The sequence below is a fragment of the Hyperolius riggenbachi genome, chromosome 12 (genome assembly GCF_040937935.1).
Source record: "Hyperolius riggenbachi isolate aHypRig1 chromosome 12, aHypRig1.pri, whole genome shotgun sequence".
NCBI classification, from domain to species: Eukaryota; Metazoa; Chordata; class Amphibia; order Anura; family Hyperoliidae; genus Hyperolius; species Hyperolius riggenbachi.
The window spans coordinates 82,228,331-82,372,509 of NC_090657.1; the positions used below are offsets into that span (position 1 = coordinate 82,228,331).

At 42.8% G+C, this 144,179-nt stretch overlaps 1 protein-coding gene across 4 annotated transcripts; it reads right to left on the minus strand.

Annotated features, from left to right (window-relative positions):
• Positions 1–1,946: 1,946 nt before the first annotated feature.
• On the minus strand, positions 1,947–105,700 carry ETV4 (ETS variant transcription factor 4). 4 transcript variants are annotated; one of them, XM_068263732.1, is made up of 13 exons: positions 105,525–105,700; positions 104,730–104,822; positions 104,441–104,531; positions 103,744–103,791; positions 59,508–59,561; positions 37,071–37,197; positions 34,243–34,404; positions 31,493–31,746; positions 16,814–16,870; positions 14,599–14,667; positions 9,773–9,942; positions 7,276–7,377; positions 1,947–2,661 (listed from the first exon to the last, which is right to left on the minus strand). In XM_068263732.1, the coding sequence occupies exons 2-13, from the start codon at positions 104,784–104,786 to the stop codon at positions 2,440–2,442; spliced, it is 1,413 nt and encodes a 470-aa protein (XP_068119833.1). In that variant the 5' UTR covers positions 104,787–104,822; positions 105,525–105,700; the 3' UTR covers positions 1,947–2,439. The 4 variants fall into 4 exon arrangements, with proteins under 4 accessions (XP_068119833.1, XP_068119830.1, XP_068119832.1 ...); XM_068263729.1 differs by having other exon boundaries at positions 9,773–9,945; positions 105,525–105,699; XM_068263731.1 differs by lacking the exon at positions 105,525–105,700 and adding an exon at positions 105,293–105,314 and having other exon boundaries at positions 9,773–9,945.
• Positions 105,701–144,179: the final 38,479 nt, after the last annotated feature.

Here is a 144,179-nt window from a genome sequence, read left to right on the forward strand (position 1 = left end):
TGAGTGGGTTATTCGAGCGAGATGGAATGGGTGTGGTGAGGGTGGTTTTAGGAGTGCTAATTTTTTTTCTCTATTGTTTATTCTTTTTCTTAATAAAGTATAACTTTGCTAATTGAAACATGAACCATGATTCAAACTTAGAGCCAGTCACAAGGAGTGTCTCAATGAAACCCGCGGTCAAGTCTGGGAAGGGCGAGGCTGAGCTGAGTTCGAAGAAAAGGGGAAAGAAAAAAACAAAACAAAAAAAATATGGAAAAAACAAAAACTGGAACCAAAAATATATGAGTACTTTTGGTTTCCTATATTAGTTTAGATATCCTGGTTACATTCTTGATTGCACTGCAGTTGTAGTGTCAACACCCTGAAGGATACATATTTTTTGCCTAACACTAGGTCTGGGGTGCGCTGATAAACTGATAAAGCAATGTCCGTTCCCGATATAAAAGTTTAATTCAATAATATAAAATGACAAACATTTATTGTCTTATTGCATATCAGGAACGGACGGTGCTTTATCAGCGCACCTCAGACATAGTGTTTTCAGACAGTTCTTCTTTTGGTGTGAGGGATCACCAAAACTGAGGTTGCAGCTCAAAATATACAGCTACCGAACCAGAACTCCTGGCGCAACACTTTATCCGTAAATCTGTTGGGATATACATTTTTACTAACCCTCCCAACATTTAGAAGTATTAGTAGAACAAATAATCAGAGCTCAACCTACAATAGACTATTCTTACTTTATACAATAGCACAAATACATAGCAAGAAGCAACATGCCCTTAGGCACCTAAGGAAAGGGTGTGGTGAGTGATGTGAAACGTTGTGCCTGCCTCTTGCTATTGAATAATTTAAAAGCAGTCTAATATAAGTTGAACTTGGGCCAGTGGATGCCCTGCTGGACTTTGAACTCCTGCTGGATTTCTATAGTAGCCTGCAGGTCTTGTGTTGCTCAGTAGGGATGGTCAAAATTGTGTATGTAAATGTATGCAGCTTGAAAATGGGCCAAATCCCTCATTGGTAACATTTATTTCCTTTTAAACAATACCAGTTGCCTTGCAGCCCTGCTGACCTCTTGGCTGCAGTAGTGACTGAATCCTGGCAGAAACAAGCATGCAGCTAATCCCGTCTGTCCTCAGTCAGAAACACCTGATCAGCATATGCTTGTTTATGGACTATGGCTAAAGGCATTAGAGGCAGAGGATCAGCAGGCCAGCCAGGTCAGGCAATGTATATTGTTTAAAAGTAAAATAAATAGGTCAGCCTCCACATTCTTCTTACCTCAGGTTCCCTTTAAGAGGTTCACTAATTCAGCAAACCTCTAATCAGTTGCCTAACCTAACTGACGTCTTAAAAGAGATAGGTTGTTGTTCATTTATTAAATAAGCTTTCCTTGTTAAATTTCATCTTCAGTGTACCTGTTTGGATAGTTTTCACCCCCTATCTTATACATGTCAAACTCTGGCCCATGGGCCAAATCTGGCCAGCAGAGCCATCAAATGTGACCTGCAAGTGGTTTCCCCACTTTGCATTATGTTTGGCCCACTCTAGACCACCAGGGAAGTTATATTGGAGGGGAAGCCCTAGATCACCAGGGTAGAGCTGTGGGGGAAAGAGGGGGAAAGCACGAGACACCAGGGAATTGTATAGGGGAGGAACCTGGGGGAGGGGGCAATAGATATCAGGGAGGGGGGGGGAGGAGATTAGACTCCAGGCAACTTTATAAGGGAGGGGGGTGGCTACTAGACATTGATTTTGGCCCACAACTTGGTCCTCGTGTTGAGTTTCAGGCCACTTTGTATTTGACATCCCTGCTCTATATGAACCAGATATTGAATCAGATGTTATGATTTAATTAGCAGTTCTTACAATCCTTGTAAGATCTTTCCCATAACCACGGGATGAAAACGCATATAAATAAGGCCATAAAACAGAACATAAAAACATCCTTGAAAAACATTTTAATTTCAAAAAGGCAGAAAACAATAGCACTGGTAGATTTCAAGATTATTGCACTGATTTGATGTGTTTGCTGAAATCCACTCAAACAAAATCCTTTCCTACAACAAATGCCACGAAAGGGTCTCTAAAAATTCAAATAAAAAAAAAAAAATTGTAAGGAAAGGATTAGGTCTTCATTGCTCCAAGAGCATGCATTTCCGAAACAATCACGCATTTGTAAGCTTAGCTGCATTAACAGAAACCTAAAACCTGCTGCTCAAATACACCACAGCCAAGGAGTGTATTTTGAAAAAGGCCATGTTAGAAACGCCCAAACTCCACCTGGGTTGCAATAAAAGTACGGTGGCAGCCATCGGTGCTGCCCACCATCGTCCATAGGATTGCAACACCAGGTTCTTGCAAGAATAAAAAGGCATCTACATTTATATGATTGCTAACAAAATGTACCCATATATACATGATTGCATGGCTGGCGGGCTAGTAATTGTAGCCGCCTTTGTAGTTTTGGGAAGGGACAGTTCCCGTGTCGTGGAGATACATGGCTCCTTCATCCAGATGTGACAAAGGAACCGTTTCTTCTTCACTGATCTGCCGGTCAAACTCCGATTTCAAGGCGGGACGCTGATTGTCGGGAAAAGCCAGGGAAAACAGAGCCTCCGGTTCACACACGAACTTGTAGACGTAGCGTTCTCCGGCAACCTGAGGAGGAGAATCTGTGTGATTAATCAAGATCAGTAGACTAATCACAGTTTATAAAGTCAAATAGAGATATTGAAAACAATGAAAAATACCCCTAGAGAAATTTCCAGATAACAGAAGTTGTGAAACCAGCCATTTCAAAAATACGTCATTTAGCAACAAAAGTAAACTAATCCAAAACTCACACCGCTTCCGAATCAGTAAAGTGGTTTGTAATTGGCGATATGGGTTACTGTAGTAGATGCATTACCACTGCAATTCTGAAGGTGCCCATACATTGTCAGATGAGCTCAATAGATAAATCCCTCTCTGAATCTTACAGAGGGATTTATTGCCGCCACACATAAGCCCACAGATCTATGCAGCCACTTCCGCTTGCTGGGCCCCCCAGGGCTTTCTCATGTAATGTGTACTCCCTGAACGCTGTCCATCAGCATGCCACCTCCAGTGTCCTGTGTCTTCTCTCCATCGCCACCGGGACTCCCATACACCATTATGCAGTGGCACAGAGCCCTCCTCCAGTGTCCCATGTCTTCTCTCTATTGCTGCCAGGATACCTGTACCACGTGACATGGTGGCACGTGTGTGACCTTGTATGTACCTGTACAAGGTCACACGTGCCACCGCCGCAGTGCAGGTTCCCTTGCCAGGTCACAGGGGTACAGGCACCCTGGCAGTAAAGGAGACAAGACACAGGATACGGGAGGAGCGTGCCAGCAGACAGGTGAGCCAAAAGTACTCTGCAACACTCACTACGGGTCCGGGGGGTACACATTACACATGGGGTGGTGGAAGACCAGCTGGGGGTCTGTTGGTTGTTGGGAAGCAAAGGCCCCCACTGCCGCACACCCGACCAAAATCTTTCCAACATGCCAGATCAATAATTTTGACTGAAACAGCAATCGGGCTGCCACGTTGCAGCATCAATCTCTGCTAGATTTCAAAATTATGATGAAGTCTGCCCGATATCGATGCTGCAAATCGAGTTTTTAGGTTTGAATAAAAGGCTTAGAGGTGATCTAATTGCTGTGTACTACATTGTTAATATATCCAAATATATAACGTTTGGACAAATTAAGGGTTGATCCAGAAAACTCTACAATATACAAGAAGACACCAGCTGTTACTGAAGGGAAATATGCTTTTCTTACTGAAGTGGAAAATTGGCCAGCATTCTGCATTTCTATTTTCATTGTCCGAATTCAAATTTCACAGGTTTTGAGTAGTTGAGTTGTGAGTGCATTTTTTTTTTTTAAATTCATTAATTTAGCATTAATCTTTGCAGATCAGCAAAATTCTGCACAAATTCATATTCAATACCCCTTTAAAAATCACTCTGCTGCAGGGCTGTCAAATGGCCCAAAATTGAACACTGGAACCAAGTTGCAGACTAAACTCTAGTGGCCAGCTCCCTCACTTATAAAGTTCCCTGGTGGGGAAAACATAATGCAAAGTGACGCAAGGACTGTGCGGAATAAAAAAAAGTCCCCTCTTGCCAGTAATCGGGCACCTAAATTTACCTTCATAGCCGCATATCACGGCTTTGTGGTAAGGTGCCTGATAAAAGTCGCCACCATGTGCCCAAATTTCCTCCTAATACCGCTAAATACGGCTTTTAAAATAGGCTCCTATGGTGGCACCGGTTTTTTCCCATAAGTGCTCCTACGCCCTTTTTACCTGCTTCAATACCACAGGTTTCCGAGCTTAACTTGTATTGGTCTACTACTATGCACATGTATACAGTAAATGTATCTACAGCTCCTGGCACATTTCAGGTACGCAAAGGCTTACAACATTCAGCTGAACAGGATGATAGAAGCAGTTTTGACTGACCATCTGCTGCCCAAGAGATTTCGTTATCTCACAGAAAGATCCTTTTTGGCAGAGGACCTAATCCACCAGGAAATGTTTTACATTGATAAGCATTAGGTTTCTGCCTCAATGTCAGCTAACCGTGAAAGGGAAAAACCCAGGCACCACCGCACTGCCACACTTCACACCAAGGCGTGTCCACTAAAAACTTGTCACTACATGGTCTCTGCAAACAGGCTTATGAGATGCAAGGTACTGTGGTGTAGATTAACAGAATCAGAATCAATTTTTATTTCGCCAAGTAAGTTTGCACCTACAAGGAATTTGTCTTGGCAGTTGCTTAACAAACACAAACAAAAACAATACAAGGACAGACAGTATGTATGTTACATGTCAAGGACATTATGCAAGTATAGTGGCAGTAAGAAATGTGAGAATTGTTCATTTACAGTTCTGTGCTGATTACTTTCAAGTCCTAGCAGCTCTAGAGTGGTTCAGCATTAAGTATGGCTACCGTTTGAGGAAAAAAGCTGTTCCTGTGTCTAGAGGTTTTGGTAGCGATTGACTGGAATCTTACTCCTGAAGGCATGCACTGGAAGATGGAGTGAGCTGGGTGAGAGGGGTCAGAGGCAATTTTGGTTGCTCTTTTTCTGCACCTGCTAGCGTGAAGATCCTGCAGGGAAGGTAAGCTACAGCCAATTATCCTTTCCGCTGTTCGGATGATGCGCTGCAGCCTCCCCTTTTTTAATGCTGAGCAGGAGCCGAACCATACAGTCATAGATGATGTTATGGTGGATTCGATGATTGCAGTGTAGAACTGCACCATTAAATTTTGAGGTAGGCCAAACTTTTTAAGCAGGCGTAGATGGTACATCCTCTGTTGCGCTTTCTTGACAATAGAGGCAATGTGTTGTCCCATTTTAGATTGTGTGAGATTGTGGACCCAAGAAACTGGAATGACTCTACCTGGGTTATTGTGGATCCATTTATGGTTAAGGGGAGGTGCTGGGGGATCTCCTAAAGTCTATTATCATCTCCATGGTTTTGAGAGCATTTAGTTCCAAGTTGTTGCTGCTGCACCAGGAGGAAAGCTGTCCCACCATATGCCTGTATGCAGACTCGTCCCCATTTTGTATGAGACCAACTACTGTTGTGTCATCTGCAAACTTCAGAACCTTAACCGATGGATCTTGTCATGTGTCTCACTAGATTTAAAGGGGCTCTTTGCTGGGTATGACTTAAATACATTTCTTATTCTTTGCAATATTACTTTATACATTTTTTAGTTAAAGCTTGCCCATTGTAAAAGCTTTCACCCCGATTTACATTCTGAAATGGAGCAGCATCTTTACTGCTGACAAGGTGAACCACATAGATTTTAGTTTGCTGTGAAACAAGCAGAAACAGAAGCAGGACATTTGGGCTGCTAGGAGATGTAGGGGCCCAGGGGATCATTTGGGAGCAGATATAGCAAAAGCTCTGGGGCAATGGACGGACCAATAACTGAGAACACGGTGCAGATAGCAGCAGCAGGGATAAGCTATAGGGTGCAAATATTAGCAATAGTGTGTGTGTGTTTAGTTTTAGGAGTAAGGAGGGGAAGGTTAGCATTAGGCATAGGTAGTGATAGGTTATTGTTAGGAGTAGGTAGTGGAGGGTTAGGTAAAGTGATAGGATCTTGGTGAAATTACTAATATTCTACTACTATCTACCAGCCAATAGTAGAATAATGGCAGTATTAATGATATTCTACTAACAACTTCACCAACGGCAACATTTCTGGATCCTCTTATCATATATGAAGCGTAACCATCTGGTCTTCCAGAGTGCTCTGGGGCAGAATGTTGTGACATCATAGCCTAGGCTAAACATCACTGGTAGGGCGTGGCTACGTACCAATACAAAAATTATATAGAAATAGGAAATGGGCTCCTGAATGTTAAAAAAATGGATATCCCAAATAATATATTACATTCTACTATATGTCATTACAGTTTGACTTTAAAGAACCACTGTCACAAAAATCTAAACATTTTAAATACATGTAAACACATACAAGTAAGAAGCAAGTTTCTTCCAGAGTAAAATGAGCCACAAATTACTTCTCTCCTGTGTTTGTTACTTACAGTAGGTCGTAGAAATCTGACATTACTGACAGGTTTTGAGCTAGTCCATCTCTCCACCGGGGATTCTTGAAAAAGATTAATACAAAAAATGCTGGCCAGCCTCCTTGCTTGCTGCACACTTTTTGGCAGTTGTACAGAGCAACTGCCATTCATTAAGTGCTCTTGAAAGTAAACAAAACCCTGAGAATCCCCCATGAAGAGATGGGCTAGTCCAAAACCTGCTGGTTCTGTCAAATTTCTACTACCTACTGTAAGTGACAGCAACATAGGAGAAAAGTAATTTATGGCTCATTTGAGGGCCCGTTTCCAGTAGCGCGGAAACTGGGACGAATCCGCAGTTTCCCCGCAGGCAAATCGCGTGGGGAAACTCTGCCATAGGACACAATGGCGCCGCCACCCGAATCGCTTACCTTAGCGATTTGGCCGACATTACCATCAGTTTCCGTGCGGGAGGCTGCGAATCCCATAGCCGTGCATGGCTTATGGGATTTGTCAGCGTTCCCGCAGACCAGGAAGGACCGCGTGTCTCGCAGCCGCGCCTGGCACTACTGGAAACGGGCCCTTACTCTGAAGAAACGTAGTTCTTATCTGTATAGGTTTACATAGATTTTAAATTTTTGGCGACAGTGGTCCTTTAAACTAGCAAAACGGTATACAAAACAAGTTATTTACTCACTTTCTGCATGATTCCCTTTTCATAGTAATAGCGCAGAGACCGGCTCAGCTTGTCGTAATTCATGGCCGGCCGGTTTTTCTGCATGCCCCATAGTCTGGCGACCTACAAAAGTAACACAATGTTAAGACTGAAGATGACTAAGTAGACAATTTTACAGAAGATTGTTTCCCCCATTCTTTTATGCTTTCAAAGGTCTAACATGCCTGTAGGCAATAAATACATTTTGTCTTTAATGATAGCTCAAAAGCTTACCCAGCTGTGACATCAAACAAATAGTGCTAACTTGTTTTTTATTGTTTCTTTTTAGAACAAGGTGGAGACCTGTAGGCTGCTAAAAAAATTGGCTGAACCGGTCGGCTGAACCGGTCACATGTGGATAAGCAGCTAGGTAAAAGTTAAAAAGAGACTAACAAAATTTTGAGCCTCATTTCTTCTATCCTATAAGTTCCTATAGCTGTTCTAATGTGCTCTGTCTTAACACAGCCACTGTACAACTAGGAAAGGCTGCAGTATCTGTTATATGATATAATCTTCTCTCCTCTGTCGGGTCTGTCGGGCTCAGGCAGTCAGGCTGGAATGTGCTGTGCTGCATGTAATTGGATAGAAGCTATACACACCCTCTCCAGGCCCCCTGCACACTCTGTATGATTCACACACTGAGCTCCTCTCAGCCTATCACTTGCTATGTCTTTTGTTTGTAAACACTGGATAAAAATGGCAATTACAAGCCAGGATTGCAGCAGGGAGTGGCAGAAACAGCACAGAGGGGCCCAGGAGAACATAATGAATAGAATGGTATGCTTTTTATTTTAAGAATTTTACAGTACAGATCCTCTTTAAAGTGACACTGAAGAAAAAAAAATCATATAATGAATTGTATGTGTAGTACGGATAAGGAATAGAACATTAGAACGGCTCTGCCTGCTCAGTAAGCTGCACCTATTCAGTAAGGAGTTTCTTGGGCAAGTCTCCCTAACACTGCTACTGTCTACTGGGGTCGCTCTTGTGGCTGCCTCGCAAACGATTTGAGTCCGACAGGAGAAAGGCGCTATACAAATACTGGAAGAATTATTGTTATCATGCTCTAATATTTGCAGCTTACAAATTACACTGTATTTTTAACTATGAAATCGAGCTGAGCTAATGACCCTTTGAACTTCCCTGCAGCAAAATCTTATCTCAAGTTGTCTTTTACTGTTTCTTTGATGTATAAGAGCTTCGGAAAATAACATTGCTCTCTGACAAAATTAGTCGAAGAGCTCAGAGAAGCTCTTTTGCATAGATAAGTGATGTTTCTCATCTCTTCCTGTACTGGAAACACGATGAGACATATCTGTGCTACTAATGCTCTATTTCTCATGCTGGGTACACACCATGTATTTTCTCGGTCGAGCCGCGGGTTGATTGGGATTGATTCGATTATTTCCGACATGCTCGATTGGGTTTCGATCGTTCCAGCAGTTGAATTTGCATGTTAAGTATGCAAAATCGATGGCAGAAACGATCGAAACCCGAATCGAGCATGTCGGAAATAATCGAATCGATACTGATCGATCCATGGATCGAGAGGGAAACCGCATGGTGTGCACCCAGCATTAGCTGTACTACACATACAAATCGAGCCTCGAGCAAACCCGTAGCGAATAATAATAATAAAATAATCAGATACTTCTATATGGAGAGGGAAGGCTCTGGATCTTATAGAGCAGGGGTAGGGAACCTATGGCTCGGGAGCCAGATGTGGCTCTTTTGATGGCTACAGCTGGCTCACATACAAATCAGTAGGGGTTGATTCACTAAGCTACACTGCTCAAGTAGCACAGTTTAGTGTGGCAGCGCAAGTACAATTTTCAAAGAAGGCACGCTACTGCTGTAGCGTGCACTAATAACTTACTTGTGCTACTCCAAGACGAACAGCTGCTCCAATTGTCCCATTCTGGAACCTGTCAGGTCAAGTGACTTTGTAGGACGAGATTCCCGCACTTTGATTGGCCCAGTAGGCTGCCTGTCACTTGACAGGCAACCTGTTAGGCCAAAGTGTGGGGATCTCATCCTACAAAGTGAATAAAATTGCTGATGTTGCTAAAACCCAAGAGAAGCTGAAGACGTATACACATCAACATAGCAACTGGGACGTGAGCCCTCTGCTGCGCACTGCCCCAGTTTGAAACATATGGTATGGCTCTCAGGATAATACATTTTAAAATATGTGGCTTTTATGGCTCTCTCAGCCAAAAAGGTTCCTGACCCCTGTTATAGAGCTTTCCCTGTCCTCTGTCACTGCTTTGGTTCCAGCGATGTCCTCCGTTCAAATTTGCCGCCTCCGGGAGCCCTCAGAAAGCTTTGGAAGCAATCAAGTTCCTGACTGCTTCCGAAGATGAGCTGCTAAGTACTGCACATGCACAGTATGGAACAGTCTTCCAAAGCCTTCCGAGGGGGTGACAGCACTGGAATGAGGAGACAGACCAGCAAAGCCTAGGATGAGCAACAATGTTACCTCTTCTGGTTCGATCAGTTTGAATTCCATGCCTCTACCAGTCCAGGCAATGAAGTGGGAATTAGACGGATCATCCAGCAGAGCTACGAGAAACTGCCATAATTGCAGAGATCCTCGCCTTTGGTAAGGAGGTCCATCTCTGTAGGTTCCAACTTCCTGTTTGATATCACCTGCTAGAAACCAAGAGTAATATTGTCAAATCAGAAGCTATGCACACTTCCATAAACAGGCAGTTGCAGAAACTTGAAAGCTCCAGTAAACACTATTATTCCATCACACCAAGTAACCAAACATTAAATCAGTTGACTTGCACCAAAAACAGACAAAAAAGCTTGTATGCGTCAATGACATGCTGAATGCATGCGCAGGTTCAGGCAGGTTGGAATGTGTAGACAAGTGTTTTGAATAACCTTGTTTTTGAATGCGAACATGTTGTAAAGTTTGTCATTTTGCTTGCATTGTATTAAATCGAGTTGGTTGTTTAGTTGATTGGCGTGTGTGTACTTGGCAGGTAAACAGCTTGTTGTGTGGTTGGTCATGTTGTGCGGTTGGTTGTGCTGGACATGTGTGTAGTGCCCCAGTGTAGATAGTCAGGTAGTGCCCCGGCATAGATAGCCAGGCGGTGCCCCGGCATAGATAGCCAGGCGGTGCCCCGGCATAGATAGCCAGGCGGTGCCCCGGCATAGATAGCCAGGCGGTGCCCCGGCATAGATAGCCAGGCGGTGCCCCGGCATAGATAGCCAGGCGGTGCCCCGGCATAGATAGCCAGGCGGTGCCCCGGCATAGATAGCCAGGCGGTGCCCCGGCATAGATAGCCAGGCGGTGCCCCGGCATAGATAGCCAGGCGGTGCCCCGGCATAGATAGCCAGGCGGTGCCCCGGCATAGATAGCCAGGCGGTGCCCCGGCATAGATAGCCAGGCGGTACCCCGGCATAGATAGCCAGGCGGTACCCCGGCATAGATAGCCAGGCGGTACCCCGGCATAGATAGCCAGGCGGTACCCCGGCATAGATAGCCAGGCGGTACCCCGGCATAGATAGCCAGGCGGTACCCCGGCATAGATAGCTAGGAGGTGCCCAAGCATAGATAGCCAGGCGGTGCCCCAGTATAGATAGCCAGGCAGTGCCCCAGTATAGATAGCCAGGCGGTGCCCCAGTATAGATAGCCAGGCAGTGCCCCAGTATAGATAGCCAGGCGGTACCCCGGCATAGATAGCCAGGCGGTACCCCGGCATAGATAGCCAGGCGGTGCCCCAGTATAGATAGCCAGGCGGTGCCCCAGTATAGATAGCCAGGCGGTGCCCCAGTATAGATAGCCAGGCGGTGCCCCAGTATAGATAGCCAGGCAGTGCCCCAGTATAGATAGCCAGGCAGTGCCCCAGTATAGATAGCCAGGCAGTGCCCCAGTATAGATAGCCAGGCAGTGCCCCAGTATAGATAGCCAGGCAGTGCCCCAGTATAGATAGCCAGGTAGTGCCCCAGTATAGATAGCCAGGTAGTGCCCCAGTGTAGATAGCCAGGTAGTGCCCCAGTGTAGATAGCCAGGTAGTGCCCCAGAGTAGATAGCCAGGTAGTGCCCCAGAGTAGATAGCCAGGTAGTGCCCCAGAGTAGATAGCCAGGTAGTGCCCCAGAGTAGATAGCCAGGTAGTGCCCCAGAGTAGATAGCCAGGTAGTGCCCCAGAGTAGATAGCCAGGTAGTGCCCCAGAGTAGATAGCCAGGTAGTGCCCCAGAGTAGATAGCCAGGTAGTGCCCCAGAGTAGATAGCCAGGTAGTGCCCCAGAGTAAATAGCCAGGTAGTGCCCCAGAGTAGATAGCCAGGTAGTGCCCCAGAGTAGATAGCCAGGTAGTGCCCCAGAGTAGATAGCCAGGCAGTGCCCCAGAGTAGATAGCCAGGTAGTGCCCCAGAGTAGATAGCCAGGTAGTGCCCCAGAGTAGATAGCCAGGTAGTGCCCCAGAGTAGATAGCCAGGTAGTGCCCCAGAGTAGATAGCCAGGTAGTGCCCCAGTATAGATAGCCAGGTAGTGCCCCAGTATAGATAGCCAGCTAGTGACCCAGTACAGATAGCCAGCTAGTGACCCAGTGCAGATAGCCAGCTAGTGCCCCAGTACAGATAGCCAGCTAGTGCCCCAGTACAGATAGCCAGCTAGTGCCCCAGTACAGATAGCCAGCTAGTGCCTTAGTATAATCTTACGTAGCCCCGTTCCCGCACAGACTCTTTTCGATGGACTCTCCTCCTCTCGCCGTGTCTTCCCGCTATGGTTACTCCCGGCTGCAACTCTGACATCATGAGCGGCTGCCGGGTGACCATGGCGACAGGACGCTAGGTGGCGATTGGATGAGAGCCCGGACAGGAGGAGAGCCCGGCGACAGGAGTCCACGCAGGAACGGGGATAAACAAGTTGCTGCGCCCCACCGACACTGCCTGCCGTGCACGACAGTTCTCTCCTGGGGGCGAGATCCACCATTTTGTCTGCAGCCCCTGGGGGACCCCCTGACAGCTGCCGATGTACCCCCAGGTTGGGAACCACTGCTCTACTCTCTACTGCACCAGCACAACATAGTTTTACCTTCCCAGCCTGATTAGGCAGTGAAGAAGCATTACCACACTGACAATTCATTGCCCTACTCCGATTATGTAGGAAAGTGGTCAGTGTACAATTCTGTATAGTCAGCACTCTTTATTGGGCAAAACCATCTGCCCAGAGGCCCATGATAGTCCTCTCCTATAGAGAGGAGAAAGAGAAGCAGGAGGCTTCCTGGTCTGGTTAAAAAAAATAAAATGGCAATTAGCTCAGAATATATGACCCAGGCTATTGCAACTTAAAGGCAACCTCAATTCTTGCACAGGACAGAAGGAAAACCAAGCAATTCACACTTTATGTATTTAGAGAGTTTAGCCGGTGTAATCCCCCCCTCATCTGTGACCAATAACCAGTGTAATGTGATCTCTCGGTTGTGTTAGCTCAGGAATCTCCTTTGCTATGGCAGAGCAGCTAATTTGTAAACAAAGGAAGTTAACTCTATGTCTGCTTCCATGAAAGCCGGAAGTAGACATGCTGCAGATTTATTGCCGTATTTCTGTAAGCTGTAACAAAGAAATGTTTTTCTTTAAATGCTATTATGCTGTTGTGTATCTTTTAGAGCAGAGAGGAAGTTCTGAGTTCAGGTTTGCATCAACCAGAGTTATGTAAGGCACAGACGATGTGATGTGGAATAGCCGTTGCAAGCAGAAATTCTTACAAATCATGCTTGCAAAAAGCTCAATGCTGGCCGCTCATGCATATATTCTTCTATATATCTGCTGGGTCAAGGAAACAAATCTCTCCCCCCCCCCCCATTTTTCCACTCCCCCCCCCCCCATTTTTCAACTTCTGTTTACCCTATTGCTTCCCCTCCTACATCAGCCTAAAGGTGGCCACACACCATACAACTTTTTAAATATCTGTTCTATTCAAGAATTGCAATCAATTTTTCTGACTAATTGGAGCATTTCAAAAATCTGACCAATGTACCACACACGTTCAATTTTTCCCCAATTATGATAAAAATGATTGGTAACAGAAAATTGTTAGGGTGAGTATGTTAATAAATTGACAATCTACCACACCATTCAATTTTCCTAAAAATTAAAGAAAAATTCACCATTCCTGATCGGATTTCCCGTTTTATTTCACATAAGTCGATCGGAATTCTTGCTCGATTGAAAAAAAAAAAATGCTTTCAAGTTTTCGGAAAAAACGTTCTTTATCGAATTTCCATAAAATTGGATAATTTTATTGTATTGTGTGTGTGGCCATCTTTAGCGTATGACAGGGTCATAAGAAAATAAAGAAGACATGATACCAAACTATAACATTTTTTTTTCTAACAAAATAGATGGGATTACATAAGAATCTCTCTAGAGCTGGTCAAACACAAATTTTCATTCAGTTCACAGTGGGACGTTAAAGTTGCGCGTTAAAACAGCATTTAACGCAGAATAACTCACTGCAATGAAAAATCAATGCCCTGTTCACAGTGCGCACGTTGCGTTGGTGACTAACGCTGCACGTTAAGTAAAAGTACTGCATGCAGTGCGTTATACACGTTATTAGCTGCGTTGGACTGTTTGCACATGCTTAGTAATGACTTGGAAGCATACTTTTCATTGCCTGTATTTTTTACTGTATCTGCTGTAAGCGACGGTAATGCTGCGTTGACACTTTTTGGGCGCGTTGCGTTGTAAGCTTGCGGTGCGACTTTAACGTGGCATCAAAACGCAACGTCCCACTGTGAATCTAGCCTCAATGTTCCAAAACAATCGATTCCTTTTTGAAAAGGAATCAATTCCTACCATGCACTGCATATCAATTTCCATCCGATTCCAGCAGAGAATCTATTGAAAAATCGAACTGCAGAGTTGTAGTTTTTGATGCAGTGTAAAGCTATATGCCATCCATCTTGCCCCGCCCCATTGTTTTAAAATTTTCCATCCTGTGCAATCGATTCCATCAATTTTTGTTTTAAATGGATCAAAAATCGTTTGATATTTTTGGGAATCAATTCCTAGCAGATGAATTGAATGTGCAAGGAATTGAATGGGAAAGTCAATGAGTGAATGGCCACCTTTATGAGGAAACAGACAGCAATAACAACCCAACAGGTTTAAACCTCAGCTGCTCTATACACAACTGGATCCTTGAAATTCACTCCAAAAAATAAAGCCCCCCACTTATTTTGAAGGATAGTGTAAAGGCTTGATAACAAGGTTAGTGTGTAGTTTCCAGACATTGTTTATTTCTGCAGCAGTGGATTGTAAATTTTGTGAATGCAACTTAATGCTGACCTTCAAACTTTTCCGGTACAACACAAGCATCGTCCGTGTAGGGCCTCATCTGCTTCTCATACCCATACCCTGCAAAAAGTTAAAAACATAGCTACATTTAAAGGCAATTTAAGTAAAGTAGAAGAAAAAATGAAATATAGAAGTACAGTATAAGAAAAAAAATTAAATAAAATCCAATCCAGCACTTAGTGTACCAGAGATGGTACACCAGCATTCATTTATACTTACCCGGGCTTCCTCCAGCCCCATAAGCATTGTGGCTTCCCTCTCAGTCTTCTTCAGCCCTGAAAGTCTGCCGATATGTGGTGTTTTGGGACAGCTTCGAGGGAGAACACAGTGACAGTAACAACCTTTTTTTTTTTTTTTTTTTTTACAGGAAAGCTTCTGGATTTTCAATTACAGGCTGAATATATAACTATTACATTTTAATGCTGCCAGAAATGGCATTCACATTTTCTTTCTAACATGGCAACCAGGGCTGTGGAGTTGGTACAAAAATTATCCAACTCAGACGACTCAGTTTATGAAACCACCGACTCGACTCCAGGTACCCAAAATTGCTCCGACTCCTTAGTCTAATTTTTACAAAGGCTATGGATTTGCCACAAAAATCATCCGACTCCGACTCCTCAGTTTATTGAAACCACCGGCTGACTCCAGGTACTCAAAATTGTTCAGACTGACTCCTCGACTCCACAGCCCTGATGGCAACAGTATGTTACTTGCTGTACGGGATTCCCTCCCAAGTCATAAGAGAGAATGTTTACACACATTGGGCTTGATTCACAAAAGAGTGCTAACTGTTAGCACGGCCGTTTTCGCGTGAATTTTTGCATTGCGCGCGATCGCGAATTTTCACACGAAACGATAACGTTTTTTTGCGCGCAAACGCGAATTTTCACGTGAAATCAATATAGTTTTTGCGTGAAAATTCGTGATCGTTTTGCACGAAAATTCATGATCGCGCGCAATGCAAAAATTTGCGCGAAAACAGCCGTGCTAACAGTTAGCACTCTTTTGTGAATCAAGCCCAATGCCTGCATTGTTCTCCTGGTAAATTGCAGCTAAGTTTTCTTCTGTGAGGCGTTCGCACCTCTAAATGGAAATGAATGCTATTCAGGGCCAGATTTCAGGAAAAGCCACAAAAGCTTGTGAATTAGGCAGCTGCTGCCCAAGAGGGTGGCTAGACATGGAAGAGGGGTTGAGGAGTATGGAAGAGGAGGGTGCAAATGGGGGTACAACACACCAAAGAGGAATGCTGTTGAACAAAGGCCCTATGATAGAGAGGGGCTGCTGTACATGGAGGTTACCCAAGGAAGAGAAGGCGACACATGGAATAGGAGGGACCCTATTGCACATGGTGGAGAGCAAGAAGAAAGTTGGCCTGGGTGCAGAAAGCATATAAATCTGGCCTTGGATGCTAAAAAGGTACAGTATTTCTCTCACATCCCTTTTTTTGAAATGTGATACCTCATCCCAGTGCCATCTTGAATAACGCATTACTAGTCTAAGACCCACGCCTAAAACACGAGGGGCGTGTCCATTAAAGGTGATTTTTGTGTTACAGTGGGTTGCTGCTTTCAGGACACCGCGCACATTTTTTGCATTGGACAACGTTGTCTTTGCAGAGAGCGATAGTTAAATCACTTATGAATGTGTGCGCCGTCTGGTGAACTGTGGACGAAAACACACGCCTGGAACGGATTGCTGCAACAACAGCGCAGGAGACTTGGGCGCAGCCGGGCGCCACCATAGAGACCGTAATAGAAATTACAGCTATAGCGGCGCACAGTGAGTAATTTGGTGCCGTCAGAAGATGGAGCTGAAGTTACTTTTAAAACACTATTATTCGGCCGCCAGCAATAGCTGGAAGCTGAATTACATCCTTCCCCACTATCCAAGTGGACCTGGAGGCAGAATAGTAATTAACGCCGCTGGGACTTGTGCAGCAGCAGGATAAGCCATACCAGCTGTACCCTGCGCCCAAGTCTCCCAGTGGCGAGATCACAGGGACGCCCTGGAACTGCGTGGGTCAAATATAAAAAAATTAAAAAAAAAAAAAAAAAAAAAAAAAAAAAAAAAAGGGGGGGGGGGGGGCCTATACTGAATATTCGTTACAATGCTGGATACATTTCTTTCACAGCTTTACGCTTCATTGCAAAATGAATGAAATACTTCAGATGTTCTAGATTGGTTATAAAGTATAAATAGTTACCTTCGATGTTTGTGTAGTTTTCCACGCTTCTGTATATTGATTGACAACCAGGAACATCTTAAAAAAACAAATATCAGCATGATCTGTTTTGTCAATGTAAATTATACAGCAACACATTTCCAATGTATTTTAAACTCGAATGACCGATATGGTTTCCATGAATAGGCCCATAGGCAACATATGAAAGCGGTTTGATTCAGCTGTTTTTAGTCAACTCAAGCAGCAGACACTTTCTTGGAGGGGGGACAACTGGGAATGAGACATGTAAAAAATAGTGCCTATTAAAAAGGCACACCAATACAAACCTTTTCTGTATTGGCACTAACTTGTGTAATACGGATGCCACGTTAATATAAACAAACAGCATTTTTAATACGGCACCATGTTACTATAAACAAACAATATCCCCTTTCATCATTAAAGGATACCCAAAGTGACATGTGACATGATGAGATAGACACATGTTTGTACAGTGCCTAGCACCCAAATAACCATGCTGTGTCCCTTTTTTTTCTTCTTTCTCTGCCTGAAAGAGTTAATATCACGTATAAGTGGCTGACTCAGTCCTGACTAGTGATGATCGAACACCTAGATGTTCGGTTAGGTTCGGCTGACGTCATCCAAACCCGCCCGCCCCCTCCCGCCACCAGGGAGAGCCGGTCCTCCCGAGAGCCGGGCTGCCCCCCCCCACCCACGCTACTGCCATCTTCACTAATGGCTTTTTGGCTTCCTTCTAAACTGTTTAACACAGGAGAATAGAGGTTTACATTAGCTTCTGCAGCCTGACAGTTACTCTTTAAGGCACGGACATACCTACGTTACCGCATTTCAGGTGCAGCCTGATTAGGAGCGCTGCCAATTTTCCCTGTTCCCACAAAAACATTTGTTACTCTGTTTTCTATTCTTACTGATAAGGACAGTTTATTTAAAGGATTTCAGAAGAAGTACAGTAAATATTTTGTTTAGTGCAGCTGGGTAGTTTGGTTATCATTTTTACCCTATGCCATTAGAAGGTTTACCCATGTCATTCTCTGCTATGGGACTGAACATGTATAACAATACACCCTGTATACACAAGTGGTGTATAGCCAGCAGCATTTCAATATTTGTTTGACACAATAATTTGTCTGTATAAAATATATTTCTAGATAATCTAGTTTCTGTCCATATTGGCCAAATAAAGAAAGAGCAGATGTGCGGCACACAGCCTTGTTAGCACAATGTGAAATACATTAAGTGCATATATAAAAATGTTTACATACCCATTTAAGAATGTTATATAACCTTTTTTTTTCCTTAGCTTTTAAAATTCCGGTACTTTTTATAGCATTTTATAGGACTCTTTTGAAGGCCGGTGCTTTCCTCACAACTAAACCTGCATTTATACTGACCATGTTGTGTCCATATAAAGCGTCCCGGTGTAATTTTGGCTCTGACAGCTCAGCACCGTGTATTGTTGGCACAAGATGCCACTGAGTTTTCCTGCTACTGGAGGATCAGGTTTTTTTTTTTTGTTTTTTTTTTTAAAGTGAACCTCCGGACTAAAAATCTACTCAGCAGAACTGAAACGGCTTGGTGTTTCTTTAACAGTTTCACAGCATCAGAACTTTGTTTTTCTTACCAAAACCTTTTTAGCTGCATTTTTAGCTAAGCTCCACCCATCAAAGAAAACTGCCCGGGCTTTTTTCCCTGATACTGTGCAAAGCATGATGGGATTTCCTATGTTGTTATTCACGCTGCCTAGCAACTGGGAGAGGTGATCAGCACACAGGACAGTTAGAACTGTGTCTCATGCTCCCTGTCACCTTCTTTCAACCAAAAAGATGGCTGCCCTCATGAAATCAAACATTTGCCTGTTCTTTTAAAACAGGGTGGGTAAGAGATTATATTACCTATCTATTTTAATTAACATAACTACTGTAACTTAATGACAGTATGTTTGTTTAGGCTGAAGTTCCTCTTTAAGTGGACCTGAACTCAGAACTTCCTCTATGCCCTAAAATATAAGCAACAGCATAATAACCTTTAAAGAAAAAACATGTCTTGGTTACAGGTGATACACATCACAACAAATCTTCAGTGTTTCTACTACCTGCTTTCATGGAAGCAGACATATTAACGTTCTGTGCTTTCACATGAGCTTATGTGCCATCTCTGCCATAGCAGTCATGTGACAAAGGGGAGAGATCAAATTACAGCTTGTGATTAGACACAGATGAGGGGGGAATTAGACAGGCTAAACTATCTAAATACATACAGGATGCATTCCTCTCTGTTTTCCTTATGCCCTGTGCAAGGTCCACTTTAAAGAGAGCCCGAGGTGTGTTTAAAGAATGTTATCTGCATACAGAGGCTGGATCTGCCTATACAGCCCAGCCTCTGTTGCTATCCCAAACCCCACTAAGGTCCCCCTGCACTCTGCAATCCCTCATAAATCACAGCCGTGCTGTGAGGCTGTGTTTACATCTGTAGTGTCAGACTCAGCTGCTCTCCCCGCCTCCTGCATAGCTCCGGTCCCTGCCCCCGTCCCTTCCCTCCAATCTGCAGAGAGGGAAGGGATGCAGGCGGGGACTGGAGTTCTGCAGGAGGCGGGGAGAGCAGCAGACTGACACTATAGAGATAAACACAGCCAGCTCTGACAAGCTGTTTGTCAGCAGCGTGGCTGTGATTTATGAGGGATTGCAGAGTGCAGGGGGACCTTAGGGGGGTTTGGGATAGCAACAGAGGCTGGGCTGTATAAGCAGATCCAGCCTCTGTATGCAGATAATATTCTTCAAACCAACCTCGGGTTCTCTTTAACGTAGCTTCATTTGCTTACTGGTCCTAAAATCTATACCTCATCCCCCCAAACCTAGCATAACACAGAGGTGGGAAAGTATTATTCTCTCCTCCCAAAACCTAGAGTGCTTCCTCCCTCCCAGTACTATACAATATGCCCCTTTCCTACCCATCACATTCTCGGAGATGGGACAAGTGGTCATTGATGGAGATTCTGTGCACAGATCTAGTCTGGAAGCACTGGTGGTCCGTCTAAAACCCTATTCTCATGAATCAATTTGGGGATTGTCAACTATTCGAAACTTGAACCCATCCCCTGGTCCAACTGCCTGTGTTCAGCTATCCTGATGCAACCGCCTTGAAAAACTCGCATCAACAACGCGCTGTGCTGCATCACTGACACCTCTGCGCTCATCCAACAGTGCAACGCTCCCATATCATACAGTCTGGCTAAATATTCCGCTTATTGCCCGCGACTGACAGCGCGAGAGGTTACCAGGTGAAGACTGGCACGAGCACCACCCCACCCCAAAAGTGAAAGTGGGAGGCCAGGCTTCCATGCGGAGGATATGACCCTCTAGAAGGCATCAGTGACTTGGCTGTAAGTCCCAGAGTGATGTAGTTGCTGGGTAAGTTAAATAATGGAGGTGGGAAGGATATAGATTGGTTAGTGGAGGCCCTCATAAGCTTCTGGTGAGGGGGTGGGGCATGACTCAATGTGGATAGGGTTATAAAATCAATGTAAGAAAACTAGAAAACCCCAGGGTGCTTTGCAATATGGACTATCAAAATTGTGCACTTGCAAACTTGCACTTTAGATTAAATATTTATCTGAATAATAATAATAATAATAATAATAATAATAATAATAATAATAATAATAATGTAAAATATAAACTGTAAATTTTCCCTTTTATTAAACATTGAAAATACAAACTAGGCACCATCACAGGTTCACTTCCATAAATGGGACTTCACAAATTTTTAGGACATTCAAGCAGTTCCAAATGGGCCCTGTTCACACTTGTAAACGCAAATCGCCAGGCAATTGTTTTGGAGATTTTTTTTTAGCAATTGCGTTCTGCGATTCTCATTCTAGTGAATGCGAATCATAGCACAATCGCCGGGAAAATGCTGCATGCAGTGCGTTTGCGATCAGCGATAATCACAAACACACCACAATCACTGCAGTGAAAGTAATCCAGATTACGTGTGCAGCAGTGCTTTGCTGATCACCGGGCAATCAGCAAAGCACGAATCAAGTGTGACTGTGGTTTTCAATAAAAATAAAAATAATAAAAAAAAAAGTTTTAATGAGGAACGTGAAGAAAGAAAAAAAAATGCATCTTCTTCTATTTTGGCTGTTTTGAACAGAATCCTAATCTCTTCCTCATAAACAGCAGCAGGATCATCATCCAGCACATGAGGTCATATCTAAAGTGCAGATTTATTTATGAGTTCTTCAAACCCTTTAAGACCATTGTTAAGAATGCAAGATTGATTCTGTAAGCCTTGTCTATGTAATAAACTACGGCAGAGATTTGTTTTCCCCCTCAGCGCTTTAATAGCTTTGGCCAGAAACCCAGTAAGAGATAGTGTTACCACAAGACAGCCCATATTTCTGATATGATGTCAGCCACCTATGAAAGGCAGCCTGACTGTGTAAGCCGGCACCACTGCAGTCCTACAGGGACTTCTTGTCTTTCGCTCGCCCTCCATTTTGTGAATGAAATTCCTCTGACTCCATTCAGAGAGAGTGAGGAGACTGTGCAAATGTGTGTGTGTGACTGGCAGGCAGGTGGGAGGAAGCTGCAAGTCAAGGTCGAAATGCAATCCTGCCAGAGAATACACATTTTTGCAGCTTTAAAATGACAAGGTCACAGGACTCTTATGGTGGCCACACAAAGTACAATATTTTTAATTTTTTTTTCGATTCAATCATTTTAATTTTTTTTCCACTCGAATAAAAAATTAGACTCTTGTAACCAATGTATCACACATGGATGATCGATGTTGACACATTCACAACAACAATGATAAAATCCAACATGTAAGTTTGATGTAATATGTACATTTTCATTTATAAATGTGTATGGTGGGCTCTCTGTGCCATCACGGTGTATAGAGACACAACACAAACAACTTTAGAATATTTACCTTACATTAAAGGACACCCGAGGCGGAAATAAACTAATGAAATAAACGATTGTATCCATCTTCCTTCTCCTAAAAATGACTTAAGATATTCCACAGTTTTATTTTAGGTTTAAATCTACTTTTAAGTTTTAACTGCTTTATTGTTTTTGCTCAATGACACATTCCTTAAAAGTATGCCAGAGCTAAAATCTATGAACTATTGGCCCTTTTTATATCTCTTTCCTGCTCTCAGAAGCCATTTTCTGCTAGGAGTGTGTTTTATAGTTGGAATTTCTCAACAGTGAGGGTCACACTGTAGTTACTTCCTGTCTGAGTCAGGACTGAGTCAGCCACTAACATACCTGATATTTAACTCTTTCAGGCAGAGAAAGAAAAAAAAGGAACACAGCATAGTTATTTGTGTGCTAGGCACTGTAAAAACCCATGTCTATCATGTCACGTCACCTCAGGTATCCTTTAATAAATCTAATCCTCATTTTATTTAAATCAACACTACATTTATTACATTAAAGAAATACATTCTATCTAATGTGTCACTTCGACAAATAAAGTTTCTTTATTCTTCAATGTAAGCTTAAAATGTATTAGGTCGAATTATTATTTATACAACATACCACACACAAATTCCTGACAAAATTGATTTTGATTTTTCACCCCTTTTCGATCGATTTTAATAGAGAAAAGCGACAATTTCAATCAAATTTATATATCAAAAAAAATTCTCAATTTTTTCACACAATTGTTTTCAATCGATTTAGGGTAACATCAAACAGAAATACTGTAACATGTGTGGCCACCATTAGTGTACATTTTCCTCAACAGCCAAGAAGCCAGGCAAAACGTAACACAAGCAAGACACATTACATTTCTTACATGCTGCACATTTCAAGACATTAGAGCCATAAAAATGCAATTTCTAGCATAAATCTGGCTTGTACTATGCTGGTCGTCATTCTATTACCAGCTATTGCTAGAACACCACTTATATAGGTGCCTGAAAGAAGGCATGTTTACAATCCATCTTATAATGCAGAGCTGTATGAGGAAGACAGTCTCATAATCAATGCAGACAGACTACAGTAAGGTCATAAAACAACAAGGACAGGGGATTGGGAAGCACTTAAGCCAGCAAATATAGCTTTCCTCCCAAACTATAAAATGTAGAGACCACTGTTATAATGCAGTATGCAGGCTCTACTCTAAAATAAGGCTATAAAATCATGCAGATCAAGCTAATTCTGTGGAATTTTGATTTTTCAACACGATCTGCAATGTGCATAGGAATAACTGAATCACAGTCAATAAGGTGTTTATTAATCTCGGGGAGAATTACCATAAGCCATTGCAAGCAGGGCGATCTACAAGTCCCTTTTATGGCATGCATATAAAAAGGGGCCACTGTACCGGGGATTGCCGCTTATAAAATATTGGTAAAATTACCGGTGTTCTACCATTGGGCAATGGCGAATACGATAGATCTGTCATTTTTACTGATCTTTCACTATTGCTAAACCTAACCCTATTATCGATTAAACTCTCCCTCAATCGAAGCCTAACCCTAAACGACCCCCCCCCCCCCCCCTTACCCACATTGCTAGATCGGCGACGCCTTCACCCTAGCCCCCCCCCCCCCCCCCCATTCAATATTTTTTGGGCACTGCGGATGCTTAAATTAAATTAAACACAGAGGATCCCATGGACTTATGGGTAAGTTAACCCCCCTTTCTCCCGCGGTTACACCTGGTGTAATCAAACGATTTCCATTTCAGTTCCGAGTACATACATACCCATCACTGTTCACAGTCTCTGTAAAGGCTCATACACACTTAGCTCTGGCATACTTCAATGAATGTGTCATTGAGAAGAGGCCATGAAACAGTAAAAACTTAAAAAGTAGATTTAAATATAAAATAAAACCAGGGAATACTTTAAAAAAGCCACTTTAAGAAGGATAAATGCAATTGTTTATCTCATTTTTCACCTCGAATGTCATTTAATGCGAAACCAACCGCACAATATGACCAACCACACAACAAGTTGTTTACCTGACAAGTATGTACACACACACACCAAATCCAAGAAAGCTTTATTGGCAGGACCAAATACATTTAGCATTGCCAAAGCAAAACGTTAGCATTGAAGACGAAAATGGTCCGCACAATGCTCCTAAGATCCTATATTTTATTTATGGACGTATCCAAAGGTCAACACATATCACCAGCTGACATGTTTCGGACCTACTGGTCCTTATTCATAGCTAGAGTGCAAATAACACAAAAGGCCTCCTATATACCCTCCTCCGGTGGAGTGGGTGGCCCCCTAGACAATGTCCAGGGAAACACCCCCAGCCCCACCCACAGGAGGGGATATGTACAATATAGAGTACAACACCTAAAAGGAAAGGTAAGATAAGACAACATACTGATTGTTCAAAGCTAGGTGTTGAATTAAAACAGGAGGCCTAGAGGCATAACGTACAAAATTCCAATCAAATCCCACACCAGTATATAAATGTAGAAAAAATATATACATAATAAAACCTATAAAACTATATAGAAAATGTGATTTGTACAATTAAAACCATCAAGGAGCAGCATATGTAGAGGGAATATGCACTAGGTTAGAAGCGCCAGATCCCAGCGGGAGTTCATACCCTTTGGGAGTCTCGTGCCCATTCTGAAGATCCACAAAGCCTCCCGGCTCTTGAGCCGTTTAGTTGTGTCCCCCCCTCTCCGTGCAGGAAAAATTCTTTCCAAGCCATGGAAGGAAAAAGAGGACATGTCACCTTGGTGGACCTGGCGAAAATGCTTCGCCACATTGGAAACGTTAGAGCTAAGCCAAGCGGGACCGCAGTAGTGTTCCCCTATCCTAGCACGTAACGGTCTCGTGGTGCATCCCACATACTGCAGGGCACAAGTCCCACAGGTAATAAGATACACCACGTTCGACGTCCCGCAATTAACGAATTGCCTAATGGGGAAACTGCGTCCGTTCGATGTTGACGTAGCAACTCGAGTTCGAGTGTGGACCCTGCAATAGTGACATGTTCTCACTCCACATCTGTATGAGCCCAACACATTCAGCCAGGTAGAGGACCTGGTTCGGGACTTATACAGGCTAGGAGACAATGTTTGTGCCAAAGTGGGAGCACGCCTACTTGCAAAGCGTACCCCCTGTTGCAAAACACAACGTAGGTCCTCATCACCCTCCAATACTGGGAGATACTTCCTAACGATAGACACAATCTTGTCATATTCCTCGCTGTATGTTGTAACAAAAGTGGGTTTTGAAGCCCCTAAATTGGCATCCGAGTCACCCATATTTCTAAGCAAAAGATCTCTGCTTTTAGAATTGGCTCTAACCTGTGCTCTGTTGATCATCCAATTGGGGTACCCCCTCTCTTTCAATCTGGTCCCTACCGTTACAAACTCCTCCCCAAGCCAAGACCCCCTCGAACAATTCCTGCGGGCCCGGGCCCTGGCCCGCAGGAATTGTTCGAGGGGGTCTTGGCTTGGGGAGGAGTTTGTAACGGTAGGGACCAGATTGAAAGAGAGGGGGTACCCCAATTGGATGATCAACAGAGCACAGGTTAGAGCCAATTCTAAAAGCAGAGATCTTTTGCTTAGAAATATGGGTGACTCGGATGCCAATTTAGGGGCTTCAAAACCCACTTTTGTTACAACATACAGCGAGGAATATGACAAGATTGTGTCTATCGTTAGGAAGTATCTCCCAGTATTGGAGGGTGATGAGGACCTACGTTGTGTTTTGCAACAGGGGGTACGCTTTGCAAGTAGGCGTGCTCCCACTTTGGCACAAACATTGTCTCCTAGCCTGTATGAGTCCCGAACCAGGTCCTCTACCTGGCTGAATGTGTTGGGCTCATACAGATGTGGAGTGAGAACATGTCACTATTGCAGGGTCCACACTCGAACTCGAGTTGCTACGTCAACATCGAACGGACGCAGTTTCCCCATTAGGCAATTCGTTAATTGCGGGACGTCGAACGTGGTGTATCTTATTACCTGTGGGACTTGTGCCCTGCAGTATGTGGGATGCACCACGAGACCGTTACGTGCTAGGATAGGGGAACACTACTGCGGTCCCGCTTGGCTTAGCTCTAACGTTTCCAATGTGGCGAAGCATTTTCGCCAGGTCCACCAAGGTGACATGTCCTCTTTTTCCTTCCATGGCTTGGAAAGAATTTTTCCTGCACGGAGAGGGGGGGACACAACTAAACGGCTCAAGAGCCGGGAGGCTTTGTGGATCTTCAGAATGGGCACGAGACTCCCAAAGGGTATGAACTCCCGCTGGGATCTGGCGCTTCTAACCTAGTGCATATTCCCTCTACATATGCTGCTCCTTGATGGTTTTAATTGTACAAATCACATTTTCTATATAGTTTTATAGGTTTTATTATGTATATATTTTTTCTACATTTATATACTGGTGTGGGATTTGATTGGAATTTTGTACGTTATGCCTCTAGGCCTCCTGTTTTAATTCAACACCTAGCTTTGAACAATCAGTATGTTGTCTTATCTTACCTTTCCTTTTAGGTGTTGTACTCTATATTGTACATATCCCCTCCTGTGGGTGGGGCTGGGGGTGTTTCCCTGGACATTGTCTAGGGGGCCACCCACTCCACCGGAGGAGGGTATATAGGAGGCCTTTTGTGTTATTTGCACTCTAGCTATGAATAAGGACCAGTAGGTCCGAAACATGTCAGCTGGTGATATGTGTTGACCTTTGGATACGTCCATAAATAAAATATAGGATCTTAGGAGCATTGTGCGGACCATTTTCGTCTTCAAGCATTTTCTAGGATCAGCTATCCTGGTCTGGCACTGCTCTTTTGGGGTGAGCGGTCTTCACCACTCTCTTTCAAAACGTTAGCATTAACATATGGGGGGGTGGAGATAAGGGAAGGGTATAGGGGGTTAGGGTATACAGTCCATAAGAGTGTGGAGGATATAAGGAACAGTATGGGGGTGGGGGGGGGGGGAGGCTGGGATATGCAGTCCGTAGGGGAGGAGAGTATAGGGGGTGGTATAAGGGGGTAAATAGTCCATGGGCTATCATGTTCCTCTCAATTGGTGGCAGGTAGTGACATATTGGGCAGCCATTTGCATGGTTGTTTTGTTTTCTCTTCCCTCAGTAGGAGTTTCCTACTAATAAGTAAGAGTGTAATCTGTGGAGGTGAAACGCACTTAAATACTATGCATGGAAAAAAATGACAAACTGCACAACATGTCTACATTCAAAAACAACAAAGTTGTTCAAAAGACTTGTACACACATTCCAACCTGCATGATAGTTGCCAGATCCAACCGGTAGATCAATCTGCCCAAACAACCTGTCATCAGTTGGGCATTTGGTTGTTTGCCAGCCATACACATGCCTATGTTCCAAACTTGTGTTGGAAAATAAGTTGGACAGATTGTTGATACGTGTGTATGAGCCTTAAAGAGAATCTGTATTGTTAAAAATCGCACAAAAGTAAACATACCAGTGCGTTAGGGGACATCTCCTATTACCCTTTGTCACAATTTCGCTGCTCTTCGCGCATTAAAAGTGGTTAAAAACAGTTATAAAAAGTTTGTTTATAAACAAACAAAATGGCCACCAAAACAGGAAGTAGGTTGATGTACAGTATGTCCACACATAGAAAATACATCCATACACAAGCAGGCTGTATACAGCCTTCCTTTTGAATCTCAAGAGATCATTTGTGTGTTTCTTTCTCCCTGCAGTTCTCATTCACTGAAGTTTCAGGCTGCTCTTTTTTCTCCTGCAAACAGCTTTGCCCTTGTCTGTAATTCTTCAGTATGTGAAAGCCCAGCCAGCTCAGAGGACGATTTATCCAGCTTGTAAAAGATAAGAGAGAAGCTGCTCTAATCTAAATAATACACAGGCAGTGTGCAGAGAGGGGCCTGGAAGGGTGAGTTCATAGCAGAACCACAACACTGAAGAACTTGGCAGCCTTCCAGACACAGGCTGACAAGTCTGACAAGGGAAAGATACATTGATTTATTACAGAGACTGTGATAGCAGAAAGTGCTGCAGTAAGCCAGAACACATTAGAATAGCTTTTGGAACTTGTAGGATGATAAAAAACAGGATGCAATTTTTGTTACGGAGTCTCTTTAAGACAATTGCCCACACTCCAATACAGGGTGCACAACAGGAATGCAAAGTCAATGTAGAACAAATTTAAAACCCATCTTCACAAAAACATTTCCACCTTCCCCCATCTAACACAACAAAACCATCCTCATATTCAGAAGTTCATGCCTAAAAAAGCAATGCTTAAGTCACAACTCCCTTCTATAGGGAAGACCAACAGGGAGGTTCCGTAGCAGACCAGCCCATCCCACAGGCCCATGTGGCATCCTAGAAATCTTGGTGCTGCAACCAATAATGTTGTCCATCTCCACCGTGTCATCCTTCACTGTAGCTACAGCCTCCAGTATTGAGCAGAATGGGAGGGGTTGGTTAGTGTCTGTAACCTCCATACCTCCCCCTCTCCTATATACAGCAATTAAATGGGAAAAGTGGCATGTGTACACCTCTCCAGAGTTAAGAACTTCTATAGGTGAATAGGAAGGCTATTTTGTTGGTTGGAAGGCTGTACTTTGTGCTAGGTGGGGGAAGGTGGAAACGTTGTGAAAATGAACTTTAAAAAGGGTTTGCCTCAAGGTCCGTACACACGCCGGACTGGAGGCAACGACGGGTCCGTCGTCACCTCTCGCTGGGTGGGCGTTCCAGCGACAGTCCGGCGTGTGTACGCACTGTCGGCGGACTGATACGGCTGTTTCTGAGCGATCCGCCGGGCAGATCGCTCAGAAACAGCCGTATCAGTCCGCTGACAGTGCGTACACACGCCGGACTGTCGCTGGAACGCCCACCCAGCGGGAGGTGACGACGGACCAGTCGTTGCCTCCAGTCTGGCGTGTGTACGGACCTTCAGCCTCACAGTCCCTTGTGCACAACAGGATAATGGTGAGAAGCCCCAGCATGATGTCATCACTAGAGTCGCAAGTGAACTTCAGTATAAGGGTGGATCTTGAAGCTGGGAAGCCCTTTGTGTTAGGTGGAGAATGTGACTCACTTTTTTGCTAGGATGAGCAAGGGCTGTAATTTTGCACTTTTTTGCCTCATAAGTAAATGCTTCTTGCAACTACACCTTCGTAACATCTGCAACATCCACCCTTTCCTGACCTCTGCCACCACCAAACCCCTCATCCATGTCCTCATAATTTCCCGCCTTGACTACTGCAATGCCCTTCTGTCTGGTCTCCCTATGACCCGAATAGCCCAGCTGCAGTCTGTCATGAATGCGGCAGCCAGAATTATCCACTTCTCCCATCACTCCACCATGGCGGCTCCCCTCTGTGAATCCCTCCAATGGCTTCCTATCCAGTCCAGAATCAGTTTCAAGATACTGTGTCTGGCCTACAAATCTGTCCACAACATCTGCCCAACCTGCATTTGTACACACCTAGCCGCTCACACCGCTCCTCCAATGAACTTCACTGACCACCCCCCGCATCACCCAGTCCCATGCACACCTCCAGGACTTCTCAAAAGATGCTCCAACACTATGGAACTTCCTTACTCCACCTCCACCCTCCACCCATTAAGGCAGCCCTCTCCTTCAACATCTTCAGGAAGGCCCTCAAAACTCACCTTTTCACTCTGGCCTACCACCCCTCACAATTGCTCTAAACCTGCAGCTGAACTCTGGTCCCCTACCGTTCGTGTCCCTACCTCTCCCTCTAAATTGTAAGTCTTCGGGCAGGGTCCTCCTCCTTTTGTGTCCTACCTGATCATGCACCTCCATTACTGTGCACCCATGCTATGCATTTGAGTGAACCTAACTAGCCTTATCTCCATACTCCCATCCAGTGACTGACTAAGCATTACCTTGTACTCATACTGTGCTGTGTGATCTGGTTTTTTCTTGTATTCCTGTATTGTCGTATTGCTGTATGTGACCCCTAAATATTGTCTGTAACCTAAACTAATGTCCATCGCTGTGTCATATGTTGGTGCTTTATAAATATAAACAAATAAACTACACAACCAAACCAGCATAGCTTACAAATCTTGTAGCACAACAAAGTAACATCATACATAGTATACATATGCAACATACTGATCGTTTACCCATAAAAAGATAAAAGAAAAAATCTAAACCATCAAAACAAATATATGCAAAATTTAAATGAAGAGCTGTTCTACCTTTGCCGTTACCCCCTATGCTATGACAACGGTAACCGTCAATCTGCTTCTTTGACAATCATGTGATGGCAAGTAGATCTACAAACTGACATGAGTGATTGGGATTCATTGTTGCCGATTTACACTAAATATGTTGTGGCTTTACTAAACATTCTATCATTTTTATTACCATTCTATATGAGGTTATTCACATATGCATGAGCTAATTTGTGCACTATACAGTGATGCCCCATTCAGTGTTATGGGTGGGGCCAGCTCAGAACTGCAACATAATGCAGGCGACCACGTGTTGTGGCATAAAGCATGGCCACTTGTATTCCATAGCATGAATATACTATAATATAATATTTTCCTGTATAACTAATACAGGGGTGTCAAACTTGAATACAAAGTGGGCTGGAATTGAAGAATGGGACCAAGTTGTGGGCCAACCTAAATGTCTAGTGGCCTCCCTCCCCTACACAGTTCCCTGGTGTCTAGTGCTTTTTTTTGCCCTCCCCATATGGCCTCCCTGGTGAGCTACAGTTTCACTTCCAATAATGCTTCCCTGGTGGTCTGGACTGGACCAAACATAATGCGAATGGGGAAACCACTTGCAGGCCAAATTTGATGGCTCTGCGGGCCGGATTTGTTCCACGGGCCAGAGTTTAACATATATCTGTACCTTGTATTAGTGCATAAATGTCAAAGTGGATCCGAGATGAACTTTTACTCATTGCATAATTGCGGTCCTTTCCTATCGTTTATAGGGAATTCCTCAAGCCAAATACTTTTTTGTTTTTGTTTTAATGCTCCAATTCCCTATGAACTAAACAAGCCTGGCCCACAGCATTTCAGAGAGCCTTGGCATTTTCAGACAGTAGCAAGGGCTCATGGGAGCTCGCTCAGTCTGGGCAGGAGGGGGAGTTATTACTAGCCAGAGATTTCAGAGACAGAGGGGAGGAGGAGGGGGGGGGGGGGGGGTCGTTTTTTTTTTTACAGGCTGAGTGCTGATGATGCAGATAAGCTTGCTGTGTGTAATGTTTACAAACAACATGGCTGCTATCATTGTATCACAGGAATAAACAATCATATTCTATTGAAGCTGTTTGCAGCTAGATTTTCTGTGTAAACTATCTAAACTTTAGATAAGATATATAGACAAGTTACTTGTTCTAGTTAGTTTTTCATCTCGGATCCGCTTTAAGACACCCAAAAGAAATAAGTAAACAGAAATACAGTCTGGCAGAACATCCATTGTACTCTCAATAAAGGGTCCAATGCAAGAGCCTGTGCTGGCTTAGATTTTGGATTCCCTTGGAGCAAAGTGCATACTTGTGTCCATTTGGTAATGTCGGTTTCCATTGTTTATCAATGAGCCTAGCATCAGAAGATCTCCATATGTACAGAAAGTGATGCAAGGAATACAACTGGCACTTCGATAACTCTTCTTGACAGCCTTTTTAAATATTACGCACAGCATGCTAATAAAAGGTTTATGAAACTGTATGAAATTCTTACCTGAATCATATGCATAGTCTGTCTGCTCCTGTTTGATGACCACATTAGAAGAATATCTGGGACCTCGGTTTGGATCAATATGGTTGGCTTGATCATACATTGGGTCGTGGTATTCTTGCTTAAAACCTTGCTGTGGGTACTGTACACATGGCTTTGACATCTGGCGTTGGAAGGTGGCTGCAGATTCCCTACTCATGTTCTGTGCAGGGGGATAGGAGTGGCACACCTCTGGCAGTGGCTGTTGATATCTTGAGCTAAGCAATAGGAAAAAAAAAAAAAAGTTCACTCAGCTTCACTTACATACATACTTTTTCATACTATAAATGCAGATGTGTGCACATTTAGGGATTTAGATTGTAAGCTCACAAGGGCAGGGCTCTCACCCTTTTGTGTCTTGGAATTTGTTACGCATTTTATCCAGGTTTCTCTTGTTAATTACCAATTCTGTATATTGGTGTATACCAGTGTCTGTATAATTATGTACTTCATGTTTTTTTTCTTACTCTATGCAACGCCACAGTTGGTTGGTGCTTTATAAGAAGAAGAGGAAGAAGAAGAGGAAGAGGAGGAGGAAGAACAGGAGGAAGAGGAAGAGGAGTAGTAGTAATAATAATAATAATAATAATAATAATGAGAAGGAGGAGGAGGAGGAGGAGGAGAAGAAGGTGGCATTCTCTATTTTTTTTTTTTCAATAAATCCGGGTGATCTTAGATTTAGGGTGCATTTTCTACTAATATGATTCGAATTTTCCTGATTTGCAGTCACCGGCCTACAAGGTTTTTGACACACCCCACATATCGATGCGTAATCGGAATAGTAGTAATTAAAAGAAGTGCGCCTGCATAACTAAACAATTTGACATGTGAATTGGGAATCGGATGAAATCACTTTGGGCCAAAACCAAGTAGGATAATTATATGAGAAATAAGGCGTTGTGATTTTTTTCTTTGTATGTTATGTTTACAGATTGCTATTTTACTGCAAATTACTGGAAAGTCTTGGTAAATTAGCCCCACTGTGCCTCAGAGGAGTGGGGGGAGGGACCACATATGACCATAAGTACACAGAGATAATGGGTGATGAAGCAATGACCACAGAATCTAAGCTCTTTAGAGAACATCCATCACTGTCCTACTGTGTAAAAGCATACAAACACATTTGTAAACAAGAATTAAAAAAATAATGTACTCTTAAAAGGCAAAAAGCATTGTTACTACAGGGACTAGGGATACTTTTTAAACCCAAAGATGGGTCGGTACAGCCAGTAATAAGTTTTATAGTGCTTTTATTGTATTAAGCAAGGCTGCAATGACAGACTGCTGTTTCAGGCGGGAGCGCCCTTTTATCAAATTGCAAATAGCCATGATCGTCATGGTTATTTGCAATTTGATAGAAGGACGCTCCCGTCCGAAACAGCAGTCTGCCATTGCAGCCTTGCTTTATACAATAAAAGAACTATAAAACGTAATGCTGGCGGTGCCGACCCATCTCTGGACTGATTGGTGTACCCCTGGAGGCGCTGGGGTAGGGGTCTGGGCACAATACCATAGTCATTGGGTGCTTCTTCACGCCTTTTGTTTACGCTTCCTCTAGCTCACAGCTTCCTTTGTAAATCAGGCGCCCGATTTTGGTGAACCCGGTGTTGGACGGACACAACCGCTGTGGCTCTGCAGCCGCTCCCAGCTTCCTCCAGCTCCAAGCTTTACCCTCTAATTCTGCTGCCCTGCAGCCGCCATTTAGACACGCAGTAAGCGGAGGGTTATTATAGGAGGGGGGGGGGGGGGGGGGGGGGGGTTAGCGTTCGTCAAAGATAGAGGTAGGTTATTGTTAGGAGTAGGTGGGGAAGTTCGTGTTCAGTGTAGGTAGGGGAGGGCTAGTGTGAGAGTTGGGTTACAGTGAGGGAGAGTAGAATATTGTGATAATTACCAATATTCTACTAGCGGGATTTCCTTGCGCCTCTTAAAAAAAAAGAGTCAGGAAGGAGGGTACCAGTTATTATTAAACTTTATAAAATGACTAACATTTTATGCAATGCTGCACAACAATAAGGGGAGATAATGCTGTAATGTTATATAATTCAACATTACATTAATAGCAATCATCATCCCACTTTCATACTCCTGTGGGGTCAGCATTTCAGGCTCACTACTTATGAGCACGCAACTGTCATGAACACATGAAAAAAGGGCAGCCAAAATAGAATCAATCAATCAATCAATCAATCAATCTATCTATATCAATGCAAATGACATATACAGTATATATCTATATCCATCCATCCATCCATACATATATATGTCATGTTAATAATTGCCTGACTACCGTTATAGTGTGTTTATTGACCCTGAAGTGTGACTAAAAGCAGCAGTAAGTCACTCAGGCGGCAAGGCAGTGAGTGGGTGGACAGTTTATGACTTCCTTATGTAATACAACTGTGGCAGAGCGATGGTGTTCCCAGCAGTTTTCAGAAAGGGTTCTAATATTATGCGTCTCAGTTGGTATCCCTAGTAACGAGATTTTGTCTCTCAAGCTACTGCAATTAGCCCTTTTCGTGAAACGTCTGCTTGCTTCATCAGGTATAATGCCAGTTGGCTTTGACTAGCAGGAGCATCTCTGTGACTAGCTTGTTTAATAATGTTTTAGCAGATGGATGTTGATGCATTATAACATCTGTATTCATGTTATTCTGAATAACAAACTCCACACCAGAAATGTGACACGTGAATAAAGCCTTATTGAAAACACTTACCCATGATGCTCCATGAGATATTCACCGGACTGAACAGGCTGCGATGACCCATGGGGGTTGCCAAAACTCCTGTCCTGTCTGGAAAAGTGATGTATTGGGGATACTTGAGCACCTTGGCTTTGAGACTTGATAGCAGCTTGTCTGGATGATTGGTCATAGGCACTGTAGATAGAAAGAGGCAACTGTTTCACTCAGATGTCCATTATAGATGACCATATTTGCATATCAACAGTAACAGCTCATCTCAAGACACATCTCTAAAAATACCATGTAACAGCTTGCCAATCACAGTGCTGAAATCAGGGGGTGTAACTGGGGGGAGCAGCCCTGTAAATGCCGGGGGGTTGGGTAGAGGTGAGGGAAGGCCCCAACTACTAGCCTTCCCTTACTCGGATACTCCAGATCAGGTGTTTTTGTGGCTACATGTTATGGGTATGAAGGCCTTGATGGCCACTTGTTTTCTGCCCTTAGTATGATGGACCTCCAGGCTGTGAGGATCACCAAGTAGAGGCAAGGAAAGGGTTGTGAGCATTAAGGGAGCCCCATCAAAGTTTTGCTGGGGGGGGGGGGGGGGGGGGGGGGGGTGTTGCATGATTTGTAGTGCCGCCTCTGGCTGAAATGTTACCTTTTTAGTACAAATAAGTCTACTGCAACTAAAAATATTTACTCAAAATGTTGATCACACGACCAGCAGCAGGTGAATTGAAGGCATTTCAAGCTGTCAGAAAGGCTGCTGATGATGTTTGGATTAAATTGTCGTGTGGATTCTGACTGTAGGCAGGCAGGCAGAGACTGAATCATTCTGACAAGACTGTAGTCTATAGCAGTGAAAGTCTGTGGCGCAGGGTCTCTGACATGTACTTTATATAGTTTTATGTAAAATAAGTCCTATGTAAATACTCAATAATAATGATAAAAATAATGTAATAAATGCAATATACACAGACAAAACAGACTTTGCAAACTAGTGCTTACACTGGCCTTGGTAAAAATGTAACCGGAATGGGTTAAAAAGGTAATCCGATTCCAAAATTTAAATTTAAAGTGCTTCACCAAACAATAGGATGTTATTGATAAACATGGGAGCCTGGATATTGTACTGCGCTCTGCCTCTGACACAGGCGACTAGGGTTTGAATCTTGTCTCTTCCTGTTCAGTAAGTCAGCACCTATTCCAGTGAGGAGCCCTTGGGCCTATAGAGCATGCCCGTGTCTGCAGCTGTGGCAAAAAACGTGATATAGATGTTCTGTGTCTCGTCTTGATCCCTGTACAGTAAGAATCAGTGAATTCTACCTCCACTTCTTCACCTAAGGCCAACAAAAACAGCCAAGTTTTAGTTACAAAGAATACAAATCTTTGTAGAGGTAGTGTGAATACGGTTTCCAAATGTGAAGGAACTGGACAAGAAAGGTTACAAATGTCTGCAACCTTAAAAGATTGAAGTATTGTACAAATGCCACGCTACAACTCGCCAATCAAGGCCGTCTCAGTCAAGAGTCTAGCAAGTAAGTGGCTGAATAGAGTACTGGTTAAGGGCTCTGCCTTTGACGTGGGAGACCAGGGTTCGAATCCTGGCTAGGGCCAGTACCTATTCAGTAAGGAGTTCAAGGCAAGACTCCCTAACACTGCAGGGTGGCTTCCTGAGCGCGTCCCAGTGGCTGCAGCTCTTGAGCGCTTTGAGTCCAACAGGAGAAAAGCGCTATATAAATGTTCGGATTATTATTATTATTATTAAGTAAACAGCTATACGTCATTTATAGAACTTTCAATGACAGTGATGAATAAGGGTATTGTTCCTTTCCTTACTGCACCCACTGGAAGCTGCTCTGTCATGTGCTGCACTGTCATTCTAACCCCCCCCCCCCCCCCACGTTGTGCACATGTAGCCCTCGAGACATGTCTGTACAGCACTCGGTCCCTGAACTGTTGACATAGGGATAAAGTTTGAACCAATATAAGTTATAGTATTGTGTATATTCACCTTAAAGTGTAACTGTTGGGCATAAAATAAAAAATTAAATTCTTTATTTTTATCTGGTAAACAAGTAATAAGGTTGCTAACGAGGCATTCCAAAAGTTAAAATCTATATTACCTTTCTTGTTTATAAATGATCATTCCCCAGTTTACCTGACTCTTATTTGGTACGTTGCTGCACAAAGGAAGTTGCAGGGCATGCTGGGTTGTCCTTTTTTGCTTCTGTACATTAGTTAAGTCTGAGGGGAAATAAAGAAGCAAAAAGAAGCAAAAAAAAAAAAAGACAACCCAGCATGCCGTGCAACTTCCTTTGTGTGGCAACGTACCAAATAAGAGTCAGGTAAACTGGGGAATGATCATTTATAAACAAAAAACGTAATAGTGATTTTAACTTTTGGATTGCCTGGTTAGCATCCGTATTACTTGTTTACCAGATAAAAATAAAGAATTGATTTTTGATTTTATGCCTGACAGTTACACTTTAAGACCTGGCTTACTCTGTGCTCTGCATCATTGCAAAAACACTAGGACAGATCTGCTGTTCTTCTGAATATACCGATAAAGCAAACGAGCACATAAAGAATACAAGAGAAAACATACAAAAAAATAACCAACAAGATAAAAACACCTAGCTAAACCAGGAAAAGCAATTGTAAAGAAAAACGTGGAGGAGACAGAGAATGAATACATTTAAGCTGCCTGGGGACTCTTAAAAACATAATGTGACTGTGATTGAGGCATAAACGATGACTTGCAACATCCACCCACTAGCCTTTCATGAGTAATAAACCATTTTTTTTCCATTTGTAATAACACACTGTACTTCATAATAAAGTTCCACATAATTACTCACCTGGCATAAAGGCACTGTTCCCCATTACGGTACTGAAACTGCTGTTTCTGGCTGCAGGAAAGACTGGGCTCCGAACATGAACTTGGCTGCTCCTTCTTTATTTTCACCGGTGGACTGTGAAATGCAACTGGCAAGAAAAAGAAATCGCTTTAAAAATAAGCTCCAAAACAATTCTAAGACCCACCTGTAGTATATGATGTGGACCATGGATGACAAAGTCATTTGCACTAGCTTGCAGTTGCTCTAAATCAGATATCGGGCATGGTAGACCCATTGTCCAGGCCTAGAGGACTTATTTGCATTAAACCCGGAAGGTTTAGTAGTGTGAAGCGTCTGGATGCTCCAGATGCTTTTTAGAGCCTCCACAAGCCCACCGTGGCTGCCCGGGACCTTCTTCTTGGCCCTGCTCCCATTCAGTTACAAGCTTCTTCACACTGGGCATGCTCAAAAACAGTCTGCACATGCCTAGTGGAATGAAGCTGGCTTGTGTACAGAGGAGAAATCTGTGCTTGAGCAGCTTCACTCTACTGGGCATGTGCAGTCTGGCTTCTCGCAAATCTAGATCAAAAAAGGGTCGTACTTGGATGGGGCATGGCCACGACAGCATATCTGACAAACTCTTGGTGCTGGGCACTAGGAGGATCCAAAAAGTTTCTGGACTATCCAGAGATTTTCATCTACTGAGGGAAGTATCCATTTTATTGGCTTCCCCCTAAATTGGCCCTAGACTAGAATGCATACACTACACGATACATACATACATACATACACATACAACTATGGTAGGGACCAGACTGTGAGCCCATCTAAGGGAAAGTTAGTGACAATATACTCTGTACAGGGCTTCGTAACATGCCAGCACTATATAAATACTAAAATAAATAAATTCAAAATAAATGGCAGTCATGTGACACAAGGGAGAGCTCAAATTACAACTTGTGATTTGTGACACAAATGAGGGCAGATTAGACAGGTTACACTCTACAAATATATACAGGGTGCATTTCTTTGTTTTCCTTCTGTCCAGTCCAGGCTGACATCTTTATCTCTTTTTAAACAATGCAGATTGCCTTTGAGTCAAATACATAGACCCTGAAAAAGCATGCAGATCAGGTGTTTCTGACCGAAATCTGACTGGATTAGCAACATGCTTGTTTCAGATGTGTGATTCAGACACTACTGCAGTCAGAGATCAGCAGGACTGCCAGGCAACTGGCATTGTTTAAAAGGAAATAAATATGGCAGCCACTATATCCCCCCTCTCACTACAGGTGTACTTTGAACTTAATTACCTAATTTAAAATAATATATCATATTTTTATGCAGAATTGTTGGTGTAAACAGACTGTGTACCGGTATCATTTTTAATTCACATTGTCACAGGCTGAGGGCTGGAGATGCTATCAGCTTGCCTGTGTGTACATTCAGTCCTCTCTGCCTCCTCCCCTCCGCCTCTATAATCAATGGCTAGTAACCTCCTCCTCCTCCTGCCCAGACTGAGCTCCCATAAGCCCTTGCTACAGTGCCAAGGCACAAAAGGAGCTGTGGGCGAGGCTTGTTTAGTTTATGGGGAATTAGAGTATTAAAACAAACAAAAAAAAAAGTATTTGGCTTGAGGAATGCCCTATAAACTATATGTAAGGAACACAGTTATGCAATGAGTAAAAATTTATCTCGGATCCACTTTAAGATGGATCTACTTTTGGGTACAAAAAGCTCCTGGCCAGGACACCCTAACCTGTCAGCCATCCTGGCCTGTCATTGCCACCGTGAATGCCTCAGTATGTCACCTGTATAAAAGATTCACCCAGAGCCCCATATCAGCCGGGTTCCAGCATGTAGCCCTGACACCTTGCAGAAAAAAGCCAATGCCTTTTCTATAGGGCCATTTTCTACAAGGAGGCAGATCTGTGCACCAGACCCAACTGATATAGGGTTCTAGAGAAGTCTCATTCACACTATAAGCGTTTTGGGGCGATTTCTAAAATCGCCAGCGCTTAGAAAAAAAGCCCAAAAAACCTCAAAGTGTTTGTGCAATTATTCCTTATGAGAGTGTTCACATGTGCGCGTTTCGATTTTACTAAAATAGTTTGAGCACTTTGGCTCAATGGAAGGTATAGGGAAATCACAAAGCACTTGAGAAAGCGCTTTGTATAGCGATTTGCTGAGAGCTTCTATGAATAAATACATTGTATTTATTCATTTCTGGGTACAAGAGTTCTATTCCGGACTGACGTCAGGAAGTGAAAAAAATCATTGCTGAGCAAAAGCGCTTAGAAAGGCGATTTTCTAAGCGCAAATCGCAGGGAAAAGCTCTTTAAAAAAACCTCTCAATAAATCGCTCAACGCTTGCGATAGGGCTGGCGATTTATAATATGAACAAGGCCTGAATCTTGTTAGACAATATGTTGGGACATTCTAACTTTTAAGCATTACTAGCACAACTCTTGTACTTCAAAATTCTAGTGGACTGTGTGGCTTTTAATACATTAGCTGATTTTTTTTTTTTTGGTACAAAATAAATAGGTTACAACAACAATAAAAACATATGAAATATCAACTAAGCAAGCTAAACTCTGAACCTACTGGAATGTAAATAAACATATACAGGCAATGAAATCAACTGGTAGAAAGAAAAATGGTTTGCATCACATTTTCCTGGGGGACTCACATGATCGTGGCAGAGCCCAGAGAAGCACGTTTATATTAGCCAGACAACAGGCACTGACGTATTTAATCGGCTCCTCTGTCACCAATCTCCCATACAGAACGCCCAGCTTGTTTGCCATGTCCCAGTGCAGCTATGCAACAAATGTCAGGGGATGGTGTAACACCGCTGCAAGCTGTTCACTGGAGACACCATTTCCTACTCTGCTGATTAAGTCAAAATCAGTGAGGGAAGCGACAGGATGTGTGTGGAAGCAGTAAGATGTTTTTTTTTGGGGGGGGGGGGGGTTAAGAAATATGATATGATCAGGGCCAGTTCTCTCATGAAGCAAGGCGAAACATTTGCATCAGGTGCAGAGATTTCAGGGGCAGCATGTTTGTACCGTGTTTACACTCACAGCATGCAGTCAGAGTAGGAGAAGCGAGAGGAGAGCTTGGTGAAGAGGTCATCATTGGGGAAAAGCAGCTTGTTGTGCTGTGTGAGGATTCTGACAGTGAAAGAGAATAGTGTTTCATTTGACTTGCACAGCAGTCATGTGAGAACAATAACTGAAGCTGAGTAAATTGTTGGGTGCTGTGCGATGATCATTCCAAATCGGGGAGGGGGGCGCATCCACATAAGTGTTATTAGTGGAGGTCAGAACTATAAGGCCTCATTCACATTGCGTTCCGCTCACGTTAGGGTTTTGTTTTTTTTTAAGCAATTTTTTTTATTCCCGGCGCCTGGGTGGGTGGTGCGTCTTGTGAAAAGTGCTTTTCTAAGCGTTTTTCCCAAGCGTTTTTATAATTCCCTCCCTGACGCAAGTCAGGAAGTGAACTCTTGGACCTGGAAAAGAATAAATACAATGTAATTATTCTTAAAGAGAAACTCTGACCAAGAATTGAACTTTATCCCAATCAGTAGCCGATACCCCCTTTTACATGAGAAATCTATTCCTTTTCACAAACAGAACATCAGGGGGCGCTGTATGACTGATATTGTGGTGAAACCCCTCCCACAAGAAGCTCTGAGTACCGAGGTACTTCTGGCAGTTTCCTGTCTGTAACCCTGTTACATTGTGGGAAATAGCTGTTTCCAACTGCCAAAACAGCAAACAGCAGCTACATCACTTGCCAGCAGTAAAAATGTCACCATGTAATAAATATCAGAATAGAAATCAGGGATTTAAAATATTTTACAATGGGCAAACACTGACTAAATCATTTATACATAATTATTGTAAAAATGAAGCACTTTTTTTATTACATTATTTTCACTGGAATGATATGACCCTTCTCATAGACATTCATTGTACCAGCGTTTTGTGGGCGATTTTAAGAATCGCCTGCGCTTAAAGACCGAAAAACGCCCCTAGTGTGAACGAGCCCTGAGAGGGTACATTCTGATCGATTTTGGTTGACTTTTTAGGCAAGAATGTGGTGAGAAGAGCGGTAAAGAAGAGGAAACCTAGAATGAAATCAGGCAGTTGGTGGACGCAAAAGGCCAGAAACAGGCGGTTTATACCAACAATGCTGCATGAAAAGATATGATATATCATTTTAAATTAAGTAATTAAGTTCAAAGTACACCTGTAGTGAGAGGGGGCTATAGTGGCTGCCATATTTATTTCCTTTTAAACAATGCCAGTTGCCTGGCAGTCCTGCTGATCTCTGACTGCAGTAGTGTCTGAATCACATCTGAAACAAGCATGTTGCTAATCCAGTCAGATTTCAGTCAAACACCTGATCTGCATGCTTTTTCAGGGTCTATGTATTTGACACAAATGCAAACTGCATGGTTTAAAAAGAAATAAATATGTCAGCCTCCATTTACCACTCAGTTCAGATTTCCTTTAAAGTTGCACAGGACAGAAGGAAAACTGCTCCCTGTATATATTTAGATAGTTTAACCTGTCTAATGCCCCCTCATTTGTGTCACAAATCACAAGTTGTAATTTGATCTCTCCCGTGTGTCACATGACTGCCATTTTGTATTTATTTTAGTATTTATATTACGCAGCCCTGTACAGAGTATATTGTCACTAACTTTCCCTCAAAATGGGCTCACAGTCTGGTCCCTACCATAGTTCAGATCCGCTTCAAAGAAAACTAAATCCTTTTCAAAGTTGGCTGAGAGGCAAAGTAGTGCACTAGTAATGTACTTCCTACACTGCAATTACTAAATATTTCTTGATGGTGTAAATGTTTGTGAATTCAAAAACGTAGTTAAAGGGGCACTATGGTGAAAAATTGTAAAATGTAAAATATGTGCAAACCTAGACAAATAAGAAGTACGTTTTTTTCCAGAGTAAAATGAGCCATAAATTACTTTTCTCCTACGTTGCTGTCACTTAAAGTAGGTAGTAGAAATCTGACAGAAGCGACAGGTTTTGGACTAGTCCATCTCTTCATAGGGGATTCTCAGCAAGGCTTTTATTCTTTATAAAGATATTCCCTAAAAAGGATTTAAAGAGAAACTCCAACCAAGAATTGAACTTTATCCCAATCAGTAGCTGATACCCCCTTTTACATGAGAAATCTATTGCTTTTTACAAACAGACCATCAGGGGGCGCTGTATGACTGATATGGTGAAACCCCTCCCACAAGAAGCTCTGAGGACCGTGGTACTTTTGACAGTTTGCCACAATGTAACAAGGTTCACAGACAGGAAATAGCTGTTTACAGCTGTCTCCAACAGCCAAAACAGCTAGCAGCAGCTACATAACCTGCCCACAGTAAAAATGTCACCATGTAATAAATGTCAGAATGTAAATCGGGGGAGACTAAAGATTTTACAATGAGCAAACACTGACTAAATCATTTATACATCATTATTGAAAAAATGAAGCACTTTTTTTATTACATTATTTTCACTGGAGTTCCTCTTTAAACAATGATGCTGGCCAGCTTCCCTGCTCGCTACAGTTTTTTGGCAGTGGGACAGAGCAACTGCCATTCACAAAGGCCTGGTGCACACCAAAAAACCGCTAGCAGATCCGCAAAATGCTATCAGATTTTGAAACGCTTTTTCTTCTTTTTCTGTAGCGTTTCAGCTAGCATTTTGCGGTTTTGTGAAGCGTTTTTGGTGTAGTAGATTTCATGTATTGTTACAGTAAGCTGTTACTGAACAGCTACTGTAACAAAAAACGCCTGGAAAACCGCTCTGAAAAACGGCACTTCAGAGCGGTTTTCCAGGCGTTTTTTGTTACAGTAGCTGCGTTTTTCCTATACTTAACATTGAGGCAGAAACGCATGCGCAATCCAAAATCTGCAGCAGCCCGGGAGTATGCGTTTCTGCAAAACGCCTCCCGCTCTGGTGTGCACCAGCCCATTGAAATACATTACCCTAGCGGATCCGCACCCGCAAGCGGATCGCAAACCGCAGCAGAACCGCTCTGGTGTGCACTAGGCCTAAGTGCTTTTGAAAATAAATCCCTGAGAATCCCCATAAAGAGATGGACTAGTCCAAAACCTGTCACGTCTGTCAGATTTCTACTACCTACTGTAAGTGACAGCAACATAGGAGAAAGTTTATGGCTCATTTTACTCTGCTAATAACGTACTTCTTATTTGTAGGTTTGCATATATTTAAAATTTTACAATTTTTCGCCATAGTGCCCCTTTAATCACTCTGAGCGGAATATATGTAAACCTAAGAGACAGCCAGAAGCTGAAGCTCATGCTCACGGAAAAACACAAAAAGGAAATGGAAAGTGAAAAATAAGGGATGGAGACAATAGAATTCTTTAGGTGTTGGAGCAACAAGGGATTATATTTTTTAGGAGGCAAATAGCTCACAAGACACAGAAGGAGCCCATTGTATGGTTCATTTTTTTCTGCCATCATTTGTTACATTTTGTACTTGTAAATATCATTAATATTACTATTAATATTTTGGATTTATGGTTTTAGTTGTAATGAACCTTCTGCACTGCACCTGCTGTTTTAGCTGGAAGTGTAAGAGGTTCCCAGAAGCATGCAAATGGATATCTTACCACAGTTAATGGCCCACTCCAGCGAAACAAGTAAGCAGTTTAAAAAAAAAAAAAAAATCTAACAGAACCGACAGGTTTTAGTCTAGTCCATTTCCTCATGGGTTATTCTCTGGGTTTCCTTTGTATTCAAAAGCATTTCCTGAATAGCACTTTAACTGCCAATGTAGTAAGATACCATCCAGGCCCCCCACTCGCTTGCACACTATACTGGCAGTTAGACTTAACAAAAGCCGTTCAGGTAAATTGAAAACGAACAAAGAAAAAAACAAACCATGAGAATCCTCCGTGGGGAGATGGACTAGTTCAAAACCTGTCAGTACTCTCAGAATTTAATAGCTCACTAGAGTTTAACAGCTTACTATTGCAAAAATCATAAAATTTAAAGTACATGGAAACACATACAAATAAGAAGTACAACACACACACACACACACACACACACACACACACACACACACACACACACACACACACACACACACACACACACACACACACACACACACACACACACACACACACACACAAATGTGCTATAATGCTGCTGTGACTTACATTAGGTAGTGGAAATCTGACAAAACAGTTTTTAGACCAGCTCATCTCCTCATAGGGGATTCTCAGGGTTTTCTTTACTTTCAAAAGCACTTCGTGAATGAATGGCAGTTGCTCTGTCCAACTGCCAAAAAAGTGTGCAGCAAGCAGGGAAGATGGCTAGCATATTTGTATAAATCCTTTTCAGTGAGTGCCTTTAAAAAAAGCATAAAGGCCATGCTGAGACTCCCCCATGAGGAAATGAGCTGGTCCAAAACCTGCTGGTTCTGTCAGATTTCTATTACCTACTGTAAGTGACAGCAATATAGGAGAAAAGTAATTTATGGCTCATTTTTCTCTGGAAGAAGCGTACTCTTATTTGTATGCGTTTGACATTTTAAATGTTACACTTTTTCTCGATAGTGGTCCTTTCTGAAAAGTCATTGGAAATGGCAGATCATTTCTTAGAGGCATTTGCCATGATAGAACCGTATGTCTGACCATCACATCCTCTTTGTGTTGGACCAAAGCAACCTAAAAACAGTCAAAAATCCATTAAGGAAACACAGGGTAAATCTCCCCAGAGAGGACACCAAGCAATAAAAACCTGCCCTGCCCTAACCACTCCCGAACACTTTACTAAACTCATTTACAAAATGGTTCATGGACCACTTCAAGCCAAGTCAAGACATTTTTAAAAAATTTTTATTAAAATAAATGTTAAACGTACTATTATTTGTCCAAACAAAACTGAATATTTATTTACCTTCTAATGTATGCTGACTTTTAATTTACAGAATGAAGCAAGTAGGACCTCTATTGAGGGGAAAAAAAACATGTAAAATACATGTAAACAAATACAAATAAGAAGTACGTTTCAGAGTAAAATGAACCATAAACTACTTTTCTCCTATGTTGCTGTCACTTACAGTAGGTAGTAGAAATCTGACACAACTGACAGGTTTTGGGCTAGTCCATCTCTTCATATGGGATTCTCAGCATGGCCTTTATATAAATACTTTTCAGGGAGTGTCTTTATAAAGACTAGTGACCTTAGCCCTTTAAAAACGGGCTAGGTCCGTCACTGCCACCACCTGCCAGCGCGTGTCCCCCTCCCGCCGCGTGCGCACACGTCCCCCCTGCCGGCCGCCCCTGGCTGTCCTGCTCCCTGTCCAAAGGGTGTCCTTGCGGTACAAGCGCAGGGACACACACACACGGGATGCAGAGACGCAGGGGTTTTATTATAGAGGATGCTGGCCAGCCTGCCTACTTGCTGTACACTTTTTTTGGCAGTTGGATAGAGCAACTACCATTCACCAACTGCTTTTGAAAATAACGAAAACCCTGAGAACCCCCCATGAGGGCCCTTTCCTGACCTCTGCCACCACCAAACTCCTCATCCATGCCCTCATAATTCCCGCCTTGACTACTGCAAAGCCATTCTATCGGCTCTTCCTATGCTCCGAATTGCCTGAACTGGCCTACCTCCCTCACTAGTGCTCTAAACCCTCAGCTGGTCCCCTACCTTTCATATCCCAACCGCTCTCTCTAGATTGTAAGCCTTCGGGCAGGGTCCTCCTCCATATGGCCCTACCTGTTCATGCACCTCCATTACCGTATACCCATCCGATCAATCTGAGTGAACTCTTGAGCGAACTCGACATGCCTAATCTCCATGCTCCCATCTAGTGACTAAGCATTACTTTGTACTTCTACTGTGCTGCGCGATCTGGTTTGCAAGTATTCTTGTATTGTCTCATTGCTGTATGTCACCTCTAAATATTGTCTGTAACCTCAACTAATGTCCAGCGATGCATAATATGTTGGCGCTTTATAAATACAATAAATATAGGAGGAGATGGGCTGGTCCAAAATCTGTCGGTTCTGTCAGATTTCTATTATCTACTGTAAGTGACAGCAACATAGGAGAAAAGTAATTTGGGTCTCATTTTACTCTGGAAGAAACTTACTTATCTGTATGTGTTTGCATTTATTTCAAATAGTCACGACAGTGGTCCTTTAAAGGGACTCCGAGCACCTCTCATGGGCATGCCTTTAAGCCAGACGACTTCCAACAAAGTCATGCTATGACCCCTCTGGAGGGGCCTCTTGCAATGGCCATGCGTGTCACTTTCTCTCCCACTGGCATAAATGTGCTTTGTATTTGTATGTGTTCACAATTATATGATTTTCGCAATAATGTTTCTTTAAGGGCCTGTTCAGACTATCTGCGTATGAAGAATGCGTTTAAAATCAAAGAAACGCAAGTTGAAAAAAGCATGCGTTTTTCTTGCGTTCTAATGCGTATTCTATTGCGTTTTGCACACACACGTGACCCAGGGGAAAAAAAAGAATTATGGGAACCGCAGAGGAAAACGGATGCTAAAAACGCAATAGTACGCGTTTTTGATACGCGTCCATAGACTTTCATTGCGTCCGTTTCTATGCGTGACACACAGAACTGCGTGCAGCAATGCGGATGAGAAACGTATGCGTCTCATACGCATACATGTGAACTAGCCCATTCAAAAGCATTAGGAGCCGTTCCTATGCGTTTTTGGTACCCGTATGTGTTCCCTGAAAACGTCTAGGAACGCGCATAGTCTGAACAGGCCCTAAAGCTAATCTGTACTCTGAAATTCTTACAATAAAAAAGCATACCATTCTATTCATTATGTTCTCCTGGGCCCCTCTGTGCTGTTTCTGCCACTCCCTGCTGTAATCCTGGCTTGTAATTGCCAGTTTTAGGCAGTGTTTACAAACAAAAGACATGGCTGCTAACCAGCATGTGACAGACTCAGAGAAGCTCAGTCTGACTCACACAGAGCCTGCAGGGGGTGTGGAGAGGGGGTGTATAACTTCTATCCTATCACAAGCAGAGCAGCACATTCCTGCCTGAGTGCCTGAGCCCCACAAACCTGACAAAGGAAAGAAGATTAGATTATAAAACAGAGATAATACAGCCACTGTGCAAATAGGAAAGGCTGCAGTAATCCAGACCACATTAGAACAGGTATAGGAACTTATAGGATAGAAGAAATAAGGCTGAACATTTTGTTACAGAGTCTCTTTAAGTCTAAGAGCCAGGTTGGCCCTTATTCAATTCACCTTTTTTCCTAGGATTGCTCCTAGCTGATATTTCCACACCTTATAAATAACATATCTTTTCAGCCACCAGCAAGCAAGAAAATACAATAATTTAGAAAGAACCTTTTTACCTACTTTTTTGGTACTTTTCTATTGCTGAAAAGTTATTTTAAACAGAAGGTGAACAATTATCTCTTAAGAGAAAAAGTTAATTGAATAGGGGCAGTCATGTTTATGGCCAAAACACGAGGTACTCTGCTCTTGGCTAAAAATCTATGAGCTTTATTAGCAATAAGACATAAAAAAAAACCATCATACAGCAAGGACCATCTGACATGTTTTGGTCCTTAGCCATAGCTCAGGTATACGGCAACCTAACATATGCCACTAGCCCACTGTATTAAAATTAGGATTTTAATAAGAAAAAAGATGGCAAACTCCATACCCTTTTCTCTACAGGATTTCCTTCAATATATTGATTTTCTAGGGCACCCTAAAGCAATGAAGTCTAAACTATCTAAAACTGTCTTTTCCTAGCACCGAAACAGAGATTCCAGTCCACTCACAAAAAATGTACGGTAATTATTTAAAAGCTATTCCCTGTATTGCAACATTAATAATTTAAAAGCCCTTAAATTACTTAAGTAAAATTCAGAAAAAAAATAAGATAACTGTAAAAGGCATCTGCTTGCATAATTTATCCTTAAGTGCACCATAATCAGCTGTGTAAGGTACACAATACCAAGATAAAACACAGTAGCAAGATCACTACTTCAATGGAGGATGGGAACTGTAGTTGTACTTCAACAGAGAATGGAAAATGTAGTTTTGCTTCAATGGAGGATGGGAAATGTAGTATTAAGATAGGATGACCAATGTGCTTAAAGCGGAATAGAACCCTGCATTTCAACTTTGCTCTAAAACATTATTTACAGCATATTATATGCAACCAGCATTTATTTTTTTTACTAGACCAGCATTGGAAGGGTTAAAACACAGAGGTTTAAAGTTCCGTGGAGAGATATGCAGAAGTTCAGATAGATACATTTAACTAAATAGTATGTAACAAGTGATAAATGTTACACACTCTTTGGCTGTCCTCCAGCTCCTCAGTCAGAGAGAGTGAGTCACATTCAACACTTAGATACATTGTGTTTACATAAATGTATCTATGTAAGCTTCGGATGTGTCTGCAGATCTCTCCAGGAACTTTAAAACTCTGTGTAACCCTTCCAATGCTGGTCTAGTAAAAAAAAAAAAAAAAAAAAAAAAATGCTGGTTGCATATAATATACTGTAAATAATGTTTTAGAGCAAAGTTGAAATGCAGGGTTATATTCCGCTTTAATGTAAGCCAGCTGAATATGGAAGAATTTCATGCAGCTTCTTAGGGTGTTGAGAAAACCGCAATATATCTCTAGGATACATGGCATCCCATAAAAAGTCGACTGAATGGAATAATCAGGCATTTCTCTTCCCCAACTTATTAACCCCTTTGGCATTATGATTCTTTCCGGATTTTAGGGTCTAAAAGTGGTGCAATTTTTTTTTTTTTGCACACTTTCAGACCCTAAAACCTGGAAAAAAAAAATCATGGTGCCAGGGCGATCTGCAGCAGTTCCACAACCACTCACCTCCCTGGCTCCAGCTTTCCCTCCATCCTCCGGAAGGTGCTGCAACTCTAACGTGAGATTGCTGGCTGTCGTCACGATGACAGCCGGTGATCTCACCAGGAGGAAGCAGAGCCTTGGAGGAGCGGAAGAAAAATGGCGGCCAACATCTGGATCCCCCAGGAGGTATGTAGAAACTGCCGCTGCGCACAGCGTCCGGCGGCTACCCGAAGCACAGGTTGGGATTACCGCTCTGAGCTGCGGTTTTACGCCCCGACCCTAGCTGAGGATCACTGCCAAGGAGGTTCAGGCATTATCTTGCAACCCACCACCCCGCAGTTCCACAGATGCTGCAATCTATTAAAAATCTATGTGCAGTGTGTGAAAGGTTTCAAGTCAGACAGCCCCCTTCCCGATCAGATTATAAATCGGAGAGGAAGGGATCTATCTTTTGGCCACATCGAGTAGTGTATGGTTTAAAGAGGAACTGTAATGAAAAGAACAATGAATAAAATTGCTCATTTTAAAAAATATTTATTTAGAGATTTAGTCAGTGTTTGCCCATCATAAATCTTTCATCTCCCTGATTTACAATCTGAAATGTATCACTGGTGGTGACAGCTTAAGGCCTCTTGCACACTGCAAGCAATTCAGATTCAGATTCCGCTTTTTTATCAGTTTTTACCTCCGATTCAGATTCAGATTTGCAGTGTGCAAGGAGCAAACTGCAAATCTGAATCTGAATCGGAAGTAAAAACAGATTAAAAAGCGGAATCTGAATCTGAATTGCTTGCAGTGTGCAAGAGGCCTTAGTTCTGCCAGAGGGCGATACTGCTTACTTGGCAGTTGGAAAAAGCTGCTATTTCCCACAATGCAATGAGTTTCACAGACAGCAAGCTGTCAGGACCATGGTCATGACAACACACTGGAGGAGGGGTTTCACCACAATATCAGCCACACTCCCCAGATGATCTATTTGAGAAATGGTAAAGATTTTTCATGGGAAAAGGGGTCTCTAGCTACTGATTGGAATGACATTCAATCCTGGGTTACAGTTCCTCTTTAAATGCGATGAAAATTGTTGCATCACCTTTCGCAGCAATGTTGACTCACTTAGCAAGTGTGCCTACACAGAATAGGTTGTGATCACAATCTGAGCCTGTTTGGCACAGAGTGGAGTGGACAGTTCTGGGCCTGCTGCACTTTTCTGTTGCAGCATTGGTGGCTATTGGCAACACATACACTCGTCCAGAAAAATAAAAAAGTTTATTCTCTGCATTACATTTGTTGTAAGTTTTTTTTTTTTAACAAATCGAAATGGATCCTATTGATACCATTAGGATCCACATCTTGCGCGGAGCGGAGCTTGCAAAAAACGTACTAGTTTTTGCTCAAGTGGTAACCAAGCATAAGTGGAGGGTTGTGAGCAGTTCAGCATGACTCTAGCTGGCTAATGCATTCCCTGATACCACTGTTGTGTCTGAGCTGCTAGAGGACATGCACATAAAGGACTGGCAGCTGATCGGTCCCTCGCCGCAGCTCCGCTGCCAGCAGGTGGCCCGGGTCCCCTCCGTTGCAGATGCCGACAGGCATCTACTGCACATGCACGAGTATGCCGCTGCTGATCGTGTTCAACGGAGGGGTCCTCAGGCCACCGGCTGGAAGTGGAGCTGTGGTGTGAGACCTATCGGCTGGAGGAAGCCCCGGGTAAGTAGATTTTTTTAAAATTTTATTTAGCTCGGTCGTTTAAAAAGGACAACAGAAGTGAGAATATGAAGGCTGACATTTATTTCCTTTTAATTATCAGTTGCCTGACAGCCCTGAGGATCTATTTGGCTGCAGTAATGTTTGAACAACATCTGACCTGCCTGCTTGTTAAGGGTCAGATCTTCAGAGCCTCTACTTAGTGTTAGAATTGAACAACTCATTCCACACAGTGCACAGGCAGCATGCTGGCACATGCATAACTGCCAATCGTCTCATCAACCCCCAGGCTGCACACAAAAATGACACAGAGGTAAAATGGATTTCTGTCTCTTCTGCATCATAGTGTAATGGTGTATGCAACACCACAGGCAAAACTGAATAATACAGACAGTGTTCAGCTGCAATGTAAAATGCAGCTTAATATTGGTACAGGAACAGGTCAGGTCTACTGTGAACAGGTCCTCATTTTTACCTCTAGTCAGTTTCTCCACACGTCTGAGGCATTTGAGGTAGGCCACATATCTGAAGCAGTTTATTCAGGCAACCTTTTGCGTTGTTTAATGCAGAATGTTAATTCTACAGTTAATTCTATAGGAGTACAATTTCACATCCATCAAGGGCAGGTCTCCACAGGGGTCCTGGCTCAGTTTCCCAATACGGACGCGGCACCCGTACTGATGTGAATTTGTATCTAAATTGCTATGCTGTGCCATGCATTAATATGAGGGTTCAGAATGCGCTTTGCAGAAAACTGCAGCGTGCAGTGTTTTCAACCCCCCCCCCCCCCCCCTAACCATCTATTTGTTTTTTGTTTGTTTTTTTAGAAAGAGAGTGACCGCATCCCGCCCCACTTGAACACCAGAGTGGAGTCGGGTTAGTACATCTCCACCTGCCTATAACTGTCGGTCTGCAACCTTCCTTTGAGTACCACAATTTACCGTTCATCTTCACCATCTAAGCACTGTTGTAACATACTGCACCATTTGGGCTCCTGTTGTCTGTGTTTTTTTTCCCTCCAGGGTGTTCTTTGACCACCCTACACACCTGCTTAAAAGGGAAATCAATATGGCAGCCTCCATATCCCTCTCACTTTAGGTGTGGCCTGTTTTGGGAAATGGCACACTTAATAATCCGATAATCCGAACATTTGTATAGCACTTTTCTCCTGTCGGACTCAAAGTGCTCAAGAGCTGCAGCCACTGGGACGCACTCAAGAGGCCACCCTGCAGCCCTGCAGTGTTAGGGAGTCTTGCCTTGAACTCCTTACTGAATAGGAACTGACCTAGCCAGGATTCGAACCCTGGTCTTCCATGTCAAAGGTGGTGCCCTTAACCTGTACACTTTTCAGCCACTTTAACCCCTAGTAGTGTGGACTTATGCTTCATACACACTTGAGATAAAAGTCTTTGGAAAATGCAAGATCACAGACCAATTTTACCCCCTTCCATGTAGTATGAGAGCCATACTCTACACAGTCTATTCTATGGAGCTGAACTCCCCATCAGATAAAATCTTTGCAAGATGCTGCACACAAAGATGCCCGTACACACTCAAAAGATCATTATCTGCAAAAGATCGGTTCCTGCAAAAGATCCGTTCCGGCAAAATGCATTCATAGTCTATGAGATCTGCAGATCCTCATACACACTTGGTTTAACAGATAATCATCTGCAGATCATCTGCAGATCAGATCCACCAGGATGGATCTTCAGATCTGCAGAGGATTGCCAGATATGCAGATGAAGTCTGTTAAACCAAGTGTGTATGAGGATCTGCAGATCTCATAGACTATGAATGCATTTTGCAGGAATTGATTTTTTGCAGGAACAGATCTTCTGCAGATAATGATCTTTTGAATGTGTACGGGCATCTGTGTGCAGCATCTTGCAAATATTTTATCTGATGGGGAGTGCAGCTCCATAAAATAGACTGTGTAGAGTATGGCTCTCATACTACATGGAAGGGGGTAAAATTGGTCTGTGATCTTGCCTTTTCCAAAGACTTTTATCTCAAGTGTGTATGAAGCATTAGTCTTAGAGTTGATTATTCATAGAAATCAAAACAGAAATTTACCTCAAACTGCAGTACCAGCTGCACACAGGCAGATTGCTTGCTGCCGAATACTGTACATTATTGTATGGAAAATAATGTGTCTTAATGGCCCTTTTAAAGTAAGATGTTGGAAAGTTAATGGACACATCTCTCCAAAACAGCCATTCATTTAATTTGGAGATGCAGGTCTACAATAATACTCGCTTTCTTCAAGAAAAGAGAGACTGACTCTATAATACTATGCACTTTAATCCTTTCTTTGCTATTGCTTTTAAAGGATACCCGAACTGACATGTGACATGATGAGATAGACATAGGTTTGTACAGTGCCTAGCACACAAATAACTATGCTGCGTTCATTTTTTTCTTTCTCTGCCTAAAAGAGTTAAATATCAGGTATGCAAGTGGCTGACTCAGTTCTGACTCATACAGAAAGTGACTACAGTGTGACCCTCACTGATAAGAAATTCCCCCTTTTTTTTACCTCTTTCTTGCTCTCAGAAGCAATGTTCTGCTAGGAAAGTGTTTTATAGTTGGAATTTCTTATCAGTGAGGGTCACACTGTAGTCACTTCCTGACTGAGTCAGCCACTTACATACCTGATATTTAACTCTTTCAGGCAGAGAAAGAAAAAAAGGAACACAGCCTAGTTATTTGTGTGCTAGGCACTGTATATACACATGTCTATCTCATGTCACATGTCAGTTCGGGTATCCTTTAAAGTGGCAGTAAAACAAATACCTGCGCCTTCAATAGTAAAATACTACAATACTTTAATAAAACCGTCTCACAGCACAATAAATCAAATAGATATAGTAAATGAGCTCCATGCACACACACACATACAAATCACATTACCACTCAGGGTCCAACAATACTTCCTGCTAGGTCTCCTATTGTGGCAATCAATCTATCTATCAATAGTGCACTATTGAGCCTCCAATTTTATTCTGATTTGGTAATTCATAAGATCTCTAGATGAGATAAAATAGCAGCAATATGTTTGTTTCTAAAAAACTTTAAAATCCGCATCAGCGAAAAGGTTTCACAGAACAGTAAGTTCCAAAGAACACTTAAACTCCGCAGCAGCGGACAAACTTCAGAGGCGGCAATTTCCTCACTCTGGCGTGCACGCTGTCATCCGCAACGCCGAAACAGTCTTCCGATCAGGAATGTGGCAGGGCAATCAGACTTCCCCCCTTTTTTCCCCACTAGGGGAATGTCCTGCAGGGGGGGTCTGATCGCCGCCGGCTACTACTGATTTGCGGGGGGGCTCCTCAAAGCCCCCCTCCGCAGCGTTTCCGGGCTCCCCGGCTTTCCCTCCCTCTACCTTCTTTTCTGAGCGGCGCAGGACGGAGTTCCGTCCTGCGCCTGATAGGATAGGCTTCTGCCTATCAGATGACGGCGATCCCCGGCCAATCAGAGGCCGGGGATCGCCGATCTACGTCACGGCGCTGCTGCGCAGCAGTGCCGTGTGATGTAAACAGCGGGGATTTCTTCCCCGGATGTTTACATTATGCGTGCGAGCCGCGATCGGCGGCTCGCACACTGTTCACGGAGGCAGTCTCCGTGAATTAGCATGATCGAGCGGCCGTTTCCATGCTATACCACTAACGACCCGCCGACGCCTATCGGCGTTAGGCGGTCGTTAAGTGGTTAAAGTGGACCTGAACTCTTGCACAGGACAGAAGGAAAACATGGAGAAATGCACCCTGTATGTATTTCAAGCGTTAAGCCCGTCTAATTCCCCCTCATCTGTGACTAATCACAGCTGTAATTTGATCTCTCTTCTGTGTCACCTGACTGCCAAGGCAGAGAAGCTCATTTGAAAGCACAGGATGTTAACAATAAGTCTGCTTCCATGACAGCAGGAACTAGAAACAGTGCAGATTTATTTTAGGATTTGTATCAGCTGTAATAAAGAAATGTTTTTCTTTGCTGTTGCGTATCTTTTAGAGCAGAAGTTCTGAGTTCAGATCCGCTTTAATAACCCTGAAACATTCCTTTAGAGAGCAAACAAGAAGTGCGAGGAGGAGGAAAGCTTAGATCCTAGAGGAAAACTGAAAGTGCATGAGGCCCGCTAAAGCTCTGTACTGTACGTTGTTCAAGGACAAGTCTAAACACGACACACCCACAGGCCAGACCAGACACTTCCGAAACAGCTCTGCAGTCTGTTGTGAATGCAATCTTTTCAAAGCGTTGGTGTGTTGATCCCATAACACAGGGAAAGGCAAAAGGTGCAGACAGAGAGGAGCACTCTTGTATTGTGCAGTCTGAAAGCCTAATATACTTGTAGCCTACCACATACTGTATTATTATAACCAGTTCACTAAGAAGGGGGGGGGGGGGGGGGGGTAGACTGTCTACACTTTGTGGAGATGCTGCAATGTAGGAGAGCTCACTAAAAGCTGCCACACATCACAGCAGACATTTGTGGAGCTGGAAGCCATTTAACGCTAGTTCATCTGCACAGCTTTAATACAAGTAGTGATTAGGCAGTCCTCTAATTAATCAAATCACTGCATTAAACGTGAGATTGCTGTGGTATTCCAGCAGTTCTGCAGCTTGCTGCTCTCCGGCATCCAATTGATTCCGTATCTAGTTTCTAAATCATGTGACAAGCAGGAAGCCAAAGCAGAACATTAAACGTCCTCAAATGTCATCTACATGACTGCAGACTGATTAGTAACAAAAGCTTAAAGGACCACTGTCACGAAAATGCTAAAATTTAAAATACATGTAAAACACATACAAGTACCATATTTCTTTCAGAGTAAAATGAGCCATAAATTACTTTTCTCCTATGTTGCTGTCCCTTACAGCAGGTATTAGAAATCTGACCGGTTTTGGGCTAGTCCATCTCTCCATAGGGCATACTCAGAATTCCCGATGGCGTTAATTACTATTCCTCCTCCAGGCCGCCATGGGTCCTTCGAAGGTCGCTGCTCCAAAAAACTATTTATTGGTCGACTAAAAATCGGCCTAATCTCCCCCACTATCGAGAGGGGTGTTAAAGAGACACTGAAGCGAGAATAATTCTCACTTCAAAGCTCATATAAAACGCCGCTATCCCGCAGCTAAACAAGGGCCCCTTCACCCCCCCCCCCCCCCCCCCCGCAAAATCAACGACCAAATTGGTCGCAGATTTTGCTGCTCCTAGAGGAAGGGTTAACGGCTGCAGCCCTGCCTCTAGTCGCGTCTATCAGCGGCACATCGCCGCCTCTCCCCGCCCCTCTCAGCGAAGGAAGACTGAGAGGGGCGGGGGAAAGGCGGAGATACGCGCTGACAGACGCGCGTGGCGCAGGGCTGCGGCGGTTAGCCCTGCCTCAAGCAGGAAGTAATCCCCCGCTGCACGGAGGGGATTTCGGGGGGTAAGGGACCCCCGTTTAGCCGCGCGATAGCGGCGTTTTAGCAGGGGCACACATGCCCCTGCTAACTATGAGCTCTGAAGAGAGATTTATTCTCACTTCAGAGTCTCTTTAACTATTTGGGTACAAGTAGGAGGTGCCCGGGAAAGGATAACCAGATGTGTATTAAAATACTCTATATGGCAGTATCCAGCTATTAATAAGAATAGGTTGTCCTACCTTATAGGTGTCCCTTTAGGGAATAGAGACAAAAGGAAGTTTGAATGTAACAGGAATTATTTTAATGGTAAACTAGATGACAACGCGTCATTACTGGCGCCCGGACAAACAGACACCCGTAATTACAGGCACTGCTACTGACCTGATGAAGCGGTTGTGACCGTGAAACACGTTGTCATCTAGTGCACCATTAAAATAAAACTTCCTTTTGTCTCTATTCCCTAAAGGGACACCTATAAGGTAGGACAACCTATTCTTATTAATAGCTGGATACTGCCATATAGAGTATTTTAATACACATCTGGTTATCCTTTCCCAGGCGCCTCCTACTTGTACCAAAAATGTATTACGATATTTCACTTACGATCAGAATTATCTGATCACTAACGATTTTTCACTAGAAATTGGCTCATTAGTGGCCACTTTTAGTTTTAACTGAAAATTGAAAATGTAATCCTATATGATAAGACTGCAGGTGTCCGTGTCCACCTGCGTCCCGCCCGATGTTGTATTATGCACATGCAGGGCCGCGGCTGTAACCGTGCATGCCGTGGCCGCATATGCGCAGTACACACCTAGCACCAATGTATGGAATGGACATACGTCCTAGTGCCTTTATTATACATCATTGTTAATGGACTAGGATGATATACTGTATCATATAATGTGTGTTTTGTACCAATTAAAAATATATATGGAGATCACATAACCAATACAGAAACATATAAGGAAGTAATGAGCGGTGCTGAACTAGTCAGCTGGGCTGCGGAGTTGGAGTCAAGGAGTCAGAGCAATTTTGGGTACCTAGAATTGGAGTTAGTGGTTTCATAAGCTTAGGAGTTAGAGTTGGATGATTTTGGTACTAACTCCCCAGCCCTGCTAGTCAGCACTAGTCTTGCTATGCATTTGTTTTTATTTAATTTAAAGCGGAATATAACCCTGCATTTCAACTTTGCTCTAAAACATTATTTACAGCATATTATATGCAAAAAGCATTTTTTTTTTTACTAGACCAGCATTGGAAGGGTTAAACACAGAGGTTTAAAGTTCCGTGGAGAGATATGCAGAAGTTCAGATTGTTACATTCTATTTAGTCAGATGTATCTATTGATAAATGTTACACACTCTTTGGCTGTTCTCCAGCTCCTTCTCAGTCAGAGAGATGAGTCACATTCAACACTTAGATACGTTTATGTAAACAAAATGTATCTATGTCAGCTTCGGATGCGTCTGCAGAAATCTCCAGGAACCTTAAAGCCCTGTGTAACCCTTCCAATGCTGGTCTAGTAAAAAAAAATAAAAAAAAAATAAAAAATGCTGGTTGCATATAATATACTGTAAATAATGTTTTAGAGGAGAGTTGAAATGCAGGGTTATATTCCGCTTTAAGGTTTAGATGGGCTTTAAAATGCATGCAGATTTGCACAAACATGTTTCAGTAGTATACAATCTTTTTGTAATTTTATTTTTTTATGTATTTTTTTTCTTTTGTAATTTAATTTAATTTTATTAAAGTTCCTTTTTTTCAGGAAAGGAGTGGCAAGTCGCACGATGTTTTAGTAACTAATCATGAGCCGTTCGCAGCTGGGAAATATCCCAACACATCTTAGCACGGCTAACTGGGAAAGAAAAAAATAAGTTAACCTTTTATAACTAGAACAAAGTTTACATTGGCTGTGTGCTGCTATTTTCAGAACTGCAAGTAGGTGAACTAAAGCAGCTGGCACTTTGTAGGTACAATTTAAAAAAATATTTCTTGTGTTGCCTTAATGTGGTTTGGAACCCAAATTTGATCTCTGGTTTAAACCCTTGTGTGAATTTGAACTGCATTATTTGCTTTGCCTATAATTACATGACAATCTGATAATGCAATGATCTCAATTACGGTAGCTTCAGTGGAGTGTAATGCTGGGTATAGACGGTTCATTTCCTCCTTATCAATCGAGCCGCTGATGGCTCGATTGATAATTTCCGACGTGTCCGATACCCCGCCGGATCGATTCCGCGCTCGATTCCCGCGGGCGGACAATGGAAGAAGAAACGAGCGGAAGATAAGGAGCGCCCGCGGGGACGAGCGGGAATCAATCCGGGCGCATGCGGGGACGAGCAGGAGTTGATCCGGCTGCTAATCGAGCCACCGGATCGCATCATGTATTCCCAGCATTACATTGCCATCCAGTGATTTTTTTACTACTAGATACTCACCTAAGGAGAAAGAAGGCTATAGAACTTTTTAAGAGTATACAATAAATGTATGTCTTTTTCAAATGGACAGTCATTGTGTCTGCTTCTAGGAGGTAAGTCCACTACTGCCTCTCCAGCAATTTAAAAAAAATGTGTGCATTTTATCCTGTTGGCGCCTCTGTTCCTTCTTTACGTATAGAGCCTTCTCGTTCCTCCTATGGTCCCTTCATTCTATTGCTTTCCCCCGTTGGCAGTCTCTGACTGATGGGTCAAAGACTGCTCTCTGCTGCTGCCGAAGGCTTTGGGAGTCCGAGTGTTCCTGAAGATGGGCCGTTCCGTACTATGCATGCGTGAGCTTTCTTGCACATGCACATTACAGAGCCACCAGTCTTCGGGAGATCCTGGGATGAGCAGAACGGGAGAGGAGAGGGAAGGCTCTATAGGACCCAGAGCCTTAACTCTCCTTTTGTTTTTTTAATGTTTTTTTTAATAAATTCGCTTTAGACTCCCTTTAAGGAAAAAAAAATATATGCAAATACAAGCAAGCATTCTTTTCTTTCCGGTTTTGTAAACATTTTATACTGTTCCTGATATAAACTAGATGAATTCTTCCGTACAATTGTATAATATATCTGATCATTCTCCAGCTTGTCCTTGGGAGAGCTGAGTAATTCGTTTATCAGTCTGTCCTTCCTTCTCATGGTTTATTACAAAATTGCTGCTCAAATTTTTTTTTTTTAATTTGAAAGGTGACAAGGCACATGGGGGCAGGGCATAAAAGAGGAATACATAGAGTAGGTGAGTGAGCCCTGAAAGAGTAGGGGAGTGTAACAAGGAGGGAGGGAACTTCCTCCTCCTCCTCCTGCATGGTCCATGAACAGCAGTTGTACCACACCAACATTTTTTTCTATGGTAAGGCACTTCAATAAAGTCGTTTCGAAAGGGCTTTACAATTTCTGTAGTTTAAAGTGCGCCATTTAGCACAAAATCTTTGCATTATTGTTGTATTCTATAGGTTTTCCTTTAATGTAAACTTACGATTTTCAGATTGCAGGTCCTGCAGAAACTGTTCCTCTCCATCTGGAACTTGAGCTATACAGAAAGAAAAAATAAACACGTTAACATATTTTACTTTTTAAAAAAAATTCAAAAAAGAAAAATTTTTTTTTAGAGAGAATATATTTTCTAAGCTAAATGGCTTTAGATAAAGAACACATTTATAAATATGCCTATAATGACACCGCTGCACATTGCAGATTTATGGACGATCAAATTATACTTCACTTTAATTTGCTATAATGTGCATAGATGTACTTTGCCTATTACTGCAATGGAACTAATGGAGCATAGTATGTACACGGCCATTAGTCACTGTAGATCATCAGATATCAGTTTACAACATGAGGTGTGGAGTCACCAATGACGGGGAAGGAGCTGGATGCGGAGAACAAGCCATTTTAAAGAAGATTACTGTGGTCCGACGTACAAGGCCCGTAGGTGGACTGGTACGATGGATCCAGGAACACTCAGTGACGTGACCCGACGAACAAGCGTTCCCCGATCCTACCCGTGGAACATGGGATGTGCACGAACGAGAGTTGACACAATCATAGTACTTTGCACAGGAGTAGTCAGGGGATACTAAATTGAAGCAGGTGAAGTAGGCACTGCAATAGCAGTAATGTTATACTGCGCGGGTCACATAAGGGTAATTCGGGGTTCCAGCAATCACCAGACCCAGAACAAGATCTCCCTCCGAGTTGCAATGACTCGGGGGGTTTATAGTATTTTACAGTTGGGGATTTGAGCGGCAGCAGGGTGAGCAGTCGTTAGAGTTATCCTGCGCCCAGCTCACTGGTGGCGTACATATGCGTATGCTCATGAAGATCCGATCAGTTGTGACGGCCATTATTGCCGCGTGTCACCAATTGTCATTCGTGTAATCGCACACCTGTACCCACATCGTGAGATCACAGAAATGATCACTCGTTGCTCATAAAATTGGTCGTTGGGAGGGATACAAAAAAAGTCCATACAAATTGCATACTGGGTACGGGCCTTTAGAAACCTCACCAAAAATGATCACAAAAGATCATGTGGAGTGATTAGGTTTTTTCACTGTATTACATATCATTAGTAAATTAGCCCCATGATGCAATTAGAGGAAATTCTAAAATAGACAAAATCAAACGTTGGAATCTGTCAGTATAGAAATTGTTACAAGACCATCCCTAAGGTCTCGTTTACATCTATGTAGTGCAGATGGCCGTGAGATCGGAACGCAACGCGCCTTCTGCATGGCTACCCACTGCGCTGCTGATCCCAGCAAAATGCATGCAGCAGTGCGCAAGCCCATCATACTGCTGCGCAACACCTTTGATGTTAACGGCAAAATGGCTGCGCCTTTCTGCCGTTCTTGCATGTCACCACATCATACGCGCTTCCAAATGCGCACGGAAGCAAATTTCTACATCCAAATTGCAACACACGTTTGTGAATGGAGCAGTTTTCATTCAATGCAAATTTTTTGAACACAATTCACATGCGGGTGAGATCTGGATGCGAATCGCGGCTAATGTAAGTCAATGGTGCCGCATATATCCGCTTTATAAATGCGGTAAGTCACTTTGCGAATGCAGGATTTACCCAGCAAGCACATGTGACAAATGACATGTTGTAGCTAAGCCGTTTTCAAATCGCAATGTGAATTTTCGCATAAAAGCACATATGCGTTACACGTATACACATTGAAAACAGAGGCGGATTTCCGGACGCGATTCAAACGCGTGCTAGTGGAAATAGGTCCTAGCATTGGTGCCACACACTGAACTACAGGAAAAGTCATCATCTTCAACTGAAACATTTGGAACTCTAGTCTTTTACCAACCAATACAACTTCAAAGTAAAAAACTGTGACAACTCATCCAGGAATTCAGTAAACATCCAAAGAGCTACAGACCTCTCTAACCTCCTCTAAAGCTAGTTTCCATGCCACCACAACGACAACACAGCAAGGATGTAATTAATGGGGAAACGGCAAGGCAGAGAGCAATGCTATACAAGAATACTACGAAAGCCCGCCTCACATTCGCAATGATAAAAAATATCCTCAAGCTTGGGAGGATAAGTCAAAAGTAGAACTCTCTGGACAACACTGATGTGTGCAAAGCAAGTACAGAACACTGCAGTAATAAAACACAACCCAGCCAAAAAAAAAAAATTACACTTGGTGCCCATCTTAAGGTTCTTCTCCTGCTTTCATGCAAAATAGGTCACCAACAATACACTAAAGGGGCCCACTAATGATAAAATATTGAATGTACCAATTTTATCTACTGTATCTAGTACAAGGTACACTACAGGAATATAGCTTTTAGGATACCTTAGGTAGTTGCTCATATTAGATAGAAGTGGTAAGATTGTATAATCAAGACTGCATCATCAGTGGGCAACTAATGCTGGGAATACACGGCTCGATTCTAAGCCATTTAGATGGTTAGATAGATAATTTCCAACACGTCCGATCATTTTGATGCTCAATTCACCATTGACGTTAATTGAAAAAAAGAGATAAGAAAACGAGCGGAAGATAAGATATTTGAGCGGGCAAAACGATCGGGCGCAGAATCGACAGTGTATTCCCAGCATTTGTTTACCTGTAAGGAGAGAGAGGGAGAGGGAGAGAGAGAGAAAAAAAAAAAAAAAAATAAAGGGGGGAGGGTTTGGAAGCCAGGCTTGCCCAAACCACCAACAGTGTCAGGTCTTCAAATATTTAAAATTTGATCAAATGGGATAACAACCTGTTTCCAATTCTTAGCAAATAACCCATAAGATAGAACACACAAAGCCAAGATAGACCTTCTCCATCATTTTGGGACTTTTTGCACAGAAATCCAGAACAAAAATTAAATGCCAGGGAAGTTACGCATCTACTGCCTGTAAAGTAGCTTTACCCCAAAAAATGAAAACCGTGAAACACCTCGACGGTGAGAACAAAAACAGATAGTGTTTGGTGCACTTTTTGTTTGTTTTATTTAAAATGTAATGCAGACAGTTCTGAAGTCTAAAGAAGTATCTTTAAATAAAGGATCAATTTTAAGCACATGGCTAGCATCTGTGATTGCAGTTAAACAAAAACAAAACAAAAAACACTCACATCCATTCAGTGCTTCCAACTCACTGGAAGAGGAAGCCATTATGCAGTGCATCTGAATAAAGGCCCTTTACGAATCACGCTGGACGGCGATCTCATTTTGGCAAAAAATTTGTGATTGAAGCGCCGTAGTGGAAAATGAGCACTGCGATTTACGTTATCTCGGTGCTCTAGCAATTTGAAAAACAGCTGCGATTCGCTTTTGGAATCAGATCGCAGCCAGTGGGAAAAGGGCCCTAGAAGAGCTTTTCTGAGCGTTTTGCGACTGATTAGCGTTTTTTAAAAAATCGCTCCCATTCACTTTCATTAAAATTGTGGTAAAAATTGCTGTGATTTTCACATACACAATTGCGAAACCGCTGCGATTTTTACGAAAGTGAATAGGAGCGATTTAAAAAAAAAATGCTAATCAAGCGCTAAACTAACTAAGCGCTTCTAGTGTGAATGGACCCTAGAGAGTGTTTGTACAGAAAGTGCAGGAGAGGTGTGTGACTATCTCAGCTAGCCTGGCTGGCACTTTACAGCCTTGCAAAAAACAACATCACTATGGTTACAGACTGCCCACAACTGTTTAAAGAGAGACCGTAACCAAGAATTGAACTTCATCCCAATCAGTAGCTGATAAACCCTTTCCCATGAGAAATTGTTACCTTTTCAGAAACTGATCATCAAGGGGCCCTGTATGGCTGAAATTGTGGTGAAACCCCTACCACAGTGTGATGTCAGGACCATGGTCCTGACAGTTTCCAGTCTGTGAACCCGTTTGCATTGTGGGAAATAACAGCGGTTTACAGCTGTTACCAACTGTCAAAAAGCAAGCAGCATCTCCTTCCACTGACATCACCTGTCAGCAGTAAAAAAAAGTTGCCATGTGATAAATGTCAGAATGTAAATCAGGGAGAGGAAAGGTTTTACGATGGGCAAACACTGACTAAATCACTTATAAATAATTATTGTAAGAATGAAGTACTTTTTGTTCATTACATTATTTTCACGCTTTAAGCCCTTCTTATTGTATCCAGCGTTAAAAACCTGCAGAGAATCTGGGAACAAGGTTACTGATAGTACAACATCGGCTGATACTCAGGCTTGAAAATGAGAAAATTTTTCCTCATGTCCCATTTTAACTGAAAGAGTCTGATGCCAACAAGTGTGTTATTGGCACAGAATGCTGCAGAATCTCAGTCTCTACCAACACTGCAAAAGATTCCTAGTAATGTTAGTAATTAAATGAATTTAATTCACAGAGAAGCGTTAATCTGTAACTCATTGAATTACGCTCAAAACGGTATGGTAATAAAAAAGTTAATGCGTTTGCATGGGCTTCCACTGGCTATTCCAGATTCCTACCCCCCCTTCCACAGTGAATTGCGCCCCCCAAGAAGCTTGCCCTAGACTATGATGGACATATGACTACAGTAGGGATTGGTTTCTGAGCCCCAATGAGGGACAGTACACTTTATACAGCACTGACATTTTCCACAGCTCTTTATAAATACTAAATAATAATAATAATAATAATAATAATAATAGTAAAGTTTTGTCACTCAAAAGATAAAATGTCCGTTAACTATACAACAGATAAAACAACAGGTGAGAGAGCACATGAACAAGCAGAAACAAAATTTCAACCTCTTATGTTCCCACTGCCCAGTTTATTTGTTACACAGAATGTACATTTTGAACAGTAAAACTTTAAACATGTTTTCCTGCGTTAACAACATGTGTAAATCCATGCGTTACAACATAACGCTGCTTTGAGAATCAACCCCATGCTCTTTATTAATCAAACTGTTCTTAGTTATTTATCCAAATAAAGAGAAGACTATTTCAACTAGATATTTTTTTTTCCCTTTTTGCTCTCACTGTTCCAAGAGGCTTCAGTTCAGCTGAGTTTCTAGCTGGATTCCATCTGCTATGCAGACCTGCTTTGGAATACTGCATCCTGAAGTGGAAAAATAAGTAGTAAGATAAATAACCAGAGCCTGCACTTTGACCTTTACTGAGGAAATATTATTATCTGCTGTGGTCACTGAGTAACATTAATAGAAGACCCAGCACTGAACTGGCACTGTTATTTCCGGAGCATTCCCATCTCCTATCCTCCGATAGCAGAAAGTCATTTGAAGTTGGCACAAAGTGCTGGAAAGTGATATAGGAAGTAAAGGATCTATTCTAAGTCAGGGAAAAGGCTTCAGAAGCTGCGCTGGGCCAAGGTTACAGTCAGATATCAACGCTTGCCAATTACAATGCACTGAACACATACGGTACATATTTATATTTTATTCCATGCACAGGACAGTACAGATTGCACCCCTGCCCTGGATAAGCGGTTACATCTGCTACAGTGTAACAAATATACTGCACTGTATACACAGAGCGAGAGAGAATGCAAGACATCAGCAGGATTACAGGTCTCCTGGGAAATGCTTCTAGGAAGAGAGTAATGCAGAGTCCATATGACTGGATGCTGCGTTCAGGCTTCATTTTCTCATAGCAGCAAACTGAGGAAAAGGCTTTGCTCAGCATTAATGCTATTTATTTTAAAAGCACACAAGTATGCATTTGTGTGCAATTATTGTAATACAGAAGTACTTTATATAAAAGGTATTTGTGGGAATGGTTTGGACATCCAGTGATAAGTGTTAAAGAGAAACTGTAACCAAGGATTGAACTTCGTCCTAATCAGTAGCCGATAGTACCCCCTTTTACATGAGAAATTTTTTTTCTTTTCACTAACGGATCATCAGGGGGCTCTGTATGGCTGATATTGTGGTGAAACCCCTCCCACAGTGTGATGTCGGGACCATGGTTCTGACATCACACTGTGGGAGCCTTATCGCATTGTGGGAAATAACAGCTGTTTCCAACTGCCAAAAAAGCAGCATCGCCTTCCACAGACATTACCTGCCAGCAGTAAAGATGTCGACAGGTTGGCAGAATGTAAATCAGGGAGAGGAAAGATTTTACAATGGGCAAACACAGACAATCATTTATACACAATTATTGTAAAAATGAAGCACTTTTGTTCATTACATTATTTTTACTGGAGTTCCTCTTTAAAGTGGACCTGAACTCTTGCACAGAACAGAAGGAAAACAGAGAAATGCACCCTGTATGTATTTAGAGAGTTTTACTTGTCCCATTCCCCCTTATTTGTGACTAAACAAGTTGTAATTTGAGCTCCCTCGTGTCACCTGTCTGCCACAGCAGGAAAGCTCATTTGAAAGTGCAGGATGTTAAAGAGGAACCTCAGCCTAAACAAACATACTGTCACTAAGTTGCATTAGTTACGTTAATTAAAATAGATCGGTAATAATCTCTTACCCACCCTGTTTCAAAAGAACAGGCAAATGTTTGTGATTTCATGGGGGCAGCCATCTTTTTGGTTGAAAGGAGGTGACAAGACACATGAGACCGTTCCAACTGCCAGGATCACCCCTCCCAGTTGCACGCGCTAGGCTTCAAAGCTCAAATTCAAAATAATAAAAATCAAATTTGCACCAAATTAGCAGAACGAGAACAATATCAGAACAATATGAGAAATCCCATCATGCTTTGCACAGCATCAGGGTAAAATGCCCAGGCAGATGTCTTTCATGGGGCAGAGCTTAGCTTCTGTGCAGCTAAAAATGAGGCTTGGGTAAGAAAAACAAAGTTCTTTGAAACTGTCGAAGAAACACCAAGCCTTTCCAGTGCTGCCGAGTAGATTTTTAGTCTGGAGGTTCATTATATGGTCTGCTTCCATGAAAGCAGGAGATAGAAACAGTGCAAATTTATTGCTCACCCTGCTGCCGTTAAATACTATTGTCGCAACTCAGATTAAATTCGGGGTCTGGCAACTGCTGGAGCCCCGAATTACCGTCACCGTTCAGCGTTTGCCACCGAAATGATCTGCTTCGACCACTACCTTCCTTTTTAAAAACAGATTTTAAGCTTTTTACTCTGCTTTTGGAACCTGTGTTCAAATTCTTATATTGTACCGCGTGTACCTAGCATAACAGTTGATCTAAATCCTGCAATGAATCAGTGTGTCCACTTTCTGCTTTCATGGAAGCAGACATAGGGTTAACATCCTGTGTTTACCAATTAATTGCTCTGCCATGGCAGTCAGCCGACACAGCTGCAATATGAAATTACAAACTTGTGATTAGTTACAGATGAGGAAAGGATTAGACAGGCTAAAGTAATAGACAAGACAAATTGCGCTTTTCTCCTGGCGGACTCAAAGCACCAGAGCAGCAGCCACTAGGATGCGCTCTGATAGGCACTAGCAGTGTTAGGGAGACTTGCCAAAGGTCTCCTACTGAATAGGTGTTGGCTTACTGAACAGGAAGAGCAGAGCACTTAACCATTACACTATCCAGCCACAGCTATACATACAGGGTTGCATTTCTCTATGCTTCCCTTCTATCCTGTGCAACAGTTCAGGCCTGCTTTAAGCTGCTGAAACAACTGGCTTGAAACAACAGGGGCCATTTGCCCAATAGCAAGCTTAATATCCTGGTTTTCTTACAACTGCCAGAGACTGGGGACACCTTGAATATTACAAAGAGCTTTAAAACTATGCATAGGCAGCTGTGGGGACTGCACCAAACATGCATCTTTAACATTTGTAGTTACAAATGTACCCAGATTTATTTTAAAAAGTATCATCCTTCACAACATCACAGCAGATAAACTCCAGAAGGCTCTTGCACTGGATTGTTCACACCACCCTTATCCAGACATTCAGATAAGAACAAAAATTAGAAAGAAAAGAATCTCATTGAGTCCTTTGTTATGCTTGGTAGGGGGAGGGACTCTTCACTACTCCAGTGACTTTAGAATGATTGCTACTTCTCAACCTTGATCTCTAAGCAGGAAATTGAGTTTCCTGTATCTATTCACATGAAAATTTAATGCATTTCCATTGTGCCCTGACCTGATCCACCCACAAAGTACTTAGTTGGTTCAGCTCTTACAAAATAGATACAACCTGTCAACCTCCAGGCGATTAACTCTTACCTGCGTAAGAGACACCTGTATTCCCTCTGTGGAGTTCCACGGCTTTCCTTGTCATTGTATAAACACCACTATGCCTCTATATAAACAACGGACATAAGGAAAGAGGTTGCGTCATGTCTCTGAACAGTGTAAGCTAGACATAAATCTGCCATATAAACGCTCAGTAAAATCTCAGCCGTTTCCCAAACGTTTTTGTTTTTAGTAGGCGATTAGGAGGAGACAGGTAAATAAAATGTCAGCTTATAGTTTTCAGTCATTGGCTTCAATAAACTGCCCAATAGAGACATCAGATGATACATAGGCCTCTTTCACAGTGTAACGTTTAAGTCGCACGTTAAAACAACATTTAATGCACTGCAATGAAAAATCAATTCACAGTGCACACGTTGCGTTGGGGTCTAACGCTGCACGTTAAGTGAAAGTACTGCATGCAGTGTGTTATACACGTTATTAGCTGCGTTAGACTGTTTGCACATGTTCAGTAATGACTTGGAAGCATACTTTTCATTGCCCGTATTTTCTACTGTATATGCTGTATGCGCTGGTAATGCTGCGTTTTGACTTTTTGGGCGCGTTGCGTTGTAATGCGACGTAAAAGTCACAACGCAGCATTACAACACAAAAAAAAAACAAAATAACGCTGCGTTACCGTTGCATACAGTAGGTACAGTGAAGCATACAGTCAATGAAAAGTATGCTTTCCTGTACCTGGTAACGTGTGAGTTTAGGAGGTAATGCACTGCAGCAGTGCTTTACCACAACTGTACATGTTACAATGCAACGGTAACGTCACACTGTGAACATCCAATAGGATTATCATTGCAGTGCAGTAAGCTGCGTTATAAGGCTTTAGAACGCAGCCCCGCAATGTCCCGCTGTGAACGTATCCGGAAAGGTAGTTTTGCGAAGTATAATCCTGGAGCTTTCTATACATATCAGGGTTCACAGAATCAGACTCATTAATTCCGCTAAAAAAGTAAAATGGCTTGGATGGAGCTTATAGGATCACCCCTTTATTTGAATCACCATAGAATAAACAAAGAAAACGTATTGGAGTCAACACATCTGAGGAAGGGCAGAAGTCTGAAACATTTGTACCATTTAGCTGTAATAGTATAAAATAAAATAATGTAGCGTTTTCTATTATGGCCTGATATGACCCAGCCAAGGTCTACAGATGCTCAGACAATTGCAGTTGTAGATCATTTTTTTTTTAAAAATAAACCCAAGCCAGGTATGCAGGATTGCTTATGTTCTCTAGTGTTCTCCAGCTTTAGAGAACCTTAGTCAGGCAAAGACAAGACAAATAACATTCATATCGCGCTTCTCTCCTGGCGGACTCAAAGCGTCAGAGCTGCATCCACTAGGGCGCGCTCGATAGGCAGTACAAGTGTTCGATAGTCTTGCCCAAGGTCTCCCCACTGAATAGGTGCTGGATTACTGAGATTCAAACCCAGGTTTTCTGTGTCAGAGCCCTTAAAGTGACACTTTTTTTTTTTTTTGCTTCAGATATAAGGAATTGTACGTGTAGTACGGATAATTAATAGAATATTAATAGCAAAGAAAAGACTCATTTTTATTTTTGGTTTTATAGCGGTTTCTCCATAACACTGCATCATTCTCTACAATTACACTCTGTATTTTAAATGATGAAACAGAGCAGAGCTAATGGCAGAAAAACCTTAAACAAGAAAAGAGACAGGTTGAAAGAAAGAAGTGCCTCAGAAAATAGCATTGCTCTCTGACTAAATTAGTCAGAGAGCTCAGAAAGGCTCCTTTGCATAGACAACAACTGGAGTTTAACTCTTCCTGTACTGGAAACAATATTAGACTCATGTCTGTGCTAATAATGTTCTATTTCTTAGCAGTACTACACATATAAATTATTATCTCATACGTTTATTTTCACTTCAGATTCCCTTTAACCAGTACACTTTCCAGCCTTATTGCAGAACGTTTGTTATGATTGCATGATGGCCCAGATGCTATATTATTGTTTGCAATCCTCATCTGGATTATATCAGATCATAGTCAAGGTTTGATAGGTTCATAAAATAGCAGCTGTATGATTGCCATGGTGCACAATCAGTGAGAACTTTTGCACAAATTCAGCTTTTACACTAATTAGCTCCTTTGCGCCAAACATACTGATAATTAGTGGATTAACTGCTAGACACCTGGGAAAAGGCAGATATGTTTTAGTAACAAAGTAGCACCTGTTCTGCTGTACAGATGGATAAACCTTTAGCATAAAGGTGCAGCATTATACCATATAGGATTCACAGTCATGTCACGAAACGCATCTCACGGTGACTAAACACAGAGATGGTCCAATGCCTTTCCTGACTGATATCAACCAATTGGTAGCCTTAAAGTGACACTGAAGCAAAAAACAAAACAAAAAAAAAAAAAAAGTATGATATAATGAATTGTATATGTAGTATAAGTATCAGTAGCATAGATGAGTCTCATTTTTATTTTCAGTTATATAGCAATTTTTCTATAATATTACATCATTTTGTATTTGAAGTTTACAAATTACACTGCGTATTTGTAATTTAAATGATGAAACAGAGCAGAGCTAAGGACTCTGAACTTTCTGGCAAACAAAACCTTGAATAAACCTGAAACAGTGAGACAGGTAGAGATACGGGCTTCTGAAAATAGCACTGATCTCTGACTGCTCTGATTAGTGACAGTAACATAGGAGAAAAGCAATTTCTGGCTCAGTTATGTTTGCACATATTTTAAATTTAACAATTTTTTGCCATAGTGCACCTTTAAGTTACCTCCTCTAGTTATTTTCATATGCAGTTAATTAACAGCTCATCTTTAACCTCAGAATTCTAATTTTAAAGCGGTATGGTCACCATAAAAATCAAATTTCAACAGCACCTGGTCTGAGTGTATTGAAGAGCATCTGTATTGTAAAAGCCGCACAAAAGTAAACATACCAGTGCGTTAGGGGACATCTCCTATTCCCCTCTGTCACAATTTCGCCGATCCCCGCCGTAATAAAAGTAGTCAAAACCAGTTTTAAAAAGTTTGTTTATAAACAAACAAAATGGCCACCAAAACCGTTAGTAGGTTGATGTACAGTATGTCCACACATAGTAAATACATCCATACACAAGCAGGCTGTATACACCCTTCCTTTTGAATCTCAAGAGATCATTTGTGTGTTTACCTTCCTCCCCCTGCAGCTCTTATCCACTGAAGAGTGACAGGCTGATTGTTTCTTCCTGCAGACAGCTCTGTGTCTGTAATTCCTCAGTATGTGACAGCCCAGCCAGCTCAGAGGACGATTTATCCAGCTTGTAAAAGGCAGGCAGCTCTCTTCTCTCACTGACAAGAGAGCAGAGAGGCTGCCTAATCTAAATAACACACACGGGAGTGTGCATAGAGGGGGCCTGGAGGGGGGGGGGGGTGTCATGAATAACAGATCAACAACACTGAAGAGTTAGCAGCCTTCCAGACACAGGGCGACAAATCCGACAGGAGAGAGATAAGTTGATTTATCACCGAGATGGTGATAGTAGAATGTGCTGCAGTAAGCCAGAGCACATTAGAATAGGTTTAGGAACTTGTAGGATTGTAACAAAAATGTAATCCTTTTTTCTACTGAGTCTCTTTAAGTGATAAAGATGCTAATCCTGTATTCAAAACTTGCAAAACTTTTTCTGCTGTTATGGTTTGTAGTTATCACATACTTTAGGAGCACTGGCCCTAGTGCCAAACAGTGCCAAAGAGTTGAATGCTGGGAGTTCTTTTTATCTATAATATATTCCTCCTCTTCCATTTATTTCCCTGCCTAGCTGCTTATCAGAAAAACCCTCTGATTACTTGTGTTTACAAGCAAGGCTGAGGTGACTCAGTGATTGGATGTGTAAATATATATATATATATATATATATATATATATATATATATATATATATATATATATATATATATATATATATATATATATATATATATATATATATATATATATATATATATATATATATATATATATATATATATATATATATATATATATATATATATATATATATATATATATATATATATATATATATAAAAACAGAGTCAGGGAGGATATGATGTCAGCATTAGCTTGGCAAGATGGCCACTGCCTAGAATAAGATTTTCTGCTTTTCCTTTATAAAATCCACAGGAATCATTACGTGGATAGCACAATACATCTGTTATGTAAGTAGAAGTAGTATTTATCTACATATAGTGAGAGAGAGAGAGAGTGAGTGAGTGAGTGAGTGAGTGAGTGAGTGAGTGAGTGAGTGAGTGAGTGAGTGAGTGAGTGAGTGAGTGAGTGAGTGAGTGAGTGAGTGTGTGTGTGTGTGTGTGTGTGTGTGTGTGTGTGTGTGTGTGTGTGTGTGTGTGTTTTAGGTTAGCATGGGTGTCGCTTGTTCTTTAAGCCTCATCTACACGTGTAGATGAGGCTGCGATCCGGCGGCTCCATTAGCCGCCGGACCGCCTCTTCCGCGTGCCCGCCGCGTTCCCGCTCGCCGCGCGTGCGCCGCATTCGATTCCCTGCTCCGCTTATCTTCCGCTCGATTCCCTGCCATTGTCCCCTTGCGGGGAATCGGCGGTGCGGAGATCCGTCCTGTCAGATCTTATCAATCGAGCCGCATCAGCGGCTCGATTGATAAGGAGCATCGCGGCCGCATCTACTCGTGTAGATGCGGCTTTAAGGCTTGAAATGTTAACTTTAGAGATCTCTCCTTAACTTAAAGGGATACTGTAGGGGGGGTCGGGGGAAAATGAGTTGAACTTACCCAGGGCTTCTAATGGCCCCCCGCAGACATCCTGTACCCACGTAGCCACTCACCGATGCTCCGGCCCCGCCTCCGGTTCACTTCGAGAATTTCAGACTTTAAAGTCTGAAAACCACTGCGCCTGCGTTGCCGTGTCCTCGCTCCCGCTGATGTCACCAGGAGTGTATTGCACAAGCCCAGTATGGTCTTTGGTCTGCGCAGTATGCTCCTGGTGCCATCAGCGGGAGCGAGGACACAGCAATGCAGGCGCAGTGGTTTTCTGACTTTAAAGTCAGAAATTCCAGAAGTGAACCGGAGGCGGGGCCGGAGCATCGGTGAGTGGCTGCGTGGGCACAGGATGTCTGTGGGGGGCCATTAGAAGCCCCGGGTAACTTCAACTCATTTTCCCCCAACCCCCCTACAGTATCCCTTTAAGGTTAACACGCACTACCAGCGGCAACGACCTCCCGCTGGGCAGTCGTTTAGCCGACAGTAGTGCATGTGTACGCACTGTCGGCGGACTGATAAGGCCGTTTCTGAACGATCAGCTGAGCGATCCGGGGGACCCGTTGTTGCCGCTGGTAGTGCGTGTGTACGCACCTTAAAAGAGACAGAAGAGTTACGTTTACTACATGCCTTATCACCATGGTGATAACACTAGAAACAGCTCAGAAACGTTAAAGACAGGAGATAAGCTTAGTGAATTGAGGCCAATGCAAATTCCCTGGCTCTCTTGGTGATCCTCTGATGTGGTTAGCCATAGACCCAGAACACACAGGTCAGGTGTTTCTGACTGACGTCGAACTAGATTATTCACACGCTTGTTTCAGGTATGCGATTCAGGCACTACAGATGCCAGAAAGATCAGCAGGATTGTTTAGAAGGAAATATAGAAGCCTCCATATGTCTCAGTTTAAATCTACTGAGTACCCAAGCAGCTCCGGGCGCACCAAAACCACTTTGTGAGGTTTGCCTTCCTAAAATAGAAGGTATATGCGATAATTCAGCTTTAAGTGAACATCTGTGGTTACCCACAATGCACTGCTACGGAATTCAAATCCCCTGTAATATCTACAGACCCCTTTAGCAGGTTTTTGGTTCTTTTTCAGTATTAAAACCAAGAGTTGTTCACCTCCCACCCCATAATGTACTGGCAGGCTCCCTTAAAGATGAACTATCGCGAAAATCTTAACATTTAAAACGTATACAAATGAGAAGTATATTTCTCCCAGAGTAAAATGAGCCATAAATTACTTTTCTCCTATGTTCCTGCTGCTTACAGTAGGTAGTAGAAATCTGACATTACTGACAGATTTTGGACCAGTCCATCTCTCCATAGGGGATTCTCAGCATGGCTTTTATTCTTTATAAAGACATTCCCTGAAAAAGATTTATACAAAGATGCTGGCCAGCCTCCCTGCACACTATTTTGGCGGTTGGACGAAGCAACTGCCATTCACTAAGTGCTTTTAAAAATAAAGAAAACCCTGAGAACCTCCCTATGAGAAAATGAGCTAGTCCAAAATCTGTCAGTATGTCAGATTTCTACTACTTACTGAAAGGCCCAGTGCACACCAAAAACCTCTAGCAGATCTGCAAAATGCTAGAGGTTTTTGAAGCAGATTTCAGAGCGATTCTAGGCATGTTTAGAGACCACTCTGATGTAGCGTTTTTCAGAGCTGTTTTCCACTTTCCTATACTTTAACTTTGAGGCAGAAACGCCTCAGAAATCTAAAAACTGCTGCAGCACCTGAGTTTGCGTTTGTGGAAAAGACAGCCTACACTGGAGTGCACCATCCCATTCACTTTCATTAGCCAAGGAGTTTCCCCCCTGCAAGCATTTTAAAAAACGCTCCAGAACCGCTCTGGTGTGCACCAGCCCTAAGTTACAGCAACATAGGAGAAAAGTAATTTATGGCTCATTTTACTCTGGAAGAAACATACTTCTTATTTGTATGCGTTTTAAAATTTAAGATTTCCGCAACAGTTCCTCTTTAACTACAATAGAGAGGTCAGCTTCATACTCTGTTCACACATGAAATATCAAGATTTCATGAGGTCACAGTGAAAATCGCAGATCATGTGCTTTTGGGAGGGGGTGTTAACATCCTTTAAATCCTTCTTTCAAATTGTCTTTTTCCAAAGGCAACAGCCAGAAATCCTTTTACTACTAGCTAAGCTTAAAGTGCCTTCGTTTTCATAAATGTTGATGTTGGACATTTTTTTTTTTTTTTTTTTTTAACAAGCAGAACTATATAAACAAGGTAATCATGCCCAAAAAGCTTCCATTACAACAATGTTCCCAAATAGGAAACTGAGGAAAAGGCGTCTGGTAAAGTCCTCAGAAAGTGTATTAAAACACCTGCAGTGCTGTCAGTTCAAACTGGAAACAGAACAGTGGAAAGATGGTTGGAGTCCAGCCATGGCAACGCTACACATGCAGAAATGTAACACGCACTTGCACAGGACTCTGGGAACAAAAAAAGTTTAGTCATTGCGCCATTTAACAATCCATCTGTTTGTCTGAGTACAGATTGTAAACTACTTTGCCCTCATACTCTTACTACAGAGCTTGTACGATCCAATCAACTCCTCCTGGTCCGGATAGGGCAGCAATCGTGAAAATTAACCAAATGCACAGCGTTGAACAACCGTTCGAATTTATTCATATATAAAGTTTGCTTTGCTAAAAATACACCTGTTTTTGTACCGGAGGAAAAAGGAAACGCATTCTGAAGAGAAATGTACAAACTTTACAACATACTGTAGATTTCCCTCCTTTTCTATGTCTGGGGTCACACTTGACAGGATCAGGTGTGGTTTTCCATAATGAGAGTTTGCGTTAGAATTGAAATTTTTACATGCGGGGCAAAAACTGAAAGCCTGTTACAACATCCCAGACACCAAAATTCTTTATATTATCTATTGTGGGAATCTGAACATTTTTCTGAATTTAAATACGCGTGATGTCCGAAAAGACGCGTGCAAAAAAAAAAAAAAAAAAAAAAGTGGTATTTTTCCATGCATACAGCTGGGAGTCCTACGACTGGTTGTTTTATAAGAAAAATGTTCGGTGAAATTGACCCAGGAAAGCATCAGTGATTTATAAAAACACACTTTTTCTTCACCTGATTTTTTACCAGATAAATGCATATAAAAAAACAGCTTTAGCAATGTGTACAGCAAGGGTGAAAATAGTGAATATGGAAAACATGACAAGCCTGTGTAAAGGACAGCAATAAATTTCTTTAGGAGCCAGTTCCTTCGACACTCAAAGCTGGATGAAACCCAAAATTACAAACCCATTAAATTACTGGGCAAATAAGGGAAAAAAAAAAAAAAAAAAAATTATCTACCCGTCCTCCTACCACCCCCCCTGCGTGTGCATGCGAGTTTTCGTGCAAATTCGCATGAGAATTCGCATGGATGACTATGTCTGCGAATTTAACCATGGCAATGCAGGTGTGCTTTTCCAGTGATTTCATGCAAATTCGCATGAAAATTCGCATACCAAAACAGCATGCGAATTTCCTATTAAATACATTAGCGGCGATTCACATGCATTCCACTCGCAGGGGAATTCTGCGGCTCTTTTCACCGCTGAAAAAAACAAAAAAAAACAAAAACAAAAACAAAAAAAAAAAAACACCGCACCCCAACAATGCTACAGTGGAAACAGGCCCATCCACTTGCATTACATGTGCGAATCCGCATGCGGATTCGCGATAGTGGAAACGAGCCCTAAAGGATCTTTGGCTACTTAGCACTTGGGACTTGTCCAGCACCGGTAGACACTTCCACAAAAAGAAATAATGTCAAAAACACAAGTTTACAATTCTACTACCGAACTATAAAAAAGGAGAAATCTAGGATTTCTCAAAATGCTTTTAGGACGGGGGACACGCTTATCTTTTAGGTTTTTTGCACGCCTTTTTCTGAATTAATTTTCTTCACACCATGTGTGTATATGCAAAAAAACCCCCACTTGAGTTTATTCACAGCAGATAATGTAATTGATAGAGAAAACTGACAAAACGTGCAGAATTATCCTGTAGGATGTTGGTTTTCAGCGATGTAACCCGACATTGGGCAACATCGTTTAACAATCATATTAAAACATGATGTCCCCCACGGCGATTGTGCGTCATTAAGCGGCAGACCGGATTGTTAAGATCCCCGACGATGCGGCGCTAAGTACCGCAATTGCTTACTTTCCATTCATGCCCGTCGTGTAGTTGCTTGACGCCGCTTAATGACATTCGTCAAGGGGATGTTGCTGGACCAGTCGGGTGGCGAGTGCGTAGCTTAAGGAAGGCAGAACAGTAGTTTGTACATTGCAGTGCACCAATATTCTGTGCCATGTTTTATAACATTACATAAAAACTGCTCATAAGTGGAAACGTAACCCAGAAAGCTGCAATCACAGTTCTAATACATGGAGGAGGACCCTCTGGTTTTGAAGGTCTTGATTTACAAAGTAAAGTGGGATGGAGGATTTTGCATCTGTAACATCCGCGTTTTGAGGCTGGATGATGCAATCAGAGGAGCCTGGCGTGCCTGTGCCAAAGCAGAATACAAAAACAAGCGAGCTCAGAGTATGAAGCCAAGACTCCTGCCAACAAGAAACCACAAACATGCAGCCATTTCCATTTTAGATCTGCTTTCAAGCAAAAATACTCCTGAAAAATACACTAAAAGGGGAAAGAAGAAGAAAAAAAACCCCTCCATTTTCTCTGTTATGGAAACTTGTGGATAACACAGACATCTTATCAAGGATTTCCCAGTCCTATAGACTTGTATATATTAGATAGGTGTAGCAATGAAAAAAAAGTTTTTTTGATTGTCATCAGTTAGTGATAGTATGAGGTCTCTACAGACATCCTCTGTTTTTATGTGGTAACTACTCTGCGTATATATTGGCGGATTTGCGGTGGGGGGGGGGGGGGGGGGGGGGTTGGATCTGCGTGGATGGACAGACAGTTAAGGTTAAAGCAGTAATATTAGCCATACTATGTCAGGGAAAAAAAAAACCCACACATATACACATACATATATATGTATACATGTATTGTACTGTCCACGTTTTGATTTCAGTGAATGTTATATAGTAAATGAAGAGAAGTCTGTTCCTGGGTGATAACCATGTCTTTTGCCAACAGTTTGAGGCTAAATCCTGATGTAATTTCTTCCCTTAACTTCTTTTCTTTTCTCTAATCACTGTGTCACCTCAGCCATGCTTGTAAACACAAGTCAGCAGAGGATCATGTTTCAGCTAGGCAGCAGTCTGCTCAGCCAATCAGTGAGAAGCAGGAAGGTGGGCGGGTCATTGGCAATGGCAAAGAAAAGTGCCAAACCTGGGGGACTGAGAAAATATAACAGCAGAGAGAATCCAGAATAGATTGGAGAGCTTGTACTCGCAGAGAGATTTCTGGCAGCATTTTAAACACACTGCAGTGTTTAAATAGAATTTGGTTTTGTGGCTGACAATCCCACTTTAGGCATCAGTGGGAGGCTTTTAAGGATAGGTATCGCTGGGAAGGGCTCTGTGTCATAATAGAGTTACATTTATTTTTATATGGGAATTCGCACTGCACATTAGCAGAATATTGGTAATTTTTCTGATATTCTACTACCAGCAATTTTCAGGGCCCAGATTTCCCCAGTGCCCTTTTTGCATAGCCCCTTCTATGTTGGAAGGGATCAGGAAATAAAATAATAATCACCCTGGAAAAAAAACAACTTCCATGGGAATTAGGAAATCTGGGTGCCTGTGAGCAATGGACTATTTGGTCACCCCGTATGCACTGATGCAAAATATATATTTCAGCCAATCCGTATAGGTTTAGTAAACATAGGTCTTGTTTAATCAGCGTGGTCAGCTTTTATGAAGTTAGAGACAGATAGAGCTATTGGGAAAACAAGAGACTGGAGCTAAAGATGAGGGTGACAAGGAGGTGGGGGACAATGAGTGTTGAGAGATAAACTGCTAACCCATTGTACCCCTACCCTCACCCCCCCCCCCCACCCCTTGCTTTGGCAAGGACTGTATGAATATTGGTCATGCCAATACAGCTTTGATTGATTTGATAAAGAAATGTTTAAAGGACAGAAGGAAAAAAAATCCACCTGAGGATTCATATCACAGCTGGAGACGGAAGAGCGCATAGCCGGCAGATAGTAAGGCTTCCGCTGCGCACTCAGCAATCTAAACTGTATAGTCTGAATACCGTATATTCGGATTATAAGACGCACTGACTTTTCCCCCATAATATCACAGCCAAACCCCATTACTGTTCCTATTAGATAAATATAAAAGTTGCTCTCTTTCAGGGATGTAAAAGGCATTGTTATTGGTGAGTTATAAAGGCATGATTTCACTTAGCAGAAGTGATGCATCATGGGATTTCTTTCTTGCTCACATAGAAACTGAATAATTGGAAATACCATTTTCAAAAAGGCAAGTTTATATTTAGCATTTTCTATTGGTTCATGTCAGCGTTCCTTTTAGCCCATTACAAAATCCTAGTGGCTCTGGTTTGCAATTACTTACATCCACCCCACCCTCTCTGTAATGCTCCTTATGCGCCGCTCCATTGGCCATCCTCCTCTTTGCATAGCATTACAATGTTTCTGCACTGCCTCAGAGTCGCACTGTACCCCAAAGGATTGGGTACCGATCCCTGCTGGGCGAAAGACTTTGCACGTGTGTACAAGGTTAAACGTGGTAGGGCTTCCCAAAATGCCTTATTTCAGTTTTTCGGATGTTAGGCTGTTGGTGCGGTCTGCCAGTTACTACCACCACAAATGGTCAGACACATGGGTTTTGTATCATTGTCTGATATACGTGTCTTCAACCAACACCAATTATCTTCTACCTGGATCTTCCAGTGTGGAATGGTCTACATGTTGTCCACCAGTGTCCCTTTATTTCCTGATGATACTAGGGCACCACATCATTTCTCGTTTGTTTGTTTTTCCAATGACGACAGCCTAGCATGTGTCAGAGCTTAAAGCTGTCACCCCAAATCAGCGAGGATCTCACACAGGTCGTCTAAGTTATCATCTAAATCTTCCAGTTTCTCTTCACAAAAGCACTAAACAAACTACTAGGACTCCAGTGGAAATCCTAAAGTGAACGTTCAAAAACTACATAGGTTGAAGAAAGAAGATCAAAGGATCTTTGTTAATAATCACAAAAGACAGCAGAGCGGAAACCATCATAAAGTACTTCACTGGTTCAGCTATTGTAGCACAGCCACTGAATACTCATAATTTCCATTGCATTTGTGTAGCATTTAGTTGTCTTGCCCTGGAGCACTATAGATCTGGGTTCTGTATTCACCATGGAGACCTTTTGCTTGGAAACCAATATATTTATATTTTTTTTTTACCCAAGACAAATTCGGCTTTTAGCGTGTGTTAATGTTGTTTAGTGATTACCTAATTTTCTATGCAAAAGAAAATATATTATGATATGGTATACATCCATCATAGCTTTACAAGTACAGTGCTAACTGTAAGTTAAACCCACACATTTTATTTGCTTATTCACCCTGGCTTTTACAACATTTAGATTTATGTTCCTAGTACAATGTATGGTGACAATATTGTATTTGGAAATAAAGGTGTCTTTTATTTTTGCTTTCTCATTGTACACTATCAAGGATTACAATACCTTATTTGCAAAAATAATAGTAATATACCCTTATGGCATACATATCGAAAAAGCCAATTTTCCAAAAGGTAACAATATGTTTTTTCTTTTATATTCTGTCACTTTGTTTTCACTTTCCAAGTCTTATTTTGGTACAGAATATGCAAAAATGCAATTGCTTTTGATTCACTTTGTGACTAAAAAGAAAACACAAGACATGGGCCTCAACCCTAAAACTCTCTTAACTCTAGTCTACTACCTATCACAGTTAAAATGTTACCACATATGTCTCTTGTAGTTTTGCTTAATTCCTAAGTTTCATCATCATTTTTGAAAATTACTTTTTATGTTGCGTTAAGTTTGTCCCTACCTATTTTTTATGTGATGTGGACACATTAAAATGTATTCTACAACTCGCCACAGTTAAAATGATACCACATGTGCCTCATTTGGTAATAAACTGGTGGTGCACTCTCCACAACTACACTAGACGTATATATATATATATATATATATATATATATGTTCTGTTGTCATTAAGTGGCTAATACATTCATAAAGAAGCCAAGTAGCTGGCTGAAAAAAAAAAAAAATATAACACACTGGAGAACTGAAAGACTATATTTAACACACTAAAACATTTTTTTTTGTAAATGTATGCAGCAGTTTAAAAATGGCAAAATCTAATTCCATCTTGGTGGGGAATTAGTCACTTTTCAAGCAGCATAGCTTTGCATACAACATTAGAATAATCCTGCATTCATTTGGATTTGCATCTCATTAGCTATCCATAATAAAAATCGCCTCTAAGGCCCCATTCACACTAGAGCGTTTTGCAGCGATTTCGGCAAAACAGGCCCATAGTGTAATGAAACCCTATGGGCCCGTTCTTACTTGGGCGATTTGCGCAAATCGCCGCAAATCGTCCCAAAACGGGCAAAAATGCGAAACGCAAATACGTCGCCTGCACCATTTCAGGCGATTTCCCGGTGATCGCGTTTCAGTGCTATAGAAACGCTAAACGTGTTCGCGGCAAAATCGCCACAGTGTTCAGTGATTTTTCCACTTGAAATTTTGTAAGTGTGAATGGGGCCTTAAAATGGAACTCTAGTGAAAATAATGTAATAAAAAAGTGCTGGATTTTTACAACAATTATGTATAAATGATTAAGTCAGTGATCGCCAACTGTAAAATCTTTCCTCTCCCTGATTTACATTCAAACATTTATCACATGGTGACATTTTTACTGCTGGGAGGTGATGTCATTGGAAGGAAATGCTGCTTGCTTTTTTGGCAGTTTGAAAAAGCTGTCATTTCCCACAATGCAAGACTCCCACAGTGTGATGTCAGGACCTCAGAGCTGTGAGGCGCTGACATCACACTGTGGGAAGGGTTTCACCACAACATCAGCCATACAGAGCCCCCTGATGATCCTTTCGAGAAAAGAAATAGATTTCTCATGGGAAAAGGGGTATCAGTTACTGATTGGGATGAAGTTCAAATCTTGGTTACGGGTTTCTATTTACTGGTACCCTTGTTATCCTTAATAGATCCTGGTAGTACAGAATGCAGAAGTTAGCTTCAGCGTTCTAATCTACAGTTTTATTTTACAAATAAAATTTCTACCATTCTATTCTGCTATTATACAACTCTATGGCCCATATCCTATGAACATCTCTCCTAAGTTTTTTGTTTCAAACCTAACCAATAAAAATACTGAAGACAAGTTTGATATGACCTTTTTTTCCTATGACCTTTTTAGCATGTTTTCAATTGCTAAGTGCAGGAAAGTTATTTTTCAGATAAGATGAAAAATCTCCTAGGAGAAGAAACAACAACAACAACAAAAAAAACAAAAATGTAGTATCGAACCATCTAATCACTTCAAAAACGAACTGTGTATTCCCAGCATAAAACAAGGGTAAAATAGGTAAAATATGAATGACTGAGCTTGACTGGAATCACCTGACCTCCTCAAAATAAAGAAACAGGATTATCAGCCATAATATAAATAATCTAGATCAAATGAGCAACAGGTGAAGCCGATGGACAAAATTTGCAGAGTGGCACTTACATGGATGTTAGGGTTCAGCAAAAATCTGAAAAAGTCAAAGCCTGAAACGGTATCGATGTCATAGGCTACAAAGTTGTGTGCTGATCATTTGTATATTAAAGTGGATCCGAGATGAACTTTTACTCCTTGCATAATTGTGTTCCTTACATATAGTTTATAGGGCATTCCTCAAGCCAAATACTTGTTTTGTTTTAATACCCTAATTTCCTATAAACTAAACAAGCCACACCCACAGCTTCTCCAGAGTGCCTTGGCGCTTGCAAGGGATTGTGGGATTTCAGTCTGGGCAGGTGAAAAAGGTGTTACTAGCTATAGATTTCAAAGGCAGAGTTTTCACAATCTGAGAGCTGCAGTGCAGATACAGATCAGTTGCCTGTGTAATGGAGGAGATAAGAGTGGAGTTTTCACAGAATATGCAGATTAGCATGCCTAGATACAGATAAGCTTGCCTGTGTGTGTAATTGTGTAATAGTGACAAGCAGAAAACATGTCTGCTCCCATTGTATCACAGGAAAAAATATTAATATACTGTTGAAGCTGTTTGAAGATAGATTTGCTGTGTAAACTATCTAAACTTTAGATAAGATATATAGACAAGTCACTTGTTATATTTAGTTTTTCATCTCGGATCCGCTTTAAGTCACCACACTATACTTAGATGCTTGTTTAACCTATTCCTGCGCCTTCATCTGATTTATATAACAATATAACCTTTTGCTACACGACTGCACTAAGCTTATCAGTTATGCCCCACGCAAGTGGAGCAAGCTTCTTACAGCTCTGCTCTAGCACACATTACATACGTACCTCTAGAGTTAAAAAACAAACAAAAAAAACAAAAAAACAATACATTTTGAATTAAAGGAAATCCATTCCAACAAACCCGTCATTTTGACCTATTATTGGGTGTGGCTCTGTGTACATCTGTCTTTTGCAAAATAGTTTGTGTAGAACACAGGCAAACTGCTCAAGAGGACTCAGCAAAGTTACACACACACAAAAAAAAAAAAAAAAAAAAAAAAAAAAAAAGTTAACCACAAAATAAAGGAGACAACCGATTTATGAAACAAAAAACACAAATATGAAACTATAAAAAGCTAATACCAACCAGAAATAAATGCTATAAAAACTGGACTTAGTTTTCTAAAACCTGTTGGGCTACCTTCATTCTCCAAAGTCTTTGGCCCTCATGCAGTTCACTTTTTCTCAGTTTCCTCCTAGTTGATATTTTCACACCTTGACAATAACATACCATTTAAACCCCCAGCAAGCAAGAAATACACAAAGCAATTTTGATAGTACTTTTGGTACTTCAATTGTGGAATGCTGAAAAGTTATTTGAAAGAGAAGATGAAAAATGATCTCCTAGGAGAAAAAAAAAAACTTTTCATATGGACCTTTATGTTGTGATCAGAGTAAAACAAGACTGAACAACAAATATAATGCTAAAAGTCAAGTCGATCGAGCCCAAGGGGGGGGGGGGGGGGGGGAGGAAGAAGGAGGTGGAAGACAGGGGCCCATACGCAATTCTTTCTTTCTCCTGAGTTCTTTCCTAGTTGATATTTAAAACAAACTTTTTTTTTTTTTTTTTTTTAAACCACCAGCAAGCAAGAGATTTCTCAAAATTAAATTCGATTTTCACAAACCTTTGGGTACTTTTTCAATAGTAAAATGCTGACAGGTTAAAGAGAAAATGAACTGCATATGGACCTTTGTGTTGTACTAAGAGTGAAAAAGACTGCACAACAAATATAGCGCAAAAAGTCAAGTCAACCAAGCCAAAAGGGGTGGAATACCGGGGCTCATATGGTGGAAAAGGACTATCAAAACTATTTCACGTTTTTTCTTGCTTGCTGGGGATTCAAAAGACATTTTGACAAGATCACAAATATCACTTAGGAGAAAAAAAAAAAAAACTAGAAAAAGTGAATTGCATATAGGCCCGGGACTCATATGCAATTCACTTTTTCACCTGGAGTTTTCTCCTAAAGGTGGCCATATACTGGTCGATTTGCCATCAGATCGACCAACAGATAGATCCATCTCTGATCAAATCTGATCAGAGAGGGATCGTATGGCTGCCTTTACTGCAAACAGATTGTGAATCGATTCCAGCATGAAATCGATTCACCATCTGTGAAGCTGCCGGCACCAGGGTCGCCGGATAATTACCTGATCCGGCCGGAGCGAGCCCCCTGGTCTCCGCTGTCTTCTCTGCTCTGGGCTCCAGCTTCACTGTACTTCCTGTCCAGGGAAGTTTAAAAACAGTAGAGGGCGCTCTACTGTTTAAACTACCTGCCTGGACAGGAAGAAGTGAAGCCAGCCGGACCCGGAGCCCAGTGCGGAGAAGAAGCAGCGGTGACAGCGGGGACTCGCATCGACCAGATCAGGTAATGTATTGCCGCTATCGTCGGGCATTCGAACGCCGCTATCAACGCACTCCCGACCCGCCGGCGATCGAGCAAAATATTCCGCACGGACAGGAATCGATGGGAACGATCGAATCCGGATGGAAATCGATTGTTCGGTCAGCGTTTGTGCAAGGATTTCACAGCCGATTTGATCACAGTGATCGTTTGGCTTTATATCGGCGGGAAAAATCGGTAAGTGTATGGGCCCCTTAAGAGATTTTTTCATCTTCAATTTAAAATTACTTTTTAGAACTTTGCAATGGAAAAACTACCAAGGAGGTGGGTGGGTAAGAAAGTACTATGAAAATTAATTTAAGTATTTATTTGCTTGCTTGGTGGTTTAAAAAGTACTTAATTGACAAGTTTAAAAATATCACCTAGGTCCTAGGAGAACATTCAGGAGAAAAAAAAGTGAATTGCATATGGGCTGGGATGTCTGATGCCTCTACTAGTTTATCTCGCACACAAAAGTAAAGGAAAACAGAAGGATAGGACTAATTAGGCACATGCTGCTGTCCAGTTGCTATGCGTTATAAAGATGTGCTGTAAATCAGTATCCCTGCAATTTTATAGCCATGTGTCTCCTCTCTCAGAAAGAGTAAATGCAGATTTTACAGCAGATAAGGGTGATCTAAAATCAACAGAAAATATCTGGGGCTTTGCTGCATCCCATATCCCTGCAAACACTTCTGAGATAAAGATTGGCTGAACTGGAACATCAAAGGCTCAAATTAAAACAGCAAATGCTTTCAGCAAGGGAATAGGTTTTACATGAGCGCCCCTTAAATGGCTGATATAAATAATGGTTACATATGCCACTGCCTTTCCAATTACCCCTTATCCTTCATTTTCAGATAAGGGTAATAAATTAGGTGTGCATATACATTTCTGACAAGTTCTATTTGAAACTGTGGCAGAGAAAAAAAACCAAAGGTTTAAAATATGAAGTCTTTAATGATTGTTAAGATGTGCAATTTAGCCATAGACAATGTACATTCTTCATGTAGGTTGTGTGGTTATGGGAGACATACTGCACTAGCTATTGTCTACTGCCTGTGTATATAACACATGGTACACAAACCCCAGAATTTGTATTATTTAGTATTTATATAGCACTGACATCTTCCGCAGCGCTGTACAGAGTGTATTGACTTGTCTCTTATCCATCCCTCCAAGGGGTCACAACCTTATCCCTCCAATAGTCATATGTCTATGTATGTATTGCAGTCTAGGGCCAATTTAGGGGGAAGGGGGGGCCAATTAACTTATCTGTATATTTTTTGGGATGTTCTGGAGGAAACCAGAGTGCCCGGAGGAAATCCATGCAGACACAGGGAGAAAGTACAAACTCCTTGCAGATAGTGCCCTGGCTGAGATTTGAACTGGGGACCCAGTGCTGCAAGGTGGAAGGTCTAATCACTATGCCACCCTGCTGCCCCAGGAGGAAGTTTAGTTTAGGATTCAGGACATGCTTGAACTTGTCATAGTTAATCAATAATCATAATTGAGATTTAAACAAAAAAAATACAAAAATCATATATAAAGAGGCTGAATACGTATGTATACTTCGTTAAAAATATCAAGGCATCTGTGAAAAGCATTTATACCCAATCAAAAACAAATATGTGGCGGGGGTGCCTGAAATGTTGAAATGTGGTTACCAACAATAATGGGGGGGGGGGGGGGGGTGGATTATACATGTACAATGTAGTCATTAATAAAGGGGTACATGTGAGAATATTCAGAGGTCTCCAGACTATTAGAGAAGACATGGCCCATTCTCTATCAAGACATTCCGAACATGCAACAAGTAATGACACCATGTAGATAGAAAAGATTACGGTATAATACTAACTGCATATTACTTTGCTGCCCTAACTCACAACGTGACATCTAAGAAAAGAAAAAAAAAAAAAAAAAAAAAAAAAACCAAAACTTTTTTTTGCATTTGTTGATAAACGCACAAAGGTGTATTAAATGTCAAAGTCTGGAATTTGAGGTTGGTGGGAAATTTGTTGCAAGAGTTGTTGAGAGGAAATCTGACATAACACATTTACTACCAACCTCATGTCACTGGAGGCAAGAAGTGAACCCGGAGAATAGAAGCAATCTCTCTCTGTTTTGCTGAAGGTATATTGCGAGCCTGGTAATAATTACACCTCATTATAGATATCTTTCAGCAACAGCGGGGAAAGCTTGCAGGAAGCGCATTGCTGTATATACGCAGTGGCAAAATATGAATGAAAATCACAGCTCCTACCCTGAAGAGGGCTAGGAGAAGCCCATCATGGACTTGGAACAAAGTGAAACAAATTATCAAACTGGATTATTCATAAACCTTATAGATCAGGAAAAATAACAGTAATACACGTTTTGGAAAGCAAGTCCCACGAACCATTAGACTATCTTGGAAAGGAGATTATGGAAGAGATTTGATTTTTAACACCTCCAAGAAGGGACAAGTTGGATTATCTAAAAACTCTAAAGCACTGCAGAAGATGTTAGTACAATTAAATAAATAATTACCGTACATGTTATTGTGTAAAAGTAAGGAAAAAGCATACGCATGCCTAAATCCAAAATATATTGTGATCATACTAGGCAAAGAGGTGAATCAGAAATATGTGATCACCATAGAGAAATCAGGAGACAATGTCGTCCGTATGTAGTAGCCTGTGTAAATCATGTCCAGCAAAAACAGAGTAGATATAGACACTGTACGCAAAGTTTCACATCCTTAGTAAACTGCACAAATTCTATAGTCACTGTAAATAAAATACAAAAAGGTGTAGTAAGCCAATAAAAGCAATTGTAAGGGATATTAAATTACTGCTTTTAATTGATTTTTTTAGCAACAGACCTTTAGATATATATATTAAAAAATGCATGTTTCAAGTATCTGGGATCGGCAAAACAACAATTTAATGAAGCAGAGGCAAATTAAGAACAAAATCACCCAATACCCATAACATACTAAACGTGATGCATAAACAAAGTTTCTAAAGAAGGAATACACATTAAGCTTTATTTATATTAAACTTTCTACAATGACAAAAGTGTTGCGTCGGGTGACCAGCGACACTGTAGGATGATGAGGATGATGGTGGAAGCAACAGATAGAATACAGACATACCCATAAAATCAAACCAGATGGACACTGGGGCGCAGCGGGATTTTGATATTCCAATATTAAAAAGCATGGCTTCAGTTACAAGTAACAGGCAGAAAAGTCCTTCAAAAGACGCAGAATGTTCATGTTCCACCGTTTAAGGACTTGCAGTGCCAAATCCCTGTTCGTAACATATTCATCATTACAAGTAGGGCAGTGAGACTGTCCTGCTCACCTGCATTGGAAATGACACTGTGGAGTCTGACGGCACAATAACCCAGAATCAGTATGGGCACCTTCCTATCTATGATCCAATTGTGAAAATGGAATTCTCATTATGTTGGAGTGTTCATTAGTCACTTAACCTCTTGCTGCCTTTTGAAGATTGAACACTGTAAAATATCAATCGACTTGAGGAAAAATAGAATGACCGTTGCCGTTGAAGGATTAGTATTAACGCATAAATAGGAGCACCTGCTCATCTACCGGCATAGCTTTTAATGTATTTATTGTTAAAAAATACCATTTTGCCCGATTTCTGATCAGTTTCTTTACCTACAATAAAACCCACAGTAAAAATTTCTTTCCTTCCATTCAGCAATGCATTCATTTTTAAGCTCCTGTCTGAAATTTCCTATTACTGTATAAAGCAGTCATAATGTACTACTGAACAGAATTTGAACATATCTCTGCACCTGACCACATTTGTGAAGGAAACCTTTTGTGCACTACACACCACTGCAATGTGCAGGGGAGAATTTTTTGACTGCGGCCACCAGGGCCATGCAGAGTAGACTTTTCAGATGACCAATGGGATGTTAATAATTCCATTAAGCGCGCAAAATTAATAGTGTGTATATAGCTTGGAATAAGGCCCATCAAAATCATCTGAAAAAGCATTTGATGGGCACAATTCAAAGCCGTATACAATTTGCATACAACTCTACCTCATGTCTTTTTTTTTTTTTATTTACATCACATGACGCACACCACCAATAATAGATGGCCAGAGTGCTGTGAACAAAATGCCACAGTAGAAATGGGCCTGTTTCCACTGGGGCCAAATCTGGCCCTAACCTGCAGCATTTCCCTGCCCTGGGCGGTGAAACGCTGCCTATCCCTCATGTGGGTTGAGGCCCGAATTGAACTGCAGCGTGATTATGGACGGCATGCTGAAGTTTCCCGCAGCACATACCTGAATCCCTATCGCCATGCATGGTACTGCTAAGCGATTTGGATGCATATTCACATCACTGCAAGTGCTGGCTCAGTGGAAACGCATACATTAAAACAAATATTTCCCATTCACTCAACCCCCCCCCAAAGAAAAAAAAAGCGAGAACATGTAGACACATTATGAGCACTTCGAGAGCTTTTCTGATCAGAGCATTTTCTAAAAAATGCTCCCATTGACTTGAATATAAAAACGCAGTAAAATTGGCATGAATGCAATTTTTAGAAAAATCACGATTGCAGCAATTTTAATTCAAATCAATGGGACCTGGACCCCACTACAAGACGCAATTTCTAGCGTTTTGAATTAGCATTTAGTAAGCATGAGCATTTTCTGTGAATGCAATTTGGCTAATCCCATCGTGCACGGTCGTTCCAACCCCATTGACCCCTGCACTTATTACCACGATCATTCAAAGCAGTGTTTGCGTTCGTGATTTTTTTCCACAGTACGAAATTGTGGAAGAGGGATTAGGGAACGTTCGTATCCATACTCTGAGGTCTTGTGGTGGGTATTAAGCTTAAGGAGGTGGTGGTGGTGGAGGGGGGGGGCTCTCAACAGAGAGGCATGGAACAGAGGTTGCATGCGGTGCAAATAGGACAGTAGGGTCAGCATGCTCTTGGATGATGTATTGGGGGGCATAAGTGAGGGTTAAATTGTGGGCCGACAGATTCTTCGGGCTGCATAAGGAGCATAGGTGGTCACCACTTAGAAATCACTGGGGTACATCTGCTCTTAGGGCTGGTGCACACCAAGAGTGCTTCTGAGCACTTTTAAAAATGCCATCGCTTTGAGAAGCGCTTGGCTAATGTATTTGAGTGGGATGGATCACACCAGAGCGATGAGCTTTTTTCCTCAAAACGCAAATGCATCCTGCAGCATATTTGCTGATTTCTGAGGCGATTCAGCCTCAGTGTTAAAGTATAAGAAAGTGGAAATTTGCTAGATCAGAGCAGTTTTCGAAGCATTTTTATTAACCACTTGCCGACCGCGCACTCGTAACGCGCGTCGGCAAAGTGGCAGCTGCAGGCTAATTAATCAGGAAACAGTCGCTCGCGCGAGCGGCTGCTGCTTCCTGTCAATTCACGGCGGGGGGCTCCGTGAATAGCCTGCGGGCCGCCGATCGCGGCTCGCAGGCTAAATGTAAACACATGCGGAAATAATCCGCTTTGTTTACATTTGTACAACGCTGCTAACAGTAGCAGCGTTGTACTAGATCAACGATCCCCGGCCAATCAGCGGCCGGGGATCGCTGTCACATGACAGGCAGGAGCCTGTTAGAGGCTGCACAGGACAGATCCGTTCCTGCGCAGCCTCCGATCTCCCGGGCAGGGAGGGAGGAGAGGGAGAATCCTGCGGTGGAGGGGGCTTTGAGGTGCCCCCCCCCCCGCCAGCCACAGCATGCAGGAGCGATCAGACCCCCCCCCAGCACATCATCATCAAAAAGGGGGGGCGATCTGGTCGCTCTGTCTGGTGTTTGATCTGTGCTGGGGGCTGTAGAGCCCACCCAGCACAGATCAGCGAAATCAGCGCTGGTCCTTAAGGTGGGGGGGGGGGGTAAAGGCTGGGTCATCAAGTGGTTAAAGAAGCGGTTCAGTTTACAGCTCTACTGTAACAAAAGCATTACACCAAAACGCTTTAAAAAAAAAAAAAAGAAAAAAAATCGCTAGGCAGGATTAGAAAATTCTAGAATCGCCTAGGAAAATCACTTCAAAAAGCACTAAGAGTTTGCGATTACGCTAGCGCTTTTTGGTGTGCACTGGCCCTCAATGGTCTTTAGCTAATGCATGCACGTATCAGGTGTGGATTAATACTTGAATCAGGAACCAGTCTGCCCAGTTTAGGCACAAGCTGGCTCCAACTGTTCATTTTAGGGACCCTTGGTGAGCTGCGTACGAGAGGAATCAGCGTGGGAGACTTAATCGCAGAATACAGCTGGTATATGGCTGATCCTGCTGCTGCACAAGTCCGGGCCGCGCTAAATACTATTCCCCCTCCAGGCCGCCATGGATGGTGGGGAATGAAATAATTCCGCTTCCAGCTATTGCTGGAGTCCGAATTATAGTGTTATAGAAGTAACTTCAGCTCTGACGGCGCCAAAGTTACTCCCTGTGCGCCGCTATAGCCGTAATTCATATTGCGGCCTATGGTGGCGCCCAAGTCTCCTGCGCTGGATTCACTGTGTTCGCGGTGAGCTGGTTCCCAGGATTTGTCCAGAATTTGCTGTGTTCCTGATGTTGTCTGTGGCCTCCCCATCAGAGAGAGTATAGAGGATATAGAGGATCGATGAGATGCAAATACTCACGGTATGCATGCAAACTGCACGCAGCATGGGGCTAAGCCATACAAAACTGCAAACTCTTTTCAGCTGAGCTCCATGCTGCCTGCCATTTGTATGCAATGCCAGAATATTTGCTTCTCATCGATCATCAGTAATGACACCAGACTCCAGTGTAAGCTAAAAAAAGTTCTAGTTTTTCCTCCTAAGGATATTTATAGATCAGTATCACCAGCAACTCAAGAACATTAATTTAAGCGATGAATATTTGGCATTGTCTGAATTCCAAAACTGCGATATATGCCCGACACTGACTTCTAGCCCAAGCCCAACATTAACTCTACCTATTCAATAGACATAGAGCTATGCTCACAGTCGACATTCTGTTTCCTGTAACTGCAGCAAAAGCAACAGGAAAGCAGTGCACTGTATACAGTGAAGCATAAAGTCAAAGTATATTATGCTTCACTTAATGCATGCTTTTTGCGGCACGATGCATGTTATGATGCCGCACGCCATTATACCACAATGCACCTGCCACACTGTGAACGTTGCATAGGTGGTGTATTGCAGTGCCGCAAGTTGCTTTACAAAGCGGCCTTAAGGCTTGTTCACACTAAGAGCGTTTCCGCTTTTTTTTTTTTTTTTTTTTTAAAGCCCTGGCGATTTTAAAAATTGCCTTAAAAGCGCTTCTGCAATGTAAGCTTATGTGAGTGTTCTCACATGAGCTGTGAGCCTTCTACCCAAATCGCAAACGCGGCTCCTGAACCATTTTCACAGCGTTTGCGATTCAATAGAAAGGAACTCCGAGCACCTCTCATGGGCATGCCTTTAAGACAGACTACTTTGAAACAAAGTCGTGCTATGAACCCTATGGAGGAGCCTCTTGCAATGGCCATCCATGTCACTTCCTCTTCCTGCTTCATTCAGTGATGCACTTCTCTAACATAGAAGACAGGGGTGACCTGAAAGTTATAACATAGCCAAGATGGCAGCTGCAATTAAACTGAAATCGAATGAAAACTATTTGATGTAGAACGGCGATTCAGGCATCAAATGAAAGATGAGAGCACAAGCTACAGAAAGGTATGCATCTTTAAATACTTTGCAGTACTGGTCAGAGTCTTAAAGGCATGCCCATGAGAGGTGCTCGAAGTCCCTTTAAATAAATACATAAATTGTATTTATTCATTTTCGGGGCAAAGTGTTCACTTCCTGACCGATGTCAGGAAGCGGGGGAAAAAAAAAAAACACATTGCTACACAAAAGCGCTTGGAAAAAAACAAAAAACCTGCTCAGTGCTTGCTATTTATAATGTTAACAAGGCCTTAAAGGATACATGATGTGAAAAATAATTCTAGCAGATTACCTTGGGCTTCCTCCAGCCCCTAGAGGCCTCTGTATCCCTCGCCCCCGCTCTGCCTTCAGCCACTCTTCTGGGGTTCCCCTCCTGCGCATGCGCACGGATGAGCCACTTACAGTCGCGCTCCTGTTGCTGGGAGTGTTCTGAGCAGGCGACACAAGAAGAGTGGCTGAAAGCAGAACAGTGGTGAGGGACACAGTCTTCTAGGGGGTGGGGAAGTTCCCAACGTATTGGGTAAATATTATTAGCACCAAATACTGTATCTATATCAGACACCCAACAAAAAGAAAGAGGGACAAGTATGTTACTACTGAGAATCTGTATTTAAAAGGATAACTAATGACATGTATATGGAGGCTGCCATATTCATTTCCTTTTAAACTATGCCAGTTGCCTGGCTGTTCTGTTGATGATCTTTCTTTCAGCCATACCCCCTGAACAAGCATGCAGCAGATCAGGCGTTTCTGACATTGTCAGATCTGACAAGATTAGCTGCATGCTTGTTTCTGGTGTTATTCAGATGCCACTGCAGCCAAAATAGACCAACAGGACAGCTAGGCAACTGGTATGGTTTAGAGGGAAATAAATATGGCCCCCTCCACATCCTTCTCGCTACGGTTGTCCTTTAAACCCTCCGGGGTGCCGCTGTGTGGGTTCCAGGCAGTGAGAGAGCCTGGGACCCCCACGGCCCCCCCGGTTGTATGGGGGCATTGGGAAGCCTCCTCGTGGCCCCCCTGGATAGTGCTAATGTAGCATGCACTAATTCCCGCAGGGCAATTGCTTTGCGGTGTTGGTTTTTGACCCTGCATTTTTTGGCATGCGAAAGTAAATGCATATTTGCATGAGCAATGTCTCGTGATCAGCCAATAGGCCAAATTTGCAAAGCCAGATTTGTCAGGTTCACTTGGTTGATGCACACATTTCCTCTCTGGTGTAATTAGCAATACATACAATCGCCCCTACTGCCTACTGTGATCAGTAGGGACCCTCATTCGGATTCCGTGGAATGGAAATTTCTGATCGGAAAATCAGATTTACTTCAACTCTGTCATTTTAGCCCGATCACAGAACTTGGAAGCACTGGACCAATAAGAATGCAGAATTTTTCAGCAAACATCAGATCACAGTTGTAAAAGAAAGACTAAAATACTCCTCGAAAATGTTTAGGGCATATTCACAGGGGGACGCTGCGATGTAATGCAACGTTAAAGTCGCAACGCAGCATTAACACTGCGTTGCTGTGGCATATAGTGGATAATACAGGAGATGAAAAGTATGCCGCTCTTTATCTGTTAACATCTGCGTTTAGAGATAGCGCACTGCAAGCAGTGAGTTACCATAACACAGCATTTACAATGTGATGTTAATGTCACTCTGTGAATTCTTAACATTACAGTGCGTTAACCTGCCTTACAATAACATCCCACTGTGAATGCGCCCTCAATCGGAAAAATGGCAAGTTGGAAAACTTAAATTGCAAGACTGATTTTCCAAACTTTTTTTATCCCCCTTTTCTTATTTGCATTCCGATGCCCCCCCCCCCCCCTTGAATTTCTGCAGAATCCAAAACAGCCATATTCGACCATCCCTAGTAGTAATCAGCAGACATCCACAATATATAGATGGGTGGCAAAGCAGGCGATTGGGAAACGGCGATCGCCAGACCTCAAGTAATTCCTTCTGCGCTACTACGGCGCCAGTTTAGCGGCAGCAGGGAGAGCGGTCATTCAGCTCGCCCTGCACCCAAACAACACGTCTGCATGGGTGGCACCCAAGTCATGTCAATTCAGATATGGAAAAACATACCAGAAGTTTTATTTCTTTGTATTCATATACACAACCCAGATCACTAAAATCCCTAAAATCCATCATCCACATCAGTTGTCTATATCCATTGCCTCGATAGCCTCAGTTTCAATCCCGATTCCAAGAGTGGAAATATTTTTAGCAGCAGCACAAAAAGCAGACGAGTTTTGGAAGAGTTTCCCATTACCAGCAGCCTGTGCACGGTGTTGTATAGACAGAATATACGTTCGGAAGAATGAAAACAATTTATGAAATAGCAGTTCTGCAGAAATAAGACCACATTACAAGGGATTATGACTCATCTTACAGTAGCTTTCAATTTATGTCTTTCCTGGGCAAATCTGCTCCTAACCACTGCCGATTTAAAAGACAAATACATTGGGCTGTATCCGCTATGTAAATTGCACCACACATTCGTTGTAGAGAAGACTACCAAGCAGCAGTCGCAGTGGTCGTAACCAAAATTAGTGTAAGCTGCAAAAGTCAAACTTTATTGCACATTCCAGAAAGTACAACTAGAACTACATCTCTTCCATTCGCAAGGCTACGTTCCCAGTGGTGCAATGCAGTGCAACTGCAATATTGTAAGGTGGCTTAACGCACTACACGCCTATGCAATGTTCACAGCACCCCGAGTGCGGGATAATGGAATGCAACATCCCAATGCACTGCATCAGAGATGGATTTATCCCCAACCTAAACACCCTGGACTGACTTCAAAAAATATTAGTGAGGAAGAGATCTCAGACATCCTCCGCCAGACAACCTGCGACCTGGACCCTGGACCAACTAAACATATGCTGAAATGTCCTGACCTGCTTGGTCCAGCTTTTCACAAAATAGTAAATTGCTCTCTGCAAGCAGGGAGGTTTCCTACCTCTTTAAAAGAAGGAATCATCAAGCCCCTTCTTAAAAAACCTTCCATGGATCCAGATGCTATGAGCCGCTACAGACCTGTCTCCAACCTCCCCTTCTTAGGTAAAGTTATTGAAAAGGCTGTCTATGGGCTGGTGCACACCAAAAACCGCTAGCAGATCCGCAAAATGCTAGCAAATTTTGAAACGCTTTTTCTTCTTTTTCTGTAGCGTTTCAGCTAGCATTTTGCGGTTTTGTGAAGCGTTTTTGGTGTAGTAGATTTCATGTATTGTTACAGTAAAGCTGTTACTGAACAGCTACTGTAACAAAAAACACCTGGTAAACCGCTCTGAAGTGCCGTTTTTCAGAGCGGTTTGCGGTTTTCCTATACTTAACATTGAGGCAGAAACGCATCCGCAATCCAAAATCTGCAGCAGCCCGGGAGTATGCGTTTCTGCAAAACGCCTCCCGCTCTGGTGTGCACCAGCCCATTGAAATACATTACCCTAGCGGATCCGCACCCGCAAGCAGATCGCAAACCGCAGCAGAAACGCTCTGGCGTGCACTAGGCCTATCTGCTACTTGAAACCAGGCTGTCAGTAAACAACATCCTGGACCCTCTACAATCTGGCTTTAAGAAACACCACAGCTGTGAAACAGCCCTCATGCAAGTCTGCAACGATCTGCTCATGGCAAGGGACAGAGGGGAATGTTCCATCCTAATCCTGCTGGATCTCTCAGCGGCTTTTGATACAGTTGACCATGAAATCCTGCTTAACAGACTGCAGGAGTACTGTGGCATCAGTGGATCAGTCCTCCAGTGGTTCAGATCATTCCTGACTGACAGAACACAGTATCCCTAGGACCTATAATGTCCAAATCTGCACCTCTACAATTCGGAGTGCCACAAGGATCAATCCTATCCCCTCTGCTGTTTGCAATCTACATGTTGCCACTTGGTACACTTATCCAACGACATGGCCTGACGTACCACTGCTACGCCGATGACACACAGCTATACCTGTCCTTCAAACCTGGTGGAACAGACTACTCCAAAAATAAACGGTTGCTTAGCTGAGCTACAGGCATGGATGAATGATAACTGGTTGAAACTGAATGCTGACAAAACTGAGGTCCTCTTTGTCCAAAGCCAGTGCTCACCATCAAAACAGCTCTATCCTAAAGCAACACCAATCAGGATTGGGAATTCAGACATAAACAGCTCCAACCTTGTGCGCAGTCTTGGTGTACTAATCGATGGGGATTTAAGTTTAAGAAACCAAATTTCATCTGTAGTTAAATCTTCCTACTTTCATCTGAAGAACATTGCAAAGATTAAACATCTGATTCCCCCAGAGGATCTTCCAACCAGGGCTGTGGAGTCGGTCCAAAAATCCACCGACTCCGACTCCTCAGTTTAGGATTCCACCGACTCCGACTCCACGACTCAGACTCCTCTAATTTGCATATTACAATTTTGTTGATTAAAAGTATGTAACATGAAATTCGTCTCTTAACTGCCAACGCTTAGGAATTTTACAAGACAACTGAAGTGAGAAGGATATGTAGACTACTATATTTATTCCCTTTAGACTAAAACTAGTCCTTGGTAAGAGTACTTGTAAAAGGTACAAACCGGAACAAAGAACATCTATCAGGCTCTAGGCAATGTAAGTGTGGTTGCATGTAAGAATGATGTGCAGGTACTCTTCAGGGGAATGAGGAGATTGTAAACAGACAACACCTCTGTGTTCAATGTGCACAGCATTCTCAGTGGATTCCCTGCAGCTCTGTGGGGAGTGCATATGTAGAGTATACTACTACTGTGTAACAAAGTAAACCTGAGACAGATGAAATGTTTTATACATACCTGGGGCTTCCTCCAGCTGCCTTCAGGATAATCAGTCCCTCGTTGTCCTCCTCCACCACCTGGATCTTCTGCTATGAGTCCAGGTACTTGAGCCAGTCAGGCGTAGTGCGCATGCACACACTCCGCCGCCAGGAGCATACTACACCTTTGCAGCACTATTGCGCAGGTGCAGAATGTTCCTGGCTGTGGGAGCGGCATGCGGCCGGACAGCGCTGACTGGCTGAATTACCAGGACTCATAGCAGAAGATCCGGGTGGTGGAGGACAGTGAGGGACTGATTAGCCTGAAGGGGGCTGGAGGAAGCCCCAGGTATGTATAAAAGTTTACTTTTCATCCGTCTCAGTTACCCTTTAATTTGTAGTCACCAAACCAAATTTTAATAACATATCAAATTATTTGATTTCATCAGCAAAGGGAGTGCATACATTTGCATAAATCAGCATCAATGCAGAATTATTTCCATCTCGTTGACCATCTCTATTAGTGACACGGCTACACATCAGGCTTTATTCTTACAGCATAGATGTTATTTAGTATATATAAGAGATTCCTGTGTACACATCATATATACAGTCACAATCAGATATGTATATCTGACCTTAAAAATACGGGGACTGCTTTATTGAAGCAGCACAAGTAACTAATTTTGATTGGTTTATTTCATTTTTGTGGACTAAGCACAGCTATTACTGTATATATACATTATTTTTAATGACTTATCTGAGAAATAGAACATTTTATCATATTTTCTATTTTAATTACAGTTACAAATTCATTAGGAGTCAGAGTCGGAGCATTTTTTCCCGACTCAGACTCCAGGCACCCAAAATTGCCCGACTCCGACTCCACAGCCCTGCTTCCAACCCTAGTTCACACCTTCATCACATCACGGCTGGATTACTGCAATGCCCTTTATGCTGGCCTCCCCAAAAAGGACCTGCGTCGCCTGCAATTAGTGCAGAATGCTGCTGCCAGATTGCTAACAAACCAGCCTCGCCACTGTCACATTACACCGATCCTTCACTCACTGCACTGGCAGTGGCTACCAGTAGAATGGAGAATACTCTTCAAGATTGGACTGCTGACATTCAAATCCCTGCACAATCTGGGCCCTGGATACATGAAGGACTTGCTGAAGCTGCAACACACCTCTCACAACCTCAGATCAGCAAGTTCTATAAACTTGGTCACTCCCAGAGTGCACCTCAAAAAATCTGGAGGCAGAGCCTTCTGTCATGCTGCCCCTACTCTTTGGAACTCCCTGCCACACCCAGTAAAGACAGCACCATCCCTGGAGCTATTCAAATCCAGACTGAAAAGCCACCTGTTTAGCCTGGCATTTCCGGACTTATAAAATTCTTGCTCTGTACCACGATGGTCTGAGCCATGCTTATGCGCTTTGAGTCCTATGGGAGAAAAGCGCTCTACAAATGTTATTTGTTGTTGATAGAGATGTAATGGGGGCCTGGGCAAGGTAGTAGATTTGGGGTCTCCTTGTGCTCTTTTTGGTAAGCTGAAGTGGAGAGAGGTCAGAGAAGTTGACAGGAGGGCCCCTTGCCTAGTGCATGATCCTGCTCTGCACTGCATGTGTTGCCCCCAAAAAAAAACAAAAAACAAAAAACAAAAAAAAAAAACACGAGGGAGTCAACATTGACAGCAATGCATACTTTTTGACTGCACGTGACAATACACGGGTAATGTGCGGCGCCACTTTCCCATTCCATTGTGTTCCTCCTGTTACAGAGAACGCAAACGCCCACTTACAACCTAGCCAAAGTGGTTCTGTGGTTGCTAAAAGCCATGTGCACATGCAAGCACGCGACAACAAGTGAGTGACGGAGGGGAAAGATGAATCATCGGTGCTGGAGGCGATTGGAGAGGTGAGGGACAGCGCTGCTGGGGGGTGGGAGATGGAAGCATCTGGTCACCTATACTCTTGACACCAATACTACAAGGGCAGCACTTTACAGAATACATAGTCATGTCACGAGTGTCCTCAGAGAAGCTCACAATCTAATCTCTGCTTCATGTATAGTAAATAAGGCTTTTTTTTTTTTTTTTTTTTTTTTTTTAAGAGGGGGCTTCATTCAAAGTTTCCTGTTGATGTCCATGGTGTGTGAATTACACCGCTGCTAAGTTAATGTACATTTGGCCCCAGGGCTGTGGAGTTGGTACAAAAATCATCCGACTCAGTTTATGAAACCACGATTCCGACTCCAGGTACCCAAAATTGCTCCGACTCCAATTCCGACTCCACAGCCCGGTTTGGCCCTACCCATTAGGTCATCACCACACCCTTTTTTCCAGTGACACAATTTTTTTTTTTTTGCTGCAGTGAAGCATGCCACAGGTCGGCAGCTACCCCGGCACCTGCATAGCACCCTTAATTGAAAAATCCTGGAGCCGCTCTGTTCACACTACTGCTAATTCACTAAGCAAGGTCAGCATAATGCTAAAACAACATCAGTACAGAACAGAGCACCTCAGTCTAACCACAGATTACAGTGAAGAAGGATTTCATCAAGGCCATTCATTTCACCATATTCAACCTTGTCATCAGGGATAGTCAATAAGATACTAATTATTCAGAGCTGATGCAAGTTTTATGCAGCTTGGAATCGGACCAATGCTTCATTTGGTTTGGCTATTTCCAAACAGTTTATAAATTAGCATAACATTTACATCTTAGCATTACTATCGCCTTGTTGACCTATCCTACCTGCCAGTGGTAGACCAGGTCAATGATGGGGTATTGTAAAGAATACCTTACCCTCGTTTCAACAATACAAAGTGACTACAGGTGTAACCCGCTAGCACAGATTGACTGTCACCTACTTTCATCCCGATCTCACACACACAGCTTTGACTCGATTGTGACTGGCCAATCAGTAAGCATGTGTGCATGCGTGGAGCTACCGAGCGTATATTAACTCAAGAACCCCGTAACGGAATTAGCATGGGCACGCCAGGGTCTGTCCCGGAAGACATTAAGTGGCAGCTGAAGCCATAAGTCACCACATTAGGGTCACGTTAAAGGTTGCAACCATAATAGGCCAGAGTATTTTTCTATTGAGAGATCTTCTATCTGGGTAGTATTCTACAAGTACCAAGTGAAGTGGGTGGAGTTAAGAGATACAATTATGAAAGGCTCAGATGTGTGCCCCAAGGATTTTACTGTTAGTTTTAACCTATTTTATGGCTTATTCAGCCAGACATAGAAAAAGAATAATTTAAAAGATTTGAATCCCTGGCCAAGTGTGTCTGTGTGGGTTTTCCTCCAGGCACTCTGGTTTCCTCCCATATCCCAAAAACATACAGATAAGTTGATTGGCTTCCCCTAAATTAGCCCTAGACTATGGTACACACACACAAAATATAGACATACAGTGGTTTGCAAAAGTATTATGCCCCTGGAAGTTTTCCACATTTTGTCATATTACTGCCACAAACATGAATCAATTTTATTGGAATTCCATGTGAAAGACGAATACAAAGTGATATACACGTGAGAAGGGGAACGAAAATCATACATGGTTCCAAACATTTAAAAAAAAAATAAAAAATAATAATAATAATAATAATTATAATTGCATAGTGGGGTGTGTGTAATTATTCAGCCCCGAGTCAATACTTTGTAGAACCACCTTTTGCTACAAATTACAGCTGCCAGTCTTTTAGGGTATGTCTCTACCAGCTTTGCACATCTAGAGACTGAAATCCTTGCCCATTCTTCTTTGCAAAACAGCTCCAGCTCAGTCAGATTAGATGGACAGCGTTTAAGAACAGCAGTTTTCAGATCTTGCCACATATTCTCGATTCTGGATTTAGATCTGGACTTTGACTGGGCCATTCTAACACATGGATAGGTTTTGTTTTAAACCATTCCATTGTTGCCCTGGCTTTATGTTTAGGGTCGTTGTCCTGCTGGAAGGTGAACCTCCGCTCCAGTCTCAAGTCTTTTGCAGACTCCAAGAGGTTTTCTTCCAAGATTGCCCTGTATTTGGCTCCATCCATCTTCCCATCAACTCTGACCAGCTTCCGGAGCAGTGCTTTTCAGCGCTGCTAGATTTGGGCGCAGCTAGCGCCTCCATAGACTATAATAGGAATCACTCCTATTGCAGCGCTCAGTGAGTAACGTCGGGTCCGGCAGAAGACGGAGCCGAGGTTGCTTTAAAAAAAAAAAAAAAAAAAAACAAACAAAAAAAAAAAACTACAATAATTCGGCCTCCAGCAATCGCTGGAAGCCGAATTATTTCATTCCCCCACTATCCATGTCGGCCTGGAGGGGGAATAGTAATTAAAACGGCCCGGACTTATGCAGAAGCAGGATCAGCCATATACCGCTGAATCCTGCGCCCAAGTCTACAGGCGCCAATTTCAAATGTACTCCCAGCTTCCCTGTCCCTGCTGAAGAGAACCACCCCCAGAGCATGATGCTGCCACCACCATATTTGACAGTGGGGATGGTGTGTTCAGAGTGATGTGCAGTTGCATTTTGGTCTCATCTAACCAGAGCACCGTCTTCCATGTTTGCAGTGTCCCCCACATGGCTTGTGGCAGTGTCCCCCACATGGCTTTGTGCGAGTTTAGGTGGCTGGCCTTGTCTTGGTAGGTTTACAGTTGTGCCATACTCCTTCCATTTCTGAATGATCGCTTGAACAGTGCTCAGTGGGATGTTCAAGGCTTTGGAAATCTTTTTGTAGCCAAAGCCTGCTTTAAATTTCTCAATAACTTTATCCCTGACCTGTCTGGTGTGTTCTTTGGACTTCATGGTGTTGTTGCTCCCAAGAGTCTCTTAGACAATCTCTGAGGCCATCACAGAGCAGCTGTATTTGTACTGACATTAGATTACACACAGGTGCACTGTATTTAGTCATTAGCACTCATCAGGCAATGTCTATGGGCAACTGACTGCTCTCATATCAAAGGGGGCTGAATAATTACGCACACCCCACTTTGCAGTTATTTGTAAAAAATGTTTGGAATCATGTATGATTTTCGTTCCACTTCTCATGTGTACACCACTTTGTATTGGTCTTTCGAGTGGAATTCCAATAAAACTGATTTATGTTTGTGGCAGTAATATGACAAAATGTGAAAAACTTCAAGGGGGCCCGAATACTTTTGCAAACCACTGTATGACTAGGGTAGGGATTAGAATGTGAGCCCCTCTGAGGGACAGTTAAATAAGACAATATACTCTATACAGCGCTATATAAATACTAAATAATGATGGAGCGTTACCGCTAGTATCACGCATTACACTAGTTGAGTACCGTGGGTTGCACTAATAATGTGAATCATAGTACACAGTGCAGTTAGTAAGGGTAATATTGCTGTGCGATGTCTGTGCACGCCAATATTACCACCGTTTCCTGTGGCCCCATAGTGTGATCATAGCCTAATTTGACAATTAGGCTTGCTTCCCATGGTTTATCTCAGAGCAGACCAGTTCAGTCGGTAACCTTTACCCACTCCTCAGCAATCGCGTTTTAACAGACTACACACCACAACATGTCACTGAACGCAACCTTCGAGAAATTAAAACCTGCACAAGCCCGACATCAAACCATGACACAAAGAAACCTCCATATATAAATAAAGACAGACTAAGGTGAAATATATATGCAAACCCAAGTCACAAACTATTGCATCTCAACAACAGATCACTGATAACGTCAGTTTACTATAAAACACTTTCATACCAAAAAAAAAAAAAAAAAAAAAAAAAAAAAAAAAAAAAAAAAAAAAAGTTATATATACGGTACTTTCCTTTTGGGACAATTGCCTACCAGTGATGACTCATGCTCTGTCCCATGCAATAACTGCAGCCCTTACCAAGTATTGCAATTTTTGCAGTGCTGCAGAATAGATTAGTGCCCCATGAATAAATAATAATTCATCTCCAACCAGCTTGAAAACAACCCTGCAGACTACACAAATCCACATTATGCTATTTACTTGAAGATAATTAGGCTCTAAGGAATTTGCTTCCCTTTCAAGCCAGTATTGGGAAAAAAAAAAAACCAAAAAAAAAAAACCACACAATCAAGAGATGCGAGCAACAAAATTCATTACAAAAGACAGCAGTCAGAAACTTAAGAAAAACAAAACAAAAATTACAAATAGCATATATGTAACTCCATCACAAGTAGTAATGTTGCCAGCCAAGCAATGATGCAGAAAGGAGGGGGGTATCCAGGAAGTAGCACAAGGCCCACATTTTCTCAAACTAATACAACTGTTTATATAATCTCATCCTTAGGGCTCTTTTCCACTATGAAATGCGATCGCGATTGCGATCGCGATTACGATCGCGATCGCAATCGCGTTTCAATTTCCACCATGCGATTGCGATTGAGCTACTATGCTCATTATAGTCCAGCTCAATCGCATACAAAACGCGGCAGGACGACGATTGCGCTTTGACCAAAATCGCATCGCAATCGGATCGCACTAATGGAAATTGCTGCTGCAGTTTCCATTAGTTTAATGTACCTTGCGATTTGCAGTCAGAAGCAAATCGCAAATCGCAGGCTAGTGGAAAAAGGCCCTTAAACAGGTTCCGAAACATTAGCAGGAAATTATTCCTCAACAGCACAAAGAAAATCCTTAAATATACCAAGAAAGCAGTGATAAATTGGTTTGAAGGATAGGAAATAGTTAAAGGTAGAAAACCTACCTTCCGATAACCAGGCTTCTTGGAACTGACTCAAATCTTGGAATAGATCTGTAAAGAAAAAAAAACATTTTTTTTTTATTAGACTGAATCTAGAATCAATTGCTCAAAAATATCCATGAAGATACTAAACCACTTATATCGGCGTCATCTTATATCGGAATAGGATTCCAATTATAAATGTATTTAGACTGTCTACAGAGGTATGCATGAATGTCCTAGTACAATGCAGTTAAAATAGAGAGATTAGGCGATAGAGTTATGGACAGGGAAATTGCTTCATAAAACAAATAACTCATTAGTGCCTAATAACTAAAATGGAAAATATACTCAAGGCAGATGTGACTGAGACATCACGTTTAGATATAGAAAAGATTGATAGGGATTTCTCATTCAGGAATCCTACAAGAAAATAGTGAGAGATAAGACCATACCATGTATATAGTATAATGTGTGTTTAAAAATTTGTATTGCGTTAAATTAGTATTCTATGCATTGATTGGAGAGTACATAAACTCCAACTGGCATCAATCCAAAATAAAATAAGTGAAATTTAACAATAATAATAATAATAATAATGGGAGGGGTTACAAAGCAATGTGGCCTGATTTTAAATTGGTCGATCTTATTCCTAATGATCATGCGACTGGACAATTCACCCGGCATCCATACACTAATCCGCTGTAAAGATTGACGTTACCTTCAGATTCTTGTGGTGGCAGATCTGCATCCATGAATTTCCTTCTGCCTCCCAAGGAGTATCGGTCTACATCTCTGTGCCCTTGAGAATTCTACACAAATGAATAAATATATAAATATCAGCAAAAATAAATTAAAGCAAATAAACTTGTATGCATTAAAAAGCAAGATCTTGTGTAATGCATAGTAAGGACACAGAGGAGAAAACAAGGTTGACCTATAAACTGTAATAAAGTTGCTGCAGAGACAAACTAGAATTCAACGCTGCAAGGTATGCTGTAAAGACGTACATTTGTCAGAGTGTAAGGCACTTGCTGATCCAGGTAACCTCTCGTCCTATGGTCCATCTGTTAACTGTATGTTGTCATGGAGGAGTCAGCAATCTGCGAAGACAGGAAAGGGGAGGGGGGAGGCATGAATGGAGAGCACAAACATGCATACATAATAAGGTCCATTCACAAAAAATGCACAAGGGAGGGGGTGGAGGGAAGGAGACAGGAATGGGGTGTCTAGTTAAGACAAGCTGTGGCCAATTAGCCATTGGGCTGAAACCAACAAAACATTAACTGGAGGAGAGATTACTAAAAATATAAATATATGTTATATAAAAATAAATAAAGTGGAGGCTGAAAACAGGAGGCCTCGGATATGCACCAAAGTTTCTCTTTACAGGAAATCTAAAAAAATGTGTTCTGGGGAGGCAACTCGTCAGAAAGGAACACAGAGGCTGTATCTAGATACTTTGAAACTGTAAAAAATACACACATCCGGGGCAGTAGAGCCTAGGCTACTAACTGTGCCGTTATCCTCTGAGCTGCCTGCTGGGAACATATGGCCTCCCCCAGCCACTCACTATCAGCCCTGCTGCAGAGGAAAGGAGACTTGCAGAGCTGGGCAATTCCTACAACAATCAGCGGGTATTTGTACAGCTCAAGGCCGATCACAATAGAGCCAGGAGATCACCAGTCTACTTGGCTGGGTTTATTTCTCAAGGGTGTGTTCGACATGATCAGACCCCTCCTTTACTGGGACAGAAAAAAAATAGCATGAAAAATAAGTTTCCCCGAACAGCTCGGCTTCCTCACCTCGGCTCTGTCTGTGCTGCAGAAAGGTCTCGCTGCCTGTAATCTGCAGGGAAGGGGAGGGAAGGGAGCCTTTAACAGCCCCAGATTTAAAGTGCTGATTTGAAAGGACTTGTTTTTCTCGCAGCTCAGACAGTTGTTTGCCCGAGGGAAGCAGCGATTGGCGAGTTTCCTCTTTCATGCTCTCACATTTCCCCTGCTCTCTTTTGTTTCATTGAGTTTTTTTTGTGAATGAAAGCCTGCCTGAGCCCGGCCGGCCAATAGCGGCGCTCACTGTGCGCCCCGGCTAGCCAATGGGAGGAGTGGTGGGCACGAGGGGAGGGGCGGGGCTGGAAAAAAAGCTTTCCACAGAGAACTCTGGCACCCATTCATAAATTAGAGCTGTAGAACAGAACGGGGCTTCATTCATGGAGGAAGGGAGGGGAGGGGGCAGAGCCCAGAGCGGGACACCATGGTGTTCAGGAAACTCGCTGAACTTGAGTGAATAGTACTGCAGTGCACACACCGCGCTAGGCTCGCTGCTAAATAAGCAGAGACCATTGCCATTTCCTTATACCAGGAACTGTGCTCAGCTTGCAGAGAGAACTGCCATACGTTAGTTCCAATGGAATCTGGAATGCCCTGCATTAGCTAGCTGACAAACTTTGCACCTATTCTGATCTTGTGCAAGATAACCAGTTTGCAAAGACATTAGGCTCTAAGTGGAGTTTATATTAATCCCCCCCCCCCCCCCCCCCCCTAGTTTAGCACTGATCTGTCCTCTTTCATATGTTACTAAGGTAAGGCAAGCAGTTGTGAGAGTTTTTCACTGCCTATCAACTGATTGTTGAAAAGCGCCCTTAGGCCCCATCCACACTTAAAAGCGCAAAACGCTGGCAATAACCACTGGCGTTCTGCGGGAGTGATTTTTCCGCGATTACACGCGGAAAAATCACTGGACGGTGCAGCGATTTTCTGCGATCGCGTTTAGCGCTTCTATAGCACTAACGCGATCGCTGGGAAATCGCCTGAGAATGGTGCAGGCTATGCGTTTGCGTTTGGCGATCTCCATTAATCGCCAGCGATTACCGCTAATCGCCCAAGTAAGAACGAGCCCACAGGGTTTTATAGCACTAGCGCTCTAAAAACCGCTAGCGATTGAGCGTTTTGCCAAAATCGCCGGCAAAACGCTCTAGTGCAGGGGTCTCAAACTCAATTTACCTGGGGGCCACAGGAGGCAAAGTCAGGATGAGGCTGGGCCGCATAAGGGATTTCACAAAAAAAAAAAGTCCTCAAAATGTCATTAACAGTTTTAATTATTTCTTCTGAACATGAAGTGTCCTACTTATAGTTCGTTTCAGTGCTCCCATTACAAGTAATCCGCCGTATCCCCGCCGCAAAACCAGGGCTGCAATTCACCTGGGGGGCAATCTGCCGGCATTTCCTGGAAGGGCCCCTCCTGACGTCAATCGCGGTGGATCGCCGCCTCTGCCCGCCCCTCTCACTTTTCCTTCACAGAGAGGGGCGGGGAGAGGCGGCGATCCGTGTGGCGATTGACGTCAGGAGGGACAGAGCTACAGCTGGAAGCTCTGCCCCTCAGCGCAGTCGTGGATCTTTGCCCAGGGGATTCAGGGGCTCTGCAGCCCTCGTTTAGCGGCGGGGATGCGGCGGATTACTTGGGTGCACTGAAGCAAACTATAAGGTAAAATAGTTCCGTTCCGTGTCTCTTTTGCTTTTGCCTAACGCGGGCCACAAAATATTGTACCGAGGGCGCAAATGGCCCGCGGGCCGCAAGTTTAAGTCCCCTGCTCTAGTATGAATGGGCCCTTACTATGGGATTGGGTCACTACATGGGTATGGGGTCTATTGCAACTCTCTGCTCCGCGGCCTTCCTGCCAACCGTTTAGCCCCGCTACAGTGTATCATGAACTCTGCTGCACGACTCATCCACCTCTCCTCCCGCTTCTCCAGCCCAATTCCCCTCTGTCAGTCCCTTCACTGGCTGCCAGTCGCACAAAAGATACAATTTAAAATTCTTTCTCTCGCCTACAAAGCTCTTCACAACATAGCTCCTTCCTATCTAAATCAACTCATTTCCAGATACCATCCTACATGCAATCTCCGCTCTGCTAACAATATCCTTCTGTCTTCTTCCCTAATCACCTCTTCCCACTCCCGCTTGCAAGACTTTTCTCGATCCTCTCCCCTCCTCTGGAACATTCTCCCTCAACACATCCGCCACTCACACACACTCAGTCAAGCCTTCTCTCCTACCTAGGACCCTGCCCACTAACCACCATTTCTACCAATCCACACACAGCTTCCCTTTACCTTAAATGTTTAGACGGTAAGGCCTTTTGGCCATGGCACTCTTCCCCTTTTGTCTTGCATCTCTGTGTAATGGGTGTACATACCCCCCACCTTTTGTAAAAACATGTAGTTAATTTCTTCACTGTATTAGCTGTTATACCCTATTTTCTTGTATCAAGTGTTGTATTGTATACTCTGTATTGTTATACCTTGTATGCCACTGTACATCCCCACGGAAGATGCTGGCGCTGTATAAATCAAAAATAATAATAGTAATAAAGTAATGACTGCAAATAAGATCTTGGCAAAGCCATTGATGTAGTGTACTTGGAGTTACTTGGAGTTTGCAAAGGCTTTTGGCACTGTTCCCCACAATAGCTTGGTACAGATGCTGAGGATACAGGAACTAGGAAAAAATGTGTGTATATGTATAGAAAACTGGTTAACAGACGGAAGTCAAAGAGTGGTAGTAAATGGGCCATATTCAAAATGGGAAACTGTTAGTAGTGGTGTCCCACAAGGGTCCAATCCTTTTCAATGTATTTATTAAAGATTTAGCAGATGGAATACAGAGTAATGTTGATAGCTTTGCAGCTCATACAAAATATGCAGAATTATAAACACCAAGCAGGATAGTGACATTTTACAACAGGATCACAACAGTACTGCTATATGGGCATACAGATGGCAGTTATGCCATGGTAGAGCACCATATAAGATACATGACATACAGCTAGGAACATCAGACTTGAAAAAGGACTATACTGTTTGATAACAAGTTAAACATCCATACTCATTGCCAAGAAGCAGCAGCTAAAAAAAATGTGAAAGCATAAAATATTAATTAAAAGCACAAGATGCTAGTATACTACTCCCTCTGTATAAATCACTTGTGAAGCAACATGTGGGATACAGATTTTGGCACCACACTTTAGGAAGTACATTGGCATACAAGAACAGGTACAAAGAGTGGCAACTAAATTAATTTGAGGGATGGAGGATCTCACTTACCAAGAAAGATTGGACAAACTAGGTTTATTGAGCTTGAAAAAAGACGCCTAATGGGTGACCTGATTCACGTATATACATACATCAGAGTACAATACTAAAAGTTTGTCAGATGAGTTTTTTTCTCCCTAGGCTTGTACAAAAGACAAGGGGAAATGGTCTGTGCATGGAGAAAAAAAGGTTTTGCCATCTGTGTAGGAAGGGGTTCTTTACAGTAAGGCCCAGTGCACACCAAAACCGCTAGCAGATCGTCAAAACGCTAGCGGTTTTGGGAGCAGAGAGCCGATATTTGCCGGGTGCACACCGAGCGGATTTTGTATGTGATCCGCCGTCCGCATCCGCATCAGCATCCGCATGGCTAATGTATCTCTATGGGCTGGTGCACACCGGCGGTTTGAGATTTTAAGCAAACCGCAAACGTGCAGCAAGAGGCACGTTTGCGGCTTGCTAAAAACCTCAAACCGCCGGTGTGCACCAGCCCATAGAGATACATTAGCCACGCGGATTTTCAAGCGGATGCGGCCGGCGGATCCGCCCAGTGTGCACTGGGCCTCAGAGTGGTTAAAATGCGGAATATTTTAACACAGGAAGTAGTTATGGCAAATTCTATGTCTGCCTTTAAAGGAGACGTTGAAAGACATCCACAACTTTAATTACTAGGTAATTCCCAGCATAGTTGATCCAGGGTGCTAGAGAGCTTCACTTCCTGGTTGGCCTGCAGCCAGAATGGAGATAACCGCCCTCTGCTACAGTAATCTCCATCGGCTTTTTGTTGGCATTGCGGTGTGATGCAATCATCTGATCGCATTGCACTGCTAACCACAGTTGGCAGTGTGAAGCCAGCCTGAGGCAGCCATTTAGGGCTTTCTTGGCCAAGAATCTAGCAGCTCCATCGTGCATCCCACTGTCATCCTTCCTCCCCTCCTCATAGCAATAGAAAGTTTCACTTGGTGGTGCCAATGGAAGCATCTGTGTTCATTTGTGCTTGGATCTCTCGCCCTGGATGGATGCAACCAAATGCATGACAGTGGTTACTGTCCAGTAAACAATTGTTGCATGTACAAGCATGGTCCGACTGGCCATAGATACAGTACATAGGAATGGCTGTACACCTGCTTTAGCCATGTGAACCCCTACCCCAGATAATAGCATAAAGGAGTTATTTGTGCTACCACACCACAGTTAGTAGTATTAGATAGCCATGAGTGCCCTCCACCCTAGGTAGTATTAGATGACCATCTGTGGCCCCTGCCCCAGACAATAGTATTACTGAGCCATGTGTCCCACTGTTTCCCTATGTAACGATTGGTGTCAGCGAGAACAGATTTCTCTGATTATTGGTGATCTGCAGTATCACCAATAATACAGACGCTGTACCTGATTATGTGTGATCTGCAGTATCACCAATAATACAGACACTGTACCTGATTATGTGTGATCTGCAGAATCACCAATAATACTGGTTTAGCCAGGACCAGGACAACCAATGTAAGGGTATGTGTTTGGTGCAACAGTAATGATAGAGATACTCGCTATTCCCAGAGGAGCTGGGAGATAGGAATATATCTATATAACACAGGAATACAAACTCCAGCAAGCTGGAGACACAGACAATAGAGAGATAGTTCACCCGAGGAGCGGGTGGAACTATGTTTAAACAAGCGTACTGATCACCCGTGGAATGGGTGATTCAGACTGTACTGTAGCCACTATCACCTGAGGGGAAGGTAGAGAGGATAGTACTGTAGTGACTATTCACCTGAGGAGCAGGTGATAAAGACTGGATTGCAGCAACTGACCACCTGAGGAGCAGGGGATTCAGACTGTACTGCAGCTACAGACCACCTGAGGAGCAGGTGATACAGCCTATACTGCCGCCACTGACCACCTGTGGAGCAGGTGATTCAGATAGTACTGCAGCTAGTAATCTCCTGAGAAGCAGGTGATTCAGGCTGTACTGCAGCTACCGACCACCTGAAGGGCAGGTGATTCAGATAGTACTGCAGCTAGTATTCACCAGTGAAGCAGGTGATACTGGCAGAAAATCCCTCACCAGTGACTAGGCTCAATGGTGAGGATAGGAGAGTCAGAGAAGCAGGTTTGGCAACGAGCGGACAGATACGGTACAGAGACAGAAAGCTAGATCAGAGTAGTGTTTCAGGCAGAGTCGGCAACTATATCAAATAGGCAAAGGTACAGGATCAGTAAGCAGAAGAGTAGTCAGGATAGCAGAAGGTCATAACAAATAATACAATTCAATTAGTACTTTAAGCTATCAACAGAATCTGGCTAAGTGTGGATCCCCAGCTCCAGCTGGTTCTAGCACACTTTGGGATCTGACTAGGTCTGAGAGCTAACACGTAGCATTTGCAACAGCAGACGCGGAGCAACTGAATGACCTGTCCTATATATACTGCAAGCGCTCCACAGCGCCGCCCCAGTCACTCAGCCAATCCGGAGCATAGCTGGAGTCCCCTTCTAGTTGCATAAAGGTCCTGTCACCTGGCACGCACGCACGTAGCCCTCAGTCTATGAGCAATAGAAGGACCAGTCAAAGCACCAGCGTGTAACTGCGCGGCAGAAACCGCCGGCTGTGACGCGGAGATAGCCGCCATGCCGCAGGCTGTTGCGGCCGTATCTCTGCTATCCATTACACCCTACCACCCAGTGCAAAGTAAGCACAGCATAGCGTAAGGAGGCACTCACCTGTCCTGCCACCATGCCTCCGTCTCTTCCTGGACTCCTGTGACTCCACACCTACATTCGCTCACACAACCATGTGACCTTAGGGCATCCTGGAGGTTCGCATTAGCAGCTGTGATGGGAGCCATGGAGATGTTGATATAGCCACCAGGATAAGAAGCATTGGCCAGACAGGTCCACGCTGGTTTTCGGAATTGTGCACGGGTCCCTCCAGGAACATGGGCTTGGTCTCCCCTTCGACTCAGGGTCTCCAACAACACTGTTCTTCAGAATCCTAAATAAGGAAAAGCTGTTCTTAAAGAGGAACTTCAGCCTAAACAAAAATTCTGTCATTTAGTTACATTAGTTATATTAATTAAAATAGATAGGTAATATAATCTCTTACCGACCCTGTTTTAACCCCCTTGGCGGTATGAAAAATACCGCCAGGGGGCAGCGCAGCAGTTTTTTTTGGATTTTTTTTTTTAAATCATGTAGCGAGCCCAGGGCTCGCTACATGATAGCCGCTGCTCAGCGGCATCCCCCCAGCCCCGCCGTTCGCCTCCGGCGATAGGCGATCAGGAAATCCCGTTCAAAGAATGCTTTGCACAGTATCAGGGGAAAAATGCTTGAGCAGATTTCTTTGATGGAGCGGAGCTTAGCTTCTGTGCAGCTAAAAATGAGGCTTGGGTAACTCAGGGTTGTGAGTACCGTATTTTTCGCACCACAAGACGCACTTGACCATAAGACATACCTAGGTTTAGAGGACATAAACCAGGAAAAAAAAATCTCATCCTGGTGCGTCTTCATGGTGCAGCAGTGTCTTATGGAGTGATTCCCTAAAGCTGTCTCACGTTGTAACTCCTCCCCCCTGTGGCCAATTAGCAGCAGCCAGTGCCAGGTCTCCCGCTAAGCTGTTTCCCCTCCTGGCCTTATACTGCTCTCCCAGGGCCCTGTGGCAGCAGAAGGAACCAAGTCTCTCAGCCTTCCTCCCCCATGCGGTCTCTCCCTCCTGTGCAAGCTAACAGTGAACCCTGCAGCCCCTGCAGAGTATAATTGCAGTGGACCACTCACTTATCTCTTCTCTGAGTCCTCACTGTCTTCTGTCCTATTTCCTGGCTTGTACCATCACTGGTGCCCCCTCTCTATGACCCCAGGACATGTGCACCGCCAGAGTCACCATGTGAGAGGGCACCAGCAATGATACAAGCCTGGAGATAGGACAGAAGACAGGGAGGACTCAGAGCACCAGCTGGAGAGTGGGTTTCCTCACTTCAAATTCCCTTTAACATTCTTGAGAAGGCGCTGAGACTGGGAAAACTACCAGGTTCAAAGACCAAGACTCTCATTACTGTGAAACTTAAAGAGATACTGAAGCGAAAAATAAATTATGATATAATGATTTAGTTGTGAAGTACAGATAATTACTAGAACATTAGTAGCAAAGAAAATATTCTCATATTTTTATTTTCAGTTATATAGTTTTTTTTTAATAACCATGCATCATTCTCTAATATTTGCCGTTTACACACTACTCAGCATTCTAAATGATTTTACAGAGCAGGCTAGTGAACTCTTGAACTGTCCTCTGCAGAAGAAAAAACGATACAGTGACTGACACTTGAGATAATAAGCTTCTGGAGACAGAGCTCTCTGCGACTTTGAAAGTCTTTGAAAGACTTTAGAGCTCAGTGGCTCTTTTGCATAGATAACAACTGGACAATATTAGACTTATGTCGCTGCTCCTAATGTTTTATTTCTTAGCTGTACTACACATACAAATCATTATATCATAATTTTTTTCGCCTCAGTGTCTCTTTAAAAAACGTGAAAGACCCCAGAAGATATGAAGCACTTAGTGGTGCTAACCTGCCGTGATGTTCTGGCTATTCTAGATGTAAGTACCTAAATCTGATAAGGCTGCTGTGGCCTATCGTTCACATGCAGTGGTGCTGTTCCTCAGTGCCAAAATTAACCGATTCCTTCTCCATGCTCATTTATTTTACCTCATGACTAGACATGTCCAGTAACAGGTTGGGAAGAAGTCATAATACAGCAATACTGTCTCCATCATATACACCGCACACCCTATGTTATAGATTTTGAGGTTACAATAAAGGGAAAATTGTGAAATGACATATTCCCAGTCATGTGATCGTGTCAGCTTCCCCCTTCCAGAACCTTGGTTGGAAAGATATTGTTGCTGCATTGCTGGTAAGTGATAGAGTGACCTGTTAGTCACTACAGAACTGTGAGGAAATGTGATTTTAAAATAAAGTTGTGGCTGTGATGTGAGGAAGAAAAAAAAACACAATACCCAGACAAGGCCAGGGTGGTCACATGACATAACTTCTGAGCTGAGAAATAGATATTTTAGTGTATTTCAGTATAATTTAGGGGTAAGAGGTTGATGAAAAGAAAACTAAATTCAAATTAAAGAACATCCTTTCAAATACAAAATTCAAGATAGCTGTAATTTTTCAAATGAAGTATTATTTATGTATTGTGTCTTGATTCTAAAATTATTACTAGGCATAACTACTGTAGTAAGTGTCCCTTAGGTGGTCCTCACTTTTCTCTGTGGTGGGATAGCTCAGTAGGTTTCAACTGAGGTTCTGGAAATAGTAATAACTGTTATCTCTGACCTTCTGTCATTCCTGATATCCTTGGGCAATGACCAACTCATTTGCATACTTCGCATATAGGCGAAGCACGGACTGCACAATATGGCTGCATTCAAAACAAGTATGCCGAATGACTTGCACACACATGGCCAACTGCACGATATCAGCCCAACAGTTGTGTGAGCTAATAAAAATAAATATTTATCAATTGCGCTTCCCTGTAATCAGCATCTATCCTATACAGTGCAGGCTTGCAGCACTCCTCTTAACATGCTACATGCACATTTTGGGGGTGGGGGGGGGGCAATTCTAGTTTTATAAAGTGCGCTTCCCACCAAAGTTCTCACAAGTCACAGTTCTTATGGAGCTTCTGTGTTCAACCGCAGAAGCCACCATCAAACAATGCAACAAAAAACACAAGAAAAAAAGATCATAGCACAGTCTGTATTATATTCTTCGGTAGGGTAACCACCACCCTATGGGATTCCTAGTGAGGGAAGGTACTACTGTTGGGCTACCTCCACCACCCGGTGCTCCAAGAGTTGTATACCAAGAGTTGTATACCAAGAGATTCCAAGAGAATACTTTGTTGTGTGAGCTGAACTGCCGGTTAGATAGGTAGGGCAAACCGACTGTTATCAGTCACTCCTCTAGTAATTTGCTACACATTCTCACGCCTCAACTATTATCCAACAAACCAAGTTTGGATGATAGTTGGGTGGAAAAAGTTGCATGTACTGTATGCACGAGCCTTAAAGAGAACCTGAACTGAAAATAAAAAGTAAAAATAACCATACACAGGTCATACTTACATCCTGTGTATTCTACTCCTCAATCTCTTTCTCCTCTCCTGCGTCCCATTTGTCCACTGTGATCAATGGAATTCTCCGTCCTCCATTTTAAAAATGGCCATTACCCTATAACAGCTTCCTGGTCAGCACACTGTTAAACTGTATTATCACCCACTTGAGCCATAGGGAAACATGGACATTACCTTGCATATTCAGTTGTAACTGACAGCTGCTGATATATAACTGACAGCAACTGGTATATTTCAGTTCTGACAAAATCTTGTCAGAACTGGAAGGGATCACTGTAAGAAGAAAATGGTGAGCTTCTGAGAGGAACTGACAGCGAGGTAAGTATGTAATATTCATTTACAGTCACGTCATGTGTTTGTTTTAAATAATTTTACTTGCTTCAGGTTCCCTTTAAGTTCCTCTGGGTGTAATGGAATTAGTAATATATAGAAAGGATTTTGAAAAAATTCATACAGGATCTTCAAAATACAAAAATATCAAAAACTTTATTGACACAAATATGCAGAAAAAAACTCCATTAAAATTCTCTGTAAGAGATTCCTTGCAGGTGCTTCAAATACAGAATATATGGCACAGACATGTACTCCATTCATAAACTTAATGCAATATGTACAAAGGCAACGACACGCTCGTTTCGGGCCCTAGAGGACCCTTCATCAGGCCAAGTTGCAGAGAATGCTGTCTACAAAAAAACACATAGACAATTGCATATAAGTAACATTACTATAATGTATAAATCGGTTACCACCACCTCACAAAGAAGAATCCAAAAGAGTGAGAGAAGGACACAGTGTGCATACCGAACACCGTATACACGGTTTTCGACACTTGTCTAGAAAGAGATTGTGTCAACAGAAGATACATGAAGACATAACAGAGGACCGAAATATATGGACCTGGCGTCCCAAGAACCGTGCAGACTAGTAAATATCAGTCTGCTGTAACGCCTAAGGTCCAAAAATAGCAAGACACATAATAGAGTATAGCGTGGCAATCAATCCCAGAGGTCTGTAAATATCGACCTCATTGTTGCCATAGCAATGCAGTATATAGAATACAAGATTGTATATCATACAAATGTTTCTGCAAACCTGTCAATCCTGTGTGCAGTGCATGGTTAGGACACCAAAAAGCAAGGAAACATCTGAACTGACCAGATGTAATTTACACCTTGGAGAAAGGCACAGAAAAGTATAGAAGAATTATAGGCGGCCGGGAATAGATAAAACCACAAGCAACAACCCCAAAATACCACAATACTACACAATCCCATGTCACGCAATGATTGCCCAAGCAATACACAACATAAAAAAGTGACAACAGGAAAAAAGGCTAAGGTTGATTGATGGGCTATCACTAATATCTATGACAAACGGTCCCAAAGATCATTATGGCTGTATCAGGGCACCAATGTCTCCAAGGAACATAACTAGCCAAGATCCAAGATTTGTAATAAAATGAAATAACAACTGTCTAAATTGATACTAAAAAACCATATATACTTACAATCCCAATGGCTGTCTCGACACAAACGAGATCCGTCATGCTGCAAACATGGGAGTGCGGGGAACAATGGCTGCAGGTAGCTTAAATAGCAAGCCCCGGCGTCTAGAGATCAATAGGGCGCATGTCAGGAGACAGAAGATTAGGGAGGGACCAGGCCACTACGTCAGATGGAGGCGGAAGGAGGAAGAGAAAGGAGACGGCTGCGTCCAGCGTCCACTCGTAGTGGCGCTGGAACGCAAGCCGGAAAGGCCCGATCTGACAACAGCCAGAGACCGGAAGTGATGCAGATAGCGTCACTCCGGCATCCAACACGGATAATTACACAAGATGTGGGCGGGGAATCAAGAGGGGAAGGAGCGAATGCGTCCAGCGTACACTCATAGTGACGCTGAGGCGCAGATTGAAGAGGCCAACTCGTCAGCCCAAAGAGCCGGAAGTGATGCAAACAGCATCACTCCGGCATGAAACTCAGGCCCCCAATGCCAGACACAGCTACAAGCTTGCGCACCACCCTGGAGCGCAAGCGAAGAAGTATCCAGTATCCAGTCCCACGTCACATACACAAACCACCAAAGCACAACCACAAACACACTCTCTATAACATAGGGGCATGGTCAGCAGCCCCTAACTCAATAGAGGTCAATGCTTATCAGATTAGTATTGTGGAGGGCAATCAAATACAGCCAGTGTCCCTAACAAAATATTACATACGTCATATAGTGATCATATGTAAGATCTGACCCCAAATTCAGACCACAAACAACGGGCTCACATATCAAGCCTAGAGTCCCCATGGGATAGAGCATTACCAATCTTGTACCTTACTCAGGTGTCCCACCATGCACGGCAGTCAGGCAGGGTCGACCGACGATGCAGCAAACACTATAGAAGATAAAAGAACCTAGAGGAGAAAAGAAAAGAAAAAAGGAAAAGAACAAACAATTATCATCTGTCGTTACAATTAGCACAATTGACTGACAATAAAGAATCACTGCGGCCTGTATTCCGCATTCATACCCCATGGGGCTAAGGTCTGGAGAATCTTAATCCAGCGGGCCTCCCTATGTAGCAAGTTCGCCTCCCTGTCGCCACCCCTTCTTAAAGGGGTGACAACTTCTAGTACAAAAAAGCGAAGTTGATTCGCTGCATGACCCATCTGGACAAAATGGCTGGCTACTGGTGAATCGATCTCAGAGGCCACTTGGTGCCGGCGATATGCCACATTAATTTTTGATCTATGTTCTATGATCCTATCCTTAACGGCTCTCGTAGTTTCGCCTACATATAATTTACCACACGGGCATTTAATAGCATAAACGACAAAGGGGGTCTCACGTGTTGCATAGTGTACAAATTTGATTTGATGACCTCGCATTGGGTAACTGAAGCTTCTACCCCTAAACACTAATTGACAACAGGAGCAGTTAAGGCAGGGAAAAGTCCCCTTTCTGGTTGGGGCCAAGGTGGTTTGTAGGCTCCTCTTTCCAGAGCCCAAATCTGCTTTGACCAAGTGATCCCTTATGGATTGAGCTCGTTTATAGGCAATCATTGGGGGTAATCCAAAAGCTGGCACTTCAGACCTCCTAGATTTTAAAATTGGCCAATGTCTCCTAACAATAGTGGACACCCGTGGGGAGATTGTATTGTATGACGTGGACAGGATCAAGCGGTCACTCTCACCCCCAGCTCTGACCTCTCGAGACTGTAATAGATCAGATCTCTCACGAGTGAGGATCTGTCTTTTTGTACGCTCGACCAAATTCCTAGGGTAATGTCTCTCAAGGAATTTGTTAGCCATATTTGACATACGTTGATTACATATTTCATTATCACTCACAATACGTCGAACACGCATAAATTGTGATTTGGGTAGCGATTCACGCAAACTCTTAGGATGAAAACTTCTAAAATCCAATAGCGTATTGCGATCAGTTGGTTTTGTATAGAGATCGAAGGACAGCAACCGCTGCACAAGTCAACATCCAAAAATGCTATTTTGTGGGTCTCTACATTGAATGTGAACTTCAATGAAGATGATGCTTCCTGGAGCTCACTATAGAAAGCATGAAAGGAAGATGGTGATCCTGACCAAATTAAAAAAATATCGTCAATATATCGACGCCAGATGCAGGCGTGGTCTCTAAAGAGAGCATTTTTATAAAGCCAATCTTCCTCAAATTTTTCCACAAAAATGTTGGCATACACCGGTGCAACATTGGAACCCATGGATGATCCTCTCAATTGTAGGTAAAATGTATCCTGAAAGAGGAAAAAATTCCTCTCTAATACTCATTCCAAAAGGGTCATTATAAAATCTATCTGCATATTTTGTACAGTTGCATCAGCCAATAGACAAGATTTAACAGCTGCCTTACCTTCAAGATGCGGAATACAGGTATACAGAGACTCAATATCGAGTGTTACCAAGAGGCAACTGTCATGAGGAAGAACCAATTCACCAATCTGTTTTAAAAAATCAGATGTGTCACGAAGATATGATTTCTGATTGAGCATATATTTTCTCAAAACTTTATCGAGAAAGATAGCAATGCGGCTCATAATAGAGTCACAACCGGCCACAATTGGACGGCCGGGTGGATTGCATAATCGTTTATGAATATTGGGGAGGCAATAAATAACGGGGATGACTGGTTTATCATTGTACATATAATTGTATAGTTTCTGGTCAATCAACCCGCAATTCAGTGCCTCATCCAAGATCATTTTAATCTCTTTTAAATATTCGAAGGTTGGATTGATCGTAAGTTTTTTATATACCTTCTCATCTGACAGTTGCCTCAAGATTTCAGTGATATAATCAGATTTATTCATGACTACCACAGCGCCCCCCTTATCAGCTGGTTTGATTAAAATAGACTGATTCTCCTTCAAGCTGTATAGTGCTTCCTTCTCATTCTTACTCAGATTATGCTGAGTAAAAAAAGGGGTACAACCCCTCTTGAAATCATTCTCCAATCTATCTATATCTTGTTTTACCAGTTTAATGTAGGCCTCCACATGTTCATCATTTTGTGGTGGTTTATTATTCGTAGATAAAAATAGCTTCAAATCACTAGCCTTATATAATGATGATTCCTGTGGTATTCGTGATGTTGATGGAAGTTTAGAAAAAAAGGCCTTCCACCGTAACTGGTCAAAGAACTTCTCAAGTTCCACATCTAGATTGAAGAAATCAGGTACAGCTGTAGGACTGAAGGAGAGACCCCTAGACAAGATAGCCAATTCATCTGGAGACAGTTGGTAATCAGAAATATTAACAACAGGAGACAATTGTGGCTTAATCTGTGTGACATCACTCGTTAGGTGCGATCCCTGAAGTAATAGTCCCTCTTGGGGGCTTGTTTTGGAGGGTGTCTCTTTTTCGGGGCCTGTGGTGGAACCTGGCCCGAACCCTCTAAAAAAGACGATTCCGATGATCCAGAAGAGGGTGTTGGCGACTTTGGTTGGTTTGGTATTGGTTTTGGATATCTCTTTCTTGACTTTGGATGACGTCTCCCGCCTCCAGGCGTGGATGGATTTGGTTTTTGTTGCCATTTATAAACGTAGCCTGACGTATAGTCCCGACAATCACGTTGGAATTTTTCCCTTTTAATTTGTAAGGCGTCTCTTTTATACTTTATTAGACTTTCTTCTAGGGACTTGATTTGTGTTTTGTGATTTGTGTTTCAAAAGTTTCTCTAGAGATCTGACCTGATAATTTCTTACGTAACTCCAACGCTTCTGTTTTGAATCCTGGTAGTTTTTTATATATCCATTCAACATAAAGCAATAATATGTCAAAGGAGGATTTGTTCAAAATACCCTCAAATCGGCTCAAAAAATCACTGTCGTCTGTAAAAATATTAGGTCGTATATGGGATCTCACCCCCCTAGGTATCTTCAGATCTTTGTAGTACTCAGCTAACGTTTGACCGTGTAATTCCAAATCGATAATGTACTTTTCAATTTTCTCTAACTCTTTAAGATCTACTGCTGTTGCATCAATATCGCCCAGGATCCTACAACAGCCTTCAACATTACTCAAAATTCTTTTGATATCATCATCGGCATAGGAAAAAATTGTTGTACCTGTAGATTGTGCTATCTCCTCCGTAAGAGGAATTAGGTAAGGAGGTTCTCTGCTGAAACTTGAAGGCTCTCTGCTTAAACTTTCAAGCTTATTTTAGTTCAGTCTACTTTATCGGATTGACTATCTGATGATAAATTTGATTTAGAATGCTTAGATTCCACTATAAATGGTCTCCTTCTCTGTACTATAGTCAGAGGCTATTGAGGTCCGCCCATTAATCTTTTATCAATTAAAGAGTTTGATGAGTGCAATCTTCAAAATACAATTTTTTACGTTGCTTCTGGGCAAAAGTATCACCACAGTAGGAGGGCCAGGGCCAGGGTTAGGGTGGGAATTAATTAGGTACTGCTTAAAGGTTAAGGATAGGCATATGCGAGAGGTATAAATGATGAAAGGGGGTATCCAGAGGAAGGTTGGGAATTACTATTTGGTAGAAGGTCAGGGTTTTATAGTTTGTTTTGTGCAGCTATAGAAAGGCATGATGACGAAAATGATGCTGCTAAAGCTCCAGTCGCAAAATCATTACATGTGCAGACTGTCCAGAATACAACAGTTTTCCAGCTATTATTTAGGTAAGTATCAGTCCTGGTGGGCAATTAGCTACGAGTGTTTAGAGGTTCCTGCTCTGCATGAATGACCATTATGTCTTTCATTGTGGGACACTAGCCCAGAATGACTTTCATTTTGTAAGGTTGGCTCATCAGCATGTTTAACGAAGACCAAGAACACCATACAAATGAGCTCAACTGAGTACGATGTGCCCGGCTGTGGCTAATCAGTCTGATGCTAGGTGTAACGTTCTGAGCAGGTGCTGTTGACCCAGTCACCAGTGGTTGGCATGGGCTCTCCCAAGGCGTGGAGTCTATGGGCCTGATTCACAAAGCGGTGATAACTCAGTTATCACGCCTAAAAGACTTTAGGCATGATAAGCTTTGCACCGCTGAGTTAGCACCGATTTGTGCTCTTTATTGCGCGCAAAGTCCCGCGCGCAAAGTTTTGCGCTCGCAATCGCCCAACTCCGCGCGCAGCACCCATAGGGTTTAATGGGCGCATCGCGCGCGCTGCACCGTGCACCGCGCGATTGCGCACGCAAAACATCCACATTATCCCCCTGCGCATGCATACTTTTGTCAGCAACCACCCGTTGCCCATGGGTACATGCGGACAGGCGACTGCGTACACCCGCGCAAGCGCGTTGTCCCCTAGACACAAAACAAGACAAGACAAATAACATTTATATTGCGCTTTTCTCCTTGCGGACTCAAAGCGCCAGAGCAGAGCAGCAGCCACTAGGGCGCGCTCTATTGGCAGTAGCAGTGTAAGGGAGACTTGCCAAAGGTCTCCTACTGAATTAGTGCTGGCTTACTGAACAGGCAGAGCCGAGATTCGAACCCTGGTCTCCTGTGTCAGAGGCAGAGCCCTTAACCATTACACCATCAGCCAACTGCCAAACAAGAAGTGGACATCACGCCGAATGGTGTGATGCCATGCATTAAACATAGCAGACGACCAGGGCGGGCAGACTGGTGAGTATGACACTAGACTCCCCCAGGACTCGAGTCCAGGTCAAATTCAAGGCTCTTCATAGAGACTTTGAGCGTATCCATGGGGAGGGGGAGGGTTCTGCCCACTTCGTATGCATTTTCCTTCAGACAGTTCACCATTGAATATTCTCTTATGGAAGAGATGTGTGTCTGGCATATGAACAAGGTGGTCTACCTATGATGAGGAGCCACAGGTGACAGCTGAGTGCCAGGTGATGACCAAAGTGGATGAACAACTCAGGAGAGCATGATTTGTCCCCCATGAAAGGTACTACCTCGACCTAACTCCCCATATTACCCTAGTGCAAATGATCTACAGTCTACCTATAAGAACTGAAGAAAAACAAAAACAAATAAATCAGCATCTGGAAGACTCTGGTTGAATTAAATTTAGTCAAGCACTTGCATTAAGCAGGCTCAGAGGATACTGACTTTATTAGTGCCATTCAGCAAACAGATTACAGCCTACTTGTACTTTGCACTGTGTTCAGCAGTGTTGCTACCTTTGTGGAAATGCCTTAGGTTTGTTTCTTTAATCGCTATATTATCAGAGTTATCATTCAACAGACCCATAACCTACAAGAAATCACACAAATAACCCAGATTAAGATGGGTAACATCCTAAAGGAGCTGTCAGACAGCTCAGGCCTCAGTATCACTCTGTAGGTATAAAATAACAACCCCGGCTTCTTATTTGTCAGGTCTAAATAACATGTAAGAGTACAACCTGCAGTGTTCTAGAAGTTAGGCTTTACTGGCAGATACAGCCTTGCACAGCGGGTTCTCATGTAAAAATTGGACAGGTAGTTAAGACAGTTTATCAGAAGGCTCAAGCAAAAAGATAAACAAAATCAGTTCTTAGCACCCTTAAAATAAGCCAGGCTACCACAAAATTCAATATTGGGCTTTGGCCCAAATGGGAGCAAACACTATCCTACAATTGTGGCAATTAGTTTGTAGATCACACCAGGAGCCAGTGATGTAACCGGTAAAGGAGTGGAAAACATAAAAACACACATTAATGCACCACCATGCTCCTGAGCAATGGGGCATCCCTCGAAATGCGTAGTGACCACATGACCTCCCAGTGGGTTGGTTGCTCCTGGACTGTGACTGAGGGTTGCGTTGTGGCCTTTCCGCTCCAGGCTTCTCATCTACAACCTGCATAACTCCACTCCTCATTGGGTAGATTTAACCTGTATGTGTTTGTATTTTTAATAAATGAGATACCACGCTGTGGTGGCACGTTAACCTTTTAAAGAGACACTGAAGCGAAAAAAAAAATATGATATAGTGAATTGGTTGTGTACTATGAATAATTACTAGAAGATTAGCAGCAAAGAAAATATTCTCATACTTTTATTTTCAGGTATATAGTGTTTTTTCTAACATTGCATTATTCTATAATATGTGCAGATTACACAACACTCAGCATTCAAAATGATTCTTTCAGAGCAGTCTGTGAACTAATGACCTCTCCTCTAGCAGAGAAAAAGTAAATAGTTCACTTACAGTTGAGATAATAAAAGTCAGATAACAGCCCTCTCCAGGACTAACTTAGTCGGAGAGCTTAATGGCTTGTTTGCATAGAGATAACAACTGGAGTTTCTCAACTCTTCCTGTACTGGAAACAATTAGACTGATGTATCTGATCTTAATGTTTTATTTCTTAGCTGTACTACACATACAAATCATAATATCATAATTTTTTTTTTTCGCTTCAGTGTCTCTTTAACGACTGCCTAACGCCGATAGGCGGCGGCAGGTCGTTAGTGGTTTTACATTTCCATGTCAGTTCACGGAAGGGTGTCTCCGTGAACAGCCTGCGAGCCTCCGATCGTGGCTCGCAGGCTAATTGTAAACAAGAACAAACAGGGAAGAAATCCCCGCTGTTTACATCATACGGCCGTAAAGGAGATCGGCGATCCCCGGCCTCTGATTGGCCGGGGATCATCGCAGTCTGATAGGCTGACGCCTATTAGAGGTGGTGCAGGACGGATCTCCGTCCTGTGCCGCCCAGGGGAGGGAGGGAAGCACAGGGAGGGCGGAAATCGATGCGGAGGGGGGCTGTGAGGAGCCCCCCCCCGCTAAACAAAAATAGCCGGTGGCGATCAGACCCCCCAGTAGGACATTCCCCTAGTGGGGAAAAAAGGGGGGAAGTCTGGTCTCCCTGGCTGTCTGCTGATCTGTGCTGTGGGCTGGAGAGCCCACGCTGCACAGATCAGCGCAAAATGGCCTGGTCCTCAAGTGGTTAAAGTGTTTTTATGTTTATCATAATAGGTAAATGTGAATTAATCTAAAGCAGTGTTTCTAATTACATTTTTATGTTGCTTTGGACTAAGAGATTTTTCATTGGAGCGGTATTCTAGTTTGTTTTTAAAGGTGCCCATACATTACTCAGTTTGCAGCATCGATATCCAGCCGATTCAATCATAATGATCAAATCTGGCAGAGATCAATGTCAATGCCGATCGATTGTTTTGTTCAATTTGTGGCCAAATGATTGATGCTGGAAAGCTCTCGCTCAAAAGGGCACATTTGGGTTCATAGTAGTGATGGCTTTTGATATTCCGTCAATCGACAGACCCGTCCGACCCCTGGCCTGTCTCCCCCATGTAATGTGCCCCCTCTAACGGGGCCATAGTCAGTGTGGAAGCAGCTCACCTATCCACGGCGTGACTCTAGCATCTTCTCTCTATCACTGGAGGCGCTGGTCCCAATCTCATGTACTGACTTCACGTGCATGAGATAGAGTCACAGGGTACAGACATCCTGGCAATGGAGAGAAGACGTTTCAGGAGGTGCAGGGCAGATAGGTGAGCTGCTGTCACGCTCGCTATGGGCCTGGGAGTGGCAGGCTGAGCCAGTGGCGCTAGGTAGATTTCCAATAGATTTCATACTGAAATCTATTGGATATCTGTGTGCAGTGTGGGGGTAGGCACTAGATTCCTCTCTGATCTGATTTGACCAGAGGGGGATCTATCAGATACTCGATCTGGAGGCCATCAACCAGTGTATGGCCACTTTCAGGGGCGCCGCGAGGCATAAAGCGAACCAAGCGGTCGCTTGGGCCCTCAAGATCGTAGGGGCCTCGGCGGCTCAGTCACGTCGGCGTGACGTCACTGTTTCCCCGCAGCCCCGCGGGGCTGGCAGAGCAGAGCAGGGCAGGGCTACAGGAAGATGGCCGCCGCCAAAGCCCTGCTCTGGAGACTATTTATATGCCTCCAGTACAGGGCTTCGGGTGGCCATCTTCCCATAGCCCTGATTCAATCAGCGCGGGAGATTGGAGGAGGGAGGTAGCTCTGTGGGAACTGCGCGCCTGAGGAGCCGGCCAGGAGAGGAGACGGGGAGAGAAGACTTCTGCCAGTGCCACTGCCAGGTGAGTACATTCTTTTCTTTTTGCAGCTCTGAAAATGTGCCCTAATTGTGTTTGATTTCTGCTGAACTTTTCCCTAATTGTGTTTGATTTCTCCTGAGAATGTGCCCTAATTGTGTTTGATATCTGCTGAACTGTTCCCTAATTGTGTTTGATTTCTGCTGAAAATGTGCCCTAATTGTGTTTGATTTCTGCTGAACTGTTCCCTAATTGTGTTTGATTTCTGCTGAAAATGTGGCCCTAATTGCGTTTGATATCTGCTGAAAATGTGCCCTAATTGCGTTCGATTTCTACTGAACTGTTCCCTAATTGTGTTTGATTTCTGCTGAAAATGTGCCCTAATTGCGTTTGATATCTGCTGAAAATGTGCCCTAATTGCGTTTGATTTCTGCTGAACTGTGCCCAAATTGCGTTTGATTTCTGCTGAAAATGTGCCCTAATTGTGTTTGATTTCTGCTGAACTGTTCCCTAATTGTGTTTGATTTCTGCTGAAAATGTGCCCTAATTGCGTTTGATATCTGCTGAAAATGTGCCCTAATTGCGTTTGATTTCTGCTGAACTGTGCCCAAATTGTGTTTGATTTCTGCTGAAAATGTGCCTTAATTGCGTTTGATATCTGCTGAAAATGTGCCCTAATTGCGTTTGATTTCTGCTGAACTGTGGCCAAATTGCGTTTGATTTCTGCTGAAAATGTGCCCTAATTGTGTTTGATTTCTGCTGAAAATGTGGCCCTAATTGCGTTTGATATCTGCTGAAAATGTGCCCAAATTGCGTTTGATTTCTGCTGAAAATGTGCCCTAATTGCGTTTGATTTCTGCTGAAAATGTGCCCTAATTGTGTTTGATTTCTGCTGAAAATGTGCCCTAATTGCGTTTGATATCTGCTGAAAATGTGCCCTAATTGCGTTTGATTTCTGCTGAACTGTGGCCAAATTGCGTTTGATCTCTGCTGAAAATGTGCCCTAATTGTGTTTGATTTCTGCTGAACTGTTCCCTAATTGTGTTTGATTTCTGCTGAAAATGTGGCCCTAATTGCGTTTGATATCTGCTGAAAATGTGCCCAAATTGCGTTTGATTTCTGCTGAAAATTTGCCCTAATTGCGTTTGATTTCTGCTGAAAATGTGCCCTAATTGCGTTTGATTTCTGCTGAAAATGTGCCCAAATTGCGTTTGATTTCTGCTGAAAATGTGCCCAAATTGCGTTTGATTTCTGCTGAAATGTGCCCAAATTGCGTTTGATTTCTGCTGAAAATGTGCCCTAATTGCGTTTGATCTCTGCTGAAAATGTGCCCAAATTGCGTTTGATTTCTGCTGAAATGTGCCCAAATTGCATTTGATTTCTGCTGAAATGTGGCCCTAATTGCGTTTGATTTCTGCTGAAATGTGGCCCAAATTGCGTTTGATTTCTGCTGAAATGTGGCCCAAATTCTGTTTGTTTTCTGTTGAAATGTTGCACAAATTGCGTTTTTATTTTCTGGTGTCTGGGGTAACTGTTGCTGCATTTATTATTTAATGGTCATAGTTGGCTATATTTGCTGTGCTACGGTTAAGCTCCGCCCATACAATGTCATGGCCAAATCCATCTGCGCGCGCCTCAATCACCCCCACATCCATTTTCCCCGCAAACAGCCCCGCCCCAATCCGCCCTCCAGCTCCACCCACATGTCATGGCCACGCCCACTTATGCGGGATACCCACACCCATTTTTCGCCGCGGCGCGCGAAAGGGCCACTTCTTACAGTCCACTTGGGGCCACAAAAACCTTAGCTGCACCCCTGGCCACTTTCATTGCATTTAGTTAAGGTGCGTACACAAGCCTGATTCATTCAAACGACGGGTCGTCGCCGAGCGGATCAGTCAAAACCAGCCTTATCAGCCTGCCGACAGACTGTACACACGGGGAAACTGTCGGCAGAACGGTGGCCCTGCGGGCAGGTCTGACGACCCATTGTTTGAATGAATCAGGTGTGTAAGCGCCTTTATCCCCGAATGCAAACAAAACCTAACAATGCTTATCACATGCTATCATTTTAGCTATCTAGTTAATTAGGTTGAAAATAAAAGATATCAAGTTCAACCTTTCAAGCACTTCCTTACAGCCACCAAGGGACATACCTTACTTTCTTCTCCTCCATAGACTTAATAACCATTTCCTGCGGACCCTTCTCCCATTATTGAGACATGAACACATTCCACAGGTATTTCTCTTTCATGAATGTGAAAACGTGTTGTTTGGTTATCATGTAAGCCTGACAATGAGGCAGGAATCACATTGTAAGGATGCAGTGGGTGGATAAAGTCTAGGCACAATAGGAATGCATTAGATTTCCATCTGAAAAGATATAGGAAACTCCATTTCCGACTTACAAATAAATGCTTAAGTCTCTTAAGAAATAAGAGTTACATGACAGATTCCTACAGATACAAAAAGATAAATACACTTACAGGTTCACAGTGGCGAGCAGGCATGGGCTTCCGAGTCGGAAGCCACTCGAATTTGTGATTAAAATGAGGCTTAATTGCCTCGTGTGTGCATTGCGAGATGGGGTCACTTACCCAGAATTCTGTCGGCTTCTATGCGTATCACACATCTTGCACGCGGCCTATGGGACACGTTCCCTGACTCACTACCGCACTTTTCCTCCTTCAAGCCAGAAGGAGGAAGTTCATGGCAGTGAGCCATGCACACGGGCTGAGGAAACTAAGCCTCATTTTAACCACAAATTCGAGTGGCTTCTGACTCAGAAGCCCATGCCTAGTGGCCAGTTTCTTACCTAATGCACGCGTTATAGGTGTGAACTGCAATGGAGATTGGATGTAGACTCTAATACAAAGCCTGCATGCAGCGAGTTAGGATAATGAGATCAGTTGCAATGCTGTACTGTGAACAGGCCCATAGAACTGAATGGGCAGGGAGTTTACATGCAGAATTTTTCTGCAATGCATTGCATTGCAATGACATTTAGTAGAATGTGCTACATTATTCAGGGTACGTGAGTTTTACTGGTGGCTGGATAGTGTACTGGTTAAGGGTTCTGCCTTTGACATAGGAGACCATGGTTTGAATCCTGGCTAGGGTCAGAACCTTTTCAGTAAGAAGTCCTTGGGTAAGACTCCCTAACACTACAGGGTGGCCTCTTGAGCGCGCCCATAGTGGCTGCATCTCTGCCTCTGGAGCGCTTTGAGTCCAACAGGAGAAAAGCGCTATAGAAATGTTAGGATTATTATGTTAATTATCCTGGTTTCAGCATCAGAAACCCTTCGCATATCTATATATTGCTGTGTATAGTATATAACCCTGCCCTCCTAGTGATGTGTTTAGCCTAGGCTAGGATGTCACATAACCTTTTTCCCCAGAGCATTCTGGGAGGCTAGATGTTGTTTCTGATCACTTCAGAACACACAACAAACAAACATTTCCAGTTATGCTTTTTGCTAGCAGTAGATGTCACCCCCTGTGATAAAAGTATACCAGAGACCAAATAAAAAAATAATTTATACATACCTGGGGCCAGGGCCGGGCCGAGGCATAGGCTGGAGAGGCTCCAGCCTCAGGGCGCAGTGTAGGAGGGGGCGCAGAATTCATTCAGCTGTCATTCCTAATTGTGTTTGAAGCAGAAAGAAATAATAAAAGGGGATACATGGCAGTGACTGCAAGCCAGATAACTAGATATTAAGGTGTTGGGGAGGTTGTGGGCCCTGTGGCACCTCTTAGTCTAGTAGCAATCAGTGTGTGACGGCTGGGGAGGCAGGGATGGAGGGGCGCACTTTGCTGTCTCAGCCTTGGGTGCTGGAGGACCTTGTCCCGGCTCTGCCTGGGGCTTCCTCCAATCCCCTGATTGCCTGATTGCAAAATGTGAAAACTTACTGTACCTATGAAGAGGGAAGCCCCTGGATCCTCCAGAGGCTTCCTATGTCCTCCTCGAGACCACTGCCGCTGCCCAGGATGCTCTTTAAGATCACGACCGTGCTCCTCTTCATGCATAAGTGTGGCCATACTGCGCCTGCACTAGCACGGTAGTGTCTGCACAGAAGCACGGAGCCACCTGAGGAAGAGTACAGCCATGCTTGCCCCATACATGGCTGGAAGCGTGGCCACAAAAACATGTCCAACAAGCTCTTGTCAGACACATCCAAATGGTCCAGGCGCAGCAAAGGTGGGGGTGTGGGGGACACAAGAAGCCTCTGCAGGATTCAGAGCCTTCCTTCCTAATAGGTAAGTAGCTAACTTCTTTTTTTCCACCTCAGGCAAACACTGACTAAATTATTTATAGATGAATATTGTAAAAAATAAGCAAGTATATTTAGACACAGAACATTTACATCGCACTTTTCTCCTGGCAGACTCAAAGTGCCAGAGCTGCAGTCACTAGGACGTGCTCTATAGGCAGTGGCAGTGTTAGGGAGACTTGCCTAAGGTCTCCTACTGAATAGGTAATGACTTACTGAACAGGAAGAGCCAAGATTTGAACCCAAGTTGCCTGTGTCAGAAGCAAAGCCCTTAACCAGTACACTATCCAACCACATTTATTAAGTTACACTCCGTAAAGTTCCTTTTAAACTGTCTGTAGGGTGCCCATATATGAAAGCTATTACGGTGAGAGTTACTGCACCAATGGTTGCATAATGATGTGCCGAGATCTCCTCTGGAGTCACAAGTTCAATGCAATGTAATTCGAAAGATCCGCACCATCAATGTAGATACTTTTATTGTTGCTCAATTAAAAACAATAAAATCCATATGTGGGTATATACACAGATGACGCACAGGCGTTTCGGGCCTTTTAGGTCCTTTCTCAAATCATGACCAGCCCACACTGATAACAAATCCAAATCCAAATACATATAAAGCCCCAAAGAGGACCACATAGAAAACTGCACAATTTGCATATATGCATATTCATAATCACCCCCAACCAATCAGATTGCACTTAATAGCCAAGACATAAAAATTCCACATTCCATCTACATACAGCACATATAAAATCATACATACATAAACTACAAAGCATAGTGCATAGGGACACTCACCACTATGTCACGCGTGTACCAAATACACGCGACCAGGACATAAAATAAATGCGGATCATAGTGACCAATAGCAGCACTGCCTACAACGTCCGCTCTTTTACATCAACCAATCACCAGGGGATAGGCGGCAGACCAACTCACCTCATTGGCCAGAGGAGTCAGGAACGGCCAAGCCGATATGCTGCACTGTGGACCGAGGGAGATCCGTACAACAATACGGGAATACGTGTCACCGCCCAGCCAATAGGCGGGCACGTCAAACACCACGTATGCCAATTCCGAGGAGGCAACCCCTACATCAACCAGTGGTTTTCTATGTGGTCCTCTTTGGGGCTTTATATGTATTTGGATTTGGATTTGTTATCAGTGTGGGCTGGTCATGATTTGAGAAAGGACCTAAAAGGCCCGAAACGCCTGTGCGTCATCTGTGTATATACCCACATATGGATTTTATTGTTTTTAATTGAGCAACAATAAAAGTATCTACGTTGATGGTGCGGATCTTTCGAATTACATATATGAAAGCTAAGCAATCATCTTTGTTGCAAATTAAGAACTTATTTATAAAGATCAGGATTTTACAGATTTACTTGACAGAGAAAAACGTTGTCATTAAAAAAATAAAGTTTAATCATATTCACAAAGTTCTGAACATTAGTGGAGATTCATTTCTATGCATTACTACATTAATTCATCTAAGGCTGGATTCACACTTAGGTGCGTTGCTGCATTCTTTTACAATGGGATGCAACGCGACACAGCTAATCCAGTCAGACTTCAGTCAGAGCACCTGATCTGCATATGCTTGTTCAGGGTCTGTGGTTAAAGGATACCCGAACTGAAATGTGACATAATAAGATAGACATGTGTATGTACAGTGCCTAGCACACAAATAACTCTGCTTTGTTCCTTTTTTCTTTCTCTGCCTGAAAGAGTAAAATATAAGGTATGCAAGTGGCTGACTCAGTTCTGACTCAGACAGGAAGTGACTACAGTGTGACCCTCACTGATAAGAAATTCCAACTATAAAACACTTACCTAGCAGAAAATGCCTTCTGAGAGCAAGAAATAGGTAAAAAGGGGAATTTCTTATCAGTGAGGGTCACACTGTAGTCACTTCCTGTCTGAGTCAGAACTGAGTCAGCCACTTACATACCTGATATTTAACTCTTTCAGGCAAAGAAAGAAAAAAAGGAACACAGCATAGTTATTAGTGTGCTAGGCACTGTACATACACATGTCTATCTCATTATGTCACATTTCAGTTCGGGTATCCTTTAAAGTTTTAAAGGCAGATGATCAGTGGGACAACCAATCAAATTGCATTGTTTAAAGGACACAAGAGGTGAAAATAAACAAATGAAATAAGCGATTGTATCTATCGTCCTTCTCCTAAAAATTACTTTTTAAGATATTCCACAGTTTTATTTCATGTTTAAGTCTACTTTTTACGTTTTAACTGTTTAATTGTTTTTGCATCAATGCGACATTCATTGAAGTATGCCAGAGCTAAAACCCATGAACTATTGACCCTTTTGATCTCTTTCCTGCTCTCAGAAGCCATTTTCTGCTAGGAAAGTGTTTTTATAGTTGGAATTTCTTATTAGTGAGGGTTACACTGTAGTCACTTCCTGTCTGAGTCAGCAACTTACATACCTGATATTTAACTCTTTCAGGCAGAGAAAGAAAAAAAGGAACACAGCATAGTTATTTGTGTGCTAGGCACTGTACATACCCATGTCTATCTCATCATGTCACATGCCACCTCGGGTATCCTTTAAAAGGAAATACATATGTCAGCCTCTATACCGCTCTCGCTTTTTTTAATTTACAAAAGGTCTTTATTAGAATAAAGTCATCAAAAGAGCATAGTACGGTATAAAACTGTTGAAATAACAAAATTATAAGCAACAGTAGCTTACAGTATAATGAGATGACAATAGAACAGTAAAACAAACAAAACCTCTAACAATTTTGCTCCATAGTACAAAAAGGCACATATAAAATAAGACATTGCCGAAACATTGGTTCACAATACAGCACATATAAAATCAAGCAGGAGGAGAATTGGACTTATATTCCAACCAGGCAGACCACCTCTTTTGAAAGTTATCATAAGAAGAGGAGATGACACTAGCCAATCTATCAGATTCCATAATAAGATTCAATCTTTGTTCAAATAATGAAAAAGGTAAAGTATGTTGTTTCCAATTATATGCGATAACCCATTGGGTGGCTAACAGGCAAGCACTATATAACCGTCTGAAAGTCTTAGGGATTGTAGGGGCATTAGCATATAACAAAGCTTGGGCCGGGGAGCTGGAAACCGTTATTTGAGTAACATTGTGAAACAGGGCCCAAATTTCAGCCCAAAAGGATTGAGCGACCGTACAATCCCAAAAAATATGAGTTAATGTACCCCTCCCCCCACAACCTCTAAAACACAGTGGAGAATGAGTGGGAAAGATCTTGTGAAGGTTAACCGGTGTATTGTACCATCTCATCATCAGTTTAAAAGCTGTTTCCCTTAAGCAGGGGGATGGAGAGGATTTTAATATTCTGTCATAAATGAGCATCCATTGGTTTTCAGTAAGGATAATCCCCAATTCCCCCTCCCAATCCAATATATATTTAGCAATGAAAAATACAGAAAGCGCTGCTGTTGGAAAAATAGTAAAAATATTTTAATGAGCTTTAATAGATTAATAATTCAACCTAAAGTATTATATTAAGTATCAATATATGTACATATATTGTGTCAGGTGTCACTCACCTGATACAACTTCCTATGCTAACAATACCTTTTACTAGAGGTGTATAACAACCCTCCAGCAACTTTAGGTTGAATTATTAATCTATTAAAGCTCATTAAAATATTTTTACTATTTTTCCAACAGCAGCGCTTTCTGTATTTTTCATTGCAATTTATGTTTAGGCTTGGGATCCCTACACAGAGTCTGCAGCTACTGGCGTAGGCGCAGCGTTATACTATTTTTCAATATATATTTAGGTTTGGCTTCAATACCAGCTGTGATCAAATCCTCATAAATAGAGGAGATAAGTCCCTTACTTAGGGTATCCCCTCTACATAATCTGTCATAGAGTGACGGGGGGTCAACCCTTCTGCCAAGGCTCCTTGAGCGCAAAAAATGCCTAATCTGCAGGTAACGAAAAAATTCCGATCCAGGAACATCCTTGGTAAATCTAATCTGTTCAAAGGAAACAAAAATGTCAGAGATCCAAAATGTTTTGGCATAATGCATGCCATTATCTTCCCACCATTTAAATGAGCCTGGGTTATCAAAAGCTGGGGGGAAATCAGGATTACCCATTAAAGGGATAGTTGAGATTTCTGGAGGGGACTGCCCAAACCTATGCCACCATAAAGATATCCCATGAGAAACCACTTTATTATACTTTAAAAGGTGTTTAGAAAGGTTCTTACTAGAGGGCAATAAAGAATGAAGGTTATAAGGGCCAATAGTATCTCTTTCAAAAGCAACCCAAAGAGGAGGTTCCAATATGGAGTACCAACCTCCCAACTGAGCGAACTGTGAGGCAAGATAATAGGACCATAGGTCAGGTAAACCCATCCCTCCCAAATGCTTAGGCCTTTGCAAAAATTTACGACTAATTCGAGGGGGTCGCCTATCCCAAATAAATTTTAAAATCTGCCCCTGGATTGAATTTAAAAGGGACCTAGAAACCGGTATTGGGATTGCTCGAAACAAAAATAAGAGCCTTGGCAGAAGGGTCATTTTATAGGCCACCATGCGACCAGACCAGGAAATTTTACATGCAAGCCAGTCTTTCAGGTTGCTTAAAATTGATGTAAACAAAGGAGGAAAATTATGTTTAAATAAGGTCTCATATGTGGATGTTAATTTTATATCCAAATAAGGAATAAAATCTAGGGACCAATCAAAAGGAAAATTAGCCTGGTAGACCTTATAAACAGCTGGAGGAAAATTAATTGGCATAGCTTTAGATTTGTGCGGGCTGATTTTCAAACCTGAAAGACCAGCAAATTCGTCTAATAGATTAAGCAGGTTAGGCATAGAGGTGAGAGGTTGAGTAATGAACATAAGAGCATCATCGGCATACATAATTGTTTTATAGGTTGATGAACCTTTTTTATAACCTTTAATATTCGAATCTGACTTAATGGCACATGCTAAGGGTTCCATCATAAGAGAAAAAATTAAAGGGGAAAGGGGACTCCCCTGACGGGTGCCCCTTTGCATAGTCATGGGAGAAGAGTTAGCTCCTGGGATCCTAATTATTGTTTCAGGAAAACTATAAAGAGACTGGATCGTCCTTAATATTGTATCTGGAATACCAAAATGGTGCAATGTAATGTTCATATAAGGCCAGAGCACAGAGTCAAACGCTTTGACCAGGTCGAGACTCAATAAAACCAACCGTTCCCCTGTTAACCAAGCATCCTGTATGATATTGATGGCTAGCCTTGTGTTGTCAGTAAGCTGACGACCAGGGATAAATCCCGTCTGAGAAGGGGAAATAATTGAATGGATAACTCTGTTTAATCTAAAGGCTAGGATTTTCGCCAGCAATTTTATGTCATTATTCAGGACTGAAATTGGTCTATAGTTGGTAGGTTGTGTATGGTCCAATTTAGGTTTGGGGATAAGAGACATACTGGCCAACAACATCTCTTTAGGAAGAGGAGAACCGTTCATAACTGAGTTAAACAAGCCCTTAAGACGGGGTAAAAGTATGTGACTAAAAGTTTTATAATACAAAGCCGTGTACCCGTCAGGGCCTGGTGATTTAGAGTTTTTAAGGGATTGAATAGCAGTACGTATTTCATCATCCGTGATTGGGTGGCCTAGAGTCTCAACCTGGTCAGCGCTCAACCTGGACAGTGGCAGTGTACCCAGCCAGTCCTTAATAGACTCAGGAGAAGGAGAAGCTTCGGGGGTATAGAGTTTACTATAAAAGGACTCTAACAATTTTACAACCTCATTCGGATGAGAGACAAGGCGGCCCCGCGAGTCTCGAAGTTTGTACACATGAGGGATTTTATATGACTGGTTCAATTTGCGTGCAAACATTTTTGAGTGCGAGTTGCCTAATAAAATAAACCGAGTTTTAAAACGTCGGAGTTCTTTATCAATTTGGGAGTCAAAACAAGATTCTAGTTCTTTGCGTTTAGCAGTAATAGAGTCTCTCAAGGAGCCGAACTGCCGATTATATTTCTCCTATGCAAAATATCAAGTTCTCTACTAAGTCGGGCAATCTCTGCGCCTCTAGATTTTTGCTTATGCTTGGCTATGCTTATTAAATGGCCCCTAAGGACGGCCTTATGTGCAGTCCAAAGAGTTCCCGGTGAAAGACCATCAGTCTCATTATCCTCAAAAAAATTCTCGAGAGTATTAGAGAGTTGATCCCTCACCGAGGAGTCAGATAATAAAGAATCATTAAGCCTCCAATGAGCCAACGAATAAGGAAAGCCAAGGAGATGGAAAGTTACCTGTAATGAAGCGTGATCAGACCAGGAGTGCCACCTCGTCTCAACACCCGAAGAGCCCCCAATATCAACAGGAGAAACAAACATATAATCCAGCCTGCCATACACATCCCGAGCTTGGGAATAATAGGTGGGCCCTGTCTCACCAGGGAAGTGAGCCCTCCAAACGTCCAATAATTGGAATTTACGTAGACAAGAAATAAGAGTTCTAGGGAACACCCTAGTGAAAACAGTCTGTCTGCTCCTATCCAGGGAGGGACAAGACGCACCATTAAAATCGCCAGCCAGAATAAAATGAGGCGAATGAAACTGATCCATATGCTGGAACAAGGATCTGTAGAACTGAGCTTGAGAGCTTTGGGGCACATAGCAGTTGACCAATGTAATATCCTTGGAACCTAGTCTGGCCTTAATGATAATGAAACGGCTCTGTGGATACCTACATACCTGTATAACAGTGATGGGGGTCTTATTATGAATGAGAATAGCTACTCCTCTCTTCTTCTTCTCAAAGGTAGTGTAAAACACTCGAGAATAAGAAGGATCGAAAAAGGTTGGGGCAGAACGATCACAAAAATGGGTCTCCTGCAAAAAAATGAAATCTGGTATAGATTTCTTATATTCCCTAAGGGCTTTCCTCCTCTTGTGGGGGGTATTAAAACCCCTCACGTTGTGAGAGATAAAAGTAATGGTCATTTCCAATTAAATACTGCTAAGCACCACAGACAAGTGTTAACCTTAGACCTAAGTACAAAGAAGAAGAGAGGAGAAGCACCTCCATAGGAGTGAATATAAAATAACCAGATACTAGAAATGCGTAAGAACCAATTGCACAGCAATGACCATGTACCTATAGGGAGCAAAAAAACTGTTAAAACAAACATCAAATAAAAACTTAACCAGATAGCACAACCCTGTTGAAGAGTGTGGGCCTCGGCCCAATACTGAGACTCCGGCCATAGGGTTGTGACAGTTGAATCTTTTAACCTCTGCAGCAAACAGAGCATCGTAGGGCACTACAAGTCTCTCAATATGATGTAAACAGTACCACACGATGGGGGAGTAGTAGGCTGACCACGTAGCATGAGAGGACAGCCGCAAATATATAAAAAAGAAGGTGAAGTAAAAAAAAGGCAGAATCTTTTCCTTGGTGAGATTGCTATGAGGTCTTGATCATCCAGGAGACCGAAGGGGTCCAATGTCCAGTTATTCCTCATAATTGAAAAAAGCATACTAGGCCAAGTGAAAAAAGAAGGGAGAAAAAAGTAACAGAAAGTACCTTAAGAGTCTAGTGCTTGAGAGTAGGTCGGGCGTTGGGATGGATCCTTGCCAGGAGAACGCTGAGAATGTTGAGGAGAATGTGGACGCCTTTTCAGTCCAAGCTTATACAGGATCTCCAATCCCTCCTTAGGTGTAGTAGCCAGGAAAGTAGAGCCATTATGGGGCACAATCAATTTAAAAGGATAACCCCAGCTGTATCGAATTTTGACCTCTATGAGGACCGCGGTAACGTCCCTCATCTTTTTTCGCTTCTCCAGAGTGACAGGGGATACGTCCGGAAAAATTTGGATTGATTTGTCTTCATACAGCAGAGAAGAGGTATTACGGGCCGCGGACAAGATCTTTTCCTTAAAGAGACTCTGTGACATTAAAAACGTCCCCTGGGGGGTACTCACCTCGGGTGGGGGAAGCCTCAGGATCCTAATGAGACTTCCCACGCCGTCCTCTGTCCCACGGAGGTCTTGCTGCAGCCCTCCGAACAGCCGGCGACAGGCCCGACTGTTCAATTCAATATTTACCTTTGCAGGCTCCAGCGGGGGCGCTGTGGCTGCTTTCGCTCCGAAGGAGGCGGAAATACCCGATCTCAGTCGGGTCCGCTCTACTGCGCAGGCGCCGGAGACTTGCGCCTGCGCAGTAGAGCGGACCCGACGGCGATCCGGTATTTCCGCCTCCTTCGGAGCGAAAGCAGCCAGAGCGCCTGCGCAGGAGCCAGGAAGGTAAATATTACGTCACCGCTGTACGGAGGGCTACAGCGAGACCCCCGAGGGACGGCAGACGGCGTGGGAAGCCTCATTAGGATCCTGAGGCTTCCCCCATCCGAGGTGAGTACCCCCCAGGGGACGTTTTGTCGTTACAGATCCTCTTTAATAAGGAAATCCTTAAGACATAGAATCACATCTCTAGGTGGTTGGTCTTGTCCGGGCATTGATCTCAATGCACGATGCATCCGGTCACAGATGAAGGCCGAAGCCGGGGCCTCAGGTAAGAGAGATTGAAAAATCTTACCAACATGGAGCTCCAGATCTGTATAGGATTCATTAAGGCCCCGTATGCGTAGGTTGTTCCGACGGTTACGGTTGTCCAGGTCCTCAGCTTGAACCTGGAGCTGGGTAACCGTAGATTGTAGGTCATCATGTTCCCTTCGGAGTGTAGTATGAGCTTTAAATAAATCATCCTGGGCAGTTTCCAGCTTCTGTGTGCGGGTTCCCAAGGCCGCAAGCTCCTGAGATAGCGTAGTGGTGGCACGATGCAGCTCCGACTGAAACTTGGAGACGAGTTTGTTATAAATTGCTTCCAGGCTATCATCCAACTCCTTCTTAGTCAACCCCGGAGGGTGTTGAGGCCAGGCATCGCCGGCGTCTTCAGAAATAAGATCTTGCGAAGGGCCTGAACGAGACTGGGCGCCATCTTGAGAAGACATGCTTGCGGAGCGGGCCCTGGTAAAATAGTCTCTCACCGATGTTTGAGCCAGGGATTCCTTATACTTCCGCCTGTTCGACATGCACGAGCAAATTACCCGGGGGTGGCAGGTACTTTGGAGTAAGAAAAGGTGATAATTCCCCCGGTAATCGCGGCTTTAATCAGAGGCTTAGCAGAGCTGCATGAAGATCTGTCTCATCACTTCCGCGCCGTGCATGCGCCCCCCGCTCTCGCTTTTTTTGAACAAAAAAAGTTTTAGTACAACGTACAAATAGAGACAGTGTTTGCATAAAAATGCGTCTTCAGATATAAAGTACATCCATACTTGTATACCATGCAGGGTATACACTCATATATTGTCATGTATTAAAATGGAATATGCATAGTAAAAAATATAACTTTAACACTCACATTGGTAGATTACCTAAAGGTGCACATTTGGCAGCCATAAAGCAAAAAAAAGACCTAAAACCCCAAGATAAGTGCAGCATCAAGTTCAGGGTGCGAGGCCTCTATACCAAACTGGCACTACCTGTCCTTCCACCTTTCCCATATGATATGGAATTGTTTAAAGTGAACCTGAGCTCAGAACTTCCTCTCTGCTCTAAAAGATAAGCAACAGCATAATAACCTTTAAAGAAAAACATTTCCTTGTTACAGCTGATACAACTCCTGCAACAAATCTGCAGTGTGTCTACTTCCTGCTTTCATTTAAGCAGACATAGGGTTAACATCCTGTATTTACAAGTTAGCTGCTCTGCCGAGGCAGGCAGCCAGCTGACACAGCTAAGAGATCAAATTGCACTTGTGATTAGTCACAGATGAGGGGGAATCAGACAGTCTAAGCTCTCTAAACACATACAGGGTGCATTTCTATGTTTTCCTTATGTCCTGTGCAATAGTTCAGGTCCACTTAGCCTGTTCCTATGAATAAATATCAATTTGCGATATCATAATGTGGAGTCTATTTTTTGCGCCAAGAGGCTAGTGTGGGAGCAATAGGTGACAGCCACCTGGTTGCTACTTCTTACCTTGCTGCACACAGCATACCATGGAAGTGTTAGTGCTAGATCGCAGGCCATCGTCTGCTACAACACCTAGAAGGCAGAATTCAGGGGTTAGGGTGGTAGGGCATCCCATTTTGTCATGTAAACATTTTACGACTTGTTCCCAATATGTTTTTAGAACAGGGCAATCCCAGAACAGGTGAAAAAAGGAGGGCATGGGGCACTGGCACGTCTGTGCTAGCAATCGGGTTGTATTTAATAATGTGGGCTGAAGTTAAAGGATGCCTTAGCCCTAATTTACATTTAAAAATGACACCCAGTGTGTGTGTGTGTGTAAGTGCACACCTCCTGTGGCTCGGCATCTTCTGCGGTTCGTCCGGTGTGCCTCCCGTTCCTCCATTCCTCATTTCCTGGTTGGTGCCCTTTGACCTGGACATACTGCGCTGCGCATGTGCGGTATATCCTATTGGGCTTCCTGTGATGGCGCTCACCGGTGGAGCAAGTGCATGCCAGCGTGAGGATGTACCTGGTGTGCGCACACTCCATCGGTGAACGACATTACAGGAAGCCCAATAAAACATACTGTGCATGCGCAGAGCAGTATTTCCAGGTCAAAGGGCGCAGACCGCCTGACCAAGAAATGAGGAACGGGTGGCATAGCAGGCGAACAATAGAAGACCTCGGCCCACGGGAGGTGCGGTACGCCTATGCACACCTCCGCACACACACACACACACAGGGCATCATTTTTAAATTTAAATCAGAGCTAAAGTATCCTTAAAGTAGGCTTGATGCAGTATAAGGAGCTAAGTTGCATGATCACGCACCCTGTTGTGCTTTTTTACCTGCGGGCAAAGAGTCCTCCCAGTCCTCAGAGTCCAATAGGACTCCTCTCAGAGTCCAACAGTACTCCAACACTGGTTCATTTGTCGAAGGACAAATTTGTGCATTCTACTGCATTGTGTTCTGTTAGCACTTCATAAAGATTGCCTATAAAGTGCTTAGATGGGCCAGCTTGAGGCAGGGAACACACTTGACTGTTTTCGTACGCGTTTTCTGCACAGAAAAACTGAGAACTCATGTTAATCAATGGGCTAGTACACACTTACTGTGTTGTTCGCACGCAGAAAAAAACTGACATTCTGCATCCTGAATCTGCACATTTTGGCAGTTTTCTCTATCAATTACATCAGCTGCTGTGAAAAAATGTGCGCGTTTTCCTGCATGGAAACACACTTGGTGTGCAGAAAACGTATGCAGGAAAACGCGCGCGGAAAACTGAAAGTCAAGTGTGTTCCCTGCCTGAATCAGATTAATCGCACAGGATGTAGAGAGCTCTAGAATGGCACTATGAAATTGGGCTGAGAAGGCATGCGAGAGCTGAGTATACCTAAATTGGTGAGGGGAAAAACAGTGTAGAGTAGGGGGGCAATTTGCGTACGTATTAGTACGCTGTCAGTGAGTTGGGCACAGAGCCGCTAAACTCCCTGGTGGCGTTAAACACTATTCCCCCTCCGAGTCGTCGCAACTTGGAGGGAGGTATAATTCAGGGTCCAGCGATCGCCGGAGCCCCAAATTACTCGTACGCACCCACACAGCAAAACACCAAAATATGTATGAAGTAAGAGATTAACTCCCACATTTCAGGTTGCAGCAATTATGCAACTACCAATAAGGCTTACAAAGGATTTCTCAACCCCGTATGAGTTTGCAAGGGTCCTCATAAGGTTGCACTCTTCAGTGGATGAGAGCTGCAGGGGAAGAAGGTAAGCACACAAATGATCTCTTGAGATTCAAAAGGAAGGCTGTATACAGCCTGCTTGTGTATGGATGTATTTTCTATATGTGGACATACTGTACATTAACCTACTTCCTGTTTTGGTGGCCAAACTTTTTAAAACTGTTTTTGACTACTTTTAATGCAGTGGGAGCGGCGAAATTGTGACAGAGGGGAATAGGAGATGCCCCCTAACACACTGGTATGTTTACTTTTGTGCGATTTTAACAATACAGATTCCCTTTAAGAAATTAAAAAGGCGACTACAATCCCTGGATCACCTGAGACATGGGAGGGTGCAGGCTAGCGTAGCACCATATGTTCTGGTTGAACTTGATGGACATATGTCTTTTTTCAACCCAACTAGCTATGTAACTATCTAAAGGCATTCAGTGCTGTGTTGCCTAACCTGTAATTCATTGACAGACAGGGGAAGGTAATAGTTTTCTCAGACCTCCAAAAAGCTGTGGACTGGCTCGCTTCCAAGGGTTCCTTAGGCCACACCAAGGGTTCCTTAGGTCACAAATAAATTCCAGTGTGCAATACTCTAATAAACCCAGCTAAAGCTAGCTGCAACAACATCTCCTGCAAGACTTCCATCACGTACTGTTATCACCGGTTACTATAGAAATATAGAGGCTTACACCGTATATGATAAGATAAACATAATGGCTGTACTGTTGATAAACTATGCATTCTTAGTTGCTGCACCTGGTCATTCATACAGGGTAACCGTATTGCCATTAACAGGCTGTGATATTGTGCAAGGCACATATTGATGGTAATTATTTATATATTATTTATATAGCGTTGATATCTTCCGCAGTGCTGTTTTTACAGAATGTGTGTGTGTGTGTATATATAATTATACATTATATCTATATATCTATATATATATATATATATACTGTGTGTATATATATTACTTATACATGATGTCTAGACTCTTATTTTGCTAGTTATCCTGTCGTTCATTTCCACAATTCTCCAAGTTGAGTTTGGGTCACATAGGCCTTGATTCATAAAAGGCTGTGTGATGAAAAAAATCTGGTTGTTAAAATACCGCATTCTGTGTTTTAGAATTTTGTTTGCTAATTCCTAAACATTTTCACTGGTGCGGTAGAAGTTTGGTAATTTACCAGCTTCAACTGACAAAAACCTGTTTGGTAACAGCAGAGCAGTGTGGAGTTGTCTCTGTGTTGCTACATGCTGTTCCATGCAGCGAGGGCATTACAATAGTAAGAGGCATCATGACATCCCTTTGGATGTACGTTTGTTAAGGGGCCCATACACTGGTCGATTTTAGCCATCGATCGATCGATTCTATGGAATCGATCAATCGATCAGAAATCAATTCTTTCAAATCAGCCAATCGATCGATTTGCAATCGATTTCGATCTATTTGATCTATCTGACAGGATGGAAAATCTAGGTCGATCTGCTGCCAGCAGCAGATCGATGGCCCATAGAGTTGCATTGGATCTAATGGTGCAATAATGCATTTAGATCAATTTTCAATAGATTTCCAATAGATTTCATTCTGTGTGGCACACATCAGATAGATTCCTGTCAGATTCAACTTTTCAGGCATCTGACAGAAATCTATGTGATGGTCGAATCTGCTGCAAATCTATAAGTGTATGGTCACCTTCATACTGTTTGTTATACTCCTTTGGCTCCCTGTGAATCTGTCCATTAAGCTGGCCATACACTGGCCCGATTTGCGCCCGTTTCGACAGCAGATTCGATCACTGGGATCGAATCTGCTGCCAATCGTTCACGCTACACGCCGAATTTCGATCCATTTCGTTCGATCCCGTCGATCGCGCCGTGCGGAAAATAACCGTCGATCGCCCGCGGGTAAAGAGCGCATCGCTAGCGGCGTTCAAGTGCCCGACGACCGACGCAATAGAGCCGCATACATTACCTGCTCCGCCGGCGCGACTCCCGGGTCTCCCGGTCACCACTGCTCTATCTGCGCTCTGGTCTCCAGGTCCGGCATGCCTCACTTTTTCTAGCCCGGCAGGAAGTTTAAACAGTAGAGCGCCCTCTACTGTTTAAACTTCCTGCTGGGCTAGAAGAAGTGAGGCATGCCGGACCTGGAGACCAGAGCGCAGACAGAGCAGCGGTGACCGGGGGACTGGAGTCGCGCCGGCGGAGCAGGTAATGTATGCGGGCGGGGGCGGCAGCAGCAGCAGCACCACCACAACAGATTGTGAATGGTTTCAGGCTGAAATCGGTTCACAATCTGTTTGCAGTACAGGTGGCCATACGATCCCTCTCTGATCAGATTCGATCAGAGAGGGATCTATCTGTTGGTCGAATCTGATGGCAAATCGACCAGTGTATGGCCACCTTTAGTCTTTCTTAACATATTATTTTATTGCCACAGCTTACATGAACTCCAAGAAACATTAAACATGCCATGCTTTGTTAATTTCCCCACTTGCTCCTCTGCATGTTCAAACAGGAACCTAAAGGGTTAAACGTCTGAAGGGCTCTAGATGGACACCTCTTTTCCGTTCTTTCTGCTCCGCTGCCTGGGGGTAGAAAAGCTCCTGGGAAGGCATCACAACCTATCAACATTCGATAATCGGGACTTGCAGGAGACTGGCTGTTGCTATTGGCTCTCTGCTCCTGTCAGTCATAAATGGTCCCTCTCTACTTCTGTGAGTCACGGCTTCGCGCAGTCTCCGCACTGTTTCCGACACAC

Coding starts and splice junctions, on each gene's coding strand:
- ETV4 (XM_068263729.1), bottom strand. CDS start 104,786: ATGGACCATAGGACGAGAGGTTACCTGGATCAGCAAGTGCCTTACACT. Junction 7,378..9,772: donor AACTGATCGAACCAGAAGAG/GTAACATTGTTG, acceptor TTACTTTTGTAG/GTCGCCAGACTATGGGGCAT. Junction 2,662..7,275: donor AAAAGGGAATCATGCAGAAA/GTGAGTAAATAA, acceptor TCTCCTCCTCAG/GTTGCCGGAGAACGCTACGT.